The sequence below is a fragment of the Sarcophilus harrisii genome, chromosome 1 (genome assembly GCF_902635505.1).
Source record: "Sarcophilus harrisii chromosome 1, mSarHar1.11, whole genome shotgun sequence".
Lineage (NCBI taxonomy): Eukaryota > Metazoa > Chordata > Mammalia > Dasyuromorphia > Dasyuridae > Sarcophilus > Sarcophilus harrisii.
Window position 1 is genome coordinate 397,835,656 of NC_045426.1, and position 144,179 is coordinate 397,979,834.

Here is a 144,179-nt window from a genome sequence, read left to right on the forward strand (position 1 = left end):
ATGTTGTTTCCCCGTCAGAATATAAGCTTCTTATGGGTTAGAACCCTCTCTCTCTTTTGGCTCTTTGTGTATATCTAACACTTAGTCCAATGTCTGGCATGTAGGAACTTAATAAATGTTTATTGATTGATTAAGATGCATCAGGTCCTGAGAGAGGGGAGCACTTGTTTAACTATCAGTGGTAACGGCTAAACAATTGCCTGATCTTATTCAGAGGTATGGAGCAAATGCTATCATTCACACACTCTCCCCAGCAATTAAATATTCTTTCTACTTGATACCAAAAAGCATACTGGGATAAAGGCCAAACTCTCTAAGGCTTTCAGAAAACAGATTTCTTCTGGCTTTGCCCCTTTCCTGAGTGGAAATGTTAATTTCCTTATTCTAAGGATTTGGATGTGTGTGGGATTATTTGATAATCCTCAATTTCTTAAAACAAAAATCACACTCCTCTTCCTTGATGCTTTTCAAGAGATGTTAATCCCCCAAACATAGTACATAGCTCTTTAATGATGGCAATAGAAAAAGGAATAAAACTAAATGCATTGAATTATCCATATAAATTGAACACACTTGGTTTCCACCCATACCAAGCCCTTTTGAGGGGAAGGGGGGATGTCTCCAAACAAGTCAAAACCTCAAAAGTTCACTGTCACCATTGCCCCCTCCCTATCAGTAGGCAAGCCAAACCTAGAGCTCAAAGAAACACAGATCAGAGGCTTATATTCTAATAGCTCAGGGCCTAGACTCCACGTGGATCAGAAGTCAATTCCTCCTCTAGCTGCTCTATTTCTACTAGCAACTATTGCTGTGCTCTCCCTACTCCTTCAACATCAAAGCATTATAGACATCCACCAGTCACCTCTGAGCCTTCCCTGAGGGCCCAGAACTACCATTAGAATTCCACAATAAGAAAATAACTGCAAAGCCAAAAGCAACTTGCTTCCCTACTGTTGGCCATTTGGAGTTTGAGGGAACTCCTTCCCCCATCTTTCCCCTTGAAAACTTAGTGTGCTGGACTGCAGTCTCTAGTAGCATCAGGCTTCATATTAAACATGCTCTTTCTTCATCCCTTATGTTCAGCTTTCTCTGCCTCTTGTTTGCATAGATGAGGGTGAGGAAGAGAATCATACTCTCATTCTGCTTTAAGTAAATGCCCTTTGGTTAACTCAATGTAGTAATGATATATTCTCTCTGGTTAAGATGAAATTTAGTGGAAATAGGATCTTTTGTACTGTGGATTGAGCTACAGCCACGTCAGGGGCCAAGGATACCCATTATTTTATTTAACAATTATTGTCTGAGATAGGTATTACAAATATCATTAGGCTTGTTGTGCACATAGGGCACAGAGAAGTTAAATTGTTCAACCAAAGTGATAAAAATTATAAAGCAGAGCTAAGCCTCAAACTAAGGTATCTTTGCATTAGAAACCTTTTGAATTAGAAGAAGCAACAGATTAAACAACAGTCCCATAAAGTAGAAAGAGTCCTTTGACCACAACGTGCCTTAAAAAAATCACAGATTTAGAGCTAAAAGGGACCTTAAAAATCTAGTCCAGCCACTGCATTTTTATTTTACAAATAATGTAACTAAGGTCCAGAGAGCTCTAGTGATTTATCTGAAGTCACACAAGTAGGAGGTGACAAAATCAGGATTTGAATCCAGATCCTCACTCTGACTATAATTCTTTCATAATATTATGCTGCCTCCCATAAAACTCCTATAGTTTCTTAATTTTTTAAATATCCTGCACTACCTCCACACATAATAATCACTGCAGAGCCTATCTCACAAAGTTGTTGTGAGGAACAAACGAGATGATGTATACAATACTCTGTATAAATATGAGCTATTATTAATGTAAAACTTGGGATAGTTATAGAACTTGTTATGCTACTTTGAGCCTGTTTTGAAATATACCTGCCTCCTTTATCCTGTGCTATATATCCTTGTGCTATATCCTGTGCTCCCTCTAACATGGTCACATGGACTATTTGTATGCAACCTGTGGAGGGCCTTCCAAGCTCATATTAGTTTGATCAGCCATAGTCAAACACACTGTATTGACATAGAAATGTTATTTTAGTCCAAATCAAGCACAAAGGGCAAACATCAATTTAGCATATGCTAAGTTCTTAATAAATATAAGTTGTTGATGATGTGAGACCCATAACTGACTCTTAAAAGTCATCACTCTTAGATTTACAGTGTCATCAGAAATACAGATGTTAAAAAGAACTATATGGACTTCTGCTTTAAGGAAAAGATTGAGGTCATTAAAAGAATAGAATGACTTTTCAAAAGCAAGTTCTCTTATATTTATTTTTAGCCCAGTTCATTGTTAATCTATAGTACCTATCTAAGATTTATTCACAAGTGAACCAGCTATATGGTTTATCTATCCAACTGCTTATCACATCTAGGCAGCAGAAATTTTTCATCCATTTGGTTATCTCTATGTAAATTGATAGGTAACTCAAAATATAATGGAGAGACAGACATACGAAACAAATTAGACTCCCGTAGGGGAGGATTCTGGGAATACGTAGATCAGAAAATTTCAAGCTCTTCAGATTTCTCCCCCAAACAGAACAAATTTGTACCTCAGAATGAACATACACCTTGAGAAGCAAATAAATCTTGGGGCATGACAGAGGTCCTCCTGGAACAACCCCAGAAGATTGGAAGACAACCCAGTATGAATTGTAAATACCTCCAAGCTACTTCTCTACACACTGCAAGGGGTAGCCCTGGGGCTCTGTGAATTCTTTAGGAGCCTCAGCCATAACCACAGGAACTTTCACTTTTGAGACAGCTTGGGAAGTCAAAGGTCTGAGTCTGGGAAGACTGAGGGAATGAGGGAACCTCTGCTGATTAGTAACACCAAAACTAGCTGTGCTGCAAATATTATAGATACTGCCCTGGGCAAGGAGGAATAGAACACTGATAAGTACACTAGTAGTGAGGCAGGAATGCTGCTGGCTTATAGAAGGATGGAACTTTTGGTTTGGGGTTCAAGGTCAGAGAGGAAAGCAGAAGTGAAAGTAAAGGTACCATTGCCCAGCTCCAACGTTAGAGGTGCTTACACTAATAGTTCTCATTTTAAAAAATGAGCAGGCAAAGAAAAAGAATCCAGCCATAGAATGAGAATAGGGAAGACCAGGGTTCATTTTCAGAGGGGGACAGTGAAATTTTTAAAGCCTCTTTAAAAAGAGTAACATTAAATGGCTACCTGCCCAGAAAGAATTTATTAAAGAATTCAAAAAATACTTCAAAAATCAAATGAGGATGATTGAGGAAAAACTTTTTTTAAATGAAAAACATTAAAAAAAAGATTATGAATAACCAACTAGAAAAGAAATTACAGAGTCTTAAAAAAAGAAAATAATTCTTTGCAAATTAGACTTGGACAAGAGGGAACTAGTGAAACTCTAAGAAATCAAGAAATAACAAAACAAAATATAAGGAATGAAACAATAGAACAGAAAGTGAAACATCTTAATAACTGGGCTAGGGGCAGCTGGGTGGTGCAGTGGATAGAGCACCAGTCCTGAAGTCAGAAGGACCTGAGTTCAAATCTAGTCTCAGACATTTAACACTTCCTAGTGTGTGACCCCGGCCAATTTTAACCCCAATTGCCTCAGGAAAAAAAAAAGAATAATTTGGCTAGCTGAAACAAGAAAAATAATCTTGATACAAAAATGCAAGAAATAATTAGAGAAAATTGTCCTGAAGTGACAGAACACAAGGGGAAAGTAAAAACAGAAAAAAAAAAAAAAAAATATATATATATATATATATATATATATGCCAATCACCATGTCAAAAAGATCCTATGTGGAAAACATATAGGAATATTATTGACAAATTTAAAAAAAAACAGATCAAAGTGAAAAATTTGCAAGAAACAAACAAAAAAAGTGTTTCTTTGTCCCCTCTGGTTCAAGAAGGAAAAACAGAAAAGGGAAAGATGGGATACTACTGCAGTACTACTGCACTTTACTATATAAGATTTGTCAAGATTGACTTGACTTGCTCTTAGAGTCGATATGAGCTGTTTGCAGTGAACTCAATTCTGTTTGGACAACACAACATCTTATATAAATGAGAAGATTTGTCTAACTGAAAAACAGTGAATAACAACAGATAAACAATTAGGAGAGTGAATATAGGTGGTTGGTTTTATTGTTGCTGTTTTTGTTGTTGTTGTTTGTCCTTCATTCTTGAAAAGAACTATGACATGTGGGAGGTAACATGCAAATGAATTGAACTGAAGTGAGGGAGGGCTGTACAAAATTACCAGCCTTACTTCCTCCTCTGGAGTTGTATCCAGTGACAAGATGAAAATGTACTTTAGAACAACTAGAGATGGCCCTGGATTCAGTGAGAGAACTTATGTTCTTTTTTTTTTGTGGAAGTGGTATTGATGTTATTGAATCATCAGTGACAACAAAGCCCACAGACTAGAGTTGTAGGTTGCCCCCAAGCACATGCATTTTTCTCCCTTATGTGTTTTCCTCCCAAGTTCCCTTTAAAATATGTCCATGATCCTCCACAGATCCTGAGTACATTGATGAAAGAGTATGACTTAGGTTTATATATAAATAATAATGTATTTAATTGTTTATTCACTTAAAATTTTTAGTATCTGTGAAATTATCATTATGCCTTTTTTGTTTTTTGTTTTATTTTATTGTTAATCGTTATTTTTAAGATTTATCATAAGCAACTGATTGTGTAATACAAATACATTGGTTGGAGCTCAAAAGCTAAAATGGTAGATAAACAAAATATATTTCCTCTCAATGGTGTTTTAAAACCCTGAGAAAATTTGAGCTTAACTAGTTAATTACAGTCTATCTCTGGGAACCTAGACCTTTTGGGATAAGAACATGTGGCAGTAATCTAATCAATTTAAAGAATGAATAGGTAGGTATCTACATGCTTAGGGAAAAAAGTATGATGTACTACCAGTGAAAATGGACTATATCATCACACAAGTGAGTTAATGTTTTCTTATTTTCTAAAATAGTTAGGCTTTGGAAGTTTAAATGATTTTCCCAAAGTAACACAATAGTATTGTCAAAGCCAAGCCTTGAAACCAGTTCTTCCAATGCCAAATTTAGTTGCTTTTATATTATATTTATATAATTATATATATTATATTTTGGGTTGTCCCTACCTTCTAAATAACATATGTGAATGTACTTTATGGGAAAGCAGAAAGAACAATTCTCTTGTGCCATCAATGAGAAATCTAACCTAACACAAAGGAGTAAAATTCATGTTCCAGATGGATGGTGTCTATTCATTTTCACCACAGGTCATTTACCTGAACATATTTCCCATTCCATTTTCAGTTAATACATTAAGAGGTTAAAACTGGAGGGATTAGCACAGTTAGTTCAAGTGTCTTGCATATCAGATGCTTCACCAGAATTTGCCATTTAACTAAAAACATAACTTGAAAAAACAGGATTTCAGAAATTTTAAAGAAATATAAAATGTTATTAGTTATTTAACTTGTTATCTGTCACAGTCTACTTTTTTGGTTTTATATGTGCTAACTATCACACATACACATATAAGAAAAAAGCTTAAACTCTTAAAAAGAGTTAAACCATCAGTGGAGCTGAGCCACTAAAAAAGAAAATGCTCCTCAACTTGAATCAAATTGTTAAAGTTTTAGATGAAGTATCCACCATGAATACAATTACAGCCAACTAGTTAGTGTATCATTCAGAAATGGATATTTTAGTGTTCTACTTTTCAAATTACAGTGTGAAACTTGCAGTAATAAAGGACAGTTTGAAGAAGCGAGATATCGTAAAATGGAAAATGTAGCACATCTAACGTCGGGAAGGGAGAAAGAAAAGTGTATGGAGCATAAAATGGGACTGATATAACTGTAATATTTCAGAAAATAGCAAAATATCTGGTCTGAGAGTCTCCTGATAGTTGGGCAATAAGGCAAGGCTGGATAGGTTAAAAAAAAAAAAAAGGCAGTACAGAAAAACTCTGGGAAAAGATACAATAAAGGATAGTGGCTGATAAAAGAAGCCAGCCTAGGAAAGGGGATCAACCATATCAAATATGCTATGACAAACCAATGCATCTTCAAGATTATTTGAATTCACCCCCCAAACCTATAAAATTTTCCAGAGAAGTTTATGGAAGTGATTATTTTTTTTTTAATATTAGCATAGTAACTTGAAAAGGCAGATAGCAGTCTCCCACACATAAGGGACCAGGCTCAAGCTTTCCCTATAGGACATGTCAGATGGTATGAGGATATTGGTCTCCTGAAACTGACTCCAAAATACTAGGACCAACCTATTTCCATTGAGTCCTTTGTTTAGACAGTGTGTTTAGTCTTCTGAGATTATTTTTTTTTAATTTAATAGCCTTTTATTTACAGGATATATACATGGGTAACTTTACAGCATTAACAATTGCCAAACCTCTTGTTCCAATTTTTCACCTCTTACCTCCCCCACCCCCTCCCCTAGATGGCAGGATGACCAGTAGATGTTAAATATGTTAAAATATAAATTAGATACACAATAAGTATACATGACCAAAACGTTATTTTGCTGTAGAAAAAGAATCAGACTCTGAAATATTGTACCATTAGCTTGTGAAGGAAATCAAAAATGCAGGTGGGCATAAATATAGGGATTGGGAATTCAATGTAATGGTTTTTAGTCATCTCCCAGAGTTCTTTTTCTGGGCATAGCTAGTTCAGTTCATTACTGCTCCATTAGAAATGATTTGGTTGATCTCGTTGCTGAGGATGGCATGATCCATCAGAACTGGTCATCATATAGTATTGTTGTTGAAGTATATAATGATCTCCTGGTCCTGCTCATTTCACTCAGCATCAGTTCATGTAAGTCTCTCCAGGCCTTTCTGAAATTATCCTGTTGGTCATTTCTTACAGAACAGTAATATTCCATAATTTTCATATACCACAATTTATTCAACCATTCTCCAACTGATGGAAATCCATTCAGTTTCCAGTTTTTAGCCACTACAAAAAGGGCTGCCACAAACATTCGTGCACATACAGGTCCCTTTCCCTTCTTTATAATCTCTTTGGGATATAATCCCAGTAGTAACACTGCTGGATCAAAGGGTATGCACAGTTTGATAACTTTTTGAGCATAGTTCCAAACTACTCTCCAAAATGGTTGGATTCGTTCACAACTCCACCAACAATGCATCAATGTCCCAGTTTTCCCACATCCCCTCCAACAATCATCATTATTTTTTATTATTTATTATTTTTATTATTATTGTGTGTAGTGGTATCTTAGAGTTGTCGTCTTCTGAGATTATAAGGTACACTGAGTCTACCCAAGAAACATATCAATAAATGTGGTAGTTATTACAAAATACCAGTGGTTCTGTGATGTCACTGATGTAACATTATATGATAATACATCTGCTTCTGTGCCTCTTGCCATGATTATTATCTCTTAAAAGTTTTCATCACTTTACCAGTATTATGTCCATTATCTGCCACCTCAGGCCTTAATCTCAAGATTGACAAACATGTCAAACTACTAGCAAAGAAACAAGATACTTGAGAATGGACCTCCCCCACTCTATATACATACACACAAAACCTCCACTCATAACTTATGGCTGTTCCTATTAGTGACCTCTTCGTTATAGGCCCAGTGAAGAATTCATACTTTATGAGGCATTTCTATAATATAAATAATATAATATTATAATATAGTATTAATTATTAATATTAATTAATATTATTAATTATTAATAATAATATTATAATAATATAATATAAATTTCTATAATCAAATGAAGGTGAATTGGGACACTGAAGACTAAGGCTCTAGAACACCTGAAAAAAGTACTCCAATGCTAAACATCCTAAAACATGGTCTATAAGGCAAAAATATCTTGGAACTTCCCTCACCCCATACCCAAACAACTCAAAAAAAAATTTAGTTCTCATAGTCAATAAGTTTCAAGCACACTTATAGGATTCCATTTAGGAGTTGTTGTTTTTCCATATTGATTGAAAGTCAGTTAAGAGCTCATGCTTAGATTTCTACAACAGCCACCTAGCTCATTTGCATGATTCAAGTTTCTGCAATTCATCTCACATATTTCTGCCAAATTAAACTTTCTAATATACTCTTTGTATTATGTCTCTCCTCTAACCTAAATCTGTAGTGATTTCCTATTATCTGCTGCATCAGACTGAAAGTATCCTGATTGTCATTTAAGGCCATTCATAATTAGATCTTTTTCTACCATTGCTTCCCAAAACAAACTCTAGTCATTTTCTTCCATGTCCTATTAAACAGAATGCAAATAAAAGAGATTTCAAAGGGACAAAGAAAATATAGGTAGAATTCAAAGATCTAATATTTTCTAGGGAAAGGTGATCAAAAAGAAACTAAAAACTATCAAGAATAAAAGTCCGAAGCAGAAATACTTCTGGAAAGGACAAAAGAGCACCCACTAAATAAAGAGACAATAGTGGATACATAAGGAGCTTACTGACAACCTTTTTTTAAATCATGTGCATACAGTCCACAGTTTGAGACACAGAAAAACAAGATATCAAAGAATATAACAAAGGACCATTACAATCTGTTAAAAATTATCAAAAATATTAAAATCTAGGAGGGGGAATCCTGAAATTTGGATAGGAGAAGTAGGAGATAAGAAGACAATCAGAGAAGGGGTAGAACTGCTATTCTAGTTGGATGAAATTATAATAATAGAAGACAACAACAATCTGAATAAATGAAGTATAATTTTGCTTGTTTTCTTTTCCAAGGAGACTGACTTCTGGACAAAGAAGTGTAGAACAAACATATTTAACAGAGAGTAGCCATCCAAGATAAGTGGTAGGATAGAATTTAGTTGTCCTCTAAGAGTTCAGGTCAGAATCTTGAAGCAGAACTAGGAGATATGATTTCTGAGCTCAATAGAATAGGTATCTCAGAACTAGAGAAGTACAACCAATTTTCAAAAGTGAAAAGTCTGCAAATTATAGACTGCAAGTTTGACTTCAACTCTTGGCAAAATTCTATAACACATTATTAAGAGGATGGGCTGTTAGCACTTAGAAAGAAGAGCAATGATTCCTAAAAATCTATTATGGTTTCATTAAGAAAACTAAACTCATTTCCTTTTTTCTTTTTTTTTTTTTTTTTTTTGACTGCATAAGGAAACAGGTAAATAAGATAGACATAGTATGCTTAGATTTAGTGGCAATCAACAACCATTGATTAAGCACCTGTGCCAGATACTATACTAGGCACAGAAAGCATTTAACAATCCCATGCTGTATATATGAATAGGAAGGAGAAAAATAGGTAGATTTGAAACTAGTTAGATATGTGGACTCAAAGAGAAATCATTCATGAGAAAATATCAATTTTGAAGGATGTCCCTAGTGAATACTACAGGCATCTGTCCTTTGTTCTCTATTGTGCAACATTTTAAAGGGAGATTTGGAAAGAAGCTCAGGATATATGCTTATCAAATTTATAGATGGTATGAGTTTTAGAATGATGATACATATACATATACAGTTCATATATAGCATAGTGCCCTTAAAGTAATGCACATCAGATAGTAGTTTATTTTCACTCCATTAAAAATTCATTTGTCTGATAAACTGACTGGGAAAAAAAAATTTTGACCCAAACTATTACATCATTTCTGTCATTCTAAATTTTCTATACATACTGTTTTATTTTTTCCAAAACTGAATTTCTTCTTTATTTAAAAAAAGATTTCAAGTATTTATCATTTCTCTCTTTATACTTCCCCCTTCTAATGAAACAATTTAGAAAAAAAATCCTCATATCTAATGTGTGTTTAGTGCAACAAAACAAATTTCTACATTGGCCATGTCCAAAATTGCATGTCTAATTCTGTAGTTTAGTTCATTACCTCTCTAACAAAAAATGAGTAATATGCTTCATCTTCAGTTCTCTGAATTCATGGTTTGTGATTGCACTGACCAAAATTCTAAAGTCTTTTGAAGTTATGTTATTCTACAATATTGTTACCTTATAAATTGGTCTCTCAGTTTTGTTTACTTCCATCTACATCAGTTCATAGTTTACTACTTCCTCTAAAACTTTCCATTTTGTCATTTCTTATAGCACAATTCTATTCTACAAAATTTATATACTATATAAATTGCCCAACCATTTTGTCTAACTTTGTTGAACCATTCCCCAGTAAGTAGGTAGAATCTTGCTTTTCAGTTTGGGACTACAGAAATGGATGCTATAAATATTTTTGTCCATAAAGGCCCTTTACTTCAGAAACTAAATTTCCAAGACATTCACATTAGAAATAGAGTTTGTTATAAGAACATTGCTTTTTCTTTCACTTCTTTTGAAAATTTGAGTTACCATCAACAAGTCAAAAGTGCCTACTCTGTGATAGGCACTTTGCTAAGTCCTAGGAATATGAACAGAAAGAGAAAGACTATACTTGTCTTCATGGAGCTCACATTCTACACAAAGAGAAAGAATATATTTGCCTTCAAGGAGCTCACATTCTAATAAAAGAAAGCAACATATAAAAGGAAGTGAAAATAGTAATATGTACAGAATGATTTTACATATATAAACATATTTGTGTCTAATGGTCATCTTGGGATGGAGAGAGGAAAGGAAGAGAGAGAGAGAGAAAGCTACATGATAACATTATTGCATATTTAAAAGGAATGGAAAATTATACATAATAGATTTGCTATCTCATGTATAGCAATCATCTTTTTTTTTCTTATTCTACTATGTTATGGAAATGTTTATTTTATTTCTTAAGTTCAGAATAAAAATGTTGTAAAAACAATTTTTAAAAGGAAGTGAGCAGGAGCACCACCTTGGATCTTGATAGAGAAGGAGAAACAAGAATGCAGCCTGAAGTGGAATAAGGAAATAGTTGACCTGAGCATCCTCCTTCAAATGAAGATTCCGGGAAGAATCAGAAAAAAAGAGAGAGGCCATAGTGCAGAGAGTATTTTCAGTGTGAGAAGTCCAGATGTGAAGTGAGTTTCCAAGGTGAAAACCTTTCTGTGGAGTGCATGGTAGAGAGAGTCCAGAGAGTCAGGAATATATCCTGAAGATGAATGAAAATATTGCTGGCCAGGGAGTCCTCCTTAAAATGGAGTTATAGGAAAAATATGGGGAAAAAAGTGAAAACAATGTTGGATGAAGACACATGCTATTGGTAAAGTTATGGACTGGTTCAATAATTAGTAATTAATGAAGAAAGTAAACCAAATTGTTTGAGTCTTTGACCTAGTAATCTTACTACTGGATATGTACCCTAAGAAAATTAAAGACAGAAACTATTTACCAAAATATCCACAGAAGTACGTTTTGTGGTAGCAAAGAAGTGAGAAAAAATGGGTACCCATCAATTAAGGAATAGCTGGAAAATTGTGGTATAAAAATATAAGGAAATATTATTGTAAAGAAATGATAAACATGAGTAAGTCAAAAACATGAGATTTATATGAATTAATATTTGGTAAAATAAATGAAAACACAAGAATAATATATACGACATCTATATAAATTAAAATAACACTAAAAGAAATATGAACTTGAAGTAATTATAATAACCAATCTCTGTCCCAGAAAATAAATAACAAAGTTTACTTCCCTTTTCTTAGAAAAAGACTATATAACAGAATCTTAACACACTGTCAGGTTCATCATGCTGTCTTACCTTGTTTTCTTTGTTCCAAAGGATGATTTGAATGCCAAAGCAGGGAGAAATTAGATGTTTCCAGAAATGGCTGTGATGTTAAAACAAAAGTCATTAATAAAACTTTTTTAAAAATCATTGATATTCTCTTTTAATACCTCTAGGTGTGCTGTTTATAACTGTTGGGATCATAGAAGACCCAAAAGGTTTTTTCAGAAAGTAGCTTTATCAGAGAATTATTCAAAACCCACTGAAGATACAAGTGATAGAAAACCTTGTGACTTTTTGTAGTATTACCCCAAGGGAAATCCCCAACTTGCTGTAGTGTGATGTCTCTCACTTCTTCCAAACAACATCCAAACTCAGCTTGCTGAGAGATTTGATAATAGCTCTGAAATATTCATTTGTATTCCAAAAAGTTCATGGGGTACCAGTGGGTGCCTGCTTCTACTGTTAGATCATTCGTTAAAACTGAGAAGTGTTGCCTGTCAATTTCTAAATCAAGAGAAGATACAGTTTTATGGTATGAATAAAGACAGACAAATACAATAGAAATGCCAGTTGAATCCAGGATCTTAGATAATCTTTCAAACTTTTAGACTTTGAGTTTCTGAGAGAAACCCAAAGAACTATGTGACTATCTTCATTCATTATAGTCTTTATTTTTTTTCCTTTTTTTCTAATTTTTCTCTCCTAATTGAATTTGCTGAGTACTATATTAGTGTCACATAAACTTTATTCTGCCTCTTGTGAGTTGTGTGAAACTCTGGGTCTTTTTCTTCATCTGCAAAATGAGGGAGTTTGGACTATCTCTAACATTCTATGATTCTTTGCTTCACTAATTTTTTTCTTTATAATTAAATAAGTTTTCCAGTCTTAAATTTCATGCTGATGCTTTAAGGCTCGAATGAGCTCATTTGGATGAGAGTCATAATAGCAGGATAGGGCAAGATTAGAAATTCAGGCAGGCGTGCCAAAGGTGGCACACAGCCCAATTTTCATTGTCACATATGCTGTTTGGCACAGAGTTATAGTGCCAGGAAGGAAAAGAACAGACTTTAAGTGATAATATACATATATACATATGTGTGTGTGCATACTCTCCATGCACAGCTTTACCTTTCCATCTACTAGTCACAGTCAAAATGTTTTATTAAATCTAGCAAAAATTGCCCACATTTAGCATCAAATTTGATTTGAAAATTTCATACAAGCCATCATAAGAGCCCTACACATATCAATTGATAATAAAGATAACAGTGGTTAAATGGCTGCCAAATATCTGAATATTTCCAACAATCTTGATCACTTATCTTTTGAGTTTTCACTTGTATTTTCATTTGTGTAGAATCATGAAGACTTGGATTCAATTCCCACATCTGACACACACTGACAGTGTGAACCTGGGTATCCTCAGTAGCCTGAGGCAACTTTCTAAGATCATAGTTACAAAGGAAGTAAACATGTGCTTTGATAGGGAGTTTCCTCATTTGGTTTCCCTAAACCAATGAAATCAGAAGTTCAATGTAAGATAGTATAAGAAAGGAGATGGGGGAGGGGAAGAGAGAGAAAGGAGAAGAATAAAGAATGAAAAGGGCAGAGAGAGAGAATTGTACAACTATAAATTTGTAAGGCAGTTTCGGTTAAAACCAAAGTATATCACTCAGTTCTAATTAAATGTTTGAGTAAGTGAGACCTTTAATAATACCATTATGTGCTCCATTTCTTTAATTGTTGTTTAATTGTAGCAAGGACTACAAATCTTTTTCTTCTCAGAGTTGAAATGGTGCCAAAGGTAAAGGGGAACTGAAAACATCTTCATCCATCCTCCAAAAATTTCCAAAAACAATTTGAGGTAATTTTTATAACTGGACCCAGTTATCCTGGAGGGAAATGTGGGCAACTAAAAGACAAATATGAAAAAAGTTCAGTCCTTAGATCTAATAGGGTAGGAAAGAGAGGATATTACTGTAACAAACCACAATTAACTTTCACAGAATTGGAGATAGAATCTCACTTATAAGATACAAAGGGATATGGTTTCTCTAGCTCCTAAAGATGTCTTATATGTGAGGTCTGTGGAACAAGAGCTTCAGAAAATAGAGGCATTCTAGTCTGGATATTCATTTTGAGTTATAGACATAATTGGAATGAAACAGAGGTAGGATATTTTTAGAAAAGTATTCCCATGTAAAATGGAACAAGTGTCAAAGACTAGGAGACAAAAAAGAATACAGGAAGAACTGGGGGAAGAGGGGAGGAAAAGGCCAAAACAAGGGAATCTGCAATTGAGATCAGCCATCTGCTAAAAATTGCAACATTGTGAAGGATCTTGAAGAGCATTATCAACCCTATCTAGCCTATTGAAAATAGATGGAGGTGAGAGCTACCAGAAAGAACCAACACTACAGCAAAAGACAAATTGGCCATACAATGACATTCCAATGTTCCCTGCTAGAATCTTCCCAGAAAAGTACCATAAGTGATGAGATTATCCAGATTCTTAAAAGTGTTATCTCACTAGCAGATATAAACGTTATTTATGGATTCTGACATAAATACTATTTCCCTTAACTTATAAATATGTGTTTGCTTTTTGAGCCCTGTGAGCCCATTAAGTTTATAAAGGAAGCTGGTAACTACAACAGTTCCTATCCCATCTGAATAGGAACAAGAAGACAGAAAAGTGCGATGTTCCTAAAAGTTTATAAAATATTCTCATCAGAGGAACCTTCTAATTAAAATATATGCAACAGAGAAAAATCTGAAAGCTTTCAGGAATGTTATTACTGCTATTGTTTAGTGATTTCAGTCACATCCGGCTCTTTATGCTTTCATTTGGAGTTTTCTTGGCAAAAATACTAGAGTGATTTGCCATTTTTTTTCTCCCATTCATTTTACAAATGAGAAAACTGAGGCAAATAGGATGAAGTAACATGCTCAGGGTCATACAGATTTGAGGCCACTGATTCCAGACCCAGCACTGCCACCTACTTGTCCTCAGGTACTACTAATTCATTTTAAAATAGACAGCTCTTGATTTCAGGAAAGGAAGGAGGGTCAAGAAACTAACCTGCTGGCGATTCAAGATTGTGCCCATTCAAAAAAGAAGTAGTTATGTTATCATCAACTATCATCGGTATATGTTGCTAGGTTAAACTTAGAAGAGGAACCCAGTTGCTAAAGATATACTACTAAATCTATTTAAACCTAAGCCTTCATGTTACCATCTAAGTAGTGTAGGGATAGAGTTCTGGATCTGAAGTGAGGAAAATCTGAGTTCAAATTCTGCTTCAGACACTTACTAGCTGAATAACCCTGGGCAAATCATTTGCCTCTACTTGCCTCAATTTCCACATCTGTCAAATGGATATAATAATAACATCTACTTCCCAGGATTGTTGTGAGCTTTAAAATTAGATAATGTTTTTAAAGCCCTATATAAATGCCAAGTGTTGTTTTAATTCAACAAATCTTTATTAAGTAGTTGCTATGTGCTATTGTACTTGGTAATGTGGATATGAAAGACAAAAACAAAAGTCCCTGCCCTCAAGTAGCTTACATTCCATTGCAAAAAAAATTACATGTACAAAAATAAATAAAAAAACATATACAAAGAATATATGAAGCTGGTGGGGGAGGGTATAGAATATGGAAGGATAAGAAGACTTTTTTTAGGACGTGATCCTGGAGCTGAGTTTTTAAGGAAATCAGGAATTTAAAAGGCAAAAAAGAGAAAGAAATGAGTTTGAGACATGAGGGATAATCCATCCAATAGCATGAAAACAAGACAGATAATGTTGCCTATGAGGAATAGCAGGTAATAGCTGAAAAAGAGGGTAAAGAGGTGCAACATACAATGAACTCAGAAAGATAGACTGGACCCAGACTGTGAAGGGTTTTTAAATGCCAGAGAAGTTTGTAGCTCATCCCAGAATCAATATGAAGCCACTGGAGCTTACTGAGCACGCAAGTGACATGGTTAGACCTGTATATTGGAAATATCAATTTGGCAGCTCTGCAGGGGAATTATTGGAGGATACAGAGATTGAGACAGGGATACCAAATAGGAGACTTATAATAATCTGAAAAGAAAGTGATAAAATTCTTGTTTTATTTCTTATATACAGAATTAAATCAATAAAATTTTAAAAAGACAAAAAAGTGATAAAACGATCTAAAATTGTGGCCATGTGAGTAGAATGAAAGGGGTATATCAGAGTTTAACTTAAAGTTCGTCAGCCTGGTGACTGGCAGAATGATTCTGGTCTTGGCAGAAACTGGAATGTTAGGAAGAGGGGCGAATTTAAGGGAAATAATAACAAAGTATGTTTTGGATATGATGAGCTTGAGATATCCAAGAGGCATCTAATTTGAAATATCCAACAGACATTTGGTGCTGTGACCTGGAAATCAGAGTAGAGATTAGAACTCAATCTATATATCTTAGTCACCCTCATTACAAATAAAAATTGGACCCAGGAGAACTGATGCAGTCACTGAGAGAAAGAGACTGTAAATAGAGAAATTCAAGTCCAAGACTGAGCCAAGGAAAAGGGAAAAACCACAATTAGGAGGTAGGGCATGAATGATCCAGCAAACATGACAAAAGGGCCAATCAAGCAAGAAGAAAATGGAGGCACCTTTCTCTCTCTCTCTCTCTCTCTCTCTCTCTCTCTCTCTCTCTCTTTCTCTCTTTCTTTCTCTCTCCCTCTCTCTCTCTCTTCTCTCTCTCTCTGTCTCTCTCTCTTTCTCTCTCTCTCTCTCTCTTTCTCTCTCTCTCTTTTCTCTCTCTCTCTTTCTCTCTCTCTCCCTCTCTCTTTCTTTTTCTTTCCCTCTCTCTTTTTGTCTCTCTCTCTCACACACACACGCGCACACAAGAGAAATAACTTATAAATAATAAATAAAGATTCATGATTTTACAGACAAACCTCTTTTTATGTTTTTTGAACATGGAAATATTCATATTTGTTGCTGTTTGTCAGATTCAAAATAACAAAAATGAAACAACCTCTCTTCTCAAAGTCTACTTAAAATAATGCATAAAATTGCTTACTGAAAGTGCTTAAGTAGCAGGTTACTGGAACAGTAAATAGTAAGAGCATCTTGGAAGCAGACTTATTTACATAGTCTTTTACCAGGTATTCCCCTGATCCAACTAGATTTTCTCAAACTCCCAGTCTGTATGTTGCCTATTGTGTTCCCAGTTTCCCGTTAATGATTTCAATAAAAAGGAAAATTTTAGAAGCTTTAAATACCCCTTACTTCTTGGTTTTTCTCTCTCTGCGGCTCATTAGATCAAATTCTTAGAGCACACTGCAAATGGGTCCAATATAGTAAGTTTAGGCCCCTTTGAGACAAGGGCTTGGCTCACTTCCACAGCCAGACTGCTTGTCTAGTCCTGGCCAGCTGTGTTAAAATACATGCTACTAGACCCAGGAGGCAGAGAACCTGGATGAGAGGATGTGGATGGATTAAAACATATTCTCACACCAACCAAACCAAACCAAGACATAACTAGTACATTGTATGAAGGGGTAATGATATATAAGACTTGAATGAAGATGTTTATTTATTGAAATTACAACATTTGAAGGAATAAGAAAAATAAAATAGTCAAGGTTCATCTTACTCAAGTTGTGATTTCCTTTGCCCTTGTCTTTCCTCTAGTTCCTCCCAGCATTCTGCCTCCCTAGCAACTTCATGTCAGGTTCAGTATGTCTTGTCAAACTATGGGTGAAAAAGGCTGTGTAATAAGTTTTTTTTTTAACTTGAGTGTCCTTCCTGGACTGTTCTTCTATTAGAGAAGACAATTTTTTTTTCTTTTCCACATAATAATAGTGTTTCCTCACTCTTGACTCAAAAGGCAATGTGAGAAATCATGTCAATATAACTTAAAGCTTTTTCTCCTTTAACAGTGGACTACAAAATCCTTTTTTCTCAAACAAGCATATAGAACATGTTGTTCCAAGGCTAAAGTATTGTCCACAATCACATAGAAAGTATCACCTTATACAGAGCTGTCACTAGCAGAACTATTCACTTGGTGAAATGACCTCCCCACATACACCCAACATACCACAAGGCTATTTCCAGTAAGACCTTTTTGAGGACAGGGAACATAGGCAGAAGCAAAAAGGTTATCAGAATCTCAACTAAAGTATGACTGGTGGCTTTCTATTCAAATTAATTATACTTCCTAACTAAACTAACAATAAATACAAAAAACCAGACTAGACTTTATAATTTCCTTTTCTTAAGACTCAAGTCATGTCATGACATAAATTTTCACTCTTTTTTTTGTTGTTTGCTTGCATTTTATTTTCTTACTCATTTTCTTTCCTTTTTGATATGGTTTTTATTGTGCAGCAAGATAATTGTATAAATGTTTACATATATTGGATTTGACATATATTTTAACATGTATAACATATATTGGATTGTTTGCCATCTAGTGGAGGGTAGGCAGGAGGGGAAAATTTGGAACATAAGGCTATGCAATGGTCAATGTTGAGAAATTATCCGTGCATATGTTTTAAAAAATAAAAAGCTTTAATAAAAAAAATAAAAAGCATCCATATCATATGATCATAACATCATTCCATTAACTTTTATAAAGCTAATGTTATCTTTTCACATTTCCTTCAGGGGCCCTTTAAAATCTTTCTTTTTTTCCTCTTCAAGGATAATATTGGTACTTATATTAACCTATTTTCCCTGTACAAAAACAAACAAACAAAAACGGTATAATGTCAACTGTCCCAAGCCAGTATTTGCTAAAGTCAATCCTGTATCTTCTGCCACTATTAGTAGCAAATATTCATTGGGGGGGCCCATAATCCTCTTGTTATAAGCTACATATATATTACACTGAGCCCTCTCAAGGGCTCTCAAAGTTTTGCAAATATAAGGCTTTACAGGCACATATTCCTATCTAGATACATATATATATATATGATATGATGACTCAGTGTGCAGATTTGAGCTCTAAGAATTGCATTAAAACTTTTAGGCCACCTTCTGTCTGTATATATGTGTGTGTGTATATATGTGTATGTATATATGTATATATATATATATATGTGTATGTATATATGTATATAGATATATTATATATATATATATATTATATATGTGTGTATGTGTCTTTAGGTAGATAGATTGATAATAGACATCGATATGGTTATATACATATTCTGGAAATAAGGGAAGAGAGACAGAGAGAGAGAGAGAGAGAGAGAGAGAGAGAGATTTGCATTCCAAAATTCTTAAGATTTGGTTTAGTTTCAAGAAGGATGATTTTACAGCACCCAATGCTTGTTAAATGAACTCTCTGTGTGATCTCTAATCACATAAGGGAAGAGTCAGAATGTACCCAGAAGAGAAGATTATGTTCCAGCCTGCTCAGTGTTATTAGGTCAAGCCCAGCTCCTTTCTTCTTCTTTAACAAGGGATTAGAATCCTGTTGTGTTGATGCTGGATGTTTAATCCTCCCTTCCCTTCTGAGCTATAAAAATGGAAGATGTGAGACTTGTACATATTGGCCATCTGCCACAAAGTATTTCTTGATATTGAATTCCCATCACAGAGATGAAATACTTTGAACTTCTTGGAAGAATGGCATTATTCCAATACAATGTGTATATAAATCACAATCCTGAAATAGAAAAAGGTTGCTCACATTGGGACATCGAAAAGAGAGATGCATGAAAAGCCTAGTGATAGACAGTACTTTTATGGCTCTGTTCCTATGTGGAAATTGATGAGATCAAGAAGGTTGCATTTCACCACACAGATGTCCTTAAAAACCATGATATAAGATATTAAGTGTTTAAATAATGTCATTTAGATAACCTCATGGCAGTATTCATGGGAAGTAAGCTATCATATCAGCTTTCAGATGGGTCTTATCAAAAGTTTGTTTTCATTTTCAGAGTCAGTTATAAATGGAATAGAATTGGCAAAACTCTTTATTAGAATGACAGGAAAATTCAGAAACCTTTCTAATTAAAATGTCTTTCAAGAACCAAGATGTTGGGGGCTGGGGGAGGTCAGCTAGGGAATAGCTTGAGTTCCTCCAAATTCCCCTCCAAACAACTTTAAATAATTCCTCAATTGTGCAGAATCTGCAAAAGGATGAGATAAAATAATTTTCTAGTCCAAGTTTAAAAGTTCAGCAGGAAAAGTCTGTCATACCACCCTAGGATGAGACTGGAGGTCAGTCCAATGCAAAGTGCCATGAGGGCAACCGGTGACTTCTGGAGCTCTCAGCCCTCAGATGGGAAATGAGTCAGACAACTAATCAAAAGGAGTTTACAGGGTTCCTTTTGCTGGTACTGAGTGCTAGACTCTGTTGCACTGCCCATACTCAGATACAAGTTGCAGTCCTGGGTCATGGTCCCAGGTTGCAGTCCTAGGACAAAGAAGAGTATTAACAGTCCAGAGCTTGTGGCCACAGGGGAGCAGGGGCCCTGGTCACAATTTCAGGATGTAAAAGAGTATTTCTGATAACTCACAAACTAAAGCCCAGGCCAAGAGAATCCTTAGGTCATACCACCTCAGAAGAACTGAAACTTATAGACCCCCCCAGAAGTAGTTCTGAAAACAACTGCATACACACATATACAAAAGAAAAACATTGAAACTTAGGACAATTCCTTCTCCATCCCCCAAAAGAGTCAAATTTTAATATGAAGTTAAAAGTCAAGAAATAGGCTAGAAAATGAGCAAAAAAAAAAAAAAGAACCTGACCATAGAAAAAGACAAATTGCAGAGTCCCCAGGTATTTACAAGCAGCTAGAAAGAAACAATTCAAATATCATTTAGCCCTTCCATATTAAAGAACCAAAGGGCTTGGAATATGATATTCCAAAAAACAAAGGAATTTGGATTACAACCAAGAATCATCTACCCAGCAAAATGGAATATAAATTTATTCAGGGGAAAAATGGATATTCAATTAAATAGAGGACTTTCAAACATTCTTGATGAAAAAAACAGCACTGAATAGAAAATCTGACTTTCAAATGTAAGACACAAGAGAAGCATAAAAAATTAAATAAGAAAGAGAAATCATAAGGGATTCAATAAGGTTAATCTGTTTACATTCCTACATGAAAAGATGATATTTGGAACTCCCAAGGACTTTCTCATTATTAGGGTAATTAGGAGTATAATTAGAAAAAAGGCATGAATGTGAGTTGAATATGATGGGATGATTCTTAAAAAATAAAATTAAGAGGTGAGAAAAAGGAATTCACTTGGAGAAGAGGAAAGGGAAAGGTGTAATGTCCTTTGCACATAAAGGAAGTGCAAAAAGAGCATTTACAGTGAAGGGGGAAATGGAGGAGGTAAGAGTGGAGCACTTAAACTGGGGGAGGCAGTAATCAGAAGCAAAACACTTTGAAAGATGGACAGGGTGAAGAGAGTGAGAGAGAGTAGAATAAACAAGGGGGAAAATTTTACAGCAAATTTCTCTGATAAAGGCTTTATTTATAGAGAAATGAGTCAAAATTATAAAAATAAAAGTCATTACCCAATTGAAAAATGGTGAAAGGTTATGAAGGGGCAATTTTTATATGACATAAGCTATCTATAACCATATGAAATATGATTATAGATATATAGAAAATATGATAATCACAACTCTACCAACAATGCATGGATATGCCTTAAATCACTATTGATTAGAGAAGTAGAGTTGTGAACTGATTTACACACACACAAAAGTATATGCAACAGCTCTGGTGGCAAAGAATTGAAAATTGAGAGACTACCTAACTACAGGGGAAATGGCTGAATAAGTTGTGATATATAATTGTGATAGAATACTATTTTACTACAAGAAATTATGAGCAAGATGCTCTCAGAAAAACCTGACATATGAACTGATGTAAAGTGAAATGAGCAGAGCTAGGAGAACATCATATGCAACAGAACTATTATAAGATGATCAACTGTGAATGACTTAGATACTCAGTAATACAATGATCTAAGATGATTGATTCCAAAGGATTTATGATAAAAAGTGCTATCCTGATAACTGATGGAATCTGAAAGCGGATCAAAGCATATTTTTTATTACTCTTTGGGGAATGTTATGTTTTCTTTGATAACATGATAATATAGATATACGTTTTGCATGACTGCATACATGTAACCTATATCAAATTGCTTGCCTTCTCAAGGAAGGGGAAGGAAAGAGAGGCAGAATTACAATTTGGAATCTAAATTTTTTAATGAATATTGAAAATTATTTCTACATGTAATTGGGGGAAAATAAAATATCAAATAAATGTATTTTTGAAACACACAAAATAAGTGCTTTTAATTTTGAACAATAGCTTTAATCAATAGATTATAATACTTCAGTGATTTTGTTTTTGTTTTTCTGTCAGCTCAAAGCATGTCTATAGCTTGTAGATGAACTTTGAAAAGAACCTAGATTCAAATTCCTTGCCAACCAGCCATTTACAAAAAGTGTAACTCAGAAAATCACCTAACTTTACCAAGCTTCAGTTTTCTCTTCTATAAAATTACAGAAAATTAAACTCTAAACAATATCTAGCTCACTATTGTGGGCTATTCCAGCCTTAAATGAAATAATGCATACAAAGTGCCATGTAAGTGTCCAAAAAGAAGATAGAATCAGCTTTAAAATTTACAGTCATCAAACCATTTAGACAAAAATCAGTGGCCAGAAAAAGTAATAAGAATTAGTAAATTTTTTGATAGGGAAATAAAAATAATGACTAAATATTATGCTTTTATCCATGAAATGATTATTTATGTTGGTCAGGGATGAAATTATTTACATGTCAGTATATAGTTATAGTTGAACACATATCTTGTCTTCATGGATTAACAAATTGGTAATATATACACGTACTGGCATTTCTGTTCTCATATTAATGGTTTATTTCTTTGACCAATGGCTTTTATCAACTAGCACAGAACATTATCTCCAACATTCCCCAACACTCTTTAAGGGTAAGATTTCCTGAACTTGGCACAGTGGTAAGTTATACACGTATTTATTCTTTGGTTGTCAGAGGAGGTTTTTATTTAATTTTTTTTTGTTCTTTTTATGTACTAGAATTACTTATTAAGAAGAATTCAGTAAACAAACTTTTGGTATAAAAACCAAAAAGCAAAGGCATAATCTTTTAATTGGTGGGGACATTTTCCCTAAAAGTATCAAATACCTATGTAAGCTGTTCATTGAAATATTAAAATGATTTCTCAGTCAAAAAAGTTCTGTGAAAGGTTGATTAGAGATAAAGGCCTATTAGAGTTTTCAACAAGTTACTCTCATCTCCCCATGAGTAAGTCACTGAAAACCATAATATTTTGCTTTAAGGGATATTTCATGTCCCCTGGACAAAGAGAAAATTTTAATCATAATTTTTCCATCCATTATGATAATAATGCTCAAATATATCACACTGAAGTTACTTTGCAAAAGAGTAACAACTACCAAAATAACTGAAGAACACTCAAGAATAAGTAGGTTTATCTCAATATATCTCAGCCATTCAGATTAGAGCAATTGTCATGAAATATTTCATATCATTTGTCATGTTGTAGGTGTTAAGGAATGCAGGAAACCAACCTTTTCTATTATTAGACTAGAATTCTTCCTGCTTTTTCTAAGGAATGCTGGCAACTAAGTGACTCAGTGGATAGAACAGTAGGCCTGGAGTCAGGAAACCCTGAGTTCAAATCCTCACTCAGATACTTATTACCTGTATCTTTGAGATGATAGCCTCGTCTAGCCCTGGGATCCATTGGTCCCAGTATTTCTCTCCATTTAATAAACTATTGAATTAGGGTTAAGTGACTTGCCTTGTCACTTACAAGTGGGATACACTTACAAGGGATACAGGTAATAAGTATCTGAGTGAGGATTTGAACTCAGGGTTTTCCAACTACATGTAAAGATAGTTTTCAACATTCATTTTTGTAGAATTTTGAGTTCCAAATTTTTATATAGATCATATACATATAATCATTTTAAACATATTCCCATATTAGTCATATTATAAAAGAAAAATCAGAACAAAAAGGAAAAATACAAGAAAACAACAACAACAAAAGATGAAAATAGTATGCTTTGAACTATATTCAGTTTCCATGGTTCTTTCTCTGGATGCAGATGTCATTTTCTATCCCAATTCTATTGGAATTGTCTTGGCAAATAATTTTTTTTTTTGGCAAAGAGGCAGACAGAGGCCAATATATTATTCTTTTACTCTGTAATGAGTCAGACTGAAATAGTGATGTCAATTCACATTTCCATAATACTTTGCAACTTATAAAGTACAAACAATCCTATGAAGTAAGTAGGGAGAGAAATCTGAGACAATTTCGAGTTAGAACTAGTACCCCAAAAGCCATCAAATTATAAGCTGCATAAGTTTCCTTCACTTAACAATAGGAAAATGCACTGGGAACTCAGCAGAAAATAAACTTCTCTCATGTTCTTGAGCTAGAGCCCTGTATGCCCCCTGATAGCATTATACAGCCAGCCAGCACAAAAGAGAAAAGAGCTCAGGTGGTTAGTTCAGGAGGGAGTCGGAGCAGCAGTGATTGCACACACAGAGAAGGGGTCATCCTTATTCTCATACTTCAGTCCAACTTCCTCTAGTTACCCTGGGGTTAGTCCTCCTAATGTGAGAAAGGTTTCTAATGCTGGTGGTGAGCTTCAGCCTGCTGAAACTGGGTAATGTAGAACAGGAGAGTTCCACAGATTGATAGCTAAAATCATCACGCTGGAATCTTATCTCGGTTCTTAATCTTTTTTATGTCATGGATCCTTTTGGTGGTCCAATAAAGCCTATATATCTCATCAGAATAATATTTAAATGCATTAAATAAAAAATAAGATTGCAAAGAGAACTATTTATATTGAAATACAGTTATCCCCCCCCAAAAAAAAAGGTTTATGGACCCTAGATTAAGAATCCCTGTTCTAGATCATTATATACTTCAACAACAATACTATATGATGATCAATTCTGATGGACGTAGCCAACCAAATCAATTCCAATAGAGAAGAAATGAACTGAAACAGCTGCACCCAGGGAAAGAACTCTGGGAGATGACTATGAACCACTACATAGAATCCCCAATCCCTCTATTTTTGTCCACCTGAATTTTTGATTTCCTTCACAGGCTAACTGTACACTATTTCAAAATCCAACTCTTTTTATACAGCAAAATAACTGTTTGGATATGTATACATATATTGTATTTAACTTATACTTTAACATATTTAACATGTATTGGTCAACCTGCCATCTGGGGGAAGGGATGGGGGGAAAGAGGGAAAAAGTTGGAACAAAAGGATTTGCAACTGTTAATGCTGAAAAATTACCCATGCATATATCTTGTAAATAAAAAGCTATAATAAAAAACAATAAATAAAGTTGGCCACAGAAGGAGAAGGAAGAGGAGGAGGAGGGGGAGGAAGGGGAGGAGGAGAGGGAGGAGGAAGAGGAGGAAGAGGAGGAAGAGGAGGAAGAGGAGGAGGAGGAGGAGGAGGAGGAGAAGGAGGAGGAGAAGAAGAAGAAGGAGAAGAAGAAGGAGGAGGAGGAGGAGGAAGAGGAGGAGGATATTCTCAGATAAATTCAGATAATTCTCAGATAAAGTTATCATTACAAGTAAAAATATTATTCAAAAACTGCTTTAAAAATCAGCTTTCCTAGAGCCAGTTGGAATTAGTTTGGAAAGGTTTCATGTATAAGATGATTTTTGAACAGTGTTCTGAAGATGCAAACTGATTATGTGGCCTAGAGTAGAAGGAGTTGACTATGAGTAAAGGATGATAAATAAACTTGTTTCATAAAGCAAAGAGCATAAATGAGGAGAGTAAGTAGGGAAGAATAAATTGGCTGGAGTCCCCAAACTTATCATTAGGTATTCATATTTTATTTTTGTGGCAAGTGAATCACTGTAGTAACATATCTTTCTCCGAACAGAAGGTGACCTGACTGTTGGTGATTTTCTGCTATAGCCATCTAAAACAAAAACTGAGAGCTTTTTTCTGCAAAGACTAAACCTTTTGGCCCTAGGGATTTCTCCTTTCTAGTGTCTTCTAGAGCTATTTCAGCTTTGACACTACAAATGACTACTTTTACTACATAATGCTGACATCTGCAATTAATAATAACAGATTATATTTATTTAGTGCTTTAAAATTTCTAAAACACATTATTGACATTACTATTAAATTCTATGAGCTATAATTAACTCCATTTTACAGATGACAGAGTCAGAAAGTGAAGCACATTGCCTATGGTCAAACAAAGGAATGAAGTGGATGAGTCAGTCATTAGAAGCAAGTTTAAAAGAAAAAATACTAAAGAATCAGAAGATAATTAGCAGCAAGTTTTTGAAAAATATATAGATAAAATTAAATACCTACTCTAATAATCTTAAATGGACCTTCAAAGAGGAGAAGCAGTCCTTTTATTCATTTTTAATTAACTGCCTAGCATGTTTCGAATAGTAACTAGTGGGCTGTCTTCTCCTTAGTCAAGGCCCTAATCTCATTCTGATAAGCAAATGGTCTACATTCTTATTTTACCATAAAGGTTGGGGCTCCCTTATAGCTTCCATTTCTCAAAATATTTCTATGTCTTCCAGGGTATTCTCTTCCTTTGTCTCAGTAGCAGAGATTAACTTTCCTAAGGTTAACTTGTGCCCTCTGTCTCAACCCCTTCCGAAATCCACTTGTGCAGGAAGGGGGCAGGAAGGAAAATCCCAAAGTAACTAATCAGAGACATCTTCGTGTACAAAGAGAAAGCATTTATTTAGTCCCTGCAGGGGGAGGTCCAAGCACACCTGGGAGCCATCTCAGCTGCCACCATGTGTTAGTGGAACCTGACCAGCAGGAAGGGGGACACTGGGTTAATTAGAAAAAGATCCAAGCCTTTTCATTGGATAAACTAAAAGGACATAACCATCTTTGACCAATGGTCCCCAGTGTTGTCTGCTTCCCACAAGTCATGTCTGACAGGGGCTGACTTTTAGAGACCATGTGACTCCCTGTAACCCAGGGTTCAAGACCTCATTTTCTGGCTCTGAGAATAGGGATCATGTGACTTAGTCTCAAACTAAAAAAACTTCATCCAATTAGTTCCATTCACACTCTTAGGAGCTTTATGTGTCACTTATTTTCTCTCTCTTCACATCAATTTGTCTCTGTCCCACATAAAGTTATCTGTCTGTTCCCCACTCCCTAAAAAAAAACTCTTACCTTAATCCCTCTATATTTTCAAATTATCATCTTTCCTTTCACTGCTAAACCCTTAGAAATAGTATTCTAAAATTCATTGTCCCAACTTCTCCCAACTCTGATAGTCAAATAGGCGATAGATTAGAATGGGCCTGCTTCTAATTTTGAGGTCACTGAGCAGCATAAGAAGACAATACTAATCACAATTGGTCCCCTAGTTCTTATGGACTCCTCTTGGTCCTTCTCCTTTACTCCCTTTCCTCTCTTTCTACCTAAATTCCTTTCAACATCTCCTGTGCCCCACAGAGGAATTCATTCATTCAATAAATCTTTTATTAAGCAGTGACTATATGCAAAAAGCCTGCACTTTCCACTTGCCACTGCCATCCAAATTATTTTACTTTGAGCTTCTGTTGGCATTCCAGGCCAAAGAGGCTGCTAACTCTTACACTGGTTAAATTCTTTGAAAGGCATTCTTTTTTTATTAAGCAACTGGGTATTAAAAGAAAATGAACTCCAAGAAATAAATCAAAAGTTAGCAAACAAAAACGTAGCATTTAGATTTGAAAGACATTTAGAAACTAATAATACATGGATTTTAGTGTTTCAACATTATCATTCTAATTTAAAACATTATTTTAAATATGCTAATGAGGCCTCCAAAACAGAAAATTTTATTAATATATTATTATTACTGGCATTTGCCATAGGATGAGAAATAAGGTTTGTATTGGAAAGAGTGCTGTAAGACTGAAGCATACTTTTTCCTCTATTTTTCTTGGGATTTTAGGGTGGCAGAGGATCTGATTTTGTTCACAATGTGACTAATGTGGAAATATGTTTTATATGATGACACATGTATAAGTTCTATTAAATTGCTTACCTTTTCAATTGGGGGAAGGAAGAGAAAAGAGAGGGAAAGAATCTGGAATTCAAAAAAAATTTTTAAAGAACATGAAAAAACTTTTTACATATAATTGAGGGAAATAAAATATAAAATCATTTTTAAAAAGCAAAAAGTATTATATTTCTAATAAAAAAGAATGGATTTGAATCCTGCCTTTGCTACTTACTACCTGTGTGATCTTCAGAAAGTAGCTTATATAAGCTAGATTTTAATTTTTAGAAAATAAAGAGATAATAGTAAATGATCTTCAATGTCTCTTGTAGTTTGAAGTCTCTAATGCTTTGGTATTACTTTCCTTGATTAAGCATTGGGTCTAAACTCAGGAAAACCTGAGTTCAAATCCAGACTGGACAAATTGCACCCTCTGCGTACCTCAATAGTAAAATGGGGGTAATAACAGCATTTACCTCCCAGGGTTGTTGAGAGGACTAAATGAAATAATATTTGCAAAGTGCTTAGTAAAGTGCCGAACACACTTATTTTTATGATCAAAGGATTTTACTGACTTAACTATCTTCCTGACCTTCCCACTATTACCTTCTCCAACCCAAGAAAAATAAAGGGAATAACTTCTGTAACCAAAAAATTTTTCTATTTCTCCACTTCTTTTCACATAAAAACTAAGAGTTAAAATTTTCATTCTTGTTAGAATTCAGATGATTGCTGTCACAAGCAGTCTGAATTATTTACATTTCTGTTTGCAGTGTACAGGAATTGCTCAAAATCTTCCTGGCTAATATGAAGTCTGCTTATTTTGATCAGCCCTAACATAATCCTTTGGTTTGTATAACTCAATAATTCTGAAAGGCTGCAGAGTAATGACCATCTTGAGTATTTTAATGGAAAGCCTCTTTCTGAGAAGTACAAATTTACATCTTGAAAGGAAAACAAGTAAAATCCACCTCAATAATCACCAAACTACCAAAAACATAAAATTTCTATATTTGCCAAAGAGGGAAATGAACTAAGAATATAAAGCCATCAAGTATTTAACTCATCTAAACACAGAGAATTGCTGAGTTCTGAGGCTTTTTCCCCCACTTCTTTTTGCCTAAGTACCAGGTGAGTAGAAATGTTTTTCTTTCATTTACTGAAAACAAAAGTGATGCTGCATCAGCAAGTGGGCTGCAAACTATAACATTAAAAATCAGGAGACTACAATGAGAAAGAGATAAGAAGAGATGTCATTTGGTCATGAATTTTACCAAGGAGAAGTTAAGCATGGAGAAAATAAGAATAAGAGAAAGACAGAAGAGAACAAAATCTAAGGCCTTAACGAGTCCCAAAGAGTCACTCACATGTAGGGAGGACATTAAGGGTCAGAAGACAACAAAGAAAGAAGTGAAGCAGAAGAATTTGAGTTCCAATGCTGAAGGAAAGAGAAAAGAATACAGATAAGCAAATAACATATACAAAGAAAAAGATAATTTTGAAAAGGGTAAATGCACAAAAGAAAAAAAGAAAGATGGAGTAATTTAGAAATAAATTATGCAAGATTTAACATCTTCTATCCACACTTTAAAATAAATGTGATAGGTACATTTAAGATATAGTCTTAATTAAATTTTGACAAGCATGGAAAAAGATTCCATTCTTACCCAAATGTCTACTGAATAGCGTGGGTAGTTAATGAAGGAAAATGCACTCAGAATCCATGACTGTGAACAATAACAGCTGAATTTTACATTGAAAATTCCAAATCCAACATTATTATTCAGACAGGAAACCCACATCGTTGGAATTCCATGGATAGATAGAAAGGTAAAGGAAAGGCAGTCTTTTGTGAGATGCAGGCAGCTCTGTAACATGCCCGAGTAAGCCGATCAGCCTGTCAGGCAGAGTTTTTATTCTAGATGAATTCTATAGCTCACATGCCTATGATCCAGGCAGAGAAAAACAGATCAAAACATAAGGGCAGAGAAATTGAAGAGTGCCAGCCCTGAAGTCGAGGACCTGAGTTCAAATCTAGCCTCCAACACATCACTTTCTAGTGGTATAATTCTGGGCAAGTCACAACCCCAATTGCTTCAGCAAAAAAAAGAAGGAAGGAGGAAAGGAAGGAAGGAAGGAAGGAAGGAAGGAAGGAAGGAAGGAAGGAAGGAAGGAAGGAAGGAAGGAAGGAAGGAAGGAAGGAGGGAAGGAAGGAAGGAAGGAGGGAAAGAAGGAAGGAAGGAAGGAGGAAGAGGAAGGAAGGAGGGAAGAGGGAAGGAGGAAGGAAGGGAAGGAGGGGAAGGAGAGGGAAGGGAGGGAGGGAGGAGAAGGAGAGAGAGAGGGAGGAGGGAGGAGGGAAGGAGGAAGGAGGGAAGGAAGGAAGGAAGGAAGGAAGGAGGAAGGAAGGAAGGAAGGAGGGAGGGAAGGAGGGAAGGAAGGGAAGGAAGGAAGGAGGGAAGGAAGGAGGAGGGGAAGGAGGGAAGGGAAGGAAGGAAGGAAGGAGGGAAGGAGGAGGGAAGGGAAGGAAGGAAGGAGGGAGGGAAGGGAGGGAAGGAAGGAAGGAAGGAAGGAAGGGGAGGGAAGGAGGAAAGGAAGGAAGGAAGGAAGGAAGGAAGGAAGGAAGGAAGGAAGGAAGGAAGGAAGGAAGGAAGGAAGGAAGGAAGGAAGGAGGGAAGGAAGGAAGGAAGGAGGGAAAGAAGGAAGGAAGGAAGGAAGGAAGGAAGAAAAGCCATATTGTCCCCACCAAAAATAAAGCAAGGAGGAAAAGAAAAGAAAAAAAGCAAGAAGGTTAGGAGTAAGGATTGAAAACAACTTAATAAAGAGGCCAGTTGGGATGTTTCTTATTATTTCTGTGGATTCCAATGCCCCAAAAGTGATCTTCCTAAAACACAGATATGATCATGTTCCCTCCCACTCAGTAACTCCAGCAAACAAAATGTATTTCTGAAGGTGCAGTGTAAAATTCAGCTGTTATTGCCCACTTCTGAAGGAAGCAAAATGGAGGCAGGGGAAGAGTTGGAAAAAGTTTAGCCTACAACTGCTATCTGACCAACCAACACACACCAAAAATTATTTGGACAGTGCAGAGATGAAGAGAACTTTGAAATGCCTGATTTGGAGTCCTGCAAACTACTTTATTTATTTATTTATTTATTTTTGATGATGATGATGATGTTCAAATATCAGCCCCTAAGAAGACTGTAATATTTATTAAAATTTAGTTATCGAATCATGTTTTAGCTTGTTTTTTTTTGTCAAATGCATACTTATGAGTACAATTATACATGTCTTGTGTTTAATTCCTTGTGTATGTTAAGAATAAATTATTTGTCCTGTACCTGATTCATATTGTATACTGAGTACATTTTACTCTTGCCTTCTTGAGAAAACACTAGATATGATTCATAACTTCAGCTATCAGTTTAATGAGCTGAAGCATGAGAGAATAAGGAGATTCACTACCATCTCATTAGAGCCTGGGTTTCCCAGAACTGACCCTGGTCTGAACCACTTGCCTGGGTTTTTTAGAACAGAGAATAGATGTAATAGTCCAGCCTCTGAGACCCATTATGCTTTCTTAAGGTTAGGTAGCATATATAGATATTGTACTAGTCTCTAAGGTCACTTCTGGTCTAACTACTGTGATTCTCATAGTTCCAATTAATCCATTTGCTGATTAACTTTATAGTTTTCATATAAACTATGCAAGCCCAAAGGAGAAGGTCATTGCTTCTGATTTGGCTGCATATTTTGGGACAGGATTTACCTATTGCTGACAGTTTGAATCTATCCCAGAGCCAGAAGGAAGTTGATGATCAATAAGGTGATTCTCACTAGTAGGTAAGAATTCAGTTCAACAACATATATTGAGTGCCTGTTAGGGACACGACCTTCCTCTGTGTTAGAGACAAAGAAGAATAAGAGAGAGTATCTACTTTATTGGATCTTATAGTTTCAGAAGGAGAGACGGCATGTATTCAGATAATGCTATTTTAGCATTATAGAGCTCCTATCCCTCCCCTGACCTTGGAAGAGTAAAGCAACCTGGAAAAAGGCACACTGGAGAAGCAGGAGAGTACCCAGATGCTCCTACCTGTTACCCTAGAGGAAGAGGCAGTCAATGATCATGTAAAGTGATTTGAATCTCAGAACTGACCTGGTGATATTCTTTGGGATCTGAGATACTGTGAGAGGAAATAGGATGCTTCATCAGCTCCTTAACATGTGAAGAGTACTGGACAAAGAAAAAGTATCAAGATTTAAAGTCACTCTCTCTGAAGTTGGCGAGGTCAACCAGGACTCTCTTGGAGACTTTGTTGGGTATATTCATTCACCCTTAAAGATCAGCAAGCTAAAGGAAAAGAAATAATTTCAATAAAAAGTCTCTAGTCTAATATGGAAACACAGCATCTGTGACAGAAAAAATTGTGTCCCTTGCCAGGCAAGGTAACTCCATATCCTCATTTTATATATAAGGAAAATGAAGCTCTGAAAGGATTAATGAGTTACCTGTGGTCATACAGCTAGGAAGTATTGGAGCAGAGATTTGGACCAAGATTTTTCTTGACCCCAAGTCCAGGATCCTTTCCACAACACCATACTCCCTCCAAAAATTAGGATAGAGTATGAAAATACATGACAGAAGTATAAGCCTTATAGAGTTAGAAAAAGGAGAGACCTCATATGTGTCCCATTCCTTTACTGAACTATATTATACATCTCTCTGCTTCATTTTCCCCCTTCCTACATCACCCTTTCCTCATTACAAGCCATATGTACAATCAAAAAGGAGATGGGGAAACACCCTTAGAGCAAATAAGACAGTATGCTTGGTTTTGCTTCCTTTCGATGGATACATACTAAATCTCCTACTGTCTGGAAAAGGTCCAATCAAAATAAGGAAAGGGAAGAAAAAGAAAGGATGCTTAAATTTTAAAAAATATATGTGTAGACTTCCTTAACTTCAGGAAAGTACATTTTGAATAACAAAAAAACTGATAAATTAGGTCTGAAATTTCCCTGGTTCATATTTTTTTTTCTGAATTTTAACTCTTAAATAAATCTACAGAATTTTTAAATGCCATTATGTATTAGTTCCACATCATTAACAAATTTGCCTCTTAAATACTTTTTTAAATTGTGTTATCATTCAAAATAGAAGTAACACATCAGTAAAGTACATACTTTCAGATTTTTTTCCAATACTGGCAGTGACATCCACCCATATTCTTTTACTGGGTCTGCTTGAAACCAAGTGCAATGTTTTAGGGATGTGGTCTATGGTACAACTTGAGGTGAGGTGAAATATAAGAGAATGATATATTGGTTTTTGTTTTCTCATGGTATTTGGTACATTTTTAATTTTCACAGTATTTGTTGCTTGGATAAAGCTTTGCACTTCTTGTGCCAAGTTGTCGATGTTGTTTCCAATTCTTTCTTACATAAACTCAGGTTTCTTTTCCAATTTTTTCCTTTAGTTCCCTCATTTCATTTATAAAAACATTTTTAAATTTAATAAAAACTCTTGCTTCATTTCTCACAGGAATTCTAGTTAACATTATACCCATGCTATGTTTTCCTTTGAAGCTTTACCCATAGATGTTTTCAAGTCATTCTCTTTTCCCTTTTATGGTAAGATTGTTTTTATTTGCTTATTCTTCTAGTCTCCTTTTTGACTTTGGACTTTATATTAAAGCCCTGCACACTTCAGGAGAGCATGTTTGGGCTGAGTTTCTGTCCTCTTCAATCCTTCTGAAGATTTCTTGGGGCTCTAAGTGATGTGTTATTTTACAATCTCAAGAAATAACTCAGGCTGGGGCTACTGAGAGGTGAAATGACTTGCCAGGATTTCTGGTTCAAGGCTAACTACCTATCTACACTATCATGTTACCTATCATCATCATATTGTTAAAATTCAGATCAATCAAATCAAATCCTATATCTTATAAAAATTCTGTGAGGTCATAATAATGATGGTATATTATTATCTTTATGTAGGATTTCTATAAAATATAGGAATTGGGGGCAGCTAGGTGACTCAGTGGATAGAGCACCAGCCCTGAAGGCAGAAGGACCTGAGTTCAAATCTGGTCTCAGACGCTTAATACTTCCTAGCTGTGTGACCCTGGGCAAGTCACTTAACCCCAGTTGCCTCATAAAAACAAACAAACAAACAAAAAAAAAAACAAATTAATTGTTCAAGCCTATTGAACTGCACTGATTCCAATAAATCATCATGTTGGACAGTGACACTTCATTTACACAATATCTTCAGGGAATGATATATTATACATAAATGAATTTCTAGATAATGAAGTTAACTCTTTTTTAAAATATACACATTTAGGTTATCTTGATAGAAATCTTTCTAAAACATATTTCTGACTCCCTTAAAAAAAATAGAGCACCAAAAAGTTATCAAACTGTGCATACCCTTTGATCCAGCAGTGTTTCTACTGGGCTTATATCCCAAAGAGATCATAAAGAAGGGAAAGGGACCTGTATGTGCACGAATGTTTGTGGCAGCTCTGTTTGTAGTGGCCAGAAACTGGAAACTGAGTAGATGCCCATCAATTGGAGAATGGCTGAATAAATTGTGGTAAATGAATATTATGGAATATTATTGTTCAGTAAGAAATGACCAACAGGATGATTTCAGAAAGGCCTGGAGAGACTTACACAACTGATGCTGAGTGAAACCAGCAGGGACAAGAGATCATTATATACTTCAACAACAACACTATATGATGACCAATTCTGATGGACCTGGCCATCCTCAGCAATGAGATGAACCAAATCATTTCCAATGGAGCAGTAATGAACTGAACCAGCTACGCCCAGAGAAAGAACTCTGGGAGATGACTAAAAACCGTTACATTGAATTCCCAATCCCTCTATTTTTGCCCACCTGCATTTTTGATTTCCTTCACAGGCTAATTGTACAATATTTCAGAGTCCGGTTCTTTTTGTACAGCAAAATAACGGTTTGGTCATGTATACTTATTGTGAAACTAATTTATACTTTAATATATTTAACATCTACTAGTCATCCTGCCATCTAGGGGAGGGGGTGGGAGGAAGGATGGGAAAAACTGGAACAAAAGGTTTGGCAATTGTCAATGCTGTAAAATTACCCATACATATAACTTGTAAATAAAGGGCTATTAAAAATAAAATTAAATTTAAAAAATAGAGCACACTGGATACAATTTAGTATCTTTGATGACTCCATCCATATAGAATTATGTAGATAAAATCATTTGTCCCAACATTACTACAGTGGTCCCATATTGCCATTGTTCCTTTTTCTTCCCATTCATATTTTCTCTATTCTCTATTGAAATAATATAAATATACACTGGGGAAATTGGCTTATATTGTTATTAAATCTGCCACTTAAAAAAAATACACTAACATGAAGAAAGAAGAAATGAGGCTGGTGAATCCAGGATATTAAATACTTATGAAACTAAAAACAAAAAAAGTTAAATTAAACAACATAAATATGTCCAGTCAGTCACTTAAATTATGTTTGTTTATTTTCTGAAAATTCCATTATGTGATTCTGCTTAAATCTGCTAACCCTGGGTAAAATCTAAAATGCATTTGATGGCGTTATTTCTCATCAGGCAACATATTTACCGTAGGCGGCAATCTATCTTTGAACACTCAAACTCCCTCTATACCTATGCTGTAGGGCATTGATATTGATTTGGGGGAAATTACTGCATTTTGCAACTGGCACCAGAATTCCCTATATAATTGCAGTACCCCTATTTTCAGACTTATTGCTAGCATTAAAGGGGCTACTAGGTAAGAACAGTTATGGTATTCCAGAAAAGGAAAATGGGAGAGGGAAGAAACAAACTACAGTTCAATCCATTTGCCAACCCAATTTGTATCCCTATATATGTTAAACTATAAATCAGGGAACGCTTTCTTTATTATACAAAATAAATTTCAAAATATGAAACTTAGGTACTTGGCCAATAATATATACATCTATTTTAAACACTAATATATTTTTCAATTAGACTCTCCCCTTCTCATATTAAATACATAATGAGAAGCACAATTAAACAATCCCTTCATCTTCCCCACCTCCTTCCTCCCCCAACTCTCATACATATGCTTATGTCCACAAATATGTAAGACCATATTAAGCTTATTTCCTCCTATCATCTGTTTCTCTAAAAGTAGATAGCATCTTCCATCATAAGTCCAAGTCTTTCCAAGTTTGTCTAGACAAACCCTTCATCATTTCCTACACCACAGTATTTTATAGGATCTTTTAAGTTAATGACTAGGTTGTTCAAAAATTGTTCTTATAACAATATTGCTGTTACTATATATATAATGTTCTCTTGGTTCTGTTCATTTCTCTCCATTATTTCATGAAGGTCCTTATATGCTCTTCTAAAATCATTAAGCTTATTTCTTATAGCAAAGTGATATTCCATCAAGAACATATACCACAATTTGTTTAGCCTTTCCCCAAATGATGGACATCCCCACAGTTTCCAATTCTTTGCCAACAAAGGGAGATCTAAATATTTTAGAATATGTAGATTCTTTGAAATTTCCTCTAATATCTTGGGAGACAGACCTAAAAATGGTATTGCTGGATCAAAGGCTCACTTCCTTTGACCCAGCAATAACACGATTAGGTGGCTAAGGGAAAGGGAAAGGAAGGTTGAGAAAATTTCTCTTACATGATTGAGGTATGCAAGTAAAAAGCTACTTGCAAAAAGGAAGGGGTAGAGGGTGTAGGGGACAGAGAAACTTTATTCTCATCTGAATTGGTTAAAAGAGAATAATATACACACAGAACTGTGTATAAAAAATTGGGTATTAATGAATGAGAGGGTGCACTAAGAAAAAGGGCCGGTTAAGACAGATTAATCCTAAACAAAAGAAACTGACTAAAGAAGAGTGATTCCTCAAAGAGGAGTTTAAATGAATAGAAAGAAAGGATAAGAACTTGTGACTCGGCTTTGGGTGGCAGAAAGAGTAGAAGAGCAGAGCAGCAGAAACAAATGTGCCAGACCCAGAGCACTGGTTCTGGAGCACACTTTCTCAACCTCCTTTTCTTTATAAAGAGAAGATGGGGAGCAAAGGGAAAGAATATAAGATAATAGGATAGAGAGAAATATACAATTAAGGATCACAACTGTGACTGTGGATGGCATGAACTTATATGAAATGAAATGGGAGGAAGGGGTAACAAAAAATGGCAAAAAAAAAAAAAAAAAACCTAGTCTTTACTCTCAAGGAGTTCACAACCTAAGAAAAATGCAAGCAATTATATACAAAGAAGATATAAAGGGGATTAACAGGAAGTAATCAACAGAGGAAAGGAACTAGAATTAAGAGGAATTTGGAAATTTCCTATAGAAATCAGCATTTTAGCTGGGACTTGAAGGAAGTCAAGGAAGACATGAGTTAGATATGAAGAGAGAGAGAATGTTTCAGGAATGGGAGCAGCAAGGGAAAATGGCCAAGGTTGGAGTATGGAATCTCTTCTTTGAGTATTAATAAGGAAGCCATGGCACTTGGAGAGTATGTGAGTAAGGTATAAGACTGGAAAGATGGGGGTAGTAAACAAACAGCTAGGTAATGAAGGCTTTGAACACTAAATGGAGGGTTTTCTGTGAGATCCTAGAGATGAGAGGGAATCACTGGAATATAAAAAAAAAAAAGTTGGAAAAAATTAGCAAGTTCTATGCTTGAAACAATAGGGAGCCACTGAGATTTATTGAGATTGAAATGATATGATCTCCATTTAAGAAAAATCACTACTTGACAACTGTGAGGAGAGTTTGGAGTAGAGAAATTCATTCAGCAAGACAATCTATTAGGAGATTGCTGCAATAATTTAGGCATGAGGGAATGAGGGAACCTAAATTGTAGGTGTGTGAGTAGAGAGGAGGCGGCAGATTCAAGATTACAGGAATAGTTATGTGGGTGTCTTCAACAGTAATAAGGGAGTGAATAAGAGGAGTGTGTTGAAGGTAAAGATACTAAGTTCTGTTTTGAGTCTGAGACATTTCTGTGCCATCCAGTTTGAAATGTCCAGTAATCAAGAGGTGATACAGGGTAGAAATTCAGGTCAGGTCTTGAAGCTGAAAATATATAGATTTTTTTAATTACTTGTTAATCTCCCAGTAATCAAGTCTCTCCTGCACTTCAGTCTACCCTCCAGTCAACTGTCAAATTGATCTTCCAAAAGTACAGGTCTGACCCATCACTCCCTTATTCCATAAATTCCACTGATTCGCTCAAATATATAAACTTCATTACCTGGTCTTTGTTTGGCTTTTAAAGTTCTGCATAACCTGGCCTTTTTCTATCTTTCTTGTGTGCTTATATCTTACTGTCTTCCACATATTCTACTTACAGTGAAGCTGGCCTCATTGTTAGTTCTCACACAAAATAATCTTCTTGCTTAGATGCCTTTCCATTGGCTTTCTCCCATGCCCAGGATTCTCTCCCCTCTCCCTACTCCTGGTCTCCTGGCCTCCTGGCCTCCCCGATTTCTTTCAAGTTCCAGCTAAACTTTTACTTTCTATGAGAAGCCTTTTCCGGATCCCTATTATTATTAGTACTGTCATTCTAAAATTATCTCGAAATTATCTTGCATATGGCTTGTTTTTACATAACTTGATGTTTACATATTGATACTCTTATTAGATTGAGCTCCTGGAGAGTGGGAATTGTTTTTGATCTTTCTTTGTGACTCCAGTGCTTAGTACAGTAAATAGCATATAGCAAATGCTTAATAAATGCTTGTTAGCTTGACTTATCCTCCCTAGGGAACTAATGGGATAACCAAGAGAATATAAAGAGAGAGAAAAGAATTAAAGAGAGGACATTCATATTTTAAAAGGATGACATAGTTAACGAGCCTATAAATACAAAAACAAAACTGAAAAGGAGCAATCAGACAGGTGAGGGAAAACAGCCAAGAAAATAGTATCACAATAACCCAGAAAAGAAAAAATACTCAGAAAGAGGGGGTAAGTGGTCAACAGTTTCAAATGCAGCATAAGAAAGATGAGAAGAAAAGGCCATCAGCTTTATGGATTAAGAAATCATTGATTGCACTTTTTTTTTTTAGTACATATTGATTGGACTTTTTTTTTTACTGTTATGTGGACATTTCCCATGTTAGTTTTGATGCATAATTCTTTGAATGATTTTATGCAAATTAGAATGTATGTGTAAGAATTCCTGTCACTGCAATGTACTAACTACAAACCTATTTTAAAATAACTTGTCTAATAAAAAAAAAATCACTGGTAACTTTAGGGTGTTACCAGTTATCAGTTAGAGAGAGTAGTTTCAGTTGAATTGTAAGGTCAGAGACATGACAAAAAGTTATTGAGAGAGTAAGAGGGGAATTGGAGGCAATAGTTTAACATGGTCTTTTCCAGGAGTTTGGTTAAGAGAAGAGAAGAGGAATATAGGACAAGAGTTGAGGATGGCACAGTCTAGTGGAGTTTTTTTTAAGGACCTAGGAAATGTAGGAGGGGAGGGAGGGAATATACATTAAGCACCTACTCTGTGCCAGGCACGATGCTAAGAACTTAGAGAGAACTTACTCTCAAGACTTAGAGAGAACTTATTCTCATTTGATCTCACTTGGTCATGTTTGAAGGTAATAGAGGACTCAGTAATTAGACAGAGGTTGAAGATTAAAAAGAGAGAAAGAATGAAACTGCACCTGGGTAGTATTAGGACATACCACCTCGTTCATATCAAATAGGCAACAATAATTAAAAGCATCAAAATTCAATGCTGATGGATCAAAGGCAAACTGATACACAATTCATTGCTGGAAGAACTGGCACCATCAAGTAGAAGTTAAATAAGCTGCCAATTAAACTAATAATCTCATTCTTAGGAGTATACTCTGGAAGTATTTTTTTAAAAAGACCCAAAAAAGGATCTATTCAGAGATTTTCATATACTGAAAAATGAGATTCCTCAGTGTGGGAATTCCTTCCAAGTGATAATCATATCCCCTCTACAACTTAGTACGTAATTCTTACATAATATTCCTGAAATTCAAGGACATAAAATTTTCTCATATCAGAAAATGAGTATATGTAGCACAACTTGAACTCAGATCATCCTAATGCTACCACATACAGTACTTTGTGATGCTGTATTATCTCTTAGTTACCCTTCATAGCAGCCTAATTTTAACTACAAAAAATATCCAACAATGGGAGGATGTTAAATAAATTGTAGTACATTCATGTGACAAAATATGATAATGTAATTAGGAATAACAAGTATAAAGGATGCAGTCTGGGAATACCATAATAAAATAACATAGAGAGAGCAGAACCAGAATGACAGCATGGGCAACAGGAAAAGTAAATGACAAAAACTCCTAAAGAGTGTCCTAATGGAGACTTGGAAGTGATGACTAAAAAGTTGTATCTTATGTGTTGAAGCTAATTTACACATAGTCACAAAGTTAAGTTTAATTGGTTGCAAAAAATATTTAATATTAAGGCGAAAATTGTATGATTTTTAGAAAAAGATTATCCCTTTAATTCTGACAATCTGTAACTTAGCAAACATATGTCTATCCTCTTCCTACCCTACAAGGTTTTTAAAATTTAAATAGTATCTCCCTCAACCTTCACCTTTCCTGATGATAGTTCAAATGTATTTAGTCTGTTCAGACATTAGCCTCCTTATCCTCTTGATTATTTTTGATTGCCCTTCACTGAATTGCCTCATGCTCCATTATTATTTTGACCTTCTTTTTAATTGTTCCCCTCTAAATTGGATCCAAATCAGGGCTGGAAGGAAGATGGAAAGTTGAAATACAAAATACTCATGTGTCTTAGACAAGGTCTGAAAACAGAATCCCTGTGTGTTACTGCTTGAAGCAAAGCAGCTGGGGACCAGATGGTTCATTTGGACTGGGTGTCCAGTGTTGACAGGGAGATGAGTCCAAGTCACAGGTTGCAGTGTGCTAGATTAAAGCCTTTAATTTAGCCTGTTCAATTCCATACCTACTGGCATAAACATTTAGGACTTTCACACTGAATCCCAGCATTGCAGAATCTTTCTTAGAACTGACTTCCTAGGTTATCTAGTCTAAATGAAACCTAAGTGTCAATTACAGTCTGAACCACCACCATCAAAAGATCACCTAGCTTGTCCTTGAAGATTTCAGATCTACTCTAAGGCATCTTACTGAAATTTGTCTTGATTCTAATTTTTAGAACTTTATTTCAGACCAAAATTTGCCTCTCTGAAGTTTCTACCCACTGATTCTGACCTGTGGGCCAACAGAGCAAATATTCACAAATATAGATATTCATGTGAAGCCAAAGGCAGGGAAAAGACTAAGGAGCATTGGCCTACACAATTATTTTTTTTGAAAGTACTTTTAAATTTTATTTTACTTGTTTTTTTCTTTATGTTGTTTATTTTTTGAAGGGTGGTCTGTGTTCTCTTTTTTAATTTTTTTATTTTTTTAATAGCTTTTTATTTACAAGATATATGCATGGGTATTTTTCAACACTGACAATTGTAAGATCTTTTGTTCCAACTTTTCCCCTCCTTTCCCCTAACCCTTCCCCCAGATGGCAGGTTGACCAATACATGTTAAATATGTTAAAGTATAAGCTAAATACAATATATGTATACATGTCCATACAGTTATTTTGCTGTACAAAAAGAATCGGACTTGGAAATAGTGTACTGTGAAGGAAATCAAAAATGCAGGTGGACAAAAATAGAGGGATTGGGAATTCTATGTAGTGGTTCATAGTCATCTCCCAGAATTCTTTCGCTGGGTCCGAAATAATTATGTAACTCAAAACCACTAAGATCCATCAAAGCTACGGTAAAGTCGAAGCTACAGATGCGCATACTCCCTCCTATGACCATCTTACACCGCCCTCTGCTGTCAGTCTGCTGAGTGCAGCGAACTTCTTTGCCCCAGACATCTCTTCACCTCCACCTCCCCCTAGCACCACTCAGTGGTCCTCAAAGTGTAGTCCAAAGAATTGTTGGGGTCTCTGAAACCCTTTCAGAGGGTCTACAAATTCAAAATTATTTTTTATTTCTAATATAGTAAATAACTATAAATATAACCCATGTGAACAAAAACTCTTTGAACGGATCCTCGATGGTTTTTTAACAACATAAAAAAACTATAAATATAACCCATGTGAACAAAAACTCTGAACGGATCCTCGATGGTTTTTTAACAACATAAAAATACTGAGAACAAAAGTTTTGAGAACCACTGAATTTAGCTGCAATGCAGGTCCTGCTCCTCTGTGGCTGTATGTACCTAAAGATTTACCCCATCAGAAATCATTTCTGAAGCTCTTACCTACTAGCAATCCCTGCCTGCTCCTCGAACAGGAATGCAGCATTTCCTGGGCCCTAGTCTTATAGCTTTGGCATAAAGGAGTTGCCACAAATCAAACATGTTTAAATACATGAAACATTTCCTCTTAGCCTAAGAGTAATTAATAAAAGCAATGAATGGTATCTAACAAAAGATCGACCACAGCCCCTGCTACTTTCTCAAAGTACACAGGATCACTCCAAACCAAGGAGTGCTCAGAAATGCACAGCTTGAATTTATTTGGTTATCCACATGAAAAGTCAAAGGGTGAGTACAGTACTACACAAGTTTCAATTCAATGTTTGACTCATGTTTCTGGTAGGGGTAGTTGGTGTAGAAACTTTGGACAGGTAACTTTGGCTCAGTCCAAGGCAAAGAATTTAAGATCCAGTATAAAATGGAGTGCCTAAAGATTAGTGATTTTCCTAATTGCACTTGTGGTAAAACTTGTAACCAATTCTGGCCATGCATGGACCGTTATCAAATAATAGGGAATAAGACACAAGAGCCAGCCACAGCAAAGAACAGCACTGCAAACTCAGCATTCCTCTCAATTTTGAGTGTGGCAGCTCTTTCTATAATCCCTGAATCATGCTACCTTTTATGACAAACTTCTCTCATAACCCCAGCCCAAAACTCTGCCATTCTGTATTACAATCAAGGAAGCAAAGAAGTGAGGGATGTTACAAATAACGTTATTTCATTGAGAGCCCCACAACCTTCTGAGGTAAATATAGGTTTTTCTGTTTAACAAATTAAGAACTTGAGTTTAAGTAATTTATGCAAAGTCACTCAGCTCTTGTTAAGAGGCAGGATTCAGACTGCTTCCAGATTCTAAGAAGTTTTCTACACGTTGCCTCTCAATGTCATTCCATTGACTATACCTTTTCTCTACTTGGCATTATCTTCTGCATTTATTTATATACTCTACTAATTTACAATAATTCATATATTTTTACTTATTAGGCTGCTTCTTCTTCAAAGCTTGTTGGAAGTGTGTTTGAATTTATGTGTATAATTAGGTTGTAAACTTAACATTTCTTAGCATTAACATTCTTAGCATCACTTCCCCACCACCATATCTACTACAGACAAACCTAAAAACCATATATGCACAAACTCAGGAGACCCGAGTTTTATTTCCAACTCAGCCACTAAGTAACTATGTGATCTTAGGAAAGTTCATATCTTAATCCAGCTATTTGCTACCTGTGCCCTTACATAGGTCACCTTAATGAAAAAGTTTGGACTAAGATGATTTTTAAGTCACTTTCCAACTAAAATACTAAGAAGTGTCACCTTCCTATGTTTTCTAACATATGAAATTAAAGATTTTAATCACATAATTCATAAAATTCCTTTGAATTCTAAAATATTTCTGATTACCCCTTTCTCTTATTAAAAATGTAGCCTAAGAATATAAATTTTGGAGGCTGTCAAGTTATAGAACTATTAATCTACATGACAGCTATTCATGCAATAGAATACTACACTTGAAGAAAAGCAGTTTACATGGACAGCATGAAGTAGAGACTTAATAATTATCAAATAGACTGATGACAAGAAATTGACAATGACAATTTCCCATTTCCACTTTCTGTGCCTAAATTCCTTCATCTATTAAAAAAAGGGGGGAGGTAGAGAGGGCAGGGCACCATACTAGATAATAAAGTCCTCAGCTCTAAATCTATGAACCCAAGATCACAGAATTTCTTGGTGGCAAGAGTTTTCATAATAATGAAACCACAGAACAATCAAACACTGCATTTTAAAAGTCTTATTAAAACAATCACTAATATAATCTAACATCTAATGAAAAATAAGCTCATGTTTCAACTTAAATATGAAACCTGCCTTCTTTAAGACAGAATTTTTCCTTCACTTCACTTCCAACAATGTTTTGTGCCCAACAAAAAAGATGAATGAATGGCTGTGTTCAAAGTATTAGTAAGTATGGAATCCCTAACTTTTTAAATGAAAAACTGATTGAACCCCTACATGATAGTGGTTGTACTATTACAAAATATGACAGAAATTTTTATGAATTATGAATTTGGCAGCAGTTTTAAGTGAGTTCATCTTACCAGCATTTTTGCATTTAAAAATAATACATGTATGTGTGTGACACGTGTCTTGTTACAAGAATTTACATTTATATTAATAAAAAAAATCTTTGAAAAGGATCATTAGTTCTTAACAATGGTCTTGTTCTATCCATGAAAATCATGACCACTAATTCATATTTACTGAGAATTCACGTGCATAACATTATAGTAAACCCATTTTAGGTACTCTTTCATTATATATTCATAATCCACTTAATTTCTTTTCCCCTTTCCCCCTTAAAAGAAAACCATTTCTTAATCCATTCACAGAAATGGATCCATTTTTTAAAAATGTGAGTTTTTATTAAGGTACAGTTTTGTAAGTAAATTACAAAAGTATTAAATGTAAATGTACTTTATACCAGAAACAATCAAGAACTCTGCTTTAAACAAAGCCTTCACTTGGATGACTTAATACAAATGCACATTTGGCATAGGTTTAGGGCAGTTCTTTTTACTTCCTTTAAAAGTCTTAGAATCATATGCCCATACAGTATCTATCCCCTCTCCTGTAACATGATCTGGGTTCCAGTGTGGAAAAGGAAATCGGCAAGCAATAACTCTGGCATCATCTTCTAATTCTAGCTGAAGTTTCTTCTCCAACTGCAGCATCTGTAAAGAATAAAACAATCACTGATAAAGAAGCAAGCTAGGTTTTATATCTGTTTAGAAATTTCTTATACATTTTATAATTCTAGAAAATTGCTGCAATTTTCTTCTTTAGTCAGAAAATCATATTTTGTGAAAGAGATCACTTTAGGCCACACATACAAAGTATAAAATAATTCATTAAAATACATAAAACTAAGTACCATCAGTGACTATCCTGTCTTAAAATATCAATTATAAAATATGCCAATTTAACAAGATATATTTGATATATAACTTACTTATTTTTAATTTAATTTATTATATTTTACTATTGTTTACATTGTTATAATTTATAAATAAAATATATTTATTATTAAGTATTTTAGATAATTTATATATATACTGGGCTCCAATTTTATGACTACATTTACAATGCAAATAGCTTTAAATCATTTCCCTATCAATATTTACAAATGCAATTAACTACAAAATTGTTTTATTCAGGATATTCATTTATTGGGAAATATTTAAACTGTAAATATTAATGTAATAGACTGTTACTATACTATAAGAAATAATGAATATGAAAACTTCAGAAGGGAAGACATATTGAAGCAGAGTAAAATACCAGAAAAACAATATACATGATTCATGTAAATGGTAAAAATGAAAAAACACAAATTGAAAGATGTATAATTATAATGACCAAGATTTGAGTAGAATAAATAAGAAAATGCACTTCCCTCCCTTTTTCCTAGAGATACAAGCCTGTAGGCAGAAAATATTCCATATACCACAATGAACCATTTTTTCCTCTGGTTTGCTTTTCATTGTTTGTTACAGAAATGGTTCATTAAAAATGGGGAAAGAAGAATATATTCAAAATTGAAAATGACATTAAGTATAAAACATATCAATGAAAATTAAGAAGTCCTTACAATTCTTTCTAGACTAAAAGTAAGTCAATTCCATTCTCCTATCTTTGAAAGAGGGATAAGGCTCAGTCTTTGGAAGTATGCTCATCAAAAAAAAAAAAAAAAAAAAAAACCACCTTAATATACCTAGGAAATGAGAAGATGCAATTATCAAGGAAGAATGTTGTCAGAATTCTAGTCAGATATCAACTGATCATGTAACTTGTCATTATTAACATAAACAAGAGATGATTACCAGATGACAGTCATTAAATAATGAACTTTGTCAGCCATAAAAACTCACAAAAACTATCTAAGTGTAGGTGGTCTATGGTCTTCATCAATAGAAAAAATATAAATAGTGATGAAATTGTACATATTTTAAAATATTCAAATAATGCAAAAGATAGTATTTTCTCATTATTCTATAAAAGACATTGTTCTAAAAAATGTTTATTATAAAAGTTGACATAATTATTCCCTTGTATAAATAGTGCGCTCAATATTTATTTTTGTCCCTAAAATATTTATTTCTACGACAGTCATTACATTAAAAAGGATAACCTTATAACAGTATGTAAATATAAGCAAAGTCTACAATTCATCTCTAAAGATTTTTCTATAGAACTCGTTTTACCTACCTACAGTCCATTCTAAATAAGTTTGGTAAAGACTACATTAGTCATATCTATAATAAGTTCAAATATTATTATTCATTAAGATCAAGAATGAAGGAAACAAAGATGTTAAGCTAAATGATCGGAACTTATTTTAAAAAAAAAAGTAGTTAAAGAATATGTTTAAGATATTTTCTTAAATAATAAGTCTACCTGTAAAAAAGAGTGCTGATCCCACTTTTGAAATAAGTGAAATTCAAAGAATGATGCAGTATTACATGAATCATGTTTTACCAAAACATCAAGGATTTATATGGTAATTTTGTTCATAAAAAGGATAATTATAAAGTTACCCATATTATTATTCTTTAAATTTTTTCCACTTTTTTTATTTCAAAAAATGACTTTGTGTCTTGTTCTGAGTCAAGATAAACTTGAAAATGAAAGGAGTTATTTCAATCATAAGAAATTAGCTGACTAAATTACATATAAATATGCAACAAATCTAATTCTTGATATTATACACAAAGAGAAGCAATGATGTGGCACATCTGCTTAATGAAATTCAAAAGTATTCATACAATTACAGATTTGAAAATGAGACAAAGTCATCAAAATCCAATTAGATCTTTAAAATTTCAAATAATAAGTTGAATAGTTCAAAGAAATCTCAAGATTAATTGGCCTCACCAGGAAATTGTTAATAAGAATAAATATTGAATATTTAGATATAAGTTTTTATATCACAAATATTGATAAGTTGTATTTTCTTCAATCACTTCATGCCAGTGCTCATTTTTATGGAGTTTACATGTTAAACAGAAAAATCTATTACACTGCTTGGCTAAAATTTAGTCAACATTTTAACTGGTCATTCTTTTAAATAATAAAACTTAGTGACCTAAAAAAAAAGAAGAAAAAGTCATCTACTTACTGTAAGACACTGTGACTTTGGCTGCTAGTTTTTTTCCAAAAGTTAAATCTTTTATGAGATTATTTATTTTCCTGTTAATGCAATACACTCAGACATTGATTCCTAAGTTTGTTATGTTAGATACATTTATATTTAAATGTTAAGATGATCTCTTATACTGAGTACTGCCTAGAAATTAGTTACTGAAGGTAGAATAGTAGTCAGAGAGAACATACACCCTGGAATTTCCAGAAAAGTCTGTTTTGAAAAAAAAAAAATGATTTTTCATTAAATTTTGTATAAAGAAATATCCATAGACAAGCCATGTTTCTTGATTTAAGGTGCAAAAAACATAATCTCCAGACAAACAATAATAGAGATTTGGAAGCTCTGGGCAGGAGCTCTATTCTATACTAAATAGTTGTTTGATTTGGGGCAGGTTATTTAATCTGTTTCTTCATCTTGATTCTAAGATCCTTTACAACTCTCCATGAAAAACGATTTAGAAACAAGTATTAATCATCCATGTGTCAACAACCCACAAGAAAATGTTAATATCTGATTTTCCTTTGCCACCTAGGACCAAAGGTAGGTCAGCTTCCCTGGCAATCAAGAGTATATACAAAATTCTTAATATCAGAATTTTGGAATACTATAGTAAAGTCCCTTAAAAATCTTTTTATAATTAATGCTTTCCCCTCCAAAGTTACCTTATTTGCTTTCCATGTGCTTTTATATGCCAATATTTGGGCTAAGTAAATATTTATGCATTGTCTCTCTAGTTCCATACTTAAACCTACTGGATATTTTAGACTGCATAGCCTGAAGGCATCTCAAACACAACATATCCAAAATATAACTCCTGATCCTCCAACCCAAACTCACCTCTCTTCCCAAAGGATTCTCTTACAATGAGGGGCACCACTCTCTCTTCTCATACACATTCACAACCATTCATATGCCCAACTTCTCTCTCATAACCAAACATTCCCCAAATCTCTCAAATATATCGCAGCACCAACACCTGAGGTCAAACTCTCATCTCCTCTCCCTTCGATTATCTGCAGTAACCTTCTGACTAGACTTCCTGCCTCAACTATCTCTTATTCCACTTCATTCTCTAGTTTTCAAAATATTTTCCTAAAGTATTGGTCTGACTAAGCCATCGTCTCAATAAGTTCCAGTGACTTGCCATTTCTTTTAGGACAAAATATAAACCTTTCTATTTTATATTTAAAAGCTCTTCCAAGCTTGTCCCCTTCTTATCTTTCCATATCATATTGCCCTTCCCTCATGGTATCATGCAGCTAGACTGGCCTAATTGCGGTTTCTCCATAGTGTCCATTCCGTGTCTCCTCTAGGCCTTTCCAGAGATTGTCCCCCGTACCTAGAAGGCTCTCCTCCCTAACTTGGGAGAATCTCTGGCTTTCTTTAAGAACCACTTTAAGCCACCACCTTCTGCAGAAGGCCTTTCCCAGGGTCTCCTGCGAGTGCCTTTTTTTCTAAGGCACCTTCTGCCTACTCTATTTATTCTGTAGGTATCATCTATAGACAAGCTGTCTCCCCCATTAGAGTGTAAACTCCTTGAAGGCAGAGACTATTTTCTTTTTTGTTACTAGCACTTAGTCCAGTAACTAGCCCATGGAAAAAGCTTAATAAATGCTTGTTGATTGAGGCCAGAGACCATCTCACCTTACTTTTTATATGCCTACCCACCCCTACCATAGGGACTGGGTTAGTCTTTCCAGTACTGTCTGACTCTCTGTGACCCCATTTGGAGTTTTCTTGGCAAAGACACTGCAAGTGGTTTTCCATTTTCTTTTTGCATTCATTTTACAAATGAGGAAACTGAGGCAAAGAGGAGTGAGGGACTTGTCTGGGATCCCAAAGACAATCAGTGTCTGAGGCCAGATTTGAACTCAGGAAGATAAGTCTTTCTGACTCTATCTGGCACTGTGTCTATTGTGCCACATATAGTCTCCAAATGACACACACTAGATGTCTAATAAGTTCTTGGTTAATTAAAGAAAATAAGGCCCAGAATTTGCCCAAAGTTAGACAGTTAAATAGTGGCTGCCTACAACCCAAATCCCCAATTTTTCCTCCCCTGTACCACATTGCCTTCAGATAAACAAAATAAAATGATGAATATGAATGTGGTATTTCTCAGAAATATCATTTAAAATATTCCCCCAAATCGAAGAGAAACAATGTTTCATATTATTTAATGTTTGGGTGTTATTTGTATTGCTTTAACCAGCAGAGATTATCAAAAGTTAGCTGAATTTCTGTTCTTAAGTGTCATATAGTCCTTCAATTGAAGGACAAAATTTTCAATTAAAGATGCTTGTATGAATGAAGCCAACAATGATTGTCAGAACACCAAGCAAATCAAAGGTACTCTAATATCCTCTGAGTGACTAGCACCCCAAAACGCAACAGAGGTCTCATCAAAAACCTGTTTAACCATGCACTCAACGTGAAGTGAGGACTATAGCAAAGACCTCTACTGCCCTCTCCTGGAATATGGTTGATGATTGTAATAAATCTACCATTACAAATTTCACAATTCCAGATAACATATAACAATTCTTAGTTAATATAAACTTTAAATATAAATTTCAAAACCAACAAAAATATAAATGCATTTTTGGATATCTTAAAAATACTGTTAACAAAATTAAAATTGTTTATCTCACTAAAATAATCAGTCCTCTTTGGAAGGATCAAAAGTTACAATTAACAATAAATATGCTATGAAAATTCTATAGCAGAGAATTAATTCAGATTAAATACAATAACAATACCTGTTACTTTTTAGTTGTCCAATGTTAAAATTTAATGATGTCTAAGTTCTATTTTTACCCTACTACATATTATACATAAACTCAATTCCTTCAAATATAATCCTTTCAATAATATTAATTTAATATTTAAAACAAAACAAAAGAAATGCATTGGCTTATCACATAAATTAAGAATTAATCAGATAATAAAAATTACAAACATTTGAAAAAACATAAAACAGTCTAGTTGAACTACTAGCATACCAAAAAGTATTTTTTTTAATTATTTTTAAAAATACTACTTGAATAGTAGTGTCTCAAATAACTATACAATTTCACTAAAAATGAAAAAAAAAAATTTTTCTCTCAGGCTCTTTAATGAAAGTATTTCCATGAAATCTATTTCCAAAGGCTAGGATTTTTATGAGACTGAGTAGTAGTCAATGCTTATCTGCCCTAAAAATTATCTCACTAAAAAATCTGAAGAATAATCAATTTGAAATATTCATTCCATTAACTTTTTCAAGTTGAGTGGTACAAAAGTGCCAAATATGAACTATATTAAATAAATAGTATTTCATGAAGTAATACTCAAACTGGAAACTTTGAGGCTTAAATAACTGAAATTTTTATTCTGTAATAGGTGGTTAAGTATAACATCATTTTAAATTTTTGATACCTTGCAGCAAAATTTGCTATTTTATCAAACCAGTGATGGTTTGATGGATATTAAATGGATATTAAAAATCTGTGGTTGGTCATTTCATATATCAATAATTATAGTAAATACAGAAATTAACATCTTTTTAAAGTTGTCACACTGGAAAAAAAACAAAATAAGAGAATTAAACTTACCATCTGAGGCACTCCAAAAATAACTACATTTGTATACTGTGAAAAACTAACCTAAGAAAAAGAAGAAAAAAAAGTTTTATAGATTAATTTGAGAAATTTTAATATGTTAAATAAATGTTCATGGAAACAGGAGTAAATAACAGTTTACTCATATAGCAACTTTATAGTGGCAAAATGTTCTCACATATATTATTCCATTTGATCTTCACAACAACTCTGTATACAAGAAATGTAATCATATTGATAAGGTTTAGATTTAGGGAACCAAAATGAGATTAAGGTTTCTGGTGATCAGGGAGTTAAATGATAAGATCTAGTGGCAGGTTAGGGGTTCAGGGAACCAAATGGAGAGGTTTGGTTCCCCTTCAACCCCTTGGGATTCAGCGCAAGGGTAGGGAGTTTAGGGGACTCCCTTCTGGCGGCAAGACTTGAAAACCTACATTGATCAGAGGTTTATTATAGGAACTGGGGAGTAAGGTTAGAAATCCTGACAAGAGAGGCTCTGACAGAGAGGCATAAAGTCTGGTTAGGAAAATGGGTGAAGATAAAGAGAGGATAACACTGGAAAAGAATATTCCAGTGGACAGCCCTTGGCATTCCCAAGCATGGAGCTGGCATGTTTGGAACCTCTGCAAAGAGAGGATTTTAGTTTGGCTTTTTAATATTGATTGTCTAAGTGGAGGCTGGGACAGCGAGCAGATCAGAACCAGTGAGGGCTGCAGCCCAAGCAAATCAGAACGGGGCTGGGACAAGCCTGGATCTCCTATTAGAATTTAAAGGGATGCTTTTTTGACCAGGTTTTTAATTGAATCAAAGGCTCTGGCATCCTGGAACGACAACTTGTCTGGGGAAGATATGCCTCAGCCAGGAGGGGCTTGGAATCTGAAAGGAATCATAGATCAATAGGAAATACAGTTTCTTAAAGGGACTCCAACCCATTTCAATATAAGCAGATCAAGACTCAACAAGGGTGCCAAAAGTCACACAGCTAGTAAGGGGCAGAGAACTACATTTCCTGATTCCTACTGCAATGTCCTGTCCATATCGCCTAGTGATAATTTTGATAACCAAGAAGAAAGCCAATTTACAAAGGCAGTTTTCTTTAAAATTACAGAAAGAAAAGAGTATCAGATTCTCTCCTCAATCCTCTCCAATAGAATCAAAATGGCCACCATTCCCCTGTATATTTTCATGAATGCAGAGCCCCTATCTGAGGATGGCTTAAAGCTAGGTAGCACAAATATGTAGCCAACATTTTCTTTAGTACATCTTAAGGAGTTCTAACATTGCCAAATAACATTGAGAAGGAACAGAAACAGAATAGGAAGCTTGGTGTGGTGAAAGAAGTCATGAGTTTTAAGTCAAAAGATATGAATCTTGACTCTGACACATTACCAATAATGACTTTAAATAAATCACTTATTCTCTCTAGGCCTCACTTCCTCATCTTTAGAATGAAATGGAGGGAGAAAGGAGAGTCCTCATTTTCATACAAAAACAACTGATTAATTAGCTTTGCATGGCTATGTTTATTTGTTATAGTAAAGCTATATGGGGGAAGGGGAAGAGTCTGTGGAAACTAATACTCATTTTTAAAAGAAAATAACATAAATAAAGCCTTTATAATAAAGCAGGATTTGGACCAGTTAGCCTCCAATGTCCCTTCGAGTTCTAAATCTATGATTATCTAAAACAACTGCTTAGAAAAGCCATTAAATGAAAAGAACATATAGAAAAATAGCAGAAAAACTTTCTTCTGCATTCACTACTAGAAATAATGAAAATGGTGCTAGTGGTGGTGGTGGTAACCGACACTGTAATGCTGGAGAAACTGAGGCAAGATAGAGATTAGAGAGTATTTAATAATTTATTTAAAAGGAAGAGATTTACTAGGACCAAACGGATCCATGGTTTGGTCCCAGGGCTGAATGAGACTATCGTCTCCAAGAATACAGCAAACAATGTGAGTTCTCAATGACATATATACATGTGTCTCAGACTCAGGGGATAGGCTGAGGCAGAGGCGGAATCAGGGTGCTGAAAATGGGAATGAGACTCTGACTGGGGGGGTCGGAGGGGGTTGAGCGACCGAAGATGGGATGATATAATGGGGGGAAGAAGGCACCATGGAGATGGGGAGAAGCATCTGGATAAGACAGTATCTGATATTCTAATAGCTTGGGATGGGGAGAGGCATTCTGATATTCTAAACTATAAGATCTTTTATCCTCATCAAATATTCTGATTAAGAGGGAGGGGTGGTTTTACATGATTGAGCAGAACAATTATAAACTGAGGCAGAACAATTAGTGAAACCGAGGCAGAACAATTTAGGGAAACTGAGTCAGGACAATAAAAGAGAACTGTGGCATAATAACACCAATAATAATAAAGCTCTTCCCTTTCCAATCTAAACTACTGATTCATTTCCATGAGACTATCTAATAACCTTTTTATACCAGAAGCTCACTCCACCCCTGGACTACTTCATGCACTAGAAACCCTCTGTCCTTTGAGGATTTATTTTATGATAGGCTCCTCTAAGAAAGCTGGTCAACTCATTTCTCTAGGAGTTTTTATCATGCCTAAGTACCAAGTACCTTCTTTCCTCCCTCCACTCTCTCCCAGAAACTCTTTTTTGGCTTCTTTTTATGTACTATTTTCTCCCATTAGAATGTAAGGCCCTAGTAGACAAATTCTGTCTTTATGATTCTATCTGTATTCCCAATTCCCAACACAATGCCAGAAACTTTGTTTCTCTCATTTCTCATAAATAAGCATTCGCTAACTGACCAAATAATGGAAATAAAGTGGAATGAAAATTGTAGCAACTTCATTTTATTATTTCATCAAAGTGATTTATGCAAATAAGCTAATAAGAAAATTCAGGATCTAGTTTTTTTCTACATTACTGTACTCTTCTTGAAATTCTATTATCTCCTTTCTTACAATATTAGATTATTATATAACATTGAAATGATATTCAAATAGAAAAACAGAAAAATGGTTTAGCAGAGGAAGTTCAGGAAAATCTTTGCTAAGTTCTATTAAAAGATTAGTAGATAGGTATACATTAGAATTAAAATATAAGCAAAACTATACTGTTTTATTGAAACTCATCATTAATATAACCAAGTCAAGCTCCAGAAGTTATGACTTGAAAACTTTATTCAAGAAAAAAATTTTCTGTAACAGATACCTACTCAAGAAAATTCATTTATATTGTATGAAATTTGCCTCAGGTAAATAAGTTACTTTTTGAAATACATAATAATTTAATAATCATTTTTCAAAATAAAAAATAGGTTTTTTTTTTAAATAAAAAGTCAAATATTTACCAGAAATGTCTGAGAGTTAAAACCTTAGTTACAATCTTTAAGAATACTACTTGAGATTAGACTTTACTGCCACTGTGCAGTAGAGATTGATAGTTTTAACTGTAAATCAATACTTAGGATTCACATGATTTCTTACAAAGTAAAATTTTGATTCATACTTTAAGGAGACTTAATTTAACAACTAATGTGTAAATACTAGCTAAATTTCATTTGCTAAAAGATTCAGGAGGTAAAATGAACAATGATTATAATACTATTTTATTTTTGTCTTACCTTTTAAATGTTACTTTCCATAGGTTTTCCCCCTTGCCTTCACACCTATTATATTATATTTTACAAGTTTAAATTATTAAGTTAAATTATTATATCAATACATAGCTTCCATAAGCTCTATCTTCTTTCTATATACCTACCTTCCATAAATCTGAAATATAAAATTTTGCAACATCATGGACACCTTCTCTCCAAGCACGATACCTGGAATACCAAACTAGCCAAGGATTTAACTCATAACCAACAGCTCTGAATCCTTCTTTTGCAGCAGCAATGACCTACAGAAAACAAATGAGCACTTACTCAAACACAAGAAGAAAATCAACAAATTATTCTAAGCCTAAAAACCAAAGTATTTCCTAATCCAACTCATTGTAATGGTGATCATAAATCAATCAATTATTATTATGTGAGTATCTACTAAGTTTAAGACATTGCTAAAAGATATGTTTTCAAAGGTATGATGCTAAATGTAAATAAAAATATAACTAGATTCTTTAGGATCCTATTATCTTCCATAGATTATATGCATCTCATCTGCCATACAGGTGTTTTCCACAATATTTATAGTAGAACCCATTGATATGGCTAATAGGAAACAGCAGATAATTTGTCAAAATTCTGCAGAACATGGAAATAACTTCTAGAGTTTACTTTTCGATAACATGAATATCTTTGAATAATTAGATGTTGATATTACATCATTTTCATGACATGACAATAATATTCAAACTTTAAAATCAAGTAAAAAAAGTGTAGAAGAATGTTGAGGCAAGTGGTCACTTCTAGCAAGACAGAAGAGGGAGAGATTATATGGGAATTTTGTTCCCCAGTACTTTCCACTAGATACAAAAAAGTTCAAAATAAAAATGGGGAGATAATGAATTGAAAATAAGGAGGTTATCAAAAAGTCTCTATAAAATAGCCTCTCACAAAAAAAGAAAAGATTCAAAGAATTAAGAAAACAGAGGAAAAACACTTCCATTGCAACAAATAAATATTATGTATTAAAAGGATCAAAATATAGATTCCAAAAGGGAAAAATAACAAACAAAAGTCAGGATCACTAAGTAAATAGCAACAGTACTGAAAACAAATGTGGATCTTTACATAATAAAGAGAGTCATAAACAATGGGAGCAATAAGAGTGCCTAATAATAGTAAAAATAAACAAACTAAAAAAAGATGAACGTTATGTCAGTAAAGACAAATATGCCATTAGTTAGCAAAGATCAAGACAAAATAACAAAAATTAACAAAGTGGAGATCTTTGTGAGAAATTTAAATGAGAATATGGAACCAAAAATAACAAAAATGTTTTGCAAGATGACAAATTAGAGGCAGGATAAAATTAGAGACAGGTAAAACAAAATCAATGAGAAAAACTTTCTCAAAATTAGTTTCTACAAGTGGAATGTATTTGATGAAGTTAGTGGCAGTACAGAGAGTTGTGAAAATCCCCTTTCTGGTCAGCACAGGTCCTTCATGAAAGAATTCATGAACCCGAAAAGTTTTAGGTGGCAAAAAAGGAAGTTTATTGTTGGCACTGCAGAAGTCAGCTTTTGCTAGAAAGACTGACTTCCGAGTAACAAAGTCCTGGCAGAGAGAGAAACAGAGGTGTTAACTAAGAAGAGAATGTCTTCACGGCAGGCAGAGGTCCTTTTTTGCCATATGTTTTATCATGTAATTTTCAAATACTAACAGATAATTTGCTTTTCCATGTTTAACTAAATTTGCCCATCATTGTCAAGGCACAGAATGTTCTACCTATAAGAATTCTCCTATGGAGGAAGGCAAAGAAAGGGGGGTTAAATTAAGTTATAGGGTCTAAAACTTTTAAATTTTAATCATCTTAATGAAAATCTATTTATGGAATTCCGTTAAAAATATATACAGGAATATTTTGAACTGGTAACCTGATCATTTAACTTTCTCCCTATGGTAACATAGTTACTGTTCCCATTCTTTAGAAGTACACTGAATATAACAACCTTTTCTTGATTATTCATGTTCATCATTATCTCAATAATCACAATATCTAGTGCATCCTAATGTTCATAGTGATTGAAATAGGAACAAATAATTTGCTTCAAAATTATCTTTGGTGTTTTCTGTCTGCTTTGCATAGTTGTCTTCCCTTTTCTTCTATTAAAGCTATTACTCCTTCAATGTAGCCTGTTGCTTCAAATTTACACATGATGTCTGAATTATGGCCTGCAAATGGTACCAGTTTTAAACAAACTAAGCTAGTGATATCAAAGCCAAATAGAAACAATAGTAACTAAACCATAATGGAAATCTATGTAACTCACATACTGATTTAGAAAACTCCACATTAACATTATCTATGTTCTATTGTACTTTTGTTAAATAATTCCTAATAACATTTTAATCTGGAACTGTACTTTGCACTCTGTACTTATGCAAAGTGTTGCACAGACCATCTGTTTTAACACCTCTGTATAAGACAAAAAGCATAATTTAGTGATGGTCATTTGGCAGACAAGAGGCACATTTATTGACTTTTTCTGTTGTCAGCTGTTTTCCAGATGAGGGAAAATTATTGAAAGCCTAAGAAAAGATAAATGGCCCATTGTTGTTTGCTTCCTCCCGCTTTCCCCTCAAAACACCATGAAAATATTCTATAAAAATATGGATATATGTATTATAATGAATTGCTGATTCCTAAAATTGCATAATTTAACAATTGTCCCTAAATAGCCTTCTAAATATCAAATACTAATTTAGTCTTGTATTGTTTTTATATGATGATGACCTATAAAAACATTTTTCTAGAATAAATATTAATAATTTAAAGAAATAAGATACTTATTCAAACCACAGATTTAGCCAGGAATGCCAACATGGAGCATTCCAGTGCAGGGAGAAACTGTGTATTAGGGAAATAAGAGGTCTCAGCTTGTGCAGGACATAAGAATAGCTAACAAATGGTATTTCTGTTACTACTCAAATTGAGGTCAGAGATACAGAGCAAATCTAGGAAGTGTCCTGTGCCAGGGATAGCATTCTCCTAGGTGCAGCTTCAGACCTAGGGTCTGATCCCAACAAGAAGCAAGTTTAATAGCAAGCAATAGCTAAGCAGAAGCAGAGCAGGGCCTAAGTTACAACCTCCAATCAGGTTTAAAGCCTTCAGGGAAATAACCAGGGCAGACATTCTAAACTAAAAGGAAGGCTGGATTTGTCACTCTGAACCAACAGATCTTTCCAGATGGCTGCTAGAAACTAAATCCTAGAACTCTAGCCAGGGCAAGCTCATAGGTATATTAATCAAATCCAAATCCAGATTAGGAATTTGCGAAATTCAGCCTAGGATGACATCAATCAGTTTTTGCCCTGAATCAGACCATTTTGGAGTAATGAATGCTAGTAGGTCTCCATTCTGAGTTTGCCCTGAGATCCTGAAATAACAGCAAGAAAAAAGTAAAAGGAACAGCTCTAACATTTCTTGTAGAAGTGTATAGATCTGGCCTCTATAAAATGTGGAATTAGGAAGTAGGCTAGAATAATAAACAAACAAACAAAAAATAGAATATCACCATGAGAAATTATTATGGAGACAAGTAGTTATGGGGCAGCTCAGTAGATAGAGCACCAGCTCTGAAGTCAGGAAGACTAGAGTTCAAATCTGACCTCAGACACTTAACACTTTCTAGCTGTATGACCCTGGGCAAGTCACTTAACCCCAATTGCCTCAAAAAAAAAAAAAAGAGGGAGAGATGGGGAGAGAGAGAGAGAGACAGAAAGATACTTATGACACAAACACAAAAAAAGATAATCCCAAGACATATATAAGCAAAGCCTCAAGGCAAAACATTGCTTGGGTATAAATTCAACTAGAATTCCTGGAAGAGATGAAGAAAGAATTGGGGTGAGGGGAGGGTTTAGAGGAAGGGGAAGAGTTCATAAATGTTTTTACAAAGAAATAAAGGCATTACTTTAAAAATGGAAAAGATCATTTACAAAGAAATAAAGGTACTACTTTAAAAATGGAAAAGAAATGTAAGCCTTGGAAGACCCAGAAAAGAATTAACAGCTTGGCACAAGAGATACATAACTTTGCTCAAGCAACAAATTCCCCCAAATTAAAATGAACAAAATAAAAAATAATTTCTCCATGAGATAACAGAAATAAAATTTTAAAAAATCAAAAGACTGAAAAATAGAAGAAAAATGAAGGTATCTTATTGAAAAACAACTCACCTGGAAAATAGAACAAGGAAAGATAAATTAAGAATGCTTAGACTACCTGAAAGTCACGACCTCTCCCCAAAAAGAGCCTAGACATTATATTTCAAAAAATTAAATCAAATTTAAAAAAGAAAACTGCCCAATTCTCTTAAAGCAAACTGAAAATGTAAGAATCTAGTAGTCACCTCCTGAAAGAAATCCTAAAATTAAAGTTCCCAAGAACATTATAATCAAAATCCTGAGCTTCCAGATCAAAAATATCATAAGCAGTCAGAAACAAAGAATTCAAGTGCTGAGGAACTATAGTCAAGATCGCACACAAATTAGCAGCCACTATTAAAAAGGAACAGAGGACCTGGCTATCTAAGAAAGCTTACAACCAAGAATAATTTATGCAGCAAAACTAAACTACTACTGGAGAAAAAATTAGGAAATGGACCTTTAATCAAAGAGGAGACTTCCACATACCAATGAAAAGCCTAGAACTGCAGAAAAACTGAAGTATAAGCATAAGAATCAAAAGAAACACAAAAAGCTAAATATAAGGCCTTTTTAAAAAAAAAAAAAGATAAATTATTTTTATTCTAATGTGAGGAGATAATACAAGTGTCCCTTCTGAATCCATCAACATTAGAAGTTTATAAACAGAAGGCCTCACAGAGGTTTTGTTATATCTTGATAATCATAAAATAATGAAAAGGGAAAGGAAGAGTAATATTCCAGAGGAGAAAAAGGACAGAAAATTCTAATTCATATAACTGGAGTAAACAATTAGAAATCTATACAAATAAAGAGGGAGAAATGGGGAATGGGTAGCAGGCAGTACTTCAATCTCACTGTCCTATAAACAGGTGCAGATATGCATTTCACTTAACAGGGAAAGAGGATAGAAAGAAGAGAAGGAATAAGATGGAATAAGAAGGTGGGAAGATTAATGAAAGAATTAATCTTAAGTAAAACAAACTTGCTCAAAAATATTTATAACCACTCTTTTTCTAGAAGTAAAGAATTAGAAAATGAGGGACTGCCTCAGTTTGCAATGAGGAAATCCACTGGGGAATGGCTAAATAAGTTATGATACATACATGTGAAGAAATACTATTTTGCTAACTGAAATGTGGAAGGGAATGGTTTCAAAGAATCTTGAGAAGCCTTATATGAAACGATGCAGAGTAAAATCAGAAAAAGCAAAATAAAAATTTATATAGTAACAACAATATTATAAAGAAAAAATCACTTTAAAAGACACTAAAATTGATTAGTACAGTGATCAACCACTATCCTAAAGGGCTCGTAAAACATGCTACCTACCTCCTAATAAAAGAAATGTTGAATTCAGAGCAGAGACATATTTTGAACATGGTCAATGCAGCAATTTGTTTTGTTTGACAATACATGTTTTTAACAGGGATTTTGTTTTTCTTTCTAATTTGGTGGAAGGATACTACATGCAAGGTAAAGAAGGCAGGCTGTTGTTAATTTTAAAAACAAATAATTTAAAGAAAAAAATGCACTAGGGATATTGACAGTAATGGAACCACAAATCACAGTAATGTCAAAGTATAACTTACAATACGACCATCACCACTACCAATATCTACTAGGGATCCTCTTCTACATCGTAACATCTTCAGAACATTTTCAATCTGATTTGAAGTTGCAGGTACAAAAGGCAAACAAATTTTCCGAAGGGCTGGAGTTAAAAAAGGAGTAGCAACTGCATACACAGCTACTAGTGTCCCACCAACTATCCCAGGGAATAATAACTTCCAACTTCTTTTTTTCAAATTGCCAGTATCAACATTTGGAGGCAAATCTTGTTCTGCCGGTCTTCCTTCCTGAGGTAATTCTGAGATTATGAATGTACCTAGAGAGAAACACATCCCCACACCCCCCAAAAAAGGGTTACCAAATTTGTAATGAAAAGTTATTTTTTTCTACTCAATATTTATCATTACCATTCTATCTGAAACTCAAGTTTCCCTCCCTTGGAGTCCTGGACTCTAATTCTATGAGTTTTAATCATATGTTGCATTCTCAATGTATCCTTGGTTCCCACTCTTTCCTCCATTTTCCACTTCTAGTATCCTTGTATAGGTTGTCTTTTCTTTATTACAATGTAGGCTCCTTGAGGTCAAAAACTATTTTGTGATCTTGTAGTTTTATCCCAAATGCTTAATATAATGCCTGATATATGGTAAACACTTAAAAATTCTTTCTCCTTTATTTGATGGTTTTAAAAGAAAGCACAATTCAGCTTTGTAATCTAATTTCAAATGTAGGATTTCAAACAAAGATCATATATTTCACTAAGAAAATATTAAACTCTCTTGGAAAAAAAAATCAATACTAATTGAATACAAGTATCTGCTTCTTCTAGCATAAGGTTGTTTTGTTGTCACCAAAGGTGTCTTTAACTGACAGCTTATTCACATCTTGATGGTAACTTATTATTTCAATATCCACAAACACAAATACAAGTTTAGAACATTAATGTCATGCATTTATAGCTCAAAACAAAATCCTCAGATATGAATAATCAACAAAGTATTCTTATAAATTTAATAATATCTCAGTTTCAAGGGAAGTGTAAGGGAAGGAGTCATCAAAATAAGAGTTCATTTGATCATGGTTGCACAAGGAGAACAAAATAATAATAAAGGACAAACAAATCAAGGCCTTAAAAGCATTTACTAACTACAACCCACAAAAAGTCACAAATCATTATGTGAAATTTTATAGCTAGTCCAGGAAGAAACAAATCATTATTTGTAAGGTAAATGTTCTCAATGCTGACCTGAATGCACATCATCAAGCATGATATATTCATTATATCCAAGGAAATAAAAGAGTAGTTTGACTCCTAATTAGTACAGCAACATCTTTTCAAAGTAATTTACATGGATGGCTTGCATTCCATTTCAATCCAATTCATCATATATTTGTAAAGCACTTAATACATAAAATACATTGTGCTAGGGATACAAAGGCAAAAAGAAATTCCAAGACCTCAAAGTTTTTATCAGTAAATCAATATAGGGAAAGAAATACTCTAGGAAAAACAGAGGAAAAAGAATGTAGAGTACCAAAATATCTGGCAATCAGGGACAACTTTATGGAAGAAAGAGTACAAAGTTGAATCTTAAAGAAAGCTAAGAATTCTGACAGATAATGGGAAGAATATATACTCTAGGTATGAGAGACAACTTGTATAGATATATAGAAGATCTAAATAAAGAAAGTAGCTGATAGACAAGCGTGATTGAAAGGCAAAGTTTATTGGTTGGTTGCAGCAAAATTTTAGTTTTTAAATGACAAGTTAAAGAATATCCTACAAGTTACAGGGAACTACTGAAGTTTTTTGAAGAGGGAAAGGCATAATCAGACCTTTATCGTAAGAGGGTTATTTTGACAGCTATGGAAAGGATAGAGAAAAAGGAGAACTAATTAAGAAGTACCTGGAAAAGGTAAAGAGAACTTAAGTGGTAGTTGTGCGAGTAAAAAGGAGGACAGATAAAAGGTATGAAGGTAGAAATGGCAAACCTTTATTACTAATGGGGTATGAGAGAGGTAAAGAGAAAAATAAATTAACTGAGAGGTTACAAACCTAGGTAGTTGGGTAGATGATATTATCCACCCAAAGTTATCTTGTATTTGCTTTGTAGCTTCTATTTATGGATAAACTTACACGTGAGAAAGCTTGTTAGAATTTAAGCTAATTAAAGGAACTTATTTGATTAATCTTAGTCCCAGAGACAAGATAATAAAATAACAAATGCCTCCCCCTTCTCTCAGCAGAAAGGTAGATGATTTTGGAATGCAAGTGACTTGCCCTTTTAGACAGTCACTGTATCAGTTGATTTTACTTCAGTATTTTGATTCAAGAAAAGATTCAAAGCTGGATGAAGAGCTGTATCAAGAGATTATTGTCACAACAAGAAAAAACACCAATAAAACTTTTAAAAATAGAAATAAGAAAATTTGGACAGGTTTAGAACAAAATTTGATGGGTCTAGATATGTAATATAGTTCTACAATGGAAAAGGACCTCAGATGTCATTTTATGAGACAAGAAAGCTTAGCTTTAGCAAAAAGAGCCAACTAATAAGAGCTGTGAACCAATCTAATTCTTACAGAAAATAGTGCAAAAGGAGGAAGAAGAGAGGAGGGACGAAGCAAGACAGAGAGGAGGGAAGAGGGGGGAGGATAGGGAGAAGGGAAAAAGAGGGAGAAAGGGAGGTAAGAAGAGAGGAAGGGGGAGAGAGAGAGAAAGAGGGGGTAGGAGAAAGGGAAAGGAAGGGAGAGACAGGAGGGAAGGAGGGAACAAGACAGAGAGGAGGAGCGGGGTGAGAGAGAAAGGGAGAGAGCAAATGAAGGGAGGAAGAGGGTAGAAGAGGGAGAGAGGAAGAGAGAAGGGGGAGGTAAGGAGAGGGGGAAGAAAAGAAGAGAGAACAGGAGGGAGGGAGAGGAGAGAAGGAGGGAACAAGACAGTGAAGGGGAAGGAAGAAGGGGAAGAAAAGAGGGAAAGAGAGAGAAGGAGAGGGGGAGAAGAGGGAGAGGGAGTGAATGTGAAAGTGTGTGTGTGTGTGTGTGTGTGTGTGTACTGTTTTAGAGTATAGAAAATGAAGAATTAATGCCAAAAACACCTTATTTTCTCAGTGGGTCTTAGGGACATAAACAGACAACAGGTTTGAAACATCCACTATAGAAAATAAAAGAAGGGCAGCTAGGTAGTGCAGAGGATAGAGCACCAGTCCTGACAGAAGTCAGGAGGACTTGAGTTCAAATTTGTCCTCAGACACTTAACACGCCTAGTTGTGTGACCTTGGGCAAGTCACTTAACCCCTAATTGCTTGGGGGGTGGGGGGGAGAGGCTGGGGGAAAGCAAACCAAAATCTCAGAGGAATAAAAAGTGAAGTCTAAAATGAGATTAAATGTAAATTAATGGTAGTTTGGATAACAGGATTACATACAATTGGCAATTCAGGAATTGATGAAAAAAAGGCAGAAGTAGGGTTAAAGATTGGATATATATGGAAGGCAGGGAATAAGGGAGGATGAAGATTATTAGCACAACACATTTTGTTCATTTTCTTTAAAAAGGAAAGAGATGGAACCTTCAAACTAAAAATGGTTGAAATTTATTTCAACAAGTAAGGGCATTCTAGAGGTTGGGAATAGCATAAGGAACAGACTTGGAATAAGTTGTGTTTTGATAGAAGATTGTCCTGCATAATCAGTGTTAATGAGTAAAAATTATATTGAATAGCAGGGTGGGATCAGACAATAAAGAATCTTGAGGTTTAATTTCTTTGGTATTGATTCCGTAAACCCCAGCTTCTTAAACTGGGTCTCTTTAAGGAATGTGGGGGGTTATGAAATTATGCTTATCATTAAATGTTTAATCTGTACATCTATCTTATAAACCTATATATTCAGGGTCATATAAAAATTTCTCAAGCAAAAAGGAGTTGTGAATGGGAAAATTTTAAGAATCCCAGATGTGAAATATATATACATTAATAAAATCATAAATTCACTTTAAAAAATAGCATCCCAAACTTACATATTTTAATAGATCTCTGTTGCCATCTCTGTTTTTCTCTGTTGTCACTACATGTGGTACCCAATTTCCTTACACATCCACCTCTTCATTGTATTACAGATAGCTGACATCAATGTTCAACAGTGGTATATATGATCAACTAACAATATTTTGACTAACAAAGCCTGATAATGATCCAACTATCAGATAAATAAGTAAAGCACTAGGCAGGAAAAATGTCCAAGTACAATCCAACGATTTAATAATTATTGTCAAATACCAGCAATCTGGAAAAAAAAAAAAAAAACCTGACACTTTTGTCATACATAGACAACACTTATTTTAAATTCTTTCACATAAATTTGGACATTGAGGTGAACAATCACTGATAATAAGGACTGAAAGGCAGCTAAATGGTATAGTGAATAGAGCACTAGCCATGAAGTCAGGGGACCTGAGTTCAAATTCAATCTAGAACACTTAACACTTACTAGCTTTGTGACCCTGGGCACAACTGCCCACACAAAAGAAAAAGGAAAAGAAAAAAGAAAGGAAAAGAAAATTAACTTAATAAAAAAATTAACTTGATAAAGGATCAATTAACTTCTTAAATTTATGTCCCATCTCCTAAGATTCATTTCAGTTTATTTACTATCTACTATATCATTGGCATTTAGAAAAGATTCAAACAGTAGTTGAGCTGCCCTGCTTTCTACAACCCTGGAAATAATAATAATAGAATGAATTGAAAGGAAGAGAAGCATGAATTAGAAAGATCAATTAAGAGGTAATGTAATACCAAATCAGAGGTATCCTCAAAATTCTCCTCAAAATTTCACATAGTACTTTATTCCATATCTAATGAACACATGATAAAAATTTTCTATTAAAATTATTTGTCTTTTTGTCACATTCTTCTGAAGTAGATCAGGAGACTGAGACAACATAGCTTTATATCATTGAGAAAAATGGTTTACAACAATAAAAAATCAAAGGCTTCTAAATCATGGAGGGAAAAAATTGTTAAATATATCAATCCATCAAATTAAATGTTTTCATATATGTGAGGATAATGTTTACCGTTGATCTTTCCAGATACAAAATGCTAGCCAAATGATTTATGTTCCTCTTCTCTCCCCATCCTTATTAGTTCATATATAGCGTCATCTTAATAGACAAGTCTCTCATGCATTTATATATCATAGTTATTTCTATATGGTATACCAAAAGTCTTAGAGCTTAAAAAAAAACTTTTAAAAGCTTAATTTGAAGTTTTAAAATCTTAATGGTTTCTTAAAATTGCACTAAGACTTTTAGAATACAGATATTACATAACCTGTGCCATAAGAAAGAAAATTGATGAATCATGAAAAGACTTGTGAACTCATCTCTGTCTCCTAGTTTCCCTAGCTTCCTTCAAGTTCCAATTAAAGATTTACCTTCTAAAGAAAACCTTTCCCAATCTCTTTTAATTCTAGTGCCCTCCATCTGTTGATTCTTTCCTCTAGTCCACCTATAACTTGCTTGTTCATCATTATTTTCAAGTTATCACCCTCATTAGACTATGATAGGGTAGGTGTTATTCTTAGCCTTTCCTCATTATTTCCAAAGCTTAGCATAGTGCCCGACAAAGAGTGGGGGTTAATATTTACTAAATAATGTAGTTCTAAAATAGAGGCATGAAAAAAAACACACAACTACAAATAGAGAATAATAAAACAATTGGTTCTAAATACTGTGAAATTATAATGAGCAAGCTTGAGGCCCTAAAAAAGAGAAATGAGAAGGTACTTCCCCAACACTGCACATAACACTATACTTTTTCAACAAATTGGTTTGTTCTGAACTGCTTTTCCTCATTTTTTATTAGAAACGGCTCTCCAAGAGTAGGAAAAATGAATTCACTGGAAAATATATGCTATGTAAAAACAAAAGAGAGCAATGAAACTTTAATTTTTTTTTTTTTTTTATTGAATTATTAGTAGAAAGATGGGAATTGAAGGCCTGTGGAGCCATATCAGTAATGTTGCAAATTTTAAGACTCACAAAAGGGATCAAATGTGTCCTGGACTTCAAGACATCTTGGTGAACAGAAGCTCCTAGGGTGATTCTAATGACTAAATTTTTAGGGATATGACTTACCTGCTCTGATCCTGGAAAAGCTGTGTTTATTGAAATACATAAAAGCTTCCAAGAGTACTTCATTTCACTTCAACAGACATTGTTATAATTTTTATCTCATGTCCCAGCTTCTGAAGTAGAGGGCTTTCTTGCTTGAGCACAAACCCTCAATCACTATAATGCAGCTTTTACAAAGTGCCTGACACAGGGGAGGCTCTTAGGCTCCCCATGAGATGGCAAATTATAGAATACAGTTTCTTAATCTTTTTTGTCATGTCATCAAATAATGATGAACAAGCAAGTTATAAGTGGACTATAGGAAAAAGTCGACAGATGGAGGGCACTAGAATTGAAAGAGATTGGGAAATCTTAATTTTGTCATTAATCTTTGATGTCTTTGGTTAACTGGTGATAAATCAGTCCACCAATCCCTTCACAAGTTCACTAAAAAAAAAATTACAAAAGAAACCAACCATATTGAAAATAATAAAAAACATTTTTTTAAATAAAGGACTGCTGTTGCTCCAAGGAGAACACTGACCACATAGTTTCTAAACCCCAAATATTCTCCTTCCAGTCCAAAGCTCCTTTCAAATGTTTGCTAAAACAAAAAAAACCCAAAATGTCAAACTAAAAATCATACTTGATTTCTATTTCATTACTGATTTGTGGATTCACTGAAAATATAAATTTGATGCAATATGCCACTAATGAGACTATTAAGCCATCTCGAAGTAACAAACATGACTCACTGACCCTAAAACAGGTTTGTCAACAGCACTGGCTATCTCTCCTCCCAGCAGACAATGGCCCCAAGACTGTCTCCAACTAGGATTTATTTTCATGTCATTTCACCAATTTCATCATCAGGCCAATCACTACGGGTTTTAATTCTATCGATTAACAAGCATTTATTAATTGCTTACAACAAAGGAAAACAAGTCTCAGTAAGTAATGCACCTCAAACGGTGCGGGGCCTTCCTCTAAGTGCCTCCAGGCCATCCCTGTCCACAGGGAGCCCACAATCTAACGGGGGAGACGACATACAAATACAAATAATCTCTGCGTGTTTATAGAAATAGAGAACGCGCTGTAATTAAAAGGGCTCACGCAGTGTTTCATGCGTAATAAAACACGTAATATTTTTTTGAAAAAATGGAGGTCTTTGCCCTCAAAAACTCATCCTTAACGAAGGCAACTTCTAATTAATTAATTAGAGCTAATTAATAATAAGCAAGGGATGCCCCTAAGATTGGGGCGGTGAGAACACGGGTGGGGGTTTCAGCGGACAGCGGCTGAGACTCGCAGCAGGTGACTGGCGGTCAGGAGTCGCACAAGGCGCGCACAGGCGCAAAGGATGCCGGGAGTTTACAGTTAATGGGCAATGGCTCGCTTGCCGAGCTCCACGGCTCGAGCCCAACCCGCTTCGGGGACGTTAACGGCCGAACGCGCTCCCAACTGCCAGGGCCTGCCACGCGCGGCCTACAGGGGAGCGGAATCGAGGCTCCCTACTGCCAGCCCCACGCACAAGGAGGCGCTACCACACTCGCAACTAAAGCTAAGGGGCTGAGCTGGGACCTAGGAGAGAGGAATCCCGCCCTCCCAAGTTCTCTCCCGTCGGCGGGGAGAACGGAACACGCCGCGATACCCCCCCCCCGCCCCCCCCCCCAGTCTTACTGGCCGCCTCACCTCCTCCTTCCCCCATCGCGAGAACTCCGGCCGCCCCTAGAGGGGGCCGCGACCATCTCCACGGTATAGACCGGGGAGGAAAAAGAGAAGACTCAGAGAGAGCATTTTTTTATTCCGCCTCGGTATCCAAAACCTTTGGGACGCTTTTAGGTTTAGAGAGAAACAAAATACTTTCCCTCTTAAGAAAAAAAAAATCTGCGTGCAGGGGAAGGAATTCCTATCAGCCTTTAGCAGAGTTCTCTAACTTTACTGCCACCCCCGCTATTTTCTATATAATGGTTTTCTCCGAGGGCTGCCGATTCCAGAAAGTGCTGTCGGGTGTGTAATTAGTCTCGATCTGAAAAAAAAATAAGTCCCAGCGTCAACTGCGCCTGCGCGAAGTTCTGAAACGCCGTCAGTCGCGAGAACAAGCGGTAGTTTTCCCTCTTGCTTAGCTCGTCTCTGCTGGTTGCTGGGAGGGATCCCTGCAAACTCCACCATGTCTTCTATGGGGACTCTGGCATTCGACGAATATGGCCGTCCTTTCCTCATCATCAAGGACCAAGAGCGCAAGTCTCGCCTTATGGGACTGGAGGCCCTCAAGGTAACGGATCCCGGAGTCGTTGGCCTCCGAAGAACGGGAGGCCCCGGGACCTGGTAGCCCTTGCGCACGCGCGATGGTTGAGGAAGGGTTCCGCCATGTGCTTTTGGGAAAGACCGAGAAATCCTCCTGTTCCCCGGTTCCTATTGATCTCCCTACCCCACTAAGGCACACGTGTGGCACCCCTACTTCCCCCCCAATTCCCGATCTCCGGAAAAAAGAATTTCTCTGGGCCTTCTAAGTACCGAGACTATAATTGTTAACCTGAGTTTCCTGTGGGTGGGGCAATTTGTAAATCCTTACTTTACTAGATTGTGTCTAAAACAGAAGAGCACTTACGTCCAGGGGACTTGGGCCCTTCCGCCGACCCAGTTTTTGTATTTTTATATTCTCTTCAGAGTACTCGCAGCTTAAGCATGTTTAATTGTGGATTGGCTATTCCATAGGTAAATTATTTAATTGGAACGATAGCTTCTAGGTATCCTCCCCTGGATCCCATTAATGTACAATTGTACAACACCCTGTGTTTATAAAGTATCTACTACTAATAATGTGATACATTCTGCATGTTTCCTGGCTACAGGATTTAATAGCCTCTTCTTGTCAGGTGTGATAAGGAGAGACCTCATAGAAGTAAATTTTGACTTGGAGCATTTAAAGAACAGGTTGGATTTCAACAAGGGGTGGGGAGAACATAAACTTAAGTCAGGAAAGTAATAAAGAGCATCTTTGAGGAACAAGTAGTAGACTAGTTAGAAAGACTGGACCATAATGGGAGGTTTTTTCAGGAAGGGTTGAGTTCAAGTTACCTGTGCCATAGCATAACCTTACTTTAAAAAACCCCTGTTGAATAATTCTGGACTTAGGATTTTTGTTTTGTTTTAATTTTCTTTTGAAGATGGTTTTTGATCAAAAGAAATGGTGATATTCTTTTAAGTGAAAGTGGTTAACTTAGACATTCCATTGTGAAGTAGAAGCTTGAGAAAATGTTCTTGTTTTTTAAATAAGATATATTTTAAGAATTGTTATCTGTGTTTCCATAGTTTTTACTGGCTTTCAACCTGTATACATTGACATCTTATCTTCAGTTCTAACAATACTTTTGGATCCTGTTGACTTTTGATTGGGTAGCCTGATATTCTAGGTACCTAATCTGTTGGAGCTGTGAGGCATTAAATAATGTTGGCTAAGTGGTACAGTAGATAGGGTGCTGGACTTGAAGTCAGAATTCATCTTCCTAAGTTAGAAATTCATGGGGGAAGCAGATACAAAATGAAGTAGACACATAAAATAATGATAAATAAGATAAATTTTAGGGTATTAATTTCATGTATTTTGATAATTGAATAAGCCATTAATTAAATGAACAAATGTTGAAGTAAATTATTATTATTCTAGCATAAATTTCAGTTTTCATCTAATATCAATTAACAGGGCAGCTAGGCTAGGTGGCTCAGTAGAGTTCCAAGCCTGGAGTCAGGAATACCAAAATTAAATTTGGCCTTCCAATCTTAGCAGTTATGTGAGTCTGGGCAGGTTACTTAATCCTGTTAGCCTCAGTTTCTCCTGTAAAACAGCTGGAGAAGAAAATGACAAGACACTTAAGTATTTTTGCCAAAAACAAGCCCAAAGATTTGTAAGCAATTGAACAATAAGATGTAGGCAAATTTCTCAGACTTAACTAGATGCTAACTAGAAAAGAGGGATGATCCAAAACTTTAGAACATCATTCAGATTGCTCCTTCTTAGTACAAGATGTTCTTTATTTAATGATGTGAGAGTAATGACCTTATTTATCTTTCTCTGCTCCTTATAAATACCTGTACCTAGGTAAAAAGCTAAGGAGTTTACTTTTTTCCAAAAAAGATTGGAATAGATAAGAAATAAAAATAGCTTAATTTATCACTGACTTCTTTTTTGAAGGAGTTGGATACCTGGATCTTTAATAATCACTGCCTCAATTATTTTACAACCACAACCTTTTGAGGGTAAGGACATAATCTGTATAGGTATGTTCTCAAAAGTGTGGTCCCAGTCTCTGGACTCATCCTGCACATCCCTAAAAGATTGTCCACAAAGTCAAAACTTTTAATTATAATACTAAGATGTTAAAATTACTAATGAGTAAATATGAATAGATGGTAACCCATATAACAAAAGCTAGGGGAGGAAAGTTCATTTTTAAGATTGTAAGGGGCTCCTGAAATCAAATGAGAGCAAGAGTTCTTAACTAGGAATCTTGGATGTGGGAAATAATTACATATTTAATACAGGGAAACTGGTCTCCTTGCTGTTCCGCAAAAAAAAATACTATTTGTCTCCCAAATTCTGGTATTTTTACTGGTTCCCTATTCCTGGGACTCTTCTTAGCCTCATTATCTGTCTTCCTTAGCTAAAGCCCCACCTTTTTACAAAAGGTCTTTCCTAATCCTCCTCAGTCTAAGGACCTTCCTTCTAAGATGATCTTGAGTTTTTCTTGACCATATTTTATTTGTACATAATTATTTGCCTTTGTCTCCTCCATTTGATTTTGAGTTCCTTGAGATCGGGAATAGCAGTTGGTTTTGATTTGTTTTTGTTTTTGTTTCTTTTTTTGGTCTTCTATATTCCCCTCCCCCCCCCCCCTTTTTTTTTAAAGGGAGCGGACTTGGCTTAATAGATATTTGTTGACTTGGGGGAGAGTGTGTTTTTTTTTTTTTTCCCAAGATCTAATTGAAATGCACTATTTTTTTTTCATTTCTGAGAAAGAATTCTTAACATTGACCAGGCAACTAGAGGAGCCCGTGGTCTCCACAAAAAAAAAAAAAAAAAAAAATTAAGAATCTGTGATCTGGAGGAATGGTTGTCACCTTGCCTGTGTTTATCTAATGCATTTGCTATCTGTGGGGTAAAAAGAAAAACCAAGAATGTGGCCCATAAAAGGCCCATAAGATGGTTGGGAAAGAGGGAAGCAGCAATGCCATAGGCAACAGCATAAGTGAAGAAATAGCAGTTCAGAAGTGGTAAAGATCATTTCTGACTTGGAATCCTAAAACTCTATCTAAAGGTAATTATTTTTTAACTTAGCTTTGAAAAATGGCTGAAGAGATCAAATAGTGCAGTTTTTCTAGGTAGATGGTGTGTCACTAACAAAAGCAGGAGAGAAAATAGAAGGGATGTTAAATTGAGGACAAGAGGTAGGCTATAGGAGAGAATATAGGAAAGGAAAATGAAAACTACATTGTGAGAGTTTGGATTTGTCGTGGAAGGTGTTATTTCTCAGGTCAAAGTCTTCAAAGATCAAAACTTATTTTCAGGAAAAATAACCTAATTTTAGGAAAATTTGAAGGGAGAAAAGCAAGGAAATTATTAGCAATAATATAGTATTATGTAATAAGTGCTTAAACTAAGATCCTAAATGGATATAAGTTACAAGAAAGACTAGCAGTCATGATTTGGTCAGTAGATGTGGTAAGAGTCGGAGTTTGTTTGGAAGTTTCCAAACTTAGGTGATTGGTAATCGAAGTACTATTGACCAAATAGTGATTTTTTTTTTTAAGCTAGTATATTTTGTTGAGCCTCTGCAGTTTGATAAGTATGAAACATTTATTGTAAGTGGGTACTATTAGAGATAAAAGGAGTCATAAGATTGAGAATTTATTAAAATAGAGGAAGCAAAATAAACATATTAAAATAATAGTTCAAAATTGCAGAGCTCTTACAAGCTATTGAATATCAATGTTAAATTATGCAATAATGACTGTAAGTTCCCTCCTTTTGTAATGTTGAGGGTTTTTTTCCTGCTAACAACATGAACCAGTTTCAAACTAATTTCTTATGTTTGTTTCATTTAGTCTCACATAATGGCAGCAAAGGCTGTATCAAATACAATGAGAACATCACTTGGACCTAATGGTAAGATTCCAGCTTTTAATTTTGATGAGTTTTATTTGCTGAACTTCAAATCTCTAAACCATTTTACATTTTTTTTTTTAAGGGCTTGACAAAATGATGGTGGATAAGGATGGTGATGTGACTGTAACTAATGACGGTGCCACCATTTTAAGCATGATGGATGTCGATCATCAGATTGCTAAACTGATGGTTGAACTTTCCAAATCACAAGATGATGAGATTGGAGATGGGACTACAGGAGTAGTCGGTAAGAAAAAAAATCTAAAAGTAAGCAGAATGAGAAATTAGGGGTAGTAGTTTTTATTCTTAACCACACTAACTTTCTAATCAAATGAAAACCATATTCACCAAAAGTCGACTGGTCAAATCAACTAATTTTTTTTTCCCTAATAACTTTGAAATTTGCGAAGTGATTTATGTAGATTTTTTTATTTGACTCTCACAAACAGCCCTTGAGCTAAACTTACAGAATAGCATTATTGTCCCTAATAATATTATCTGACCCATTTGTGGAGTAAGAAACATAAAGGTGGCTACACAATTATTAAGTCTTCTTGACTTAGTCTATTATGTGCCATAATGCTTTTTCATGTTATGCATAATATTCATGCTGAGAGGCATATCATAGGTGTAGCATAGCCATATTTTTAGTGCAAGTCCTCTGAAACAAGGTCCGGCACTTTTTTTACTGCATCAGTTGATTAATATCTTGGGGTTGGTCAGTACTAAATAACTATTATAGCATTCTTTGCCTTATTTTTTTCAGTTTCTTAGATAAAAAAATACGCCATATCTGTTAAATTTCTAGATTACATGAGTTTATTTCAAAAGAATGGTCCAAAAACATTGGTCTTTTAAATTTTAAACCATATAGATTGAGGCTCAGAAATAAGTTGCACAGAACTGTTCGTGTAAGGACATGAATAAGCATGAATCAAAGTTGTTGCCAAGTTGTTTTAAAAATTAGTACTAATAGACTTGAATTAATTGAAGTGTAGTTAAGTTTTAGGAAGCAATGTATCTGGATTATTTACCATTTTTTCAGGCAAAATAGGTACATTCAAAGGACAGTGCCCGGGATGGTGATAGTCTGGAAAGTGTATTATGGGGAAATTTGGAAGAACTAAAGATATGTAATTGGAAATGAAGGCAAAATGTTTGTCTCAAAATACTTGCAAGAGATAGGCTTGTTCTTTATTTCTCTACAACAGGGTTCCTTAACCTGGCATCTATAATTTTTTTTTTGTTTCTTTTTGTGTGTGTGTGTGTGTGTGTGCTTTTGTTGTTGTTGACTATATTTTAACAAAATTGTATTCCTTTGTAGCCTTATATTTTATTTTATGTATACAAAAACATTCTGAGAAAGCATCCATAACATTCACCAGATAATCCTAGTTGTCCATAAGAGAAAAGGCATTATGAACTCTTGTTCTTGGAAGTAGATCCAAGACTAGTGGAAGGAATTACATACAGGGAGAAAGATTTCAGTTTAATGAAAGGAAAATTTTTGTAATCATTAAAGATATACAACAATGAGTCAAAGGAACTATTAAAGTATCAATTAAGAGTTTTCATTTTAAGAAAGAAATTACACTTAAAGAAAAGAGACCAATTCTGTGGCCATTTTGGCAAAGTCCGAAGAACCACATGAGGCAGGAGAGTTGTAAATGGTGGTTGCCCTAGGCCTTTGCTAAATTGTAAGCTCCATGAGATCTGGGATAACACTTAATTATCTTAAGGGTGGATGTCTCGATGCATTATCATCTTTTGCTCTCTTTTGGTGATTTCATCTACTCCCTTATGTTTAATCTTACTTTACTATTAGTGGAACATCTCTATAATCAGATAACTGAGATTTACAGAAACTTAAAAGAGTTTGTCTGACAGAACATCTTAACGACCACCAATTTTAGGACACTTGCCGTTACACCAAATTGCCTTCCTACAAAAATTATATACAATAAATTCAGAAATAAAATGCTTATTAAAATTTAAATAGCTCACTACTACGTTTTTACATTGTTTTTTCTGTTTCACAGTTCTGGCTGGTGCATTGCTAGAAGAAGCTGAACAACTCCTGGATCGTGGTATTCATCCAATCAGAATAGCAGATGGTTATGAACAGGCTGCTCGAATTGCCATTGAACATTTGGACAAAATCAGTGATAGTTTTCCAGTTGATGTTCATAACACTGAACCTCTTATCCAAACTGCAAAAACAACTCTTGGTTCTAAAGTGTAAGTTAATAGTGAAAACATCATCAGTATTTGTATTGATTGTGTGCCACCTTTAAAAATAAATATATTTGCTGGGGAAAACTAAGCTGAAGTTTACCATAAGAGGACAAATAATTTAGAAATACAGTTTTATTTAAAAAGTCCTTGGTGGGGACTTAATGTAGTTTTTCATAACTAATATTTTCCATTTGTTTGTATAGAAACTTTTTGTCAGGGCAGTTAGATAATACAGTGGATAGAATGCTGGACCTGAAATCAGGAGGGCTCAAGTTCAAATCCACACGGTTGACACCCACTAGGTTGTGTGACCCTGGACCAAGTCACTTAGCTCCAATTGCTTCATCAAAAAAGAAAAATTTTGCCTTGAAGTTTGAAACCTTATTTGTGTTTCATATTTTGATTAGATTTAGTCATGGCTAGCAGCCCATGCATGATGAGAAATGATCAGTGCATTTAAGCTCCAATATAATTACTACTTATAACTTATGATAACTTATGAACTTATGATATAACTTATGATACTTATTTGTGAAGTAAAAATTCAATTTTGTAAAACTTAATTTTGCTTATTAGCCAGCATAGCTTCTGTTCTTTCCATATATATATTCCAAGAAGTATCCTGAACGGATAAAATTTTAGACAATGGATATTGGACTTTGCTATAACCTTTAAAATAACCATTTTTTGGGTTTTCAAACATAACATTTAGAATTCTTTTATGCATTTCAGTCAATAATCATTTGTTAATCATATTACTAGGATGTCTAATCTGACAACAGGCAGGTAGATGGTTTGGTGGGTAGAGTGTCAGTCTTAAAGTTAAGATCTGTGTTGAGATCCAGCAGATACTAACTGACCACAAGCAAGTCATTTAGCCCTGTTTGCTTTAATTCCTTATTTGTAAAATGAGTTGGAAAAGAAAATTGCAAACTCCAATATCTTTGCCAAGAAAATCTAAATGGGAATTACAAGAGTCTGACGCTACTGACAAATGACCAAATGATAAATCTGAACTAACCTGCCTTTTCATGCCTTCCTCCCTTAGCCAAATTTTGAAATTTATTTAGGGATCTCTGGGCAAGTTTTCCTTCAATTCTTTCCAGGGATTTCTCTTGGTATTCTTGCCTGACTTTTTTTTTTTTTTTTTAAATGAAGTGTGTTAGTTTTCTCTATAAAGTAGTGCAGTAATATGTAATTTGTTGGATTTATATTAAACTTAAAAATTAATTTAGGGGAAATGTTGACAGTTTTACACTTTAAAATAACTATGAATAGGTGATATTCATCTAATTGGGATTATAGGATTCTTCATTTCCTCCAAAAATCTTTTAAAGTTCTTATGAAACTAATACCAATTTGACACATTTGATGTTATTATAAAAGGTATGTATTTTTCCATTTTCTCTTAAGTTTTATTGACATTGTAGTAAAGAAAGGCAAATAATTACATATTCAGATTTTACAATCCTTTGTTGTCAGGGATTATTGCTTTAACTTTTTCTTGATGCAATTATTTTCAGCATTGTAACAAATGGAAGCAGCGATGTCATTAATATAGGGAACTTGGAAAAAGACATTGTATAAGACTTTTTATGCATCTTTTGATAATTTACTAAATATATTTCAAAGATATTCCTAAAGTGTTGTGGATTTTTTTTTTTTTTTCCAATCAGAGTTAACAGCTGCCACCAACAAATGGCTGAAATTGCTGTAAATGCTGTCCTGACAGTAGCTGATATGGAACGGAGAGATGTTGACTTTGAACTTATCAAAGTAGAAGGCAAAGTAGGAGGAAGACTTGAAGACACTCAGCTTATTAAGGGAGTAATTGTAGATAAGGATTTTAGTCATCCACAAATGCCTAAAGTAAGTAATTTCCCCTTTTTCCTTTTGTTGCATAATATTTTTTAATTCTTTAAATTATCTTTTAAAAAGTGTTTTTTTTCCCCTTATAGGAAGTAAAAAATGCTAAAATTGCAATTTTAACATGTCCATTTGAGCCACCCAAACCAAAAACTAAACATAAGCTTGATGTTACTTCTGTAGAAGATTACAAGGCCCTGCAGAAGTATGAAAAGGAAAAGTTTGAAGAGATGATTGAACAAGTGAGTCTTACTGTGATTTTGACTACGTACATAAAGGAAGCCTAAGTATTGTGTTGTCTTAGTCTCTTTAAGCATTAATCTATTTTGATAGAACATTCTGTGTAATTTAAGATTTCTAAATATGATCTTTGTTGATAAGAGGTTGATAATGACAGGGAAATCAGTAGGGTTGTTTCTACTCCTTGAAGAATGGTTTTTAGTTAAGTGTTAAAATAGTACTTGGCTTTAAAGAACACAAAATTATAAGCTATATATTGTCTTGATTGTGTGTGTTGTGTGTTTTACATTGGATTTTTTTTTTTTTCTTTTTCAGATTAAACTCACAGGTGCAAACCTAGCCATTTGCCAGTGGGGTTTTGATGATGAAGCAAATCATTTACTCCTTCAGAATAAATTACCTGCTGTCCGTTGGGTAGGAGGACCTGAAATTGAAGTAAGTTCTATCTTAGATATTTATCTAATTTCTTATTCTAGAGACTTCCTAGACATAACTATTTTGCTTACTTGTTTCTTCATCAGTTGCTTGATTTATATGGTTGACTTTCTATCTATGTCTGTGATAAAATACAGTCATCACAAGGAGGCTAGCTTTTTTTTTTTTTTTTTCAAAGAAGCTGTAATTTTTCTTGTACATTTCATCTTCATGGTTTAAAGGGAAGATTATAATTGATACTCAGATCCATGATTTCATAATGTGGGTATTTCTTCCACCAATGTAGGTTTAAATGCTTTTCTTTCATCCTCTGCAATTCTTCCTGTTTTCCCATTAAATCCTTGATACCCATAGACTGTATTCCTAGCATATTAAACTTCTTCCTTTTGTTCTCATAATTTCTCAAGATTTCAAATTGTCCAGCTCTTTACTTTAATCTATTAGTGCTCCATTGCTATTCTAGCTTTTACGTAGCCTTTGCTAATGTGACAAAATCCATGCTGGTAGTATTGAAGGGTAGAGGTGGTAATCTAAATCTATTCCATGATGTTTTAATTGTAATTTATCTGCTCCTTTCTCATCAATTTGAAGCTTAAATTAATCCAGTTTATTAGCTGTAAGTATGGGAATTATGAGAACGAATATTAAACAGCCTAGAGGGAGAAAGGAGTGAAAAGGAGGTCCTTTCACAAAGCAGCCTTTTATTTTGCAATTATAAAAGGTATAGAAATTTTTTATGAAGTTACTAGTTGAAAGAGCTCACAATTTTCCATCATGATACAAAAGGTGCAGTTACAAATTTGGAGGTAGTATTGGAGAATTTCTTCTGCCTCCATAATTTGTAATCATAATCGCAAATCCTTAAAACCGTCAAGTAAAAAGTTAGATGCCTGTTTGTCAGAAATGTAGTAGAACCTCTGGAAGAGAGGGGGATTGAAATACTTAGCATCTGATGTCTCTTCCAAAATTATTTCATGCTGTTTCAATCATAATTCATCATTAATAAAATCTTCAGCCTCTTAACATTCACCATGTGTGTTTCACAGTTTTCTGAGGCCATTGCCATTTCTTGATTCTCTCAAATTCTATTCCAATAGTTCGTTTTAGCATGGAGAACAATACTGTGTTTTTTTTGTTGTTGTTTTGTTTTTGAGGGGAGGGGGCTGAGGCAATTGAAGCTATGTGACTTGCCCAGGGTCACATAGCTAGGAAGTCTGAGACTGGATTTGAACTAGGGTCCTCCTGACTTCCTGGCTAGTGCTCTTATCCATTGTGCCATCTAACTGCCCCATGATGCCTATTCTTGAAAGACATGCCAGTAGAGTGCAAGCACTAGCAGGTACTGTCAAGCTGTAATATTCTAAAGAATGGGCCTAGAAACTAGAGTATTACCAAAGGAGCGTAAGTGATCCATAGGAAGGATAACTATCAAAGGATTGGGGGGGGAAGGGGGGAGAATGGGAAAAGACAGGACAGTTCAGAGCATATAAGTGGCATTGCAAATGAAGCAAAGATGCAGTATTGTGTGGTCACCTTCTGAAGGGTCAGTCGTAAAATAGGGAAATGGAAAGGGTATGAAATGGGTGCTAAGATTCAGATTTTGACTTCTAAGTTCATAAAAAAAAAATTTCCCTTTATTTTTTAGCTGATTGCCATTGCAACAGGAGGGCGCATTGTTCCACGCTTCTCTGAACTCACACCTGAGAAACTTGGTTTTGCTGGTCTGGTAAAAGAGATCTCATTTGGAACAACCAAAGACAAAATGCTTGTTATAGAGAAATGTAAGAATTCCAGGGCTGTGACCATATTCATTAGAGGAGGAAATAAAATGGTAAGGAATTGTCAAGTTAACATCTGAATTTGGCATAATTGAAATGCATAAGTAAATTTGTTAGTAACTACTGCTTTACCAACATAGAAAGTTAAATATTCTTTTATAGATTTTGATTTTATATTATTGCCTTCATTTGTGAATATATCTCTCCTCTCCCTTCCCCAGAGCATTATCCTTTGTAACAAAGAAGAAAAAATTAAAAGTTAAAGAAAACTAAAAAACCATATTAACTATATATATCAACAATTGAAACTTCTATAGGGAAGGAAAGGATGTGTTGTTTTTGTTGTTGTTTTTTTTAAGGCAGTTGGGTTTAAGTGATTTACCTAGGATCATACAAGCTAGTGATGTGGCTGGATTTGAACTCAGGTCCTCCTGACCTGAAAAGGCTGGTGTTCTACCCACTCTGCCACCTCTCTGCCCATAAGGTGTTCATTTTCTTAATGATGGCAGTTTTGACCCTTTTGTATGTTTGTATGTAATTTTCATTTACCTTGTCATTACATATATTATTTTCTTGGTTCTGCTTAGTTCACTTTGCGTTAGTCAATATGTTTTTCCCTGACTCTCAATATTCTTCATTTCTTTACCACAGTTTGCTTAGCCTTTCACTTATCCCTATCTACTTTGGTTCCTTTTCATCATTGACTTTAGTGTTAGAGACATCTAAGGAGTAAAGAGTATGGATATTTCAGACACTACTTTTTAACTTAATTTCATTGTTTTCCATAAACATTGTGTTTGTTTGCCTATCTTTCCACAGCCCTTTCCCCTTTTCCATGTTTACCAATTTAATGGATATGAGGTAAAACTTTAACAGGACTGTGGAATATTGCCTAAGATCATGTTACATAGCCACTTTAATAAATATACAGTTTGCCTAATGTCTTAAATGAATACAGTTCATTTGATGGCTTAAATTGAGGTGCTTATAAATAAGTCACTATTTGTACTTGATGTGGTTGTTTTTCTCCTTTTTTTACTCCTGAGTCCCAAACATTCTAAAGCTTTCTACTTAAGCTATAATGGGAGAAAAGTTTAAAAAAAAAAAAAAAAAGAAAAAACTACACTGAGGCCTCCTTCCCTTACACTGTTTTCCAGTGTGTGTGCTTAATTGGTATTCAGAGTATGTGTGTTTTGAGTTTTTAAATAGTTCACAAAATTTCTGTAGTTAAAACTTTTTTTTTCTTTAACCTGCATTGCTAGGTTAAAATATATCATCTTGGAATATCAAAATTTTAGGGTCATACAATTTCATGTTATATATATAACAGGCTATTTCTTCCAGTAAAAGGGTTTTCCCCCACCTGATGAAACTCCCACATGATGCTATTAGCTTCTGCTCATTGATAAAACATGACTTATAGGCAGTAACAGAGTGTCTTCTATGGTATTGCAACCAACCTCTGGGACTTGTGACTTCAGGACAGGAAAGATGAAGAAACTGTGATTTAATTCTTGTGTGGCAGTTCTGTTCTGTTCCATTCACTGACTATAGATTGCACTTCTAGCATTAGCTTGCTATCTTAAAAATGTAGACAATTGAGATTAGAATTGGCTAAAACTTATGAACTATTAGTACTAGAAAAGTAATTTTAAAACAAATTTGGGGTGGTGGTAGTAAATTGTACAGTTGTTTCTTTCAGATTGTGACTTTCCCCATTGTAGTTTTGATATGTCATGAGTCAGCAGAAGAAATCAAATGTGAATAAAATATATGTATAGTATTGTTGTAATATCAGCATAATTTTATCTTTTAATTCCTTAATAATTCAAACTTCTACTCTAGTATAAAGGGCCAAAAAATTTTAAGACAATTTCCAGGTGTTGGGGTGTCCAACCATGATGTGGAAGTAATACCTATTCACATGCTTATGATAGAAATTGGTGAACAGTTTTTGTAAAAAGTTCTGTTGACAAGTACTTTTTAATATTAGAAGTGGTTCTGTTGTTTAAACAATGGGTTAGGTATTTGACATCTTTGTTTTAATCTATATTTAGTCGTATAGGCATTGGTTAAAATTAACTTAATTTAAAATATTTTTCTTCCAGATAATTGAAGAAGCAAAAAGATCTCTTCATGATGCTCTCTGTGTAATCAGAAACCTAGTTCGTGATAATCGTGTAGTATATGGAGGTGGTGCTGCTGAAATATCTTGTGCTTTAGCTGTTAGTGAAGAAGCTGATAAGGTAAATGAAAGTATTAGCAACGTGTTTTTATGTTGGACTTTTTTATTTAAAAATTTGACACTTCCATGCTTTGTATAACTTGAAGCTGCTTGTGAAATAGAGCTACTATTTATATGGTAATTTAAAAAAACACTAAAACCTCATCCCTAGTTATTTGGTTAAACAAAATGCTATTAATTTCTTACTCATCTATAATGAGTAAGAATCTTTAGTCCAATAGTGGAATTGAGTGGATCCATGTATTTAATATACACTTAGCATTTGTATATTATGCATTTCCCTTCCCAGGTCATATTTTGAAGAATCAGCCACATTCTGAGCTAGAACTTGAGCTCTGGTGACTTTTAATTCCTTGAGCTTTCTGCCTGCATTCATTATTGTATCACTTATTTAGGGGACATGAATATCCCTTCTTGTGAAACTAATTGCTTTTGTAACTTTTATTTGTCTAATATGTTTTCCATGAACTATTTAACATTAAGCAATCAACAAGTATTTGTTAAGCACCTACTAAGCACTGGAGAAAAAAAACAAAACAGCCCCTATTGTCAAGGAAGTTATATTCTGTCAGGATGTGGCAGATTGTCTCATTCAGGCAGCAAAGTGGCACAATAGATAATTGATTCAGGAAGACCTGGGTTCAAATTCCATCTCAGACACAATAACTTTGTGACTTGGACAAGTCACTTAACCTCTGTTTGCCTTAGTTCCCTCTATTATAAAAGGAAACTAATAGCATCTACATTCACAATAATGTGAATTAACATCTGTAAACTCCTGGGATATGAAGAACTGTTTTTGTTTTTTGTTTTTGATGAGGCAATTAGGGTTAAGTGACTTGCCCAGGATCACACAGCTAGGAAGTATTAAATATTTGAGGCTAGATTTCAACTCGGGTCCTTCTAGCTTCAGGACTGGTGCCCTATACACTGTTGCCACCTAGCTTCCCCCACATGATAGATTCTTAAACGGCTTTTTCCCCTTCCTCTTAAGTGAATGTTAGTTGCTTTATTTAGTCAGTTTTATTTTTCTGCTGTCAAATTTAATAAAATCTTATGTGTTGAATTTCAGTGTCCTTCTTTGGAGCAGTATGCTATGAGAGCTTTTGCAGATGCATTAGAAGTCATTCCCATGGCCCTTTCTGAAAATAGTGGTATGAATCCCATCCAAACTATGACTGATGTACGAGCCAGACAGGTGAAAGAAATGAATCCTGCCCTTGGTATTGACTGCTTGCATAAGGGTACAAATGGTAAGGGATTTTGTTATGTTTGTGATATTTTAATTTGGTTTAAATTGAATAGTTGGAATATATTTTTTATTTTTGTAAATCTGCCTTTTAATTTTGGAATTTTGTAGAGGGACTGATCCATTTGAAAAATTAGCAGAATTAAAGTTGATACCTCTGAAACTGTCAATAATTACTGTATTTTGATAGGTTCTTTTTCATGCCTAGTTCTTAGGTAATAATCTCTATGTATTATTTAGTTGTGTACTACTTGGCAGTTCACATATAAAAATTTTCATTAACATTTATAAATGCATAGTACTTTGTGAGGCTGAGGAGGGAGCATGCACAATTTAGAATAAAGCATATTTAGGGACTTTGGGGTGCTAGGTAGACTCTCGACACAGATAACTAATGTACAGAAAAGTATGGCATAAAGTACATAGATATAGATTATAGCTTTCTTGAATCTGAGTGTAAAGGAAAGATCGGAAAAGACTTTGGCCAGAGAGCAGGCATTTATGTTGAACTTTTAGATAGAGCATTCTAGATGAATGGCTTGAGCTAGAGCCTAGAATTGTGAGGTCTTGACCCCGCGTAGCAAAAGCATGGAATATGTAATGGGAAGTAATATGAAATAAGACTGAAAAAAAGTAATGTGTGATCTGATTTTAAACAAATTAGAATGCCAAGCAAAGAATTTTAAAGTTTACTTGGGGGTATTTAAAAAAAAAAAAAGCCATTGACACTTATAAAGAGTAGAATATGGCCAGGCATGTGTATGTGGAAGAAATATTGAATCATAGGATTTAGATCTGGAAGGGACCTCAGAAATCATCAAGTTTAATCTCATTTTACAAATAAAGAGATAAAAGTCAAGAGAGTTATCGGCTTCTAAATCTAGTGTTCTTTTTCACTGTGCCAAACCACCTTGAACAGTGATCCAAAGGGCCGATTTATTTGGGGCAAGTGGGAGAAATAATTAAAATATATTTTGGTAAATTGAAGGGAAGAGGAAAATAGGTTACAGGAAACAAGCATCAGTAAGATTGGGTAACTGGGCAATGAAAAATAAAGTTACAGATAATAGCATAATAATTAACATTGAAGATTGGATGGGTGGTAGTTCTGCCATAAATAATGTAGTTTTTAAAAAAAAAAAGAGCAAGTTTAAAGGAAAAGACAAATTCTGTTTTGAATGTGATTAGTTTAAAATGTTATGCAGGTAGAAAGCCACATAAAGTATTTGCAGATGCCAGTCTAGAGCTCAAGAGCTGGTCATAGAATATAGATGTGACACAATGGTTTAGATATAATTTGAGTTGTAGGAGTAAATGAGATTGCCAAGGGAAAAAAGTGTAGGAAGAGGAAAAGGTCATGGATTCAGGACAGAACATTAACCACCTTTAAACACTTGAATAAGGAATTAGGGAATAAGAAATACTGGAGACTAAAAAGAGTGTTCAGTGTCTCTAGAGCCAAGAGTTAACATTATTAACTTAGAGAATGAGGACTGGAAGGGGGAAAAAACTAAACCACTAGATTTGATAATTTAATCATTTGTGACCTTTGAGATAACAGTTTCAGTTAGGGGGTGAATAAGGCAGATTGCAAGATGGTATGGATATATGGTAAAGAAGAAGGAGGTATCTAATAGACAACTTTTCCAAGAAGTTTGACAATGAAGGAAAATGGTAAAAAAAAAAAAAAAAAAAAAAACTAATGTGGGGTTTTACAAAAAGCTACATTTAACATGAACAAATTTTGATTTTCTTAAAAAAGAAAACAAAACTAGTTCAATCTCAGATCAGTAGAAAATCATGTCCAGGTGATATCATCCTTGTATCATCCTACTCTGCTGTGCTCAGACCACACCACATTTGTAATCTTTTGGAGTCATTTCCATTCTAACTGTGGCAAAATCTGATTATTAAATTCTGTGACTTGGAGACTTTAGTAGGAAATAAATTGTGATTGTGATTTTACCGTTTCCATTCTTGGGGGTGGGGGGAGGGAAGACATCAAAAAAAATGTATAGTATACTTAAAAGAATTAACCTGCACTTACTGTGTATAAACAAGGACTAAATTACAGATTGACTGTAAAAGAAGGTCTCTAAATGTTCTTTCTTTTGATCATTTGGACTATTAACTGCATTCTTTTCAATGTGTTTGATTTTATCTTGCATTTATCAGAATTAAAGTGTTTTTTACTATAGTAATTGGAAAAAAATTTTGATATTGAATTATAGGTGGTTTTGTGACATCCACAGTATTTTTGTTTTTCCAGATATGAGACAACAACATGTTGTGGAAACTTTGATTGGCAAAAAACAACAGATTTCTCTTGCAACACAAATGGTCAGGATGATTCTGAAGATTGATGATATCCGCAAACCAGGAGAGTCTGAAGAATGAAAACTTAAGTTGGAATAAAATGTAGTAAAGCTTACTACTGCAATTAATAAACAGGAGTCATGTGTTGCAATCACAGCTATTTATTATTTTTTCCCTTTTTTGACACTGTAATTGCTATATACTAAAGACAATAAATTAGCTGTTTAACAACCATAGCTTGTATCAAAAACTATTTGTTGAGAGACAAAAACTTATTTGTATTTGTTAAATTAAAGGGATCTCTCTTAAATTAGATCTTTTATCTCTTTCTCATCAAGTTTTAAGAGTAGTTTGTTACTTGTAACATCATTTAAATGAAAATTTGTGAAAATGAAAAATGGAAGACAAAGGAAAGTGAAATATATTTTACATTGAATTGTGAGATAGTAAAAACTGGTCCTATAGTGGGGCTACTGTTAATGAGGGGATTAGATAAATGGACATAGATTATATACTGTTGGGGGAAAAATTTAAAACAATATTCATTTGGTTAAAACTTAATGGTATATTCATAGTTTTCAAACTACTTTTGGTTAAAGCACAGTATTTACTATCCAAAGAAGCCTTTCAACTCCAGACTTGGGAATCCTCTACCTTTATTTCCCTTCCTCTTTCTTTACTTCCCTAGCACTCAAAAGCGGAGGAGGTAAAAGTATACATATTTAGTAAAATATAGCATTCAGGAACCAAAAGTAGTGACAGAAGAGCATTGAACATTGGACAGGATCATAATTGTTTCCTTCACTTGTGACCATCAATTGATCTTATGCATACATGCATGCTCGTGCACACACACAGCTTAAATTTACACATCTGTGAAATATGAATGCTTCTGCTTACCTTGTGTGTGTGTGTGTGTGTTATTAAAATTACATGGCAGATAAAAGTTTTGAGAATAAAGGTTTTCATATAAATAAATGCAGGTGTACACATTGAACACTTAAATATCTAGATGAAGGTTATTGAAGTCCTAGACTAAAAATTGATTAGCCCCCCAAAATCTTCAGAATTCAAATAGGTAATTCATAAAATTGGGATAAAATTTTGTTTAAAACTATATTTTAGTCTGTTCTGAGTGTTTCAGTTTTCTTTTTGTTTTTCACAGATGGCTATTTGTAATAATCAAAAGGCATGGTCCTGGATGATTATCATAATAAACTTAATTTTCATCAAGATTGTAAATGGATTGTTTGCAAGCTATGATCATTTCATAAAGTGGACTCATCTGCCATTTCCTTCTCCACCCACTAAATTTCCAGTGATGTGATGTTCTAGCAATGCACTCATTTCTCTGACATGAGGCCCAAAGTACAAGACAGAATATTAGTATATTCAGTAGCACCTGGGTACCTAGAAATTTATAGAAACTGTCATAACTCCTTGCATAGCTATGAGATCTATGGTTTTAAAAAAAACTTTTTGTAAATATGAATTATTAAAAAAAAATGCTATAAGCAAGGCAATAACAGTTGAAAGGTCATGATAAATTTATACTCAGGCAGGTTGACCCTGTCCAAGGTCTCCTAAAAAGTTTGTCACTTCACTTTGTTACTCAAAAGTTCTACAAATCAAACATTCTCTTTTATAAATACCTTTGGGTAATAATTTTCGTGTAATAGGTTGCTTTTTAACATAGTTTTAAGTTCACTGCAAAGAAGAAATGATGTCTTTGTATAAAGAGGAGAGTCATTTTTCTATTTTTCCTGCTATGTTTATTATATAAAGCACGAAGAGAATAACTGTTAAATGAATAAATGAGGCATATAATTTTGAAATAGAAGTTAAAATTTCTAGGTAAAATTTGTATTTAGAACCACCAGATTTCTGAAAGTCAATTGTAAATAATTCAATTTTGGAAGAAAGTAATTTGAAAAAGCTATATCTTGCTACTGGCTAAATATATTTGTTCAGCCAGTTGATAAGATCCTTTCTTGCTTCTTCAATATATGGTTTATCTTTAGGATTCCAATCTTCTCTCTGGCGATGCACAAATCCATGAGTTTGCCCAGGAAATATTTTAACTTGATAATCAACTTTGCAGTGTTTTTTAAGCTTCTGTGTCAGCAGAGTGACCTGTCATGCAAAACGTTTCTCTATATTAACAATTTGCCAGTTTACAAATTACCCATTGTTCAAAATACGCTCTAATGGATTGTTAACTTTCAGGTTTACCTGTAGCAAAGGGAAAATTTATGGCCATTTAATATTAAGATGGCGATTATAATCAATTTTCTTAAATATCATGCATTTTGTGAATGAGCTGTTAAAAGGTTAGTACTTTGCTAGAGCTATTCTTTTGTGTGAGCTTAATTGTCCCATATTTTAAAATTGCTTTTGGGTTAAGACAGAGATGTTGCAGGTTTTCTCTTGGAAAAATTATAAAACAATTCATGTTCCTTTTAATCTTTATACTTAAATACTCTTACCATTTATTTTCTCATTAAGAGCTGGCATTTCCTACAAATACACATTCATCCTGCAGTTCCTTTCAGATAATTTCATGGAAAGAATGAGATGACCCCACTTACTTGCTCAAGAGGAATTACAGCATCGTTCTCTGCAAAAATAAAGAGGGTAGGATTCTTCAAACTATATACATCTTCAGAATCTCTGATAATGCCTACAAAATGTTGAAAAGAATTTTAAATGTACTGTATTAAGCAAAATTATCAGCATTTGTTAATAAACCTAAAAAAATGCTCAAGTCAGTCTCAAAGGAAAAATGGATAGTAGATGGACCAAAAGATAATACAGTTCTAGGCCACATGTGCAAATTACATAAATGTAAAAGCTAGATTTTCAGGATGCATGATATATCTTAGGAATAAGTATTATAGGGAATTGAAACTTCCCTACAGTAGTTAGCATGCATACCTTATAGCAATCTTTAGGAATGAATAATGGCACTGCTGTGGTCCCTAACTTGTAACATATATTATTTAGGCTCTGGAAAGAGCTAGTTCTTTTCTGTGCATTAGCAATTACAATTGTTAATTTAAATGTTATATACGAGTTTATTTGATATAATTTTTTAAAAGAAATCTTAGAAATCATCTAATCTGAGCCTCTTAATTTTGTAGACAAGAAGTCTAAAGCCAAAAGAAATGAAGTCATTTGCCTAGTGTCATACAAGAAATCGGCAGAAAAGCTTCAACTAAGACTTCCTACCTCAAAAGTATTAAATACCCATTCATACATTCAAGATATATTTATATCAAAAGGTTTCCCTGAAAAGCTATGCTAGCAAGAATTCATTTTTCATTTTGTTATTAAGGTTCCATATCTAAAAACTAAAATTTTATGATTCCATATTTGCACTAGATTTAGTATGTTTTAAGATTTAGCAAATTTGGGAAAGGTTTCTTTTTCAAGCTTGCCCCAAGCACATATGAAATCATATTTTTTTAAAAATCATATATAAAAGGCTTACCATAGACTGAGACACCTGCTTTTAATTCTGGGTATTTCATCATTAAATCATGTACAACAATTCCACCCCAACAGAATCCAACAATACCGATTTTCTGGGCATGACACTTCTCTTTCAGATAATTAAGAACAACATTGGCCTCTCTGTAACAAATCAGTAAGAGGTATTAAGAAATTAGGATTGGCTTTACAGATACCTACAAAGAAAACAGCCATTATACCAATAGCAGTTTGTATTTGGCCATGTTAAAAGGCATTTTTGTATTGAACCAGATTTTCCTATTTAAACCCTAATGTTGGACTAGCAATGCCAAAATTAAGTCATATTGCAAGATATGTGAAAAGGGAGAAATTAGAACAAAGCATGAAACAGGAAATTCTCATTTTCTGAGTTCTATTAACTAGCAAAGAACTACGAAACAATTAATTCTATAGACAAGACCCTTCAGCCTGAATGTATTCAGCCTAGGTCATAACCACATTCTGCCAGTTTTCAAAATTTGTAATTTTTACTGATAACTTTTTTTTTTTTTTGCTTTTATAGCACCTTTAAGCCCTTCCTTGTGACACTGGGGGGGGGGGGGGGAGCAGTGACATCCAGCTGAGTCGGACAATATTTGGACCATTCCACATAGGTAAAGCACCTAATTCTGTCCACCCACTTTAACAAAGGGAGAAAGGTGCATTTTCTCTTTTTTTCAAGGACAAAACTAGATCATTTTAATTATACTGCATTGTTTGAGGGTTTTGTTTGTTACATATAAATGGACATAGTCATGCATTGCTTTCATAATGTTTTTAATGATGTATTAAAGGAAGGCATTAGGAAAGTAAGTAAAATATAGGTGAAGGCATGTATTTTTAAAGTGGATTTTCTTGTTTTTTGCAAAGAGTTTGCAAAAGTTATGCAAAGGGGTTTGCATAGCTTCTGTAGGTAAAAGTTGTTTTTGAGTTTTTTTATGTCACTGGCAAAGACTTAGCCCCATTCATTCACTTTCCTTGCTTATTAGCAACACAGTAGTATCTCGGGCTCTGTTTTATTTATTTATTTATTTATTTTAATAGCCTTTTATTTACAGGTTATATGTATGGGTAACTTTACAGCATTAACAATTGCCAAACCTCTTGTTCCAATTTTTCACCTCTTACTCCCCCACCCCCTCCCCCAGATGGCAGGATGACCAGTAGATGTTAAATATATTAAAATATAAATTAGATAACACAACAAGTATACATGACCAAACCATTATTTTGCTGTACAAAAAGAATCAGATTCTGAAATATTGTACAATTAGCTTGTGAAGGAAATCCAAAATGCAGGTGGGCAAAAAAATATAGGGATTGGGAATTCAATGTCATGGTTTTTAGTCATCACCCAGAGTTCTTTCTCTGGGCGTAGCTGGTTCAGTTCATTACTGCTCCATTGGAACTGATTTGGTTGATCTCCTTGCTGAGGATGGCCAGGTCCATCAGAACTGGTCATCATATAGTATTGTTATTGAAGTATATAATGATCTCCTGGTCCTGCTCATTTCACTCAGCATCCATTCGTGTAAGTCTCTCCAGGCCTTTCTGAAATCATCCTGTTGGTCATTTTTTACAGAACAATAATATTCCATCATTCATATACCACAATTTATTCAGCTATTCTCCAACTGATGGGCATCCACTCAGTTTCCAGTTTCTAGCCACTACAAAGAGGGCTGTCACAAACATTCGTGCACATACAGGTCCCTTTCATAAGCCCAGTAGTAACACTGCTGGATCAAAGGGTATGCACAGTTTGATAACTTTTTGAGCATAGTTCCAAACTACTCTCCAGAATGGTTGGATTCGTTCACAACTCCACCAACAAATGCATCGGGCTCTGTTTTAACATTGCTCTCCCTTACATATCCCAATGTTCAACCAAACATCAACATACAAATGGTTTCTACACTTAATGTATTGAATGTACTATGATGTAATTCCAGTGATTTTTCCTCTGTCAGAGTTGATGTCTTCAACCTTTATTTCCTGGTTTTTCTAGAATCAATAGTTTGTTTAAACAGATTACTAAGATCATGTATCCACAAATGGTAGCCTCTCAGTTTTATTCTAATTTAGTGTTTATTTGATCATTATTCTTAATAGCTGATCTAACTGCACAAAGAGAATATATTTCAAAATAATCTGTCAACAACTAATCATTAAGATTAGTCTATTAAGGTAAAATGTTTCATTTTTTGTTGTCTTTTAATGTTTATCCCATCTACTACTTTCCAGTTCTTTTTGAGCAAAATATTCTTTTTTTAAATGGCTTTTTATTACAAAACCTATGCATGGGTAATTTTTCAACATTGACCCTTGCAAAAACTTCTGTTCCAACTTTTCCCCTTCTTCTCTCTATCCCTTCCCCTACAAGTTAAAGTATATGTTAAATACAGTATATGTCTATATATTTATACAGTTATCTTGCGGCACACACACAAAAATCAGATTTAGAAAGAAGGTAAAAATAAAAATGGAAGCAAACAACAGAAAGAGTGGAACTGTTATGTTGTGGACCACACTCATTTCCCAGTGTTCTTTCACTGGATGTAGCTGGTTTTGTTCATTACTGATCAATTGGAACAGATTTGGATCCTCTCATTGTTGAAGAGGGCCACTTCCATCAGAATTGATCCTCATATAGTACTGTTGAAGTGTATAATGATCTCCTGGTTCTGCTCATTTCATTTAGCATCACTTCATGGCTCTCCAATCCTCTCTGTTTTCATCCTGCTGGACATTTCTTACAGAATGATAATATTCCAAAATACTCATATACCACGATTTATTCAGCCATTCTCCAATTGATGGGCATCCATACAATCTCCAGTTTCTGGCCAGTACAAAAAGGACTGCCACAAACATTTTTGCACATACAGGTCCCTTTCCCTCCTTTAAGATCTCTTTGGAATATAAGCCCAATAGTAGTAACACTGCTGGCTCAAAGGGTATGCACAGTTTGATAACTTTTTGAGGGTAGTTCCAAATTGCTCTCCAGAATGGAGGGATCAACTAGTTCAATCTCTTCAATTTTCAAATGATATTGTATAAAGGCTAATATTTAATGGCATATTATTGTGTTGTAAGAAATGATGGATATGACCAATGCAAGGAAGCATGAAAAGACTAACCGGAACTGATGTATGGTAAGGAGATCCAAGAAAACAAAACTATACAATGATTACAGCCGTGGAAATGGGATAATAAGCATAAAACAATTAAAAATGAAAGTGTAAAAATCACAAGCAGCAAGCTTGGCTTCAGAGAAGAGATATAAGAAGATACCTCCACTTCTCTTAAGAGAGGAAGAAAGTTCCAGGTGTGGAATATTGCATTTAATGTCACATTTTTCAATTGATCAAGGATAGACAGAAGCAGCTACACCCAAAGAAAGAACACTGGGAAATGTATATAAACTGTTTGCATTTTTGTTTTTCTTCCCGGGTTATTTATAACTTCTGAATCCAATTCTCCCTGAGCAATGAAGAGAACTGTTCGGTTCTACACACATATATTGTATCTAAGATATACTGTAACCTATTCAACATATATAGGACTGCTTGCTATCTAGGGGAGGGGGTGGAGGGAGGGAGGGGAAAAATCGGAACAGAAGTGAGTGCAAAGGATAATGTTGTAAAAAAATTACCCTACCATGGGTTCTGTCAATAAAAAGTTATTAAAAAAAATAATAATAATGTCACATTTTTTCAATGTATTGATCAATTTTCTCTTCCTATTTTTTCTTTTTTAAAAAACAAATTCTTTATTATAAAGGATAGCTCTCTGGAAGTGGTAATCAGGAGGGATATAAAGGGAAATTTAAGTAATATAAAAACAAAAGATGATCAATAAAAAAATCTATTTTAAAAAGAAAACCTATGGATTTTCCTGAAAGTTAGATTTAGAAAAATATATTGTTCATCAAAAGTATGCTTAATATCAAATGTGACAAAATTATGGTTTCATGAGGAAGATGTAAACAATGTTTCAATATCTTGTTTACTCATTACCAAACTGTATAAAATAATTGTCTACAAAGGGATATATAACATATCAAAAGTTTTTTAAAGGTGTTCTTAAAAAGTGGAGAGTACAGTTTTTGGGATAAGAAATCTTGACAAAAATTGCTGGAAAATTGGAAAATAAAATGGCAGAAACTAGGCACTGACCCACACATAATATACTATACCAAGGTAAGGTGGAAATGTGTTCATGATTTAGACATAAAGAGTGATACTATAAGCAAATCAGAAGAACAAAGGATAGTTTACCTCTCAGATCTGTGGAGAAGGAAGAAATTTATGACCAAAGAAGAACTAGAATACAGTATGAAATGTAAAATGAATAATTTTGATATTAAGTTTTTATATAAACAAAACCAATGCAGACAAGATTAGAAGGGGAGCAGAAAACTGGGGGGAAAAAATCTTTATATCAAAGGTTCTGCTAAAGACTTTATAAAATATAGAGCATTGACTCAAATTTTAGGAATACAGACCATTCTCCAATTGATAAATGATCAGAGGACATGAACAATTTTTCAGATGAAATTAAAACCATTTCTAGTCATATAAAAAATGCTCTAAATCACTACTGATCAGAGAAATGCAAATTAAGACAACTCTGAGATATCACTACACATCTCTCAGATTGACTGAGATGACAGGAAAAGATAATGACGAATGAGGGAATGTGGAAAACCAGGACACTAATGCATTGTTGGTGAACTGGATTAATTGTGAACCAATCCAATCATTCTGGAGAGCAATTTGGAACTATGCCCAAATAGCTATCAAACTGAGCACACTTTTTGATCCAGCAGTGTCTCTACTGGGCCTGTATCCCCCAAAAAAATCACAAAAGAGAAAAGGACACACATGTGCAAAAATTTTTGTAGTGGCAAGGAATTGGAACTGAGTGGATGCCCATCAATTGGAGAATGGCTGAATAAGTTATGATTTATAAATGTTATAGAATATTATTGTCCTGTAAGAAATGATCAACAGTTTGAGAACTGATGCTAAGGGTGATGAGTGAAATCAAGAGAATATTGTACCCAGAAAAATTGGAACAAGAGGTTTGGCAATTGTTAACGCTGTAAAGTTATCCATGCATATAACCTGTAAATAAAAGGCTATTAAATAAAAAAATAAAATAATTTTAAAAAATAATAATAAAATAAAATGTTAAAAAAAAAAAAAGAATATTGTACCCAGCAATAAAATTATGTGATGATAAACTCTAATGTACTTGACTCTTCAACAATGAGATGATTCAGGCCAGTTTCAATGATCTTGTGATGAAGAGAGCCATCTACACTCAGAGAGAGAACTGTGGGAACTGAGGGTAGATCACCACACAGTATTTTCACTTTTTTGTTATTGTTATTTTCTTGCATTTTATTTTCTTCCTAATTTTTTTCCTTTTTGATCTGATTTTTCTTGTGCAGCATGATAATTGTGGAAATATGTATAGAAGAATTGGATATATTTAACATAGATTACTTGCTATCTAAGGCGGGTGGAAGGGGATGATGAAAGGGAGAAAAAAATTGGAACACAAGGTTTTGCAGGGGTGAATGTTGAAAACTATCTTTGCATGTATTTTGAAAATAAAAAACTATTATTAAAAAAAAAGTAGAGGGTAAAGTGAAATAAGAGAAAATCTACTGTTCCCTAAATGAAAACTCCTACATTTGTTATAGCCAAAATCCAGAGCTTCCAGATCAAAGAAAATATAGTGCAGTAAGTCAAGAAGAAACAATTCAAGTACCAAGGAGCCAGTGAGATTCATACACAATTTAGTAGCTATAAAGGAGCAGAGAATTTGAAAAATGATATTCTAGATGGCAAAGGATTCAAGCATATGACCAAGAATAACTTATCTAGCAAAGTAAAATATAATGCTGCAGGGAGGGAAATGACACTTTAATGAAATAGAGCACTTTCAACCATTCCTGAGGAGTTAAATGAGGAGAGAAAGAGTCACAAAGGGTGTTTGACAGTGTCATAGATGTTCTACAAGACAGAAACAAAAGAAAACTACCCAAAATTAAAGGCAGGAGTGTCTATCTCTAGTTCATCTTCCTTGTGCTTTACAGAATGTTTAAATGGTCAGTGATCTTAATGTAAATAATATGACAAAAATGAATAAGAGGTCGTCTCCAAATGATAAAGCATCTTAAATTTAACAAAAAAATCAAGTTGTGTAAAAGTGGAATTACAAAATCAAATAATTTTACAATTGGAACCTTAGAGATTATAAGATCTAATGTGAAACAAGCTTGAAAGAACTTGAAAAGAAAATTGAAAATGGAGATTTACCAATACAGTGCCTTTTAGAAAATAACCACTTAAACAAGGTGAAGTCCTACAAATGTACCTATTTAACAAATGATGTCACACTAATTATACCTATCAACCCCCATAACTGTACAGAATGCCTTCTCTATTTGCTTTTAAAACATATCATTTTTTATCAGCCAAAATCTACCTTCTCAATCTTTGTGTTCTGCCTTTCCTATGCCCTAATTGAGAACACAAGAAAAATAAAACCCATTTTAAAATTTTCACATTGACCACTCTTGATTCCTTCACCTCTCTATCAATAGTGATTAGGATGTTTCATCATTAGTTCTCCAGAATCATGACTGATCATTACATAAAAATATAAAGAGATCAGCAAAATAGAATTTTTCACATTTACATTTGTTTACCCATTTCCTAATTTATGGGATCCCCTCAGAATCTCTCATTCTTTGCCACCTCAAACAGCTATAAATATTTTTTGCAAATCCTTAGGATTAATTCTTCCTTTAATCTACCCTCCATCTAGTTTCTCCTCCTTCTTTCTCCTTTTTCTTTCCAATTTCTTTCTTGAGAGATACACATTTTTATCCCCAACTCTGTCGTGTGTGTGTGTGTGTGTGTGTGTTTTAGCCCCTTTACTGTGTGATATGATTTTCCCTAACTTTTTTTGTTTTTCTGGCTTGTAAAATCACTTCTGGCAAGTCTAGGTGACAAAACATGCTAGTTGGCACCTGTCCCCATTGCAGTGATCCATTATGCATCTGGGATGTCCTGATATAGGTCTCCCTTTGCATTCATGTCCAGGCTCTCCCTGGGGTCTGGAGTGCTACACAAGTGTTCTCTAGATCCAACCTCAACCCTCAGTGTCCACAGATTTCCCTGTTTTTCTCCCTAATCAAGTTGGACTGGACAGATGACTGTGGCTGCCTAGATTTCTCTATCAGGATATCCAGATATGTTTATAGGAGTTTATGGAAGAGAATTTAGCCATACTAGTTTCTACTACTTGGAAATTTACAGTAACTTAAAAGAGATGGGTCTCTCCATACTGGAAAAAAACAGATGTATGGAAACTATAAATGGACTAGCAATATGCTATGGAATAGCAAATATGCTATTATATGGGTAAACAGTAAAATTAATCCACAAAACAAAAAAATTAATACACAAAAAAAAGAAGAAAAAAAGATGTGTTGGTTAAGCATTGCAGTTAGTAATCTGGGATCAGATAGGAGTAGAGCAAGGCAATCAAGCTCATCTACATTTGGGAAGTTTCTCAGGAATTAATTGCTCTACACTATGAAATCCTATCTGTTTAACATCAAAATTCCCTAAGTGATACTACATGATTTTCAAACAAGGAACATACAATCATAGAAGATTTTAAATTGCAAGTAACCCAAAGGGCAATAGAAATATTCAGGCCATAGGGGGCCACCAATAATGTCTTCTACATGAGATATTGCATAAAAGACATAATCAAAGACAAATATAGCTAGGAGAGAGATGAGTGGGACATGAGAAACAACAATTGAATTAACGTCTAATAGTACTCAAGATAATAAAAGAACAAGAGGAAGACTTCCAGCTCATTGGATGAATCTTCCATGGAGATTTTTATGGAAAACATGGGCAAGAATCATACATGAGAAAATTTGTAGGAAATGTAAACAATAGTTGTAAAAAGATATAAAATACCCTGATTATAACAAAGTAATGTATTTGAAATACTGTATGTTTTCAAGGGGGAAAAAAAGAAGAAAACTATACTGTTTTTCTTTTTAAAAATATAAAACATATTTAAATATATCTAATTACTATTTAAATACTGTTTTAACATATATACACCACAACTTCCTGACAGACATAATTACTAGTAATTAAGCAAAGAGGAAAAAAATTAAGTTAAAACCAAGAGCACTGATGGTTTTAAGGAAAAGCAGGTTTAATTAAAGGAGGTAGATGGAAATTTCTGTGCACCCTATGAAAGGAACATGAAAGGCCATTCAAAAATGTCAGTTTGACAGCACTAGTTTTTAATGTCTAATTTCATTCCTTCTGATAATTATGGTTCTCCTTTTCTTTGACACAGTTATATCTATAAAACTACCCTTATAATCATTATGTTGAACATAATCTGATTTCACAAAGAAACAAATCAGCATTGTTTTCTCTTTAGAAGACAATAAAAAAAAATTTTTTCCCCATTTTTCATGTGGTTTTTCACAATGTTCTTTCCTCCATATCTGTAAGTTAAGTCTCAGGTGCAAAGAACAGAGTCAATACACAAATTCCTAGGCCTACATTCTATGTACCTATGATCATTGTTTAGTTTTTCAAGTATATAAGCACACAATAATAGAAGTGGAGTTGGAGGGTGGGAATAGAAGAACCTTGACCTTTAAACAGGTGCTCATTGGAAATGACAGACACCTGGTTAAAATAACTTAGCCTGAGACAGAGATATCACTTGAAAATCATCCAAACCTTCCCACTGATGAGAATGGGTGGCTGGACCTTTGGGGACAAGGGAAGATAAGGGATTTTGTTAAGGAGTAAACCCAGATGGCCAATCAGTCAATGAGGTGACCACCAATGTGGGAGATAGATATAATGTTAAGAAAGAAAGATCCTAAGGTCATACTGGTGAGAGAGAGTGGGGTATTCCTAGCCTAGTTATCATTTCCTATGTAGGAAATGTTCATGGATCACATTCTGCCTCCATTGTAATAGCACTGTAATGACCCATCTGACCATACTCCTAGTCTTCATCATTATTTCATCTATACTTCCCTGAATTTCCTCCCTCCTTCTGGTTGAACAGAATGGAGGGTGGATATTAGAGAATTCCTTCCAATAAGGTAGCTATCTCCTTATTTTCCAGCTCATAATTTCCCACCCTCTAATCTTAGGTCAGGTACCTCCTTTTCCTTTTCCTCCCTTTCTTCTCCTACCTCCCTATTTTCAATTTCTTTTGTATGTATTACCATCTTCCCTCATTGGATTATGAGCTTCTTGAGGACAGGAACTATTTTCCTTTTTTTTGTATTCTTGAACACTTAACACAGTGCTAGCACATAGGTTCCTGTCCTCAAGTTTTAATCAAAATATTCTTTCTTCACTGTCTATTGTCTTTCATCTATCCTAAGGACACCAAATGAATTTAGAGTTTATCAGACTTTTATGAACTACTGAATATTGCATTGTAAGAATGTATAGGGTGATCTGGTAAAGAATGATATTATAAACAAATTAGAAGAACATAGGATGTTTTACCTCTCAGATCTGTGGAACAGGAAGGAATTTGTGACTAAAGAAGAACTAGAGATCATTATTGATCACAAAATAGATAATTTTGATTATATTAAGTTAAAAAGTTTTGTACAAACAAAAAATTGTAATGCAGATAAGATTAGAACAGACAATTTTCAGATGAAGAAATTGAAACTGTTTGTAGTCAATGAGAAGGTGCTCTAAATCACTATTAATCAGAGAAATGCAAATTAAGACAACTCTGAGATACCACTACACACCTCTCAGATTGGCTAAGATAACAGGAAAAAGATAATGACCAATGTTGGAGGGGATGTGGGAATTTGTTGGTGGAACTGTGAACAGATCTAACCATTCTGCAGAGCAATTTGGAACTATGCTCAAAAAGTTATCAAACTGTACATACTCTTTGACCCATCAGTGTTACTACTGGGCTTATATCCCTAAGAGATCTTAAAGAAAGGAAGGGGTATGTGCAAAAATGTTTGTGGCAGCCCTCTTTGTAGTGGCCAGAAACTGGAAATTAAGGGGATGCCCATCAATTGGAGAATGGTTGGGTAAATTGTGGTATATGAATGTTATGGAATATTATTGTTCTGTAAGAAATGACCAGCAGGATGAATACAGAGAGGCTTGGAGAGACTACATGAACTGATGCTAAGTGAACTGAGTAGAACCGGGAGATCATCATATACTTCAACAGCAATACAATATGATGATCAATTCTGATGGGCATGACTCTCTTCAGCAATGATTCAAAATAATTCCAATTGTTCAGTGATGAAGAGAGCTATCTACACCCAGAGAGAGCACTGTGGAAATTGAGTGTGGACCACAACATAGCAATTTTCACTCTCTGTTGTTGTTTGCTTGCATTTTGTTTTCTTTCCCCGTTTTTTTCCTTCTTGATCTGATTTTTCTTATGCAGCAAGATAACTGTAAAAATATGTATACATATATTGGATTTAACATATATTTTAATATATTTAACATGTATTGAACTACCTGCTATCTACAGGAGGGGGTAGGGGAAAGAAGGGATAATTTGGAACAGAAGGCTTTGCAAGGGTCAATGTTGAAAAATTACCCATGTATATGTTTTGTAAATAAAAAGCTTTAATAAAAAATAAATAATAAAATATTTTTTAAATCTTTAAAAAAAAAAAAAAAGAATGTGTAAGGACTAGTAATAGTGAGACAAAAGTGGGCAATACAATCCAAGGAATGAAATACCTTATGTAAGAGACACTTGATACAATGCCTTTCCCCCCCTCTCTTATGTGAAAAGAAACTGAAAGATTCAACATGGAGATTTGTGGCAGTAGCAGGAGCAACAAGAGTTGTGAGAGCCCTTTTTCCTGTTTAATAAACTGTGCTAACAATCTGTTTTTTTTCCTTTTTACATCAAACTGTCAGAAGCTGTGATTTCATCAGTCCAAGTACTCCATTAATACAGACACCAAAAAACTTCATGACTGGCTAAATAAATAAATGAATAAATAAATAAATGGGTGGATGAGTGAATAAATAAATAATAATGCTATTGGCTTGAGGCCTGCTGTTGAGACTCTCCAAATTTACTTAGACTGGTCTTCTCTGATGGATAGTATATCATCTGTGGCTAAACCTAAGCTTGAATCCTTTTTAGCATAGTACTTTCTGTCAGAAATAGCACTGTGGCCGATTTAACCCTCAAGCATCCAAAGAGAACTTTATATGATATGTCTTGGAACATCCATTTGTTCCTTATATTTGTGTCTTCCCTCTTACCTCAAATCAATCCCATGTTGAAATAGAATTAGGAGGGGCTCATAATTCAGATGAGTTGTAATAGACAAAATCTGGTTTAAACATCTTTGCCACTGTACCCTTAGCAAATGGAGGAGGGTGGTACAAGGAAACAAATCACCACCTGCCCCATACAAGTGGCCTCTTTCCCAGACCAAGGCTCAATACAGAGTTGGAGCTTAACACTGACACTCACTGTAATTCCCTCCCTCTCTTATGTGCATTCACTAAATCAATAAGTCATTCTCTCCACACCCCATCATTCATCATTCTTTAACTCAGTCAAGCTTTCCCAGGACTCAAGACTTTCTCTTACTTTTCCCAGGCTTCTCTGGTCAGATCTCTCTGTGCTTCCTTGGTCACGTCAGAACAAGTCAGAATTTGTGCTGGACTCAGCAGAAAGTGTTAAATCCCTGGCTATGCTCCTCTCACTTCTCCAGGCAACTTTCCGGATATTCACAGCCACTCTTACACGAGTCCTTGTGCTATTAAATAGTCCCAGGACTTATGGACAGCAGCTCAGCCTTGGGAGAATCACCACTTCTCCTTTCCTGCTCCATGTCTGTGTCCCATAGGGTATGGACTGGGTTCTTCAACATGTTCATTCAATTCAACTCAAAGACTAAGTATATTGTGTGCAAAGTGCTGGAGATGCAAAAAATGAAAAGGCCCAAGTGCTAAAACCATACTACTAGAGAATAAAAGGATCACATACTTATCAGTATTTCTAGGATTTCTTGTTTTCATCCATTCTTGGAAGGTAGACCAGTCATCAGATGGGCACCAAGGTTCTTTCCCTACAAAGAAGTCTGGGCAGATTGCTCTACGAAAGAGAAAGGTTAATTCATCTTCAGTATTCCAGCCTATTATTCACCAGACACATAATTTTTAGTTAGTTGGTAGTCTATACCATTCAAGAAGTTGACCAGTGCACCCTACGCTGCCCCACACCCCTTTCACAGGCAGAGTTTTTGGTATAAAGAAAAAAAACTCAAGTAGGTATGAGGTTAAAATTCTTTTCCCAGTAAAATAACATCCTATTGCCAGATTAGAAAATTCTTGATTCTGCAATAATTCAAAACTTGTAACAGAGAATGATTCAAAAATGATTTTAAATAGTATAGAAAGTACTAATAAATAGTATATGAGGTAGTGTGTCTTAGAGGATGGAGAACTAGCCTTAGAGCTGGGAAGATCTCCATGTAAGTTCTTCCTTGGACACATGCTGATTTTGTCCAGACAAATCCCAGTGGTCCAGGAAATTCTCTAAGACAATAAGGTACAGAGAACGTGCCAGTTTGCATTGGTGGTGCCAATAGAGTTCTTTCTACTAAAGAAATCACAAAGTCATATAAGAGGGGGAAAACTGGGGAGGCTCTAGCTGGCCCCTTTGAGAACTGTCTACCCCAGCAGATCTGGGTATCTCCTGGTCTTCTGCATTGGTTCCACAAGCTTATCTACCTAAAGGAACTCTCTGGGACAGATATGTCATATAAATTATAAGTTCATGACATTTTCTTCATTGAAAATATCTCATGTGTCCATCTGTACCCAGACAGAAGACTGTGGGGGCTAAGTGGGAATCATAACAGTGGATTTTCACTTTTTGTTGTTGTTTGCTTGCATTTTGTTTTCTCTCTCATTTTTATCTTTTTGATCTGATTTTTCTTGTGCAGCATGATAATTGTGGAAATATGTATAGAAGAATTGTACATGTTAAACATATACTGGATTACTTGAAGTCTAGGGGAGGGGTGGAAGGAAAGAAGGGAGAAAAAAATTGAAACACAAGATTTTTTGCAAGGGTGAATGCTGAAAACTATGCATGTGTTTTGAAAATAAAAAATTTTATATATAAACAACAATAAAAAAAATTACCTCATGTGCCTTTTCCTTATCTAATGTTTGTTCACTGTGGGCATTTTCCTGCCAAATAGATATTTATCAAGGTTGATTATTAAAAGGCCAATTTAGTTCAAACCAATTACTTTTTCTTTACTGTTCAGTGTCAAAGCATAAGAAAACAAACTTTTAATTCAAGAACCATTTTTTTCCTTTCATTTTAAATAGCAAGAAGCAATTACACTCCAACACAGTGCCAAATTAATATATACAATTTTCCGATGATATAACTTTTTAACTTAAAGCCTATAACAGAATAATATAGAAAAAAACATATTTTAGAGTCAGGAAAAACCATAAAGATTCTAAATCTAGAATTTGTCAACATAAAAAAATTTTTTATAACTGCACTTTAATTCTTAACGTAGGATCTGTGAACCTAAAAAAAAAAAAAAATTGATAACTGTATTTCAGTGTAAATGGTTTTCTTTACATGTTTTTATTTTATGCATTTTTTTTAGCCCTGATCTAATTTGACCTCCTACTGATTCAGAAATTTTCCTACACAATAGTGTGATTCATAAATAGAAAGATAACTATCCTGACCAGCAACCAAATAGACTGGTGTTTTGTTTTGTTTTTTTAAAGAATGTTTTCATTTCATTTTTTCTTAATTATACAGAAAAAAAAATTTTACATTTTTAAAAAATAATTTTTAGTTTCAAATTCCTATCTTTAAGAAGGCATGTACTTTGATCTGGATTAGACATTTGCAGTCATGCAAAAAAAATCTTTATATTAGACATGTTGCAAAGGAGAACACAGAAAAAGAAAAAAGAAAGGGGGGAGGGGAAGGGAAGAAGGGAGAAAGAGGAGGAAGGAAGGAAGGAAGGAAGGAAGGAAGGAAGGAAGGAAGGAAGGAAAGGAAGGAAGGAAGAGAGAGGACTAGATTCACTCAGCAAATAAACTCAATTCAAGCTATGTATTAGGCATTAGAAATACAAAAACAAAAATGACATAGTTCCTGATCTATAGGACTAGACTATAGGGTGAGTGTGAAGGGGTAATACAACATATGCACATATAAGAATATTAGATGGAAATATGTTTTACACAACTACACTTGTATAATCTACACTAAAGTGTTTGGTTTCTCAAGGAGAGGGATGGGAAGAGAGGAGGGAATTTGGAGTTAAAAATCTCAAAAAAAAATGTATTCAATAACAATATTATAAAGACAAACAATTTTGAAAAATTTGGGAATTCTGATCAACGTAATGATCAATCACAATTCCAAAGGATTCATAATGAAACATTCTGTCTACTTCCTGAGAGATGATGGATTTACAGTAGAGACTGAGGTATTTTTTGGACATGTACAATATGGAAGTTTATTTTTCTCCCATACATGTTTATAATTAGAATTTGGTATTTCTTGCTTTCTCAGCAGTATATTGCAGGAAAGGGAAAAGTCAGATCTTCATTCAAAAAAGAATCAAACTTAATATTTTAAAAATAAGACAGTGATTTTCCTCAAAGAGTTTATATTTTACTTGGGAGCATATATAAATATAATACAAAGATATGACAATATCAGAAAAAGAATCTAAGTTCCCACAGAAAATTTAGAAAGGGACAAAATTATCTTTAAGATTCCATTTTTTAAATCTTTATTTATTTAGTGTCATATATAGTAGGCACTATATCTCAGATATTGTAAGAGAAGATGAGGGCAATAATATGAGTACAAAAGAGACAATGTAACCAATGTAGAAGCAGAAGTAATAATGTGGCAACCAATAGATTTTATGAGATGAAAGAAAAGGAAATGTCAGAGATGTTTTTGGTATCTGAATGACTGATAAGATCGTGGTACCCTCAAAAAAAAAAAAATAGGAAAGTAGAAGGAGGTACAAGTTTTTTTTTTTTCTCAATTACTTGCAAATTTTTAAATATTATTTTTACCCCAAAATTATGTATTTTAAATTCTCTCTTCCTCTCCTCCCTCCAAATTGAGAAGGCCAGAAATTTGACATAGGTTATACATGTGCAGTCATACAAAACACATTTCCATGTAAATCATCCTGTGAAATAAAATACAGACAAAAAATCTAAGAAAAATAAAGAAAATATTTTTAATTTGCTTTTAGATGCTATCAAAAGGGGGCTTTTAGATGCTAAAAAACTGGGATGATTCAGGAGTCATGTATTGAAGCTATTTGGGAATAAAGAGTTGGCTCAAGGAACGCTGAATCAAAGCAGATTGCTATGTTCATTATTAGGGCCTTGAAGTTGACTTAAGAGTTGTTCCAGCTGCCAAAATTATGGGACAAAGGACAGGCCTCTAGGGTTTCTCTTATGCCTAAAACCCCATAGATTGAGAGTTAGGGATCAGCGACAGTCTGGAATATGTTTGAAGGCAAGGTATTTATTTTAAAGTGTAATCTTACTACAAGCATAAACTGAATCCAAGACATGAATAAAATTTTCTTTGAAGTTTTTAACCTTTAAAAAAAATTGTACTAGGAAAAATGAAAACAAAAGTTAAAAAAAAACAGCATTTTGTGTTTCCTACTTACGTGTATCCATTGGCTGCAATGATATCAACCATATATCTGGTGTTGGGCATCTGCCAGCCAAAAATATCTTGAACAACAATCACAGCTTTGTCTGTGTTGGATGGTGGTTGGCTAACATAAGCTTTGATGTGCTCAATTTGCACTTCACATCCCAGGCCTCCATATTCAATCTTATGCCCAATGTCACATGGGCAAGGCTGAGCCTCATTAGCCATTAGGAATGCTTATGTTAGGCTTTGGAAAGGGAAACTTGAAACTACAACAAATAGAACAACATAGATCCAGGATGTTAAGCAAACTACAAATCAAAACCGAGGAAAATACCTAATTCATTTTTATATACTATATATTAAACACATAGTAAACTATTGATAAAAGACGTAATTCATAAAAATTAGGTTCTATTTTTCATTGACCAATTTTTCTAAACTGTCAAGTTAGAGCAGGTTAATAAGTAAGTAACCTCTCAGCAAGAATCCACCAAGAAGCCAGAAGTCTTGTATTTGACAACATTGCCTTCGCTATTAACATATTCTAAAGGGATTTTTCATCCTGAATACACTCTGGGAATTATTTCTGATTTCTCTTTGGGGTTGATTTGAAACTTGTGTTATCTATAATGAAGTATTTTATAATTTCAAATCACTTCTCTTTTACCTTTATATCAGCCACTTTACAAAAGAAACATTTATCTCTAGGAGCACTGTACATTCTGTGGACAGTGTATTCTAGTCCCAGTCTTTCACAGAAGGGGTGTACATACAGATAGCATTTTATATTTATTCTCCTATACAGGACTAGGATCCTGAACATATGCATTTATGTGTCATAATTATATACATGTGTATAACTTACATATGAATGACAACAAAACTATATACATGCATGCTCCTTTATGCAAAAGGAGACTCCTTCTCTATTCACATCTGTAATGTACCAGCTGTGATAGAAATAAATGTGGAAAGAGAAAGCTATCAGGTCTTGCTATGATGATCCTTCTAGTATGTGCCTATGAAAAATATTATAATAGTCATGTTCTATTCCATTGCCTGCTCATATTTGAAAGATAAATTCCTACCCTTAACATTTAAATTTTTTGAAAAGCAACAGTTTTTTAATTATATGCTATAAAGTCACTGAGAATTTTTTTTAAATGTTTCTCTTTCTCCCAAAAGTTGCTTGGCTTGTTTTTAAGATAATAATCCATGACTTAAATAGAATATGTCATATTGAAGGGGCCATACTATATTTGTTTGTAAACTTATGTCCAGTGCTACCTAATTTTATAACTTTAGATCATCCTGGGGCTTGAAAATTCACTTTGGACAATATTTTTATATGTTTGTCTTTTAATACAAGATTATTATGAGATAAATTAGATACATAATCTAAGGCCTGGCACAGTGTTCTGTACAACTGATAAGAGTAGATATTTTAATAAATATTTGTTATGTCATATGTTAAATTGCACAATTTTCATTTGTTTTTAACATGATGGTAACCAGCTGGAAAAATGGATAAATATGTAGATAAATTGTTAGTCTTCTTATCTATTATAATTATGTGATTTTTCAAACAGAAGTATTCAGAAATGGCCTAATCTCCAATTGCCTTTTATCATGCAGTCCCCAATTTTGCAAAAATAATTCTTATTTTTGCTCTTGGGTTGGGGCTTTTTAATTTTGTTTTTGGGTTGTTTTTTTTTTTCTTTTTTTTTTTTTTGCCATTACATTAAAAGATATGACTTTTTATTTAATTACCTCAGTCATTTTCTCATATGCAACCCTCTCCAATTCACTTCGAGTCTTCTCTTGTAACAAAGAAAACAATCCAGCAAAAAAATCAATACATACAGCAACTCAATAGGCAGTATCCACAACATTTGTTTCTGTGTATCTACCCTCTACTAAAAGGAGATCAGAATAGTTCTAGGATCACTTTAAATAAAGCTTTGAAGGACCATATCTAAGTGTACATAACATACACATGAATGACAGCAAAACTATGCTGGTTTGTCGTTCTGCTCCACATGTGTACCACATACATACCTTAATTTATTCTGCTAAACTCTGGAGAATAGATCAGAAATCACTTACTTTCTTCCTAACAGCTGCAGAGTCGCTTTAATTCCCCTGCTGAGTCAGAAAGCAGTCCACGGACTGTGCCTTCCTTAATATTCAGTAATTTGTGGTTGAGAGGGGAAGGACTTTCTGATTATATAAAAAGGGGATAAGGGTCATGGACAAATAGAAGCAAGAGGGAGGGACCTGAGCTGGCTGGACGGAAGTGGATCTGAGAAAAGAAAGGGAGGCTTCATTCACTGCCACAGCACACTCTGATTTCTATTTAGCTGACTTCACAAATATGGAAGATGTTGCAACCATATGAATATAGGAGGGGGGAAAGAGAGAGACAGTAAAAGAGAGTACCAAATAAAAATCAAATATGTCTGTTTTTGTTGCAAATGTTCCCCTTTCACAATTAAGCTCTGTCTCCATCTAGAGATTTTTTCTCAGCTTATTTAAATCCAACAGAGAAAGGAGGAAAAGTAGGAAGGAAAAGTATGGAATACTAAGAGAAAGTTGGATAGAACGGTGAACAGTAATCCCTATGGCCACCAGTGCTATTGATTTGCTTCAAAAAAAAGAATAAAAAATAAACTATTGATGTTTATATAGTTTAGGTTCTACACAAAAAATTTATCTTGTTTAATAAACTGTTTAGAAAAGGTACAAAAATGTGGACATTAGGAAAGCTGGGATCTGCCCTTAAGTGATGACTCTAAAACATTATTTTCACACAAATAACAGATAAGATTCTGGAGAGCATTTTGGAACTATGCCCAAAGGGCTATCAAATTGTGCACACCCTCTGATCCAGCAGAATTTCTACTGAGTCTGTATCCCAAAGAAATCTTAAAGGAAGGAAAGGGACCCACATATACAAAAATGTTTGTAGCCACCCTTTTTATAGTAGAAAGAAACTAGAAACTGAGTGGATGTCCATCAGTTGGAGAATGGCTGAATAAGTTATGGTATATGAATGTTATGGAATATTATTGTTTTTATAAGATACGATCAGCAGGATGATTTCAGAAAGGCCTACTTGAACTGTTGCTAAGGGAAGTGAGTAGAACCAAGAGAACATTTTACGTGGCAATAAGAAGATTATGTGATGATCAGCTGTGATGGACATGGCTCTTTTCAACAATGAGGTGATTCAGGCCAGTTCCAATGAACTTGTGATAGAGAGAGACATCTGCATCCAGAAAGAGGACTATGGAGACTGAATGTGGATCACAATAAAGTATTTATACCATTTTTGTTGTTGTTGCTATTTCTTTATTTTTTCTTTCTCTTTTTTCCCTTTTTGATCTGTTTTTCTTGTGCAGCATGATAAATGTGAAAATATATTTAGAAGAATAGCATATGTTTAACCTATATTGGATTATTTGCCATCTAGGAGAGGGGGGAGACATGGAGAGAGAGGGAGAAAAATCACAATATAATATGGAAATATATTTTTAAAAATTGCACACTTAACCTTCATCAGATTGCTTGCTTGTCTTGGAGAGGAGGAAGGTAAGGAAATGAGGGAGAAAAATATGGAAAACAAAGTTTTAAGAAAATGAAGATTGAAAATTATCTTTACATATATTTGGAAAAATAAAATACTATTTAAAAAACCAAATAACAGATAAAAAAGCATGTTTAATGAATAGATAAGGGGAAAAAATGTTTTCACTAAACCTAGAGATTGATGGAGGTAGCTACTGTTATTATCCCAATTTTACAATTGAAGAAACTGAGGTGTAGAGGTTAAGTGACTTGCCCAAGATCATACAGCAAGTAATTAATAATATATAGCAAGTCAAGGTCAGACTGAACCCAGACCGACCTGAATCCATGTCCAGTGCTTTTAGAAACAAGTAGAATTCTGAATCAGTTCTCCGTGTACTGACCATTACTCATCAGAGCTAAGACCAGAATTGGCAAAAAGAATAAAGAATAATATGAAAAAGATATTCAATGCAATTGAAATATTTTACCCCTGAAAAAGTAATCAACAGTTAAAAATGGAAAATAAACAATATAAGCAATTACAATTCACTACTTTCCAACTATCATTGTTATGTCATGTCACCTATACTCCCCACCTCACACAGGAATTAAAGGCCCCACCCATAGGGTTGGGCTCTGATTGTTGAACTTCTACTTTATTTGACACAGACCCAAATATATCCTGACACTTCCAAGCCATGTCACTAAGTTTGTACCCAACTTTTTTCATATTGTCTCTTGTTCCCCTATTAGGATGTAAACTTCTTAAAGCCAGGGATTATTGTCTCACTTTTTGTATTTGTATCTCCCGCGCTAAGCATAGTGCTGCCTAGGACATAGTGAATATTTAAAAAATGCTTTTTTATTCATTCATATATAATATAATTACAAATATTAGCTTATACTAAGCCTGGTACAATATAATAGTTCCTCAGGTACATGTGGTTTCCTTTGTTGCTTTAGGGAATTTATGTGAAAAAAAGAAAAAAGTACACTGTCCCTGAACTATGTGAGGAAAATTCCTAATTGGTCCTTAGTTTTGACATTTGTATCCATCTCTAGGCAGCTAGATGGCACCATAGTGTATAGGGTGCCCGGCCTGGAGTCTGGCTGTGGGCTACCCTACCAGCCAGGGGCAGGGACTTGGGTCCTGCTACAGGTTTCAAAGAACTAGGGTTGTAAGCAGGATTGGTCCCCCCAAATAGCCTTTGTTACAGGGCAAGTTTTTCCACAGGGCAGGGCACAAAGCAAGGGCTAAAGCCAACCCCATCAGTAATCAAATCTCTTATAGGCTTATGACCTATAATGGTTCTCTCTTTCTCTCTGTGTGTGTCTCTGTCTCTGTCTCTCTCTCTCTCTTTCTCTCTCTGTTTCTCTCTCTTTCTCACTCTGTCTCTCTGTCTCTCTCTCTCTGTCTCTGTCTCTGTCTCTATCTCTATCTCTCTCTCCCTCCCTCTCTCTTTCTCTCTCTCTCTCTCTCTCTCTCTCTCTCCCTCCCCCTCTCTCTCTTTCTCTCTCTCTCTTTCTGTCTCTCTGTCTCTCTCTGTCTCTGTCTCTGTCTCTGTCCCTGTCTGTCTCTGTCTGTCTGTCTCTGTCTCTCTCTCTGTCTGTCTGTCTCTCTCTCTCTCTGTCTCGCTTTCTCTCTGGATAATTATGATTATATATAAACCAGAAGACATCAATAAAAACCTATTTTTTAAAAAAAAGTATTTGTTTTAATATGCTAATTGCACAACAAAGTTTAGGTCCTGACTTTGACTTTAACACTACACTGCAAAACAACCACATATATTTTTTCTTTGAAAGGACAGAATCACTTCAGATTTTTCAGCATTATTAAGGTATTTTTGTTTTTGTAAACAAGATTTTAATTTTTATTCCCAATGTTGTTAGATATTTCCAATTATTACAATTTTGGCATACAAACAGCTTCAACTATCAGTTTTTTTGGATGGGGATGGAATGGGAGGTGCAATGAAAAATGTAATTTTCTCTAGAAGCTCTAGCAGAGTAGATTGTTTCCACAGCTAAGCTGAATTCCTTAAACAAAGATTCTTGAAAATAATAGATGTTCAATAAAACATTCATTACAAAGTTAGATTTTCATGTCTTTCAGCCAAGGGAAGAATCAAACTGGTAATTTTCTTGTTATTTTGAGTGCATAGATTGGTGATCTCAGTTTACTCCTATAAAGTTTTTCCTATTACATGGATCCTGGACAATATTTCTTCTCATACCTGTCCCCAACTACTGTCTTTCACATCTATTTTTTCTTACTGTTATCCTGCCATCTCTTGAGCATGAAACTGGGCTTTTTTATATCTTCATAACTGTGCAACTACTCTTTTACTGCTCTTTGTCAAAGACTTTGAAAACCTTCATTTTTATAAGTCTGTAAGCAACTTTAGCAGGCATTAAACCCCACTAAGGAAAGGAATATTATGCACATTGGCAAGAGCCTGAATCTGTGATCAGAGAACTTGGGATGAAAGTACAGATCTGTTACTAGTTGTGTAAGTCACTTAACTTGAAAAAGTCACTTAATCTATTTTAGTTTCCTCTTCTGTAAGATGAAGGGGTTGGACTAGATAATTTTATGGTTTGTTAGATTTCTTTATGTGTAGATGGAGTAAGAACTCCCTTCTCAGTCTGATTTAAATATAATTGAAAAATGCCTGGTGGATTTTGTTGCTATGGATCCCACTCAGTTGAATTTTCAAAGCTACTCCTTGAGGCAAGCAGGGAGGAGTATTTATTTTTTTTTAAATGATGTTTGTGCCTTTGATTACCACTTTTTTTTTCTTTCCTCAATAGTATTTTATTAATATATATTTATTTTATGTATAATTATATAATATTATATATTTTCATCTTATTACATATAAAGATAGTTTTCAACATTCATTTTTGAAAGATTTTGAGTTCCAAATTTTTTCTCCCTTCCTCATTTATCTCTTCCCTCACCCATACAGCAAGCAATTTGATATAGGTTATATATCTACAATCATTTTAAACATATTTCCATATTAGTGATGTTGTGAATGAAAAATCAGGACAAAGGGGGAAAAACACAAGAAAGAAAAAGCAAACAAGCAAAAAAGTGAAAATAATATGCTTGCATCCACATTCAGTCTTCATAGTTGTCCCTCTGGATGCAGATGGCATTTTCCATCCCAAGACTATTAGAATTGCCCTGGATCACTGCATTGCTGAGGAGAGCTTAGTCTATCGGTTGATTATCATACAATCTTGTTATTACTGTATACAGTGTTTTCCTGGTTCTGCTAACTTTGCTTATTTATCTAAATAATCTATTTAGATAAGTCTATTTATCTAAATGTTTCCAGGCTTTTCTGAAATCAGACTGCTCATCATTTCTTACAAAACAATAACATTCCATTATATTCCTATACCGCAACTTATTCAGCAATTCTCCAACTGATAGACTTCCACTCAATTTCCAATTCCTAGCCATTACAAACAGCTGCTACATATGTTTTTTGTGCATGTGGGTCTTTTTCCCTTTGTTATGATTACTTTGGGATACAGACCTAGAAGTGACAGTGGTGGATCAAAGGGTATGCAGAGTTTGATAGCCCTTTGAGTATAGTTCCATATCATGCAGAGAAGAGCATTGACAAGATTATTTTGTTTGCATTTACAAAATTTTCATGACTCCACAGTTATTGTATTCAATCAGAAGGTCAAGTTATGATGTCAATCCCAAGGTTATTTTTCACCCATAAAAGAACCCACTGGTAGCCTATTTCTTCACTAACTCCCTAACTCCTTTTAGGGTTAGCCCACTTACTAAGCATCACAATGGCTTTCATTATGAACTTGCCCCACTTTAAGACATCTTCCCCCTTATTAATGGGGAATTCCACTAGCAAATTTAGCCCATGTCTTTCCCCTTGTTAATGGCTAAATCTCTTTTGGAACTTAGCCTACTAGTCAACGATATAATAATAAAATTTTTGCCTCTTGATTTGGAGATCTAAGTCTACAAATTCTTTTGAGATGCCTCACAACACCTGCCTGAAACTGCAATGTACTTTTAGGGTTCAACCTCTGCTCTCCAATATTCAGTAGACCACATAGGTAGAGTCCTGAAACCCCAATATAATTTTCAGGGTTCAGTGCTTCTGTACTGTACTACAATCATCCCATTCCCATCTCATCCTACACATTAATTGTGTATAGATGTGTTGATGGGGTGCAGCTTCTAGGGGGAGATGTGGCAGTAACCCTAAGGCCATTTGGCCTTGGGAGTGCTGTAGTTCCACAGACAATGCTGGCTGCCAGAAAACAATCTGCTAGTCAGTGATAGATAACAGGGTTTCTAAGACAAATGGTGAGGTGCACACCAGACTACTCAATTTCACCTCTAAACCATAAAATTCAATATTGAGGTACATACCAGACCACTCTCAATTCTACATCTAACCTCTAAGTCATAAAAATTAGCATATCAATGACAAGAAGCACCCAATCTTTCTGTCTTTTTTCCTACAAATTTGTCTTCTTGCTCCTGGTTCTTTGCAAATCCTTTTGGAACTCAACCAGCTGTTGCCAGTGTAATAAATCTTTGTCCCTTAACTTGGAGACAAACTGAGTTTGCTAATTCTTTCACCATGCCAACCTGGGGACCCTAACATTTTTGGGGTGTCTTTCACTCTTAACAAAATCAATACTGGAAACCCTACACCTAAAAATGAACTGACTTTGAAAATGTATTTCAAGGTTTCACATTAATTCAGTCAAATTTAAAGTTTATAATTATTTACAGCAATATAAGCCTTTTTACTAGCAGGCATACATTATTTCAGTTACAAAGTTAGTAACTAAGAGCAAATTAAAGCCAAGTTACCCATCTTCTTGAAGTTTGGTGAGAATTATTGCAGAGTTCAGACCCTTACCCCTACAGGCTTTTAGAAATTATCCTGATTTTTGTACCAAAAGACACCCCTCAATGATTCCCTCAGGTTACTGTTTCAGGCCTCCCTTACATGTATGTCTCTTCTTGTAGATGGTCAGGAAGTTAGCTCCCTCTTTCAGTAAATTTCCACTCTTCATTGAAATCTCCTCTTCCCCAGATTGTTTGGGGGAATGTGCCTAAACCTGTCTCTGTCTGGTCTCATTTCTGATAAGAAATGTACAATCGTTTTAAACATAATTCCATATTAGTCATATTGTGAATGAAAAATTAGTACAAAAGAGGGAAAAACACAAAAAAAGAAAAAGCAAATAAAAAAATGAAAATAGTTTGTTTAAAGGACAGTTTCAATTGCATACTTTTCTGACCTTGTTTTAAGGTTAAAACTTAGAGTTTTTACTAGTTATGTTTTTGTTTATTTGTCTTTTTAGCAGAACTAGCACATTTTTCTTGACCTTTGCCTTTACTCAATCTTATCAGTTTAGCTGAAGTTTACTTTTGGTCTTCTGAAACACATTTTCTGAAGGTCAATGCAGAAGCATTAGTAAGCACCTACTATAAGCACTGAGCATACAAGAAAGACAAAAACACAATTGCTACTCTTTTTTTGTTTTGTTTTACTAAGGCAATTGGGGTTAAGTGACTTACCCAGGGTTACACAGGTAGGAAGTGTTAAGTGGCTGAGGTCAAATTTGAACTCATGTCCTCCTGAAGTCAAGGCTGGTGCTCTATCCACTGTGCCACATACCTGCCCTCACATAATTGCTACTCTTAAGGAAGTTCACATTTTATTGGAGGAAATAACATGCCAAAAATTGTACATATAAGATATAAATGATGAGTCTAGCACCAAAATGATGTGAATGATTAGATACCAGATGATGGTAGACACCAAAAGTTGGGGTTCTGTCATGTGAAGAATTCACAATGGACATTCTCTTTGGCAAAAGGTAGATTTATTTAGAGAAAGGCTACAAAATGAAGGGATACATTAGATACCAGGAATGGTAAATATGAAATAGAGTGGGAGAGCACATGAAAGACAAGTTCCTCAGTGGAAAGGGAGCACCCCAGGAGGTTGGGGCAAGCCCTTAGCAGGTAGCCTAAATCCTGAAAGGACTCAATACCCTAAAAGAGTTGGCTTGGGAAGGATAATGGAGTTAGGGGAGATACCACATTGCATTGGGGGGATAAGGAGAAAGACCCCACGAGGCAAAGTGCAGTGGTGAACTGACCCAAAGGAAGGCAGCAACCATGGGATGGCCCATAAGTAGATTTTATAGGGAAAATTTAACCTCAGGGGCATGACTGGGATTCCTGACAGGACCTGGCAAGGTGAGATTGCTTGAGACTCCCAGAGAGGGTGGGTCTCAGGGCTCTGACATAATCTGGATTTCAAACTGGAAGACCTCCCCAGAGGGACCATGGAGTTATCTCTATCAAGCTTTAGGCTCCCTGTTTGCCTCAGGGATCAACTCTTTAGTTTCTCTCTGTCCAAAACACCATTCAGAACCTCATGAATTACAATGTAACTGGGAGGTGATCACAGAGGGAATCCCCCCCTGGACCCAGGGGTAAGTTGAGGAAGTGGGCAAAGAGTGGGGTGTGAATATGTAATTGGAAAGCTCTCTTGTAGAAAGCAGAATTGAGCTGAGTCTTAAAATGAGATAGGAAAGCCAGGAGACACAGATAAGAAGGGAGGGCATTCCAGGGTGGGACACGGGTGAGTGGAAAGACAAAGGAGATGTGTGTAAGGAACCATTGTTACTGAAAGTTAGTTCTTTATTTCACATAGGACATCTTCAATATAATAAAACTGTACTTTGAAGTTGTAACTAAGTGATGATTCCTTACTCTGAACTTCTTATGGCACTGGAAAGTTCTGGGCCACCCCAAGTTTCTCTAGGAAACTAAAAAGGGTTATTCTGAAATCTGTCTTTCAACAGACAGATTTCATTATTTAGTGGACTTTTCAAAATGCTTTGTAATCATTTACTCCTCCTCAGTCTTAGGAGGCAGATCAAGCAAAGGGGTTCACACAGAATCAGGGAGCAACTTAGTTGTAGAAGTTGGACTAGTTAGAGGAGTTCTAAATACCTTACTCAGCTCCATTAAGAATCCTACATAGTCATCATCTGACCACTTGACAAAGAATTATTGCTATTGTGGCTCAAGAGTGATGGTATTTAATAAAAGGCTCCCCTTTAGTTCCCCACCCTCCAAAACAGGTTCTCTGGAACACCACTTAAAAACTGACATCAGTCATCCCAAAAAGACCCATCTGCTGCAAGTAATCAGCCTGTGTGAGTAGTTGAGAAATAATAACCTATCAATTAGTCATATCTGCTTGGAATTAGAATACCCAGGACACTTCTATCCATTGATTATCCTGGTTTTCAACTGCAAATTACCTACCTTATGTGTATTTGCTAATAGATGATGTCCTAAAAAATCTTAATGTAAGTTTAAAGCTATAAAAGCTTACTACTTTAAACTTTTGAAATACTGCAATATGTGATTCTTTGGTTGAATATTAGACGTCTATTTTTATTTTGTTCTTCACCTTTTTCATAGTGTAACATTTATGCTGCTCTTTCAGAGCCAAAAAGAGTAAGTACACCTCTGCCTCAGGAGACTATGATATCATAAAGAATTGAGGTATTTCTTTTCTTTGCCATCAGCTTGAGACTCTTATGGTTGTTTCTTCACATTAGATGGGAGAAGAAGGCTGGTAGTTTTTAAAACCTACTCACATTGGAAATGCATTAAAGAGGAAACACTGCACATATATACCAAGAAGAGTATAGTACCCTCTAAATTTATAAAGAAATAAGGGGAGAGGGAATAGGATAAGGTGGGATATAGGAAGGTGTATAAATTAAGGGGAATGGATAAAAAGGAAGGAAAAGGCTGTGGGGAAAGATAAGGGAATGATCCATGGAGGTGAGGGGCAACAGGGAAGTTAAATAATAGCAAAGCAAGGTAGAAATAAAGTAGAAGAGTTAGGGATAGAAAATGAGATAAACAAACCCAATAACAATGATTAGAAGTAGACTTTATTTTTTAAAAAAAGTTGGGATAGTAATCATTGATTTCAAAGTCAAACTTTAAAAAAGATCCAATTGAGAGAAAAATCTACATTATTTGTCAGCCATATTAACATTATTTTAAATATATGTGTATTTATGTGTATATATGTGTGTATGCATAAGTGTAGCTTGCTTGGGGAAAATGGAAGGGAGGAAAGAGGAAAAAAAATTAAAGGAAAAAGTGCACAGCAGAGAACAAAAGAAAACCTACCTGAAAGCAAAGATAGATAATTATGAATACAATGTCTTCTATTATTTACATATGCTTTCTTGAAATGGAAATTTATTTTTACATATTTTGAATCCTACCTGATATTCTGATGGGCACATGACAAGCAATGGCTTTTGTTTCTGTCTTTTTCTATTTTTTTTTCTTAATTTTGCATTCAATTTTAAATAAATAAATGCATTTAAAAATTCTATGGATTGTTATTGAACTATTTTTCTCTTAGTGACTTTTGAGAAGTGCTTCATGGTAAGTGAAGTGAATAGAACCAGGAGAACAATGTACACAGCAACAACAAGATTGTATGATGATCAATTCTGCTGAAGGTGGCTCTTTTCACAAAGTGATTCAGGTCAATTTCAGTAGTCTTGTGAAAGAGCCATCTATCTGTATCCAGAGAGAGGACCCAGTGTGGGTCACAACATAATATTTCCACTTATTTTATTGTTTTACTTGCATTTTGTTTTCTTTCTCATTTTTTTCCTTTTTTGATCTGATTTTTCATGTGCAGCAAGATAATTGTGGAAATATGTATAGAAGAATTGTACATTTTTGACATTTTGAAATTTTGGATTACTTGTCATCTAGGAGAAGAGAGTGCAGTTCGGAAGGGAGGGAAAAAATTTTGGAACACAAGGTTTTTCAAGAGTGAGTGTTGAAAATTATGCATAAGTTTTGAAAATAATAAGTTTTAACTTATAAAAAAAGAAAAGTATTTCAGTTCCCCTGAGTTCTAGTTCTACCTTTATCTACAGATGAAATATATTTAATCCAGAGTTCCTCTATTTTTTAAAAATCTGTTGAAAACCTTTGATTTAATTTGTATCTTTGAATATATACTAAGTCTTAGCTGTGTGACCATGTGTAAATCACTTAACCCCAATTGCCTCAGCAAAAAAAAAAGGGGGGGAAAAAAAGAATATATACTGATCTTGATGTAAAACTAAGAACAATCACTATTGTTTTGAGATGCAAGTCTGGTAATAATTGCATGGAAAGGGGAATGGAAAAAGAGGGTATCAGTGATTAACTGGCATTATATAAATAGTCTGAACATAATAAGGATTTAATTTTAGCTTGGAGCTTCAAGATGAAAACAACAGAGAAGCTTATGGTGTTGTTTATTCATAATTTTCATAAGATATCAAATAGAACAGTTAAACATTCTATGTGAATCTAGGTACTCATTGGATTAAATCAGTTTGAATCTGGCTCATAGTCTTTCTTTTCACTTCCTGCCCTCATAGTAGGAGACTTCAATATACACACTGATTTTGCCTCTAATATCCAACCTCCTAATTCCTCGGTTTTCTTATTTCACATGATCTATTTTCTACCCTATCTCAATAATACAAAGAAAATCATAACCTTGATCTTGCCATTACCCACAAATGCACCACTTTCATGTCCATTAACTCTAAATTTCCTCTATCTAATCACAATCTATTGGGATTTCCTTCTCCCTCTACCTTCTAATACCAATCTTGCTCTTTTTCAATATCCTAACTTCCAATCCCTTGACCCTTCAATTCTTTCTCAGAACACCATCTCTACCTAATGATACTCTCTTCCCTTTCCCATCTTAACCCCTTGGTAAACCAGTTCAATCTTAGGCTGTATTCTTCTCTTGTGTCTTTTCTCTCCTTCATTACTAATTGTGTCCTGCAAAGCTTCAAACTGGATCAGTCCCACTATCTGATGCCTTCATACCTAGACATATGTTTCTGAATGAAGCTGGAAAAAATAATGCAAGAGCACCTATTGTGTTCAATACAAATAATTTATTTCACATAACCTCAACTGGACCCTTAGTACTACAAGGCAATCCTATTACACATCCAAAGTTAATTCACTATTGCTGCTCACCAAAACATTTCTACACTTTTTCATACCTCCTTGAACTTTCTCTTAGTCCATTCCTCCACCTTCTCACCTGAAAACTTTTCCTCATATTTTACTGAAAAAAAAATTTGAGGATAGTTGTCAAGATATTTGCCTCTTCCCTTCCTCTTACTTCACCCAGATGCTCCCTGTCACTATCTTCTCTTCATCATTGTCTCATATAAAGAGTGACTCTTCTCTATGCCATGGCAAATCCGTCTATATGCATGTGATCCCATTCTACCCTATATTCTCCATGAGACTGCATCCTTTGTTGTCTCCATTTTCTCACTTATCTTCAATTTCTTTTTTTTTTGTTGTTGTTCATATCTAACTCTTTGTGGTCCCATTGGAACTTTTTTTTTTTTGGCAAAGATAGCACTTATTAGCTGTGTGACCCAGAGTGAATTATTTCAACTCCATCAACCTCAATTTTCTTAACTGTAAAGCAGGAATAATAATAGCATTTACCTCTGAGGATTGTGTTGAAGATAAAATAAAATATTTGTAAAAAGCCTGACAGGTACAATACCTGTGTTTTCCCATTCTTTAAAAAACAAAACAAAACAAAAAACCAAAAACAAACAAAAAAAACCCAACCCTATTCGAACCATCTATCACTGCTAACTATTTTCCCATATCTCCTCCTTCTTTGTGTGGCTAAACACCTTGAAAAAACAGTATATAATGGGTGTCTCCCATTTTTCTTACCTCTTTTTCTGTCTTTTGCCTTTCTTTATATCCCATGTGCTTGCTACATCATAGGTGCTTAATAAATGTTTACTGACTGGCATAGACCTCGAGAACCTCTGGTTTTCAAGCAAATAGTAGATTAAAGGTATAGACAAAGGGAAGATCATGCTTCCTGGGCCATTTATTAGGAGGAAAAAATTGTGGTATAAAAAGAATCTGCCTTCCCATTTTAGTACAATGGAAAGGAGAAGAAAATCAGGTGACTCTTACTTATATTCCCCTCTATTCCAACACACTCACTTTGAATCCTAAACCTCTAAACCTTTCAGATAGTAATTCCTGTTAGCAGAGGGGCAGGTTTGCCAAGCAGGAGAGCTATAAAGATCAGAAAGTGAATGAATAAGAGGAGAATCACATTTGCAAGTAATTTAGAATAAAGATTGTTCTCTAAAAAGACTAAGGGCATCAAGGCTTGCCTTTCGGAGTTGTGAGTTGACACAGATATGTGAGTTTCTCTACGTATGTGCTTCCCTGTTGGATTTCTCTTAAGTGTGCTTTTACTCTCTCATTGAAACTGTGGACACTGTTGGGATAGTATAAAGTTCTTGGGTAGATTTACATTTTTATTATTTCAGCTTTTGCCTTCTATGGAGTAAATATCTCTTATTTTTGCCTTCTGTGATAAGCACTGGGAATATAAAAAAGGTAAGACAGTCCTTGTTCTTGAGGGGCTCACAATCTAGTGGGGGAGTCAACATGCAAAAACTATGTACAAACAAGATATATACATGTGTGTGAATACATACATATATACACACATGTGTACATGTATATATATTGAGATAATCAACAGGAGACACTTCACAGATAATTATGAGGGGAACAATGGGCTCCTCAAAGGAACTTCAGAAGGAATGGTCTAATTTGGAGGAAGAAAACAAAGAAAAAGGAGGTTCATGAAAATCTAGAAAGATGAGATTATCAAGGAAAGGGTGGTAAATAATATCAAACTCTACAGAGAAGTTAAGAAGACTGAAGATTGAGAAAAGATTATTAGACCTGGCAAATAAGAGATCACTAGTAACCTTGTAAAAGCAGTTTTAGTTGAGGGATGAAATCAGAAGCAAAACTATAGAGAGTTAATAGAGTGAGAAGAAAACAAGTGAAGGCACTTATTGTAGAGGGCCTTTTCTGGGAGTTATTAATGTTAGAAAGTTAGATACCTACAAATCACATACAACTAAATGAACAACAGAATCTTAGAGATGGGGAAAAGAGAGAGCCATCTGGTATAGCCCCTTCTTTCTCTCTCCTTACTAAATCATTAGAAGGCAAGATAATTAAAACTGCCAAAGGCTGAAATTCTTATTTTCTTCAAAGGATTGCTTTACAAATGTGCTGGATTAGATTTATCTGGTTGGTACCAGGAGAAAGAATTCTGAGCAATGTAAATTGCAGAAGCAGATTTAGCAAATTTCTTTGAAGAAAAAAGCTTTTTTCCTTCCTTTTTTTTTCTTTTTAAAAATTCTATTATCCAAAAATAGAATGAATTATGCCAGGAAGTAATGTGTTCCCCCCCTTACCAGAGGTTTTCAAGAGACATTGTACAATTGATCATTTAGGGATTAAAATAGAGGAGTTTCCTGTAGAAGTACAGCTAGACTAGAATCTGACTTCTAGATTCTTTTACTCTATGAAGCTTTCTTAAAAAAAAAAAAATGCAGGGTACCAATTCTGATCTCAGATCAAACAAAAGCAAAAATGGATCTAATTAAAAGAGAAAAGGAAGGAAACTACATCTTGTTAAAGGGTACCATAGATAAGGAAGTACTATCAATACTAAATATATATGTACTAAATGGTGTAGCATCCAAATTCCTAGAAGAGTTAAGAGAATTGCAAGAAAAATTAGACAGCAAAACTGTATTAGTAAGGGATCTCAACCTTGCTCTCTCAAAAGTAGATAAATAAATAAATAAGAAAGAAGTTAAGGAGGTAAACAGAATTTTAGAAGTTAGGTATGATAGACCTTTGGAGAAAATTGAATGGAGACAGAAAGGCATATACTTTTTTTCTTGGTCGAATGGAACTTACACAAAAATTGACCATGTATTAGAGCATTAAATCCCTCAAAATCAAATGCAGAAAGGCAGAAATAGTAAATCTATCTTTTTCAGTTCATGGTGAAATAAAAATTACATTAATAAAGGGCTTGGAAAAATAGACCAAAAATTCATTGGAAATTAAATAATCTGATCCTAAAGAATGAGTGGGTGAAACAGCAAATCATAGACACAATCGATAATTTAATTCAAGAGAATTACAATAATGAGACAACATACCAAAATATATCTGATACAGCCAAAGCAGTTATTAGGGGAAGTTTTCTATCTCTAGATGCTTACTTGCATAAAATAGAGAAAGAGAAGATCAATGAATTGGGCAATGAAAAAAGCTAAAAAAAAAAAAAATTAACATTCCCCCCCAATTAAATATCAAATTTAAAATTCTGAAAACAAAAGGGGAGATTATTCTATGAAATTTTCATAATAAATCTGAGTTATTACATGTTCAAGTGTATTGTCAGTTCTCTTAAATAAACTATAATCATCACTCCTGGAAAATCATATCAGAAAACAATGTACTGGGATCCTCAATATCTTCATTTTATTTCCAATAAAACTTATTTTTGCTTATATTCATCAATTAGCAATAAAGGGATTTAGAGGTTCATGAAAATATGTGAATCATGCAACAACAACAACAACAAAAATGAATAAATGATTGAGTGAGTTATCATTTAGTTTTTCTGGTTGTCAACAGAACTTATTGAAGACAGAAAATTTTATAAGTTTGGATTCCAATGTCAATAAGTTTTCTCTACTTGGAAAGTCTAGTTTTGTCCAACTACATACCATGAATGAATGTATACATTTTTGCATTTTAAGAAAAATAGATTAGAATGTTGAAAGGTATCACAACCTAAAGGATGAAGCTGTCATTTAATTTCTCCTTTCTGAGACCTGTGAGGAGTTATGCATATAGCGGTTGTTTAATAAATGCTTAAGACTCACTATCTGATTGAAATATTTAGTGAAAGGGAAAACTAAGTGGTTCTTGGATCAAGCAGCCTTGAGGAATAAGTTTCAATCAAAACATGAAATCCGTCTATATTTAAGAACTTAAATAAGTGGTTATTTATATGCATAGTTATCATGTTCTTAATCATTCCTTGTTTATTGCATTTGAAATCATTTCACAATGTCCAAAAAAATCGCTCTAAAACTCTAAAAGAGAAAAATTCATTCAAATCAGTTAACTATCAATAAGAAGCAGGACGGTATGGTGGGAAAAGTATTGGCCTAGGAATCAGAAAACCAATACTGAAGGCCTGACATCTTGTTTCCCAACAATGACAAGCAAGTCATTTGTAAATTCCCTGAGTCTCCATTTTTTTGTCTTCAAAAGACAAGAGAGAATTAAGAAGAGAGTAAGAAGAAAGCAAGAGGAGGCTCTTATTGTAGAGGGCTTTCACTGAAAAATAATGAGTAATTATTTTGTATTACTTCACAGAATTATTATGAAACTCAATGTAGGTCATTTATATGGCCCCAAAGTCCTATATAAATGAAACCTATAATTTAACATCACTAATTCAGCTCCTATCATTTGCTCAACATGTTCTAACATAAGGTAGATACAAAAACAGAATCATGGTTCCTGACTTTAAAAAGTTTACAATCTATTTCGGGATTAAAGATAAACATAAAGATGTTATATCTTTGATGCCTTCCCAACCATTGTTTTTTACAGATTTGGTCAAACTGACTTCTATCTATTATAATGTAGTTTTGGACAATGGGCAGAATGTATCAATTTTGTGATGCAACTAAAAAGTAATGTTCACTTTAAAGTGTAGCTTCTTAAACTGTGGTTTGCAACTGCATATGGAGTCTTATAATTGAGTGTGAGGATAGCAAAATTATGATTTATTATCAATAAATGTTTGATTTACATATCTATTACATATGTCTTTTTACTTAAGATCACATAAAAATTTCTCAGGCAAAAAGGGATCATGAGTGGAAAACGTTTAAGATGTCCTATTCTAGACTATCCTCTAATGGGCTGAGGTTTGAGTTGATGTACTGAGGTCCCAAGTACGTGAGGCTAAATAGTAATTGGGCTATACTCTATTAATATACATGATTGGATAAAGAATGGTCCCTGCCCACTCTCCGTGCAAGTCCTGATATGTTGTAGAGGAAATGACGATTTTGGTGGATGGAGGCAGAGAGAGACAGGAAGAGAAGCTAGGAGAAAGGAACCCAGGCCCAATCTCTCCCAGCTTCTCTTCCTGTCTCTCTCTGCCTCCACCCACCAAAATCGTCATTTCCTCTACAACACATCACTATCCTAGCATATCAGACTTACACTCTTAGTTCACTGGTGACATCCTCACCACAATGTCAACTCCTGGCTGTACCATTTGCTATCTTTGTAGCGTTGGACAGGTCACTTGAGTTTCTGGACCTCAGTTTATTTCTGTAAAATGAGATAACATGGATTAAGAGAACCTTGGTATCCTTCTAGTTTGAAGCTGATGATCCTAAAAACAACTAGATGCAGACATGGACAACTTTAGAATTCCCTTTATGCTTGTCCTTCTTGTCTCACTTTGGAACATAATATTTAGTTTAAAAAATATACATGCACGTACAAATATACGTGTCTAACTCTGAAAGTAGAAATTGTCTATTTTTTCCCCTTTTCCTTCTTTGAAAATACAGTGGGATATATCGTATCTAGGATATACTATAACATATTTAACATGTATAAGACTGCCTGCCATCTAGGGGAGGGAGTGGAGGGAGGGAAGGGAAAAATCAGAACAGAAGTGAGTATAAGGGATAATGTAAAAAAAAATTACCCATGCATATGTACTGTCAATAAAAAGTTATAATTATTAATAAATAAATAAATGCAAAAAAAAAAAAAGAAGAAGAAGAAGAAGAAGAAAAGAAAATACAGTGGGATACTTCCAGGAACCACTCCCACTTACAAAGACCAGCAATGATCTGTTATAATTTATCAACACCCAATAAGTTGCTTGTATATAAATTGTTTTTACTTGATTATATAATGAAATAGCCTTTGGTTAGAAACAAGGAGCAGAGTCCATCAAATACTTAAAAGCTAATGGGCAAAGTTCATTAAAAGCCAACGACTTCTCTAGAACAAGAGCACACCCCAAACAAAAATTAATATATAAAAGCTGCTTATTCTTTCTGCTGACAACTCTTTTTGGTGACAAATGGGAGTTACAAATTTTAAAATAATGTTTTTAAAAATTCTTAATAACTTTTAACTCAAACTATTTCTTTAGTTACTTGCTAAAGAGAATGAATTTAAACACTTTATGAAACTCTTTTGTCTTTAGAAAGGAAAGACTTACTGAAAGAAGATTCTTATATTGCTGGAAATATGTGTATTTTCCAGCAAGCAAAAGGTAAAACAGGTCTTCCTAAAACTTGTTTAAGCATAAAAATTTAAACTGAAACCATTGCTAGAGTGTCATAGCATAGCATTCCTTGCTTCTCTCATGTTTAGTGTGGCTGTTTTGAAATAACCATCATGTAACACATTGCCAGAGACCCATCTCTTCCAATATATTCTCTTTCTACTTTCAAACCTAAAATTAATCCAATGTATAACATTTAACTGAGCAATATAAACAAGAAACTATATAAATATCAAGGAAGGGAAAATAGTAACAAAAGTATTCGCTAGAGAAATCTCATATCTATATCCTACTTTGGAAGAAGTAAGAGGTTGTTTGATTACTGTCTTTCATTCTCAAGGAGGACCAAAATGACAGCGTTATGTTGGAGTCAAGTTATAGTATGTCTGACTGTGACTGATCAGACCAACAAGAGAATGCTTTGCCACAAGGCAGACACAAATAATCCCTAAAATTTGGGGTGGGTGGCTTCTCTAACTTTTTCTGAGCTAATTCAATCTTGCTTTGCTCATAGAGAGACCTCATAGAGGTCTCTGATGAGGGCACTCCATGCTGTTGTCCTGTGCCAGTGTCTCCCATGTCATACAATCAATTCTACAGTTCTTAAGAGAGACCTGGAGAGTGTCCTTGTATGACTTTTTCTACTACCTTGTGAGCACTTGCCCTGTGTGAGTTCTCTAAATTAATATTTTTGGGAACCATACCTTTGGCGTTCGAGAAATGTGGCCAGAACAATGGAGTTGTGCTCTCTGCAGTAGAGTTGGAATGCTTGGCAGTTTAGCCAGAAAGGGCCTGGTGTCTCATTCTGCCAGATGATTTTCAGAATCTTCCTAAACAATTCAAATGGAAGTTATTCAGTTTCCTGACATGGAGCTGATATACTGTCCACGTTTCACAGCTATCCAACAATGAAGCTCTGTAGATCTTTAGTTTGGTAGTCTACTCTCCCACACTTTCCTTCACAGCCTCCCAAATACTGAGCTAGCTCTGGCAATGCATGGTTCACTCTCATTATCAAAGGGGAAATCCTAGCATCACCTGCCAAGGTAAGAGAACTTATGCACAGGATTCAAAATTTCCCCATTTGCTGTAACAAAAGGTTCCATATATGGATGGTATGGTGCTGTTTGATGGAAGACCTGTTTTCTTTGTGTTAATTGTTAGGCCAAAATTATCACAAATAGCCGAGAATGGATCTCTACTTTGTTACACCTCGGTTTTGGAGGCTACATTAAGTAAACAATCATCTGGAAAAAAAAAAAATGCACCAATACTCCTTCCAGTTTGGTTTTAGCTTGTAGCCTTTTCAAGTTAAAAAATTTACTATTAGTGTTGTAGCTGACTGCCTCCTCATTGAAGGTGTTTGATAACATGGCTGAAAACATCTTGCTAGGTTCAGCTAGATGGTACAGCGGATAGAGTGCTGTTCCTGAAGTCAGGAAAACCTGAATTCAAGTCCAGCTTCAGACACTTAATACTTCTTAGCTGTGTGACCCTGGGCAAGTCACTTAATGCCAATTGCCTCAGAAAAAAAAATTGTGTTTTTTAAAAAGCATGAGAACAAGTGCCCAGCAGTGTTTCACTCCATTGGTGATGGGAAAGCTCAGGAGCATTGTCCATTGTCCATTGTCCAGAATCCGCCATTAGGAAATTGACATACTCTAGTGATGAACTTCTCTGGGAAAACAAATTTTGACATGATTTTCCATACGTCCTCGGTCCAACAGTATCAAAGACCTTGACCAGATTTACAAATTTTGTATACAAACCTCTCTTCTGCTTCTGGCATTTCTCCTGTAGTTGTCAGGCAATAAACACTATATTGACTGTTGCTCAGCCCCTTCTGAAGCCATACTGGTTCTCAGGTAGATGGCCTTTTTTTCAAGTATAGGATCAGCTTATTAAGGAGGTCCCTGGCAAGAATCTTGCCAGCAATGAATAAGAGAAATCTCTCTGTGTCACAGGACAATATGGTCCCTTTACTTTTATAAAGATGGGCAATGGAGGCATCTCTATGTAGACACACACACACCATTAACCTCAAGGTTGGTTAAATTGATGATAATGTTAATCATCTTCTGTGAAGGTTTTCCTGGAGGCAGCCTTAGTTTCAGTTACAATCAATAATTACTCCAAAATGGCAGCCAGTTGGTAAAAATGCAAACGTTTATTTCTCCTTCCAAATTAGCCCGGTTAGTTGAGGCCTATCTCTCTACCTGGATCCAAGAGATCTTGCAGCTTTGTCCTTGGCTTCTGCCTCTGCTTTCTTCAGGCTCCAGCCAGCACCGACTTGTTGCTTCTCAATCTCCAACTGAGGTGAGAACTCTTCTGTATCTCCCAGAGTGCTCTGTCTCCAACCCCAGTCAAAGTTTCCCAGAACTTCCTCGAGTGGCTCATAGGAACTGAATTTATGCTACTTCTCTGAGAGTGGGATTGTGGGATATCTCCCAGTATGCTCTCTGAAATCTCCCAAACATGTGAACTCCATTGAGTTCTTAGATACTTATGAGCTCTCTAAAGGTGTGAACACAAGCATAGTTTCCATCAGTTGTACTTAGTACCTAGTTCAAGATCTGGCCCAAAATAACTCTTTCTAAGATTAAATTAGCTCCAATGGCTTAACACTTTGTAAAGATTCCAACAATCTTCCCCCTTCTTTCAGCATATTCTCGGTAGCCAAGATGAAGAACTACCAGCAATTCTTTTGAGAACTATTGCCATTGATCATATTTATCTGTTAGAGAATGGCTTTGTCCTTTATATTCTAGTATCTTAGATATCAAACGCTTATCAGAAATATTTGGTGCAGAGATTTTTTCCCCCAACCAACAACTTCCTTCTTACCCTAGTTTCATTGATTTTAGTCTGAAAAAAGCTTTTAAATTTCAAATCATCTAATTTTCTTTGTGACTGACTTTATGTCTTGTTTGGCAAAGCATTCTCTCTGTAGTAATATCTATAAAAGGTACTTGATCTAGATCTCTTCTGATTTTTTAATAGTGTGACCTTTAATACTTAGGTCATATATTAATTTTGATTTTATTATGGATCATAGTATAAGATATAGGTCTAGAGTAAAGTCAAGATGACAGATTAGGGTTAGCCACCTAGCTGAATGAATGCTCCCAACATTCCCCTTGACACAACTTTAAAATAATATCTCAACTCAATTTGCAGGGTAACAGAGCAAAAAAAAGGGGGGAGGGGGAGTCAGGTGAGACTTTTTTTTTTTTGACCTAAGAAAATTAGCAAGAAAAGTCTGTGACATCAAAGTTGGAAGCCAGTCCAGAACCCACAAATGTGATAGCAGAAATAGCATTCATAGCAGCAGCAGCTTCAGGATCTCTCAGCTCAGAAATTGTAAGTGTATCAAAGAATTGTCCAGAAAGAGATTACACTGCTTTGCTGGCACTGGATAAGTCTGTTGCCCATAAGTAGTTCTGGGTTGCAAATCCAGGATGGAGAAGAGTACTGGTGGTCAGGCACAATGAAGCAGGGGGTCCCTGTCACAATTCCAAAACAAAGAAGAGCATTAGTGGTTGCAGCTGTAAAATACAAGAGGCCTTTCTTAGGTAAACCACAGTGCAGATCAAGAGAGCAGTAACTATATCTCTCTCCAGATCATACTATCTTGGAAACACCAAAAACTTTCAGATGTTCTGAAAACAGCAGCATGAAAAAATCTAAAGCTTGGAACATGCCTTCCCACCCACAGGAGAGCAGAGCCCAATTTTAATACAAAGTTAAAAGTCAAAAAATAGGTTGGAAAAATGAACAAACAATTATAAAAACAATTTGACCATAAAACACTCCTACAATAGCAGGGAAGACCAAGACATAAATTCATTAAGAGGGCAACAATGGCACAACAGCTATCAAAAAAAAAAGCGTTAAAGAAAAACAACCCCCTCTAAAAAAAAATAACTTTGAGTTTTGGCAAACCCAAAGATCCCAGCTTTTGGGATAAGAATTCACTATTTGACAAATACTGCTGGGAAATTGGAAACTAGTATGGCAGAAACTAGGCACTGATTCACACTTAACATCATATACCAAGATAAGGTTAAAATGGGTTCATGATCCATGATTCATGATGGGTTCATGATTATAAAGAATAAAATTATAAATAAATTAGAAGAACATAGGATAGTTTACTTTTCAGACCTGCAGAGGAGGAAGGAATTTGTGACCAAAGAAGAACTAGAGATCATTATTGATCAGAAAATAGATAATTTTGATTATATTAAGTTTAAAAGATTTTGTACAAGCAAAACTAATGCAGACAAGATTGGAAGGGAAGCAATAAACTGGGAAAACATTTTTACATTCAAAGATTCTGGTAAAGAACCATTTCTAAATTATTTCTAAAACATATAGAGAATTGATTCAAATTTATAAGAATTCAAGCCATTCTCCAATTGATAAATGGTCAAAAGATATGAACAGACAATTTTCAGAAGAAGAAATTGAAACTATTTCTAGTCATATGAAAAGGTGCTCTAAGGACCAGGAGATCATTATATACTTCAACAACAATACTATATGGTGACCAGTTCTGATGGACCAGGCCATCCTCAGCAACGAGATCAACCAAATCATTTCCAATGGAGCAGTAATGAACTGAACCAGCTATGCCCAGAAAAAGAACTCTGGGAGATGACTAAAAACCATTACATTGAATTCCCAATCCCTATATTTATGCCCACATGCATTTTTGATTTCCTTCACAAGCTAATTGTACAATATTTCAGAGTCTGATTCTTTTTGTACAGCAAAATAACATTTTGGTCATGTATACTTATTGTGTATCTAATTTATATTTTAATGTACTTAACATCTACTGGTCATCCTGCCATCTGGCGGAGGGGGTGGGGGGTAAGAGGGAAAAAATGGAACAAGAGGTTTGGCAATTGTTAATACTGTAAAGTTACCCATGCATATATCCTGTAAATAAAAGGCTATTAAATAAAAATTTAAAAAAAGAAAAAAAAAGAAAAGGTGCTCTAAATCACTATTGATCAGAGAAATACAAATTAAGACAACTCTGAGATTGGTCTAAGACAACCTCTCAGATTGGCTAAGATGACAAGAAAAGATAATGATGAATGTTGGAGGGCATATGGAAAGACTATGACACTGATACGTTGTTGGTGGAACTGTGAACAGATCCAACCATTCTGGATAACAATTTGGAACTATGCTCAAAAACTTTTTTTAAAATTTTTTTTTTATTTAATAGCCTTTTATTTACAGGTTATATGCATGGGTAACTTTACAGCATTAACAAATGCTAAACCTCTTGTTCCAATTTTTCACCTCTTACTCCCCCACCCCCTTCCCTAGATGGCAGGATGACTAGTAGATGTTAAATACATTAAAATATAAATTAGATACACAATAAGTATACATGACCAAAACGTTATTTTGCTGTACAAAAAGAATCAGACTTTGAAATATTGTACAATTAGCTTGTGAAGGAAATCAAAAATGCATGTGGGCATAAATATAGGGATTGGGAATTCAATGTAATGGTTTTTAGTCATCTCCCAGAGTTCTTTCTCTGGGCGTAGCTGGTTCAGTTCATTACTGCTCCATTGGAAATGATTTGGTTGATCTGGTTTATGCTCAAAAACTTATCAAACTGTACATACCCTTTGATCCAGAGTGTCTCTACTGGGCTTATATCCCAAAGAGATCTTAAAGGAGGAAAAGGGACCAAATGTGCAAAAATGTTTGTGGCAGCCCTTTTTGTAGTGGCCAGAAACTGGAAAATGAATGAATGCCCATCAATTGTAGAATCGCTGAATAAATTATGGTAAATGAATGTTATAGAAGATGATTGTTATGTAAGAAATGACCAGCAGGATGATTTCAGAGAGACCTAGAGAGACATACATGAACTGATGCTAAGTGAAATGAGCAGATCCAGAAGATCATCATACACGGCAACAATAAGATATTATTTGATGATCAATAATTATGATGGACGTGGCTCTCTTCAATGATGAAATGATTCAAACCAGTTCCAATTGTTCAGTGATGAAGAGAGCCATCTACATCCAGAGAGAGATCTGTGGGAACTGAATATGGTTCACAACACAGTATTTTCACTCTTTTTGTTGTTTGCTTGCATTTTATTTTGCTTCTCTCTTTCTCTCTCTCTCTTTTTCTTTTACTGGCTTGATTTGATTTTTCTTGTGCAGCACGAATATTGCAAAAATATGTATGCATATATTGGACTTAACATATTTCTACCATGTTAAAAAAAATATGGTTCTTAAAAAAAAGCACAACATAATTATTTCTTTTTTTTTTTTAATGTGGCAAAGACATAGTTTAAAATGTTAAAGTGTTGTGAAATGGTCAAATTACAAAGAGAGTTAGAGGGGAGAATTTATAAAAAAGTGTCATGAACTCCTGTGGCACTCTGGTGAAGTTCATAAGTCTTTTTCAGAAGAATGTTTCTAAATACATAAAATAAAATATACATGATTATAAAGGAAATAAATTATATTTTATACATACATATGTATTCAATTAAGTATGTAATTTATGTGTATGTGTGTATATACATATATACACATACACATATGTATAGATACATATATGTACAATTAGAGTTTCTCCATTTCACAGTATATCTCTAATTGAACAGAGAAAAAAAACACAGAAGTCACAATACTAGTCATAAGTAGTTGGTGACCTCATATAGCCCTTCATCACTATAGTTTATTATTTCACCTCATATAATATTATATACAACAGTACCAAAGAATATGAAAACAATATTTGGGTATGCTTTGATGTCTTCTGAAGTCCTTTGGTCTGGTTCCATGTACCCACTATAAGAGCAGGGCAATGAAATTGGTTAAAAAGTTGTTCAAACTTGATTTGCATTAACTAGACTACTAAAAGGTTTATTTAGTTACTGCAAAACCAAAATTTAGTGTGTGCATGACTCACTTTAAAATTATATGCTTTCTAATAAAAAAGCAACATTTCCTTATATTACTAAAAAAAAAAAATCCAACAGAAAAGAGAAAAAGAAAAATTTCTTTCAAAATTACTATAGAAAGTATAAAATACTTGAAGCCTACATATCAATGCACACAAAGAAATTATTTAAATATAACTACAAAACTCTTATTATGGAAATAAAGTCAGCTCCAAATAACAAGAGAAATATTAATTGCTCAAGGGGTGGCCAAACCAACATAATTTTAAAAATCAGTATTACCTGAATTAATTTACTTACTCAATGCCATATCCACAAAAGGCCAAGGGATTACTTTTTTTTAGAGCTAAAAAAAAAACAATTTACATATTCACATGGAAGAATAAAAGATCAAGAATCTCAATGAAAATAATGGAGGGAGAAGTAGAAAAGAAACCTAGCAGTTCTATTGGGGAGGAGTTTAGTTATCAAAAATATATTGGGGATTTCAGACCAGTGTCTTAGGTATCTCAAAAGAGTTTGCAGGCTTGGTCTATCTCCAAATCAAGATGCATTGCCATGAAGAAAGAGAAAGACATCATTAGATAGATTTAAGTTCTAATGAACTTGTTGCCATAAGGCAAGTAATTCCTAATGAATTCTCAATGCCAAAAGATGGACTAAATTCTCAAAAAACAAAGAGTTTAACTGGGGATTATATCACTGACTGGTGGGCTGATCCTAAAAAAAGGAATTAAGGTCCTAATAGGAGTTGGGAAGAAGGAAGGATTAAGGTACAAAGAGATTCTTTTATAGAAGAGAAATAACCTCAAGGGTTGACATTATAACTTGGCCTTCTGATTGGATATAGTAACAGTAGGTTTTCTCAGTGTAAGGAATTGAACAAGGAATTCAACATAATCATATCAGTGTTCCTCCCAGCTTGCCTCAGGGAGTAATTTGGTCTCCTTATTGTTTACAGTAATGTCAACAGTCATCTAATTACCAAGGACTTCATCAGAACCAGATCAAACTATTACAATGTAGTAATAATCAAAATTACTTGAAAATGGTTAAAAAAAATAGAGAAATCAATTAATGAAAAAAATAGATAATGTAATATATAGAAGCAGACAGAATAGTCTAGTGTTTGATAAACCTAAAGCCTAAGCACTGAGGTAGGAAAATTAAAATAAAAATTTTTTTCAACAAAATCTGGGAAAACTGAAAAGTAGCTGTCAAGAATTAAGTTTAGATTAACATCTCACCTCATATGCCAAGACAAGCTCCAAATGGATACGTAACAGATATAAAAGATCACATCATAAAGAAATTAGGAGATCAAGGAAGAAAATATCTTACATAACTACCAAATTAGGAATAGAGATCATAGAAGATAAGATTATTTTGATCATATAGAACTAAAAAGCTATTTTTAAAAACTATAATAAAGGATGGCTTTCTGGGAGGGGGAAGAAAAAAAGATACAAGAGGAAATATAAAGTAAAAATAAAAGATATAAAAATCTGTTAAAACACACACACACACACACACACACACACAAACCTTTTTCTGTAAATAAATCCAGCGGTTAAAATTAGGAGGGATATAGTTAACTGACAGAAAAAAAAAAATTCTAATAAGTTTCTTTTTTATTCTTTAAAAATTATTTTTTTTAATTATCAAGCATTCATTTTCTCCTTTCCCCTATTCACTGTGGGTGTGGGGAATAAGGAGAGGAGAGAAGAAAGACCTCCTTAATAGATAGCATAAACACACTCAAGCAAACCACATTCCCACAATGTCACATTGATGAGGTCCTGGGTTACTAGGTCGGGTTGTAGAGAGAGAGAGACTGAAGTACTGATAAAACTACTCTCTGAAGCTAGCAGGGAAGGCCTTAATGGAGATCAGCTCAGTTTTACAATCCAATTGTGTGGAAGTCTTGTATAACACCACTTTATGCTATCCAATCAGAAAGCCCAAGTTATGTCAAACCCCCGAGGTTAAATTTCCCCTATAAATCTGTCTATGGCCCATACCATCTTTTGCTGAATCCCTTTTGGATTAGTCCACCTTTGCATTCTGCCTATAGATATCTTTCTCTTCACTCTTCCCCATGCCTCAGGGTATCTTTCCTTTCATTCCCCCACATGCCTCTTGGTGTTTTTCTCCTTCTTATAGCTGACTAACTCTTTTAGGATTAACTCTATGGATTTAGCCTGACAGTTAAGGCATGTGAGTTACACTATAGAACTTGTCCTTTCAATTATTTATTGTTTTTATGTTTGTTTGTTTGTTTTTGCTGAGACAATTGGGGTTAAGTGACTTGCCCAGGGTCACACGGTTACAAGTATTAAATGTCTGAGACTAGATTTGAATGCAAGTCCTCCTGACTTCAGGGCTGGTGCTCTATCCATTGTGCCTCCTGGCTGCCCCTCATTGTTTATTGTTAAAATCCCTTTCCTTGCTAACTATTTGCTCTCCCAAATCTATTTCCTATTGACCACCCATGGTGCCTATTTTACCTCTTCATTTTATCTGTAATTTCTTCCAAATAAACTTAACTTTTGCCAAAGAGAATGGTTATTGTGAGTTCATCACATGACCAAACCCCAACATTTGGTTCCTACATCAATCTCGTCATTTGGTGCTGAACCTCAAACACAAAAACATCCAAAATGGATTTCTCATTCCACATACTCCTAGTCAACCTGGATAGCAACCCTGGGTGTTATCCTCTACAACTCAGCCTCACTTATGGCACATACTCAGACCATATTCCAATCTTGTTTCTAAGCAAAGAGGTGAAGATCTTTAAATGTAAGACTCAAGGAGTTTTAGAGGAGTTTAATAAATAAGAGACTGAGATGGTCAGATATTGCCAATCATTTGGGCAACAATGTAGAAGATAGATTAGACTGGAGTGAGACTTGAAACAAATAGGGAATATAAACCCATCTTTTTCAGTTCTCCCAGTAGAAGAGGAAGTGGAAGAAAATAAAGTGAAACTTAGAGCCTAGAGGCAAAAGTCTTTATCTCAGCTGGTCCAGTCCCACGACTCTTCTACTAAAGAAAGCAGCCACTTAAAGTCTGAAAGGACTTTGTTTTATATTCTTATTTAGGTGCTTCACGCTGGGAGAGACACGTGAAAGTTAAGAAATCTGGAAACACCTCTGGAGGTCCTGCTAACATTGAATTTTGAAGGAAGCTAGGTCTTTGAGAAATTGAGGAATGCTTCTCAAGCACAGAGGACAACCTATGGAAAGACTTTAAACCTAAAGAGGAAATGTCATGTAAGGAAATAGGCCAGTGTGGCTGGGAATTGTAGTGGGCAAAAGGGAATAATAGCTAATAAATGTGGAGCCAGATTGTGATGAGCTTTGAATGCTTAAACAGAGGATTTGGCATTGGATTCTTGTTTGACCTACAGGAAGGTGATCCATGTCAGACAAGTGAATTGGATTTAAGTGAGGGAGGGTTGTGCAAAGTTACCAGCCTCAGTTTCTCCTCCAGAGCCACTTGGGTCCAGTGGCAAGATAAAGACAACTGGAGATGGCCCCAGTGCAATGGGAGACCTTGGCTTTTTTAAGCTAAAGTCTTTAACTGGTTTCAGTTCAATTGAAGTAATATCCAATCAGTGATTAAAGCCAGGTAAGAAATGAGGCAGAGAATGACTTCTTTTATCTAGTCCAAAAAAAAAAAAAAAAAAAAAAAGATTTAAAAGGGGAAGACTCTCAGCGTTTCTAGCCAAAATAGAAACTCTTGCTATTTACACTCACTCTGAGCCAAACAAGGCCCAAATAATGATTAAGTGGGGCTTGACTTGATTGTTGGTCAATCAATGAGATCCAGAGTAATTTATGCTTAAATGGCCCTAGCCAATTAAACCCCAAGATATCTTGTGAGGTTTCAGTGCTCAAAATTTACATTCCTTTGGGTAGAACATCTGTAGGTCAGGGTATGATACCCTATGTGGAAAGAGAAAAGGAAAGGAAATGAAGCAATAGGGAATGACTTAAACTTCTTGAGCAGAGCATGACTTTCTAATCTGTGTTTTGGGAATATTACTTTGTTCATCTGTATGGAAAATGGATTGGAAACAGGAGAGATTTGAGAGAAATAACAGTAAAGAGAGTCTTGCTATGATCCAGGAAGAGATGATAATGACCTTGTCTAAGGAGATGTCTCTGTGAGTAGACTAGATAGAACAATGCACATGATGGAGATGAAAAAAGAGATCCAGCAAAGTACTCTGGGAAAATTTGAGGAGAGAGTACATTCCAGACACAAAGGCTATTCTTTATAAAAAGAATTTGAATGTTGAGTTTGACAGATAACTAGTACATTGAGTGAAGAAGAATGTATAGTAAGACTGAAAAAGCAAATTGGAGTGAGACTGTGAAGAGCCTTAAATGTAAGGAATTTTTATTTTATCCTATAGGCATTAGGGAGTCATGAAGGTTGTTGTTCAAGGGAATTTTAAATATTATTTTGGCAATATAGGAAGGATAAATTACAGATGAAAAGAATGAAAGAGGACTATAGCTAGGGAGGTTATTTTAATAGCTAAAATAGAAAGTGATCAGCATCTGAAATAGGGTGGCAAATAGGGTGAAGAAAAAGAAAATCTGTGAGAATAATAATAACTCATATTTATACAGTCCTTTATGATTTATGTTGCTCACATGTCACTTTTCATGACCCCATTTGCTATTATCTTGGCAAAGTGATTTGCCATTTCCTTCTCCAGTTCATTTGCCATTTCCTCATCCTTATAGATGAGAAAATTGAGGCAGAGAGGATTAACTGATTTGTCCAGGAACACACAGCTAGTAACTATTGCAGGCTGAATTTGAACTCATGAAGATGAGTCTTCCTCATTCCAAACCTCATGATCTATCCACTGCTCTACCTAGCTGTACTTTTAAGATATTTAAAACTTTATAAATGTTTCATTTTCTCTATATAACAACCCTAGGATGAAGGTAGAATTACTATCCCCATTTTAGAGATAAGGAGAATTGAAGCAATGAAGTTAAGTGAAGAAATAATATAGGGATAGAATCATCAGGATTTGGTAACTACTTATATTGTGAGATGGAAGGAAAGGAAAGAGTCAGAGAAGAGTAAAAGATGGCTCAATGATTAGAACCTGGGGACCATCAATAATCTATCAGTCATTCAACTTATACTTTATTTACCTACATTGTATTAGATGGGGTAAGAGACAAGAATCTTACCAAGAATTCTGCAGATGCGCTGATGAAGCCAGGAAAAAGATGCGCTGATGAAGCCAGGAAAAAAATTTATTCATGATCTTGTAAGAACAAATGTCCAAAAGAATAGGCATACCCTTAAAATGCCAAAGCATGACTTTTTGTACCCTATTCCTGAAATGCAAGTTCCTTTCCCAATTCCCCATTGGTTGGGTAAATAGAGTTTACAGCCTATCTGAAGCCCATAATTTCTCCACTTAAGTCCCCACCCCTAATGACATCTCCCATTGGCATTCACCTGGCATAGTTCTCTGTAATTATAGGCATAAGTGAACATGTTCTTTGTCACATAAAGTGTTGTCATGTAAATACTGCCCTCCTCCCTCCTCCCCCCCATGCAGAAGCAATACCTGTAACCACATTTTCTACAGTGCTGAGAATAAATATAAAGAGAATTAAATAAAACCAATTCCCAGGAGTTAGTATTTTAATATCAGTAGAAATATCAACCAACCAGGATCTTACCTTTTCTCAGTGAATGGCTCACCTTATTTCTCTCCTGTCTACATCTTACCCTCATACTAGGGGATTTAAAAAAAACATATATTGATACACGCTCAAACAACTTAACATCTCAGTTTTTTCAATGTATTTGTTTTCAAAGACACACTTTTCACTTCACTTCAGTTATACACAGAAATAATATCTTTATTTTTATAATCACCTACAAAACCTACTTTCATGTTATGAATTCTTAAATTCCCTTATCTGATCACATTCTGTTGTCATTCCACCTCTTCTTCTGTCTTGTAGCCCTAATATTGCTCTTTGTCCTTGTGTCTTCCAATTCTTTTTCAGTTCTTTCTCAAGACATTACCCTTATATCAGATATACTCTTCTCTTTTCCTCATTTTGATCTCTTGGTGAGTCAGTTCTACTCTATACCATCCTTGCCTCTTTATCCAATCCATGATTTTGCTTTGACAAATCTGAATTTTGGATTACTTCTACTGCCTTAGTTGCTTTTCACATATTGTTAAGCAAAATTGGAGAAAATTGTAAAACCAGGAATAATAGATCCACTATAAATTTATGTTATGTGATCTCAACTGGGCCCTCACTGCAGCAAGGCAATCCTTTTATACTTGTCTAACCAATTCTCTATCCCCTACAAAATTCAATAGTAATTCAGTCTCACACAGAAGCCTTTTCAAATTTTTTCATTCTTCTTTAAATTTTTCATGAATCCCTACAACCCATTCTCTTAGTTGGGAACCTTGTCTCATATTTAACTCAAAAAATGAAGGCCATTCATTCATTGATAGGTTAAGCTTGAGTCACCAAGAATTCTCTCTTTTCTTCTCCTCTTCATTTCACTTCAATTAAATGCCTCATTTTTCCCTTATCTAACATGAAGAGGTAGTCTTTGTTAAGGCAAACCCTTCTACATGAACATGATCCTATTTCATCCCATCTTCTTCAGCAGATTGCCCTCTTGGTCATCTCTTTTCGTACTAATCTCCAATTTTTCCCTGTACCCTAGTTGCTTCCTTGTTACCTACAAATATACTTACCTTTTCCAAACTTAGAAACTTTCCATTTGATCTGTCTATCCCTGTAGAAAACTCCCAGGAAGCTAGAAACTTCGATAACTGGGAGGTTCTCTTCCTCCTAAAATAAATCAAAGGTGCATATAACCTTGAAATCATGAGAAAACATAAGGTCCTGGCACAATTACTGGGGCATTGTGAACTTTACAAAGATCGAGTTTCTGGAAACTAATAACATGCTTCAGAGAGTTAGATCATAGAAAACAGAAACTAGTGTTGGTCACAGAACAATGCCTTTCATAATAACATAGTTTTAAGATATATAAACAACATTATTTCTCTTAATAAACAGCTCTGTTAAATCATCAGCAACCCCATCTCCTTATTTTCAACTGCTACTACCCATTTGTATTGTGTTGGTCACAACAAATGGAGCCCAATGTGGGGTCATGATTGTGTCAGGGCCTGATCACATCAAGCAGCCCACAAGGGAAGTAGAGATCTGACAGGGAACCAGTTTCAAAGATGGCCTTTTAGTGGTTGGTACTCCCAAGTGGAAGACAAAAGGCCTAAGTCAAGGTAAGGGGAAGGCTCCAGCAGGGCCACTTACTAGCATAGCTCATCTTCACTTTCACTTTTCCAAGCAAATGGAGACATAAAACAATGGGAGGGCAAATAGTTAAAGAACTGAAGAATGAAGGGAAAGATCTTAAACTTTCACAATTAATCATGTTACAAAGGAGAGTAAAGGCTAAGAAAAATAAGTTAAGAGCATTTCTATAGGATGTTTACAACAATGGGCCCTGGTTCCCCAGTGGCACCCAAGTCATTATTAGTGAATGGAAAGTGGTCAGAGAAACTTTATACAAAGCATGTAAAGAGAAAGTCTCTCAGGAAGTCTCTTCTGATACCCTCTCTTTGTATAACATTATAAAAATTTGCTTGTCAAAACCAGGAGAAGTAGATTGTAAGAATAGAACTTTGAAAATCAATTTTGATAAACAAAAAGGGGACAGAAGTCCCCCAAGAACAGTTTTGCTAAAGCACTATATGCCATTAATTATCTCACATTGAATAACATGTCCCACATCCCAGCTGACTTATTTTTTCCTTTGCTACCTCATTTTCCTCAAACAAAGAGAAACAGAAAAGGTTAAGGGGGCAGCTCTGCTGATGTGGAAGGATGTCAATGGGATGTGGAGAGACCCTGATAAGGTAATAATTTGGGGTCAAGGTTTTTTTTTTTTGTATTTCCACAGATGAAGGAGACATATGGATCCTGGAAAGATGTAACTGCCCTGTCCAATTGATCCAGAGCATGAAGATAAAAGAAAACTCACAAACTACACCATTAGGGGAATTGAGCAGCAGGGCTCCTACAACTGGCTCTAATGGTGATACAACTTCAATTGGGAGAACCAAAACCTTCTGGGGTATTATACAAAGCCTACCTTGGGTGAGAGTAATTGGATGGGGAGAATACATTCCTGCAATTCTCTTGTATGGTAATTGATTGAAATATTTAGTTAAGGAATTTGGTAGTAATGAGCATGGAGTCAAATAGCTCAATAAATAAGTTTGATTTTACTGGACTTACTAAAGATCCTTCCCTATGTATTACCACAAATGTTAGCTTAGACAGCTGTAATATGATACAACTTATTCTTTTTCATTATAAATATGACTCTTTTCACAGGCTTTTGGCTAGTAAGAATGTTGCAACCCTCCAATTATATAAAAAAGACTTTAAGTCTATATTGCCACAAAGCATACAATGTTTCTTCAATCTAACAGCTACTGTTAAGATTGGGACAGAACTGTGAAACAACTCCCAGTTGGGGAATCCATATATTAGCTTAACAGAGGCTGATATCTACAGATGCAGATACATATAAGTCAAATTATAGCAAATGATATGAGTCCGGATAGGGACTTAGGGGAATCTGAAAAAGCTGATCCTCCTTTTCTGAACTGCAGAACAGAGCAGAGATTTTGTCACACAATTTGAAATCAGACTTATGTGTCCTGGCACAATGTCTCTTGTAATTGCCATATGTATGGGGGATACTCCAAACCAAATTGGTGGGGAAATAATCAAAAGGGGAATGATCAGGTTTGGAAATCACATTACCATTTGCTCTTATTGAGGATATTATCAGAAGAGAAATAAGAATGTATCATATAATGCTACCATGAAAGCATGTTTGGGGAATGATTATGTCTTCATATGGGGAAAAATTGGCCAGGTGACAATAGCAAAGGCAGAAGGAGTTTATAATATTACTTGCAGGGAATGCAAGGTTTCTGAATGCATAAGAAGTAAGGTTAATACCAATGTTGTGTTTGTTATTATGAAGAATTTTGTTCATTTAATATGTTACCCATATAGAGTGATAATTGGTATCACACTTGAGCGGAACCATTCCTTGGAGAAGACTGAACATTTACTCAGAAAAAAAAAAAAAAGAAATAAAGAAAAGAAAAGATGTATTTCATGTATTGTGTTTCATGTATTAATTGCATTAATTTCTATTTTAGCTTCCATTGCCTCGCTTGCTATGCTTGTAACCACTGTTCAAAATCAAGTGATTCAGGTTAATTATTTACATAAACTTATTCTGAACATCTCTAATGGGTTTGCTATACAGAACAAAATTAATAAGGAGTTTTATGAATCTATAAATCAATTAAGGGAAAATGTCCTTGAAATAGAACAAGTAGAAATATTGAGGATTAGACAAAGATTGGTGTATGATTACAGGTTTACTAGTTTCTATATGATTAATAGGGAATAGAATGAGTTAGAGTGGGAATGGGATAAAATTAGAAATCACCTTAAAGGATTATGGGGAAATTCAAATGTTATATTGGATATTGAAGATCTTCAAAAGATTATTAATGTGTTAGATAAAGAAGCACATGAAAATCTAGAACCTGATTAGATGCCTAAACAACTACTGATTGGATTGAGAGAGCACAAGGAACATTCAGTGACACTGGGCATGAAATTACACTTATATCATTTGCTGTAATTTGACATATGTATCTGCATCTGTGGACCTACTCTGGTAGGCTGTTTTCTGACTATTGTTAAGAGTTGCAGACAATATCCAAAGGCACTATCTCAGACTTCAAAACTTGAGAGCACCTCAATAAACAAAAATGGGGGATCTGTAGAGAACTCCCAGGAAGCTAGAAACTTTGGTAACTAGGATGTTCTCCTCCTCCTCCCAAAATCAATCAAGGGTTCATTTAACCTTGAAATCATGAGAAAACATAAGGTCCTGGCACAATTACTGGGCATTGTAAACTTTATACAAGATTGTATACTTATACAAGAAACTAACAACATGCTTCAGAGAGTTAGATAGAAAACAGAAACCAGGGTTGGTCATAGAACAATGCCTTTCATAATAACATATGGTTTTGAATGGGACTGATTGGATGAAGTTTTCTCAGTTTGAGACTAAGTCACATGATCCCTATTCCCAGATCAGATCTTGGATCTTGGGTTGCAGGGGGTCCCATGGTCTCTAAAGGTTAGACCCACAAGAATCAGACAACATTGGTCAAGGACATATCCTTGTAGTCTATGCAATGAAAAGGCTTGGGTCTTTTGCTTTTTAAATCCCAGACAAGCTGGAAATTGGTCAGGTTCCACAAGTACATGGTGGGAGTAGGATGGTTCCTAGATGTGTGTCTAAGCCTCTCCCTGCAGGGACTAAATAAATGCTCTCTCTTTGTTCCTGAAGATGTCTCTGATTAGGTAATTTGGAAAAGGAGGTCTAGCACCCATCCTGCACAATTTTAAGATATATAAGCAATATGATGCCTCTTAATAAACAATTCTATTGAATTATCAACAACCCCATCTCTTTATTTTCAACTACCACTAGCCCATTTGTGTTGTGTTGGTAACAACATATCCCTACTGGCTACATTCTATATTTTTCTTTCCTTTGGTGGCTACAAGGCTGTCAGCAATCAATTTCTCTACTTGCTTTCCTTACTCTTCTTAGCTCTTTGCAGTTTGGCTTCCTACTTCATTATTCAACTGAAACTGCTCTCTCCCCATTTACCTATGATCTCTTAATTGCCAGATCTAATGGCCTTTTCTCAATCCTCATCCTTTTTCACTTCTCTTTAGCCTTTGTTCTGTTCAACTTTTCTTTTCTCCTTGATGTTCTTGAAAGTTTTTTTATAGCACTGCTTTCTCCTGGTTCTCCTTCTACCTGTCTGATTGCTCCTTGGGCTCCTTTAATAGATCTTCATCCAGTTCCAACTTATCATTAATATCCTCAGGATATTATTTAGTCTTCTTCTCCATACCATTCCTGCCTCTAAACTATTTTGTTTGGCTCTTATAGATTCAATTATCATCTTTAGGCAGATAATTCTCAGATTTCACTATGTATCCTTAAAATTTTTCCTGACCTCCAGTCTTGCATCTCTTGACTTGAACATCTAAACCTATTATGCCCCCAAAATAATTCATTTTCATTTATAAAACATCCCCTCTTCTTAATTTCCTTATTACTATTGAATATGCCACCATGATCCAGTCACTCAGACTTGGATCCTAGATGTCATACTCCTTACTCTCTCTCCATATATAATCAGTTGCCAATTCCTGTTGATTTTACCTTTAGAACATGCTAGTTTAAGCTCTTTTCTTTCCTGACAATGTCACCATCCTGAAGCAGGTCCTCATTACTTTATATTTGCATTTTTGTAATACCCTTCTGGTTGGTCTCTTTTTCAAGGTTCTCCCTACTCTAGTCTATCTTCCACTCAATTAGCAAATTATTTTTCCTTATGAGCAGGTCTAACCATGTCTCCCTTCCATTCAATAAAATCTAGTGGCTCCATATTACTTCCAAGGGTTAAATATAAAATTCTCTGGCTTTTAAAGCCCTTTCATAATCCAGTCCTCTTCTACCTTTCCTTTTTATAACTTTTTCCCCTTCATGTACTTTATGATCCTGTGACATTGGCCTCCTTACTGTTCCCCAATCAGAATATTCCATTAACCAATTCCATGAATTTTTCACTTGCTGTCCCCCAGGGCTGGAATTCTCTCCCTTCTTATCTTTATCACCAAATTTCTTGGGTTTTCTTAAATTTTTAATCAAAATCTCAACTTCTCTAAGCCTTTCCTGATTGCTTTTAATGTTGGTGCCTTTCCTCTGAAATGATAGTCTACTGTGTCTATTTTATTTGCAATTTTGTACATTGTTTCCATATGATTATAAATTTTCTGAAGGCTTTTCTTTGTATCTCAAGGGCTTAGCAAGGTGTCTGGAACATTCCAGTAGAAAGTTAATAAAGTCTTAATGACCTGAGACATTGCCTGTCATATAAGGAATGCTTAACAAATGGTTGTTAATTGATTTCAAGGTTAGAAGGAATATATAAGTTCATTTATTTAACAAACACTTATCACATGTCTTAAATGCATTATAGTAGATTAAGTTTAGGTAATGGTGATAGGCATTATATGGTATGTGAAATAATGAAGTAACTTTGGTATCAGGGAAAAAGCTAGAAATGAACAGAGATAATGAAAGAATCAAATGTTCTTGTAAGGAGAGGCTTTTGATTTTTATTATTTACTATATCAAATGCTTAATTTCACTTCCTTAGTAAATCAAGCCATTCTCCAATAGATAAATGGTCAAAGGATATGAACAGACAATCTTCAGATGATGAAATTGAAACTATTTTTACTCATATGAAAAGGTGTTCCAAGTCATTATTGATCAGAGAAATGCAAATTAAGACAACTCTGAGATACCACTACACAACTGTCAGATTGGCTAAGATGACAGGAAAAGATAATGATGAATGTTGGAGGAGATGTGGAAAAACTGAGACACTGATGCACTGGTGCAGTTGTGAACAGATCCAGCCATTCTGGAGAGCAATCTGGAACTACACTCAAAAAGTTATCAAACTGTGCATACCCTTTGATCCAGAAGTGTTACTACTGGGCCTATATCCCAAAGAGATCTTCAAGGAGGGAAAAGGACCTGTATGTGCAAAAATGTTTGTGGCAGCCCTTTTCATAGTGGCTAGAAACTGGAAATTGAATGGATGCCCATCAATTGGAGAATGGCTGAATAAAATTGTGGTATATGAATGTTATGGAAGATTATTGCCCTATAAGAAATGACCAGCAGGATGAATACAGAGAGGCTTGGAGAGAATTACATGAACTGATGCTAAGTGAAATGAGCAGAACCAAGAGATCATTATACACTTCAACAACAATACTATATGAGGATCAATTC

The 144,179-nt window shown here is 34.7% G+C and overlaps 3 protein-coding genes across 7 annotated transcripts; 1 reads left to right on the plus strand and 2 right to left on the minus strand.

The window, feature by feature from the left end:
• Positions 1-44,567: 44,567 nt before the first annotated feature.
• Positions 44,568-68,276, minus strand: ATPSCKMT (ATP synthase c subunit lysine N-methyltransferase). 2 transcript variants are annotated; one of them, XM_003763130.4, is made up of 5 exons: positions 68,134-68,276; positions 60,350-60,645; positions 54,710-54,847; positions 50,959-51,009; positions 44,568-44,894 (listed from the first exon to the last, which is right to left on the minus strand). In XM_003763130.4, the coding sequence occupies exons 1-5, from the start codon at positions 68,147-68,149 to the stop codon at positions 44,694-44,696; spliced, it is 702 nt and encodes a 233-aa protein (XP_003763178.1). In that variant the 5' UTR covers positions 68,150-68,276; the 3' UTR covers positions 44,568-44,693. The 2 variants fall into 2 exon arrangements, with proteins under 2 accessions (XP_003763178.1, XP_031801986.1); XM_031946126.1 differs by lacking the exon at positions 68,134-68,276 and adding an exon at positions 66,466-67,912.
• Positions 68,277-68,510: 234 nt separating this feature from the next.
• On the plus strand, positions 68,511-85,353 carry CCT5 (chaperonin containing TCP1 subunit 5). Its single transcript, XM_031946121.1, has 11 exons — positions 68,511-68,716; positions 72,547-72,607; positions 72,690-72,854; positions 74,647-74,845; positions 76,519-76,711; positions 76,801-76,950; positions 77,264-77,383; positions 79,029-79,214; positions 81,270-81,407; positions 82,479-82,659; positions 84,925-85,353. Exons 1-11 carry the CDS (start codon positions 68,612-68,614, stop codon positions 85,050-85,052), a joined length of 1,626 nt encoding a protein of 541 aa, XP_031801981.1. The 5' UTR covers positions 68,511-68,611; the 3' UTR covers positions 85,053-85,353.
• A 205-nt stretch (positions 85,354-85,558) lies between these two features.
• Positions 85,559-106,485, minus strand: CMBL (carboxymethylenebutenolidase homolog). 4 transcript variants are annotated; one of them, XM_031946124.1, is made up of 7 exons: positions 106,377-106,484; positions 106,041-106,090; positions 104,281-104,536; positions 100,575-100,682; positions 88,462-88,604; positions 87,560-87,651; positions 86,794-87,104 (listed from the first exon to the last, which is right to left on the minus strand). In XM_031946124.1, the coding sequence occupies exons 3-7, from the start codon at positions 104,493-104,495 to the stop codon at positions 86,925-86,927; spliced, it is 738 nt and encodes a 245-aa protein (XP_031801984.1). In that variant the 5' UTR covers positions 104,496-104,536; positions 106,041-106,090; positions 106,377-106,484; the 3' UTR covers positions 86,794-86,924. The 4 variants fall into 4 exon arrangements, with proteins under 4 accessions (XP_031801982.1, XP_031801984.1, XP_031801983.1 ...); XM_031946122.1 differs by lacking the exon at positions 106,041-106,090 and having other exon boundaries at positions 85,559-87,104; positions 106,377-106,485; XM_031946123.1 differs by lacking the exon at positions 106,041-106,090 and having other exon boundaries at positions 106,329-106,484.
• Positions 106,486-144,179: the final 37,694 nt, after the last annotated feature.

Excerpts from the sequence above, each read along its gene's own strand:
- CCT5 (XM_031946121.1), top strand. The coding sequence starts at position 68,612 with ATGTCTTCTATGGGGACTCTGGCATTCGACGAATATGGCCGTCCTTTC. Across the intron at positions 72,855-74,646 it reads TGGGACTACAGGAGTAGTCG|TTCTGGCTGGTGCATTGCTA; the intron begins GTAAGAAAAAAA and ends TCTGTTTCACAG. Across the intron at positions 76,951-77,263 it reads TTGAAGAGATGATTGAACAA|ATTAAACTCACAGGTGCAAA; the intron begins GTGAGTCTTACT and ends TTTCTTTTTCAG.
- ATPSCKMT (XM_031946126.1), bottom strand. The coding sequence starts at position 66,505 with ATGTATTTCAATAAACACAGCTTTTCCAGGATCAGAGCAG. Across the intron at positions 54,848-60,349 it reads GTAGTGGTGATGGTCGTATT|GTCATTGCTGCTGCAAAAGA; the intron begins GTAAGTTATACT and ends TGTTTTCTGTAG. Across the intron at positions 44,895-50,958 it reads TTTTTGGAGTGCCTCAGATG|ATGCTGCAGTTGGAGAAGAA; the intron begins GTAAGTTTAATT and ends TATTCTTTACAG.
- CMBL (XM_031946122.1), bottom strand. The coding sequence starts at position 104,495 with ATGGCTAATGAGGCTCAGCCTTGCCCATGTGACATTGGGCATAAGATT. Across the intron at positions 88,605-100,574 it reads AATCCTAGAAATACTGATAA|AGAGGCCAATGTTGTTCTTA; the intron begins GTATGTGATCCT and ends GATTTGTTACAG. Across the intron at positions 87,105-87,559 it reads CTGTAATTCCTCTTGAGCAA|GTCACTCTGCTGACACAGAA; the intron begins GTAAGTGGGGTC and ends TTTGCATGACAG.